Source organism: Oncorhynchus masou, chromosome 19, assembly GCF_036934945.1.
Source record: "Oncorhynchus masou masou isolate Uvic2021 chromosome 19, UVic_Omas_1.1, whole genome shotgun sequence".
Lineage (NCBI taxonomy): Eukaryota > Metazoa > Chordata > Actinopteri > Salmoniformes > Salmonidae > Oncorhynchus > Oncorhynchus masou.
This window is the reverse complement of record NC_088230.1, coordinates 8950622-9094800: the sequence shown is the minus strand read 5'-3', so window position 1 is coordinate 9094800 and position 144179 is coordinate 8950622. Positions and strand designations below refer to the sequence as shown.

The window sequence follows — 144179 nt, the reverse complement described above, 5'->3', positions numbered from 1 at the left end:
CCGGACTTACCAGGTGAAATAAAAAATAATCTTCCATTCTCCAAAGCAATCCTCTGCATTCACATCTTCCTCCAACCTCTGCCATCCTATCTATGTCTAGCCATTTCTTCTCTTTATTTTGTGACATCTAGCCTCTCCTGCTTAGGGACTGTGTGCTTTCCCTCCCGCTGCTCCTTGTTACTGCCCTGTCCAGCCTCCTTCAAAAGGTCCCCTTCCGATTAATATCCCACCTCTTCAGAGCTCTCCTCTACCCCTTCTAAGTTCTTTATTTTCCTCCTCTTCTACACTCATTTTACACAGTCATGCAACTTGCCACTGTCCTGTACAATTTCTTCCCTGAGATAATCATCCTCTTCACTCCACTTTTTTCTTCCTCCTCTTCACTGTTTCCTTGCTCCTCTTTTCCCTCCTCCTCACCAAAGTCACCCTCCTCCCTCAAAGCTGTATCCTCTTCTTTCCCCTCTTTCGGCACTCACCTCTTCCTCCACAACCACTCTCTCCAACCTCTGCCATCTCTCTGTCGTCCATCTATTTCTCCGTCTCTTTCCTGTTGCTCAGGGACTGTGTTTCCTGCTGTTGTTTGTCACCGAAAGGTCTCTTCTCCACTCACTTATTCCTTTAAATATTCCTGTCTGCCACTTCATTAATGCTCTCCTGAATACAGCCCAGTGTTCTGGTCTTTAGACTGGGCTCCCTCTCCTTCCTTCTCAACAGCACCATTCCTCAGGGTGACTTGACATCTCCATACGCTGAGGCTCAACATTCAGCTTTACTGTCGATCACCTCTGTTACATTCAGATCTAATACCGACCAGAGGGTTTGACTCCAAGCCGCTCGCTGTCGGCTCGAAGCCCTGATATTACTCCATAGAGCTTCCTTGTTCAGGGCCAGAACGTAGCTATACGTGTGTGTCCTCCTTGTCTGAGACAGTGTGTAGACCCCTTTCTCTGGGAGAAGTTGTCCTCATACAGCGAGCTCTGTGTGGACGTCTGCTCCTCGGCGGCCTTCTCCGTCCAGATCCACGCGTCCTTGTCAGCAGAGTGTAGATTGAGATTTAACAAGTACCTTTACTCAGACCCAATGGGGCATTTGACCCCCTGGGAATCATAGTACTCCTGATACACTGATTCCAATCTCCCCTATGGTGCTTTGAGGGCCATGTTGTGAGAGATTCATAATGGATACTGGATTGGGCAGACAAAATGTGTTCAGCCAGGGGAGAGGGGGTTATCTGGGTCTCCACTACACGGCTGGAGGTCCTCATCATCCATGGTGGTTGCTCCCTGGTCCTCTCCCAAACCAGAGACAGAATCCAGGTCTGGGCATCTGGTGGAATCTGAGGTCTGGTCAGGGTTGGGGGTCTCTGGTGTTGGTTAGTATTGTCTCTGAACCGGATTAGGCTCATGTCAAAGTCAGATGCACTGTCCTATTGGAAAACAAATATAATAATTGAAAGAAGCCCTTATTGTTGTATTTTATTAAGAGCCACAGTCTTGTCAAAGGCTTTTAAAGTATATTGCCCTATACATGTAAATGGTTGGTAAAGCAACATTTGAAAGAATAGCGTAGCGTAGTGTGGAACAATTACACATTCATCCAGTCCATGCTAGTGTCCTAGGAACTGGGACACAGGTTATGGACTGCTCACCTGGAGTACTGTGTGTGACATCTATTAGCAAAAATAAACAAGATATTACAAAGCAGAGACCTGTGTCTACTGATGATACACAGTACATCGCTGTGCAGCAAAAGCCACTGGGCTCATCTAGATGCTTGGTTTCCACTGTGTATTAACAAGAAGGGAGTTCACTCTGTAGGGTGTCAGGCTCTAGTAGTGTGTCCCTCATGTCCACTAGGCCGGGATCTATCGACTTAACCAGAGCCAGGAAGGACAGGCCACTGCACCAGCTCTGCCCAAAGTCACGCACCACCACAAACCTGGCACAATAAATAAGGGATAGGCCATTTGTTTACTGTGGGGAACGCACAACATAGGCTACTGTAACAAAACAATGTACAGTAGGCCTATACCAAAAAACCTCCAGTGAAACATGGCCAATATTAGACCAACACAGTAGGGCTGATGGATCCTTACCAGTTCCTCCAGTAAAGCCACAAGGACCCTGCCACCCTGTCTGTCTGTGAACAGGTCCATCTCCAAATAAAGGGCACAATGGGAGAAAAAAAAATGTTGATCCACATGTGATAATTCTTTCCACTATAGTGGTCCTGAGTGACACAATACTCAGCTCATCAATGTCAAATATAAAATGTCAGGACGACAACTGAAGTGGGCTAGACAGTTGGTTAGTGTAGTTTGAGGGTGTGCCTCAACTCTAACCCTGTCCAAGTGCATATTTAGCTGCCTGGTGAAAGTCTTCTGGATAGCTTCCTTGCCATTCTTTTGCCATTATCACAGACACTGCAGAGAAAGTTCACACTGAAATAAAAACGTGCAATGTTTTCATATGGGCTGTTTTGAACACTACCGTGCCGTAAAGGGTGCAAAGAGTAGGAAAGGACAGGCTAGCCCTACAGGTCATGGTGCAATGCACAATAAGTATGAAATAAGGACAAATGTGAATGCATATCCATAACAGTCAATTAAAATACAAGCTCAATTTTTTTTTTAAGTTTGATTTTATTGAATGCGATTGTCTCCCTTCAACACAATCTGATAAAAAAAATAGATATCAAGCCAAGGAGTGATAGGAAACAGAATGTTTGAGGAAAAATATTTGGGTAACAAGGAAAGGTCTTTTAAATATTCAAATTAGCTTGAAGCACATTCAGTTGGCGACCACTTATTTCGCCAATAGATTCTTCGGTTTCAAAGAGATTTGCATTCGTCTGCCTTGCCATCAGGACGCTTAGATGTCAGACCCTAACATGAAGAATATCCACATTTTACATTGCTATTATTTGTTCAGGCTGTAACAATGTCTCACGAAGTAGTGAAATAACTTAGTTCCACACAAGTAAAAAAAATAAAGTTGTGTTAAAAAGATAATTTAACCTGAACACACTAGAACTCCTCTGAATTATAATCCCTCCTAGGGCGTAATCACAATTAACCTGGTAATGCAATCCTGTCGTATACAATATCTATCTATACACACACAAAGTATGTGGACACCCCTTCAAATTTGTGGAGTCGGCTATTTCAGCCACAGCCGTTGCTGTCAGGTAAGTAAAAAAAGTGTTTGCCTGGCTGTGTGCTCGTAAAAAAAAACAATCTCCATAGCCAGTGGAATAGCCTCACTGAAAAGCTGTTACTTTCAACATGGCACCGTCATAGAATGCCACCGATCCAACAAGTCAGTTCATGCAAGAGCTGCACCAGTCAACTGTAAGTGCTGTTATTGTAAAATTGTGAAAATGTCTTGGAGCAACAGCTCAAGCGCGTACAATTATATAGTCTGTCTTCGGTTGCAACACTCACTACCAAACTGCCTCTAGACGCAACATCTGCAGAAGAACTGTTCAACGGGAGCTCCTTGAAATGGGTTTCCATGGACGAGCAGCCACACATAAGCCTAAGATCACCATGCGCAATGCCAAACTCAGCTGGAGTGGTGTAAAGCTCGCCACCATTGGACTCTGGAGCAGGGGAAACGCGTTTTCTGGAGTGCTGAATCACCATGTCAGTCCAACAGACAAATCTGCATTTGGCAGATGCCAGGAAAACACCACAAGCCCCAATGCACAGTGCCAACTGTAAAGGTTGGTGGAGGAGGAATAATGGTTGGGGTTGTTTTACATGTTTGGGCTAGACCCCTTCGTTCTAGAAGGGAAATCTTACCTCTACTGCATACAATGGTTGACATTCTGGACAATTCTGTGGTTCCCACTTTCTGGTTTGGGGAAGACCCTTTCCTGTTTCAGAATAACAATGCCCCTGTTCACAAGGCGAGCTCCATTTATTTGTATTTTAACTAAGCAAGTCAGTTAAGAACAAATTCTTATTTTCAATGACGGCCTAGGAACAGTGGGTTAACTGCCTGTTCAGGGGCAGAGCGACAGATTTGTACCTTGTCAGCTCAGGGTTTTGAACTTGCAACCTTTCAGTTACTAGTCCAGTGCTCTAACCACTAGGCTACCCTGCCGCCCCCATACAGAAATGGTTTGTCAAGATCGGTGTGGAAGAACTTAACTGGCCTGCAGAGCCCTTACCGTAACCCTCGTCGAACACCTTTGTATGAAGTAGAGTGCTGGCGGCAAGCTAGGCCTAACCGCCCAACAGAGCCTGACCTCAAAAATGCTCGTGTCTGAATGGAAGCAAGTCCATGTAGAAATGTTTCTACATCTAGTGGAAAGCCTTCCTAGAAGAGTTGAGGCTGTTAAATCAGCAAGGAGGGGACTAATAAGCTGTTTGATGAGAATGTGTCCACATACCTTTGGTCATGCATTCAAACTTGTAGTAGACTATCTATACAAGAAACAAATGGTGGAGTTTATATGCAGATATATAGACCCTGCCTCTTGTTTGTTAATCTCAAACTTATGTTAATCAGAAACAATGCAAAAGGCTCAAGGGAAATTAGCAAACATCAATCTGAACAGAAACCGTTCTGATCTGGATTAACAGCTGAGGAACATAAAACTACAGTATGTGGCTGCACAGGTTTTGCATATATAATTACACTTGACAATTTCAGAAGCCCTCAGAAAATGCATGCAAAAAAGTAATCTGAAGTCAATTCAGAAGGTAACTGTTGAAAAAGAAAAGGTTCCACACGTACAGACATATACTCTGGTAGCAGCTTCAGAAGGTGGTGTGTGTCTTCATCCAGATTACAGAAGTAGGTGAAAACATCTCCATAGATGTGTGAACTTGTGGAGATGTTTTCTGTTGACTGGGTAGGAGAAATAGACTTCCACAGTCCAGCTGTACTCTGATCCTCATGCTTCACTGTGAGGGATCTCTAAAGGACGACAGGAGAGACCGCTCTGACACCAACCATGATCTACACACAGAGAGAGAGAGAGAGAGAGGGTAAGTATGACAAAGGTAATTGAATACCAAAGCTGGGTCAGCAAACAGCTGGTGAGGGCCAAAGACTGGATCCCAACTTTACAGATACTAGTAATAGAATGTGGCAACTCGACAGCGCATGACAGGAAAATCTTCCCCTTGCAAACAATGTCTGGTTACCGCAAATGGCTTTTTCTTCCTGCTTCAAGAAAGGTGAGGGTACATGTGGTTCCGTCACCGCCGTGGAAAGCAGGGTTCTCCGTAGAGAATCTGTCCAAGGAACATCGCACGTGAAACTCCTGAACCTCCAGAAGTCACGCCTTAGCTTCCTTATTTTAATTTATGCAACCTCGTTTCGCCACAAGCAATTGTCATTGCAAGAGTTTGTCACAAGGTTGCAAATGACTGTGCATCTTTAGCATGTTCACCCCCCCGATTAAGACATTTCTGGCAACAGAATCGGCGTGATGAATATGCCCCAATACTTACCTATAGCTAGCTACCTACGTACTCACAAACAAACCCCAAACTTTCTCATCAACTTGTGTTGTGAAAACATATATAAAACCCCGTTTTCATAGCGTTACAACTAGTATAGCGCTCCTCATAAAATTTTACAAACCCGTGTTGACTGGGCCTTTCCAATCTTCGTTTAAATTGTTCTGCTTTACCGGAAGCGGAAGCCCCTAATGACGTCGTATAACCGGAAGCTTATTTTCACATATTACGTTAAAACGCTTAAGAATTACAAATTGTTAGACGATTCTGTTTAAAAATGATCTAAGTAATAAGTATTATTAAATAAATTGTTTTCTTAAGTTATTTCTTTACCCACACTTGTGTAACAACTGTTATTGCCGTTTACGTGAACCAATGGCAAACGTGTCGGAATTTATGCTGTCCAATCAACGCTCAGATGTAGTTGCTTCCATCTTGGCACATTGAGGTGGATGTTTGCGCCTGAACTAAACTAAAAAACCAATAGAGTTTGTACCGTCTTTGGCTAAACTGTGTTGCTGTCTGTCTGTAATTCAACACAATATTTTGCTAAAGTCTAACGAAAACCATGAACAACCTAATTCGGTCAACTGTTCGCTGTTTTCGGCTGAGTTCGTCGGTTTATCTACCGAGGCAAGTTGATGGACAAAATGTGTCGCTGCCAACATTGAAGTCTTCGGCCCGGCTCATGTGTTCGGCGCCCTTACAGAAAGATCTTGGCGATATGGTGAAAAAAGACAAGGTGGTGGTGTTTATGAAAGGGACGCCTGCCCAGCCGATGTGTGGCTTCAGTAATGCCGTGGTTCAGATATTGAGGATGCATGGTGTGAATGAATATGCTGCATATAACGTGTTGGATGACCAGGATCTCAGACAAGGTCAGTACAGCTAGCTGCCGTTACAGCTATAACGTAAGCTATAGCTACTGTCACTTTTTACTTCCTATCCTACAGTACTAGCCTACTTGTTTTTTGTGTTTATTTTTTATTTTTATCTCGCCTGATATATTTGAACTTCTTAATAGAAATGGTTTCAGTAAAATGACTAATCTATAGATGTGGCTAGCAGTATGTATGCTACATCACCTTGTCCAAAAGTAGTTGTGCGCCTTTTAAAATGCAATAGTAGGTTCACACAGTTTTATCTGTGTTCTGCAGCAGGACAAAGAGGGCGTGGTTCATGTCAACGTTAAGACGACTCATGCACTGACATTTTATTAGGCTTTTTGTAGCAATTTCTGTGACTAGGATAGTATTCTTCATGTTTACCATGGCTGCTGCTGTTCAATGGGTCTAGGAGAGATATTGTGTAGCAGCCTGAACATAGGGAAATGCCTACTTCCAACATGAATGTGTTAGTTGTGGTAGATTCATATTTCAACACCGGCGCACTGCTGAAATTGGGACATAAACCTAAAGATGTTAAAACCGGCCACCTCCTCCCTCCATTTTATTGGCCAATCACTTGATAATAACATGGATGACCTCTGATCGCGGATTAGCCACCAACAGGACTCTTGTAACTGCAATATTCTCTGCTTTTCTGAAACAAGATAAACCCCATGGGGAGGAGTTTGCGCTCGAGTCAACACACCATTTGTTGTAATTGAAACGGCAAGGTAAGTCTTGACCCATTGTTCACCCATCTTGGTATGCTTGATGGTCAAACGCCCACCCTTCTACCTACCGAGGGAGTTTTCAGCTGTTATCATGACTGTTGTTTACATTCCACCTCGGGGCATGACATATGACAAGCTGGCACTTAAGAAACTGTACAAGGCTATAAATAAATAGGAAAGCTTGCACCCTGAGGTTAACTTCTTCTTTGAAGTTTTATGGCAGACTACACCTATTGGTGTTTTGCCACCACCTACTGTATGGGATATTGAAACCATCCCACTCCTTCAGTCACATTCAAATCACATCCTTACACCAGCTGCCTGTGAGGACCGAGCATTCATCGACAGGATTCCTTGTAATGCCTCTGCAGCAAAGTCCCTGAGTCCCAAAACCGCTCAGCCGCACTTCCAATGATGTCTGTTTTCTCTGTTTCCCCCTCTGTTTGCGCTGTGCAGTTGATAACCAAATGCAAAGTCCATCGTAACATGCAACATGTCAGGAACCATCTTGTCTCTATTCTTACTACCATTACTTCTTCAACTTCATGCCTTTCTTCTACTCACTTCAATGCCTCCGGATAGGAGACATTCTTGACAGACCTCATTCTTACCACCTGTCTCCTTCACCCTAACAGGACACTTCAGAAATGCAGGTGCATGTTCACCACCACAATTGCAGCATTTAGGCTCAGCTGGCATATAATATTCCTCCTGTCTACATACACATGACCAAATCATTTACATTTGTCATTGCATGGGTTTGGGCACGAAGGCACTCACAGGGAATCTCATATAACCCAAATACACATAAGGCAGAAACAATGGAATGAATGAAGTGGGCTTCCTCACTCCGTCTACCATGTGGGTCAGTCATTGTGCACCAACAACTTGATCCCACTCTTCACGTATATACTTTGCATTTACTTCTAGCCCCACCCCAGACAAAACACCTTTAATAGGCGCCCTGATTCAAAGAGCCACACAGGATACATTCCAATCCGACATCTTCTTGATGCACAAAACGCGCTCCTTCTGTTTCATAGAAATGCAAAAAAAATAAGCCCACTTCTTGTTATTCTCATCGACGCCACCTTATCCAACACACCTACAATTTTAATAGTGACTTCAAATGGATCTCCCAGGTAATAATATCAATTTAAAAAAAATTAAAACTAGGTTTGGATTTACTAGTTTCCACTGGAGGTTATGATTTTTCAACGCCGATACAGATTTTTGGAGGCCCAAAAAAGCCGATACCGATTAATCGGACAAATGTTTTTATTTTATTTATTTGTAATAATGACAATTACAACAATACTGAATGAACACTTATTTTAACTTAGTATAATACATCAATAAAATCAATTTAGCCTCAAGTAAATAATGAAACATGTTCAATTTGTTTTAAATAATGCAAAAACAAAGTGTTGGAGAAGAAAGTAAAAGTGCAATATGTGCTATGTAAGAAAGCTAACGTTTCAGTTCCTTGCTCAGAATATGAGAACAAAGGTAAGGTAAGAAGTTTTAGGTTGTAGGAATTATAGGACTATTTCCCTCTATACCATTTGTATTTCATTAACTTTTGACTATTGGATATTCTTATCGGAACTTTAGTATTGCAAGTGTAACAGTATAGCTTCCGTCCCTCTCCTCGCTCCTCCCTGGGCTCGAACCAGCAACACAACGACAACAGCCACCATCGAAGCAGCGTTACCCATGCAGAGCAAGGGGAACAACTACTAGAAGGCTCAGAGCGAATGACGTTTGAAACGCTATTAGCGCGCGCTAACTAGCTAGCCATTTCACTTCGGTTACACCAGCCTCATCTCGGGAGTTGATAGGCTTGAAGTCATAAACAGCGCAGTGCTTGACCCACAACGAAGAGCTGCTGGCAAAACGCACGAAAGTGCTGTTTGAATGAATGTGAATGTGAATTTACAAGACTGCTTCTGCCTACCATGCTTGTATGCTCAGTCAGATTATATGAAACGCAGGACACGCTAGATAATATCTAGTAATATCATCAACCATGTGTAGTTAACTAGTGGTTATGATTGATTGTTTTTATAAGATAAGTTTAATGCTAGCTAGCAACTTACCTTGGCTTACTGCATTCGCGTAACAGGCAGTCTCCTTGTGGAGTGCAACGAAAGAGGCAGGTCGTTATTGCGTTTGGACTAGTTTATTGTAAGGTTGCAATATGGGATCACCCGAGCTGACAAGGTGAAAATCTGTCGTTCTGCCCCTGAACAAGGCAGTTAACCCACCGTTCCTAGGCCGTCATTGAAACTAAGAATGTGTTCTTAACTGACTTGCCTAGTTAAATAAAGGTATAAAAAATTATTGGCGCCCAAAAATACAGATTTCCGATTGTTATGAAAACTTGAAATCGGCCCTAATTAATCGTCCATTCCGATTAATCGGTTTGCATTCACCAGTGTAATCCAATTCTTCTCACTGTCATCTACTCTCAACACATCATCTAATTCAAACAGAACATCCGTTTCCGCCAGGCTGCCTTCCTTGTTGCTAGTAATTTATTTCTGCGTCATTAAGACGCTTGATTCCCAATTTCCATTAACAGGTCTCCTTCGCCAATAGGGGCGACAAAGTCCACTGTTACTCTACCCACAAAAGCCCTGGATTAACACCGGCTGTCGCTAAGATAAAGGACAGGGCTACCACACACAGGACTATCGCAGACAACAACTCTGAGGCTACGGCTGAGGACCGGAACAAATACAAGGCGTCCCGCTATGACCTCCGCAGAGTCATCAAACAAGTAAAAGGACAATCTGGGAATAAAGGCTCTGACGCATGTGGCAGGTCTACAGTCTATTACGGATTACAAAGAAAGACCCAGCTGTGATCTGCCCAGCGATACCGCTACCAGACGAACTGAATGCATGTTATTCATGCTTCGACAATAACACCGTGATGTGCATGAAGGCCTCCACCAACCTAGAGGCTGATCTCACTCGGAGGCCGTCGTGAGTAAGGTCTTAAATCATGTCAATGGAGCAGTACTCTTCTTGCGTTGTGTACAATCAATTATCGACACTAACTCCAACTTGTAGCACCAGTCATGGAGATTTATTCTGATAGAAACAGCACAAAATTGCACGTTGTGCAATGCACGGCTCACCATCCGACTCTGCACCTACGCACGCTGGTTTGGTGCATGTTCACTGGGGATGTAGTTACCAAAATAATACAATTACAATATAATATCTTTAACAATGTACCTGATGGGAACAGCACAAAATGCATGGCTCACCATCCAACTCTGCACGTACGCACTGTACAAAATATATGAACCCCCCCCCCCACCAGACACAGTAAGTTGCTAGCTAGTATTAGCGGGTATTCTTTACAACAAAATGCACAACAAATATTCTCCAACAAACGCTGCATCTTATGTGTGATGTTCGAATAACATTTACAAACATATTTATATAAATTGTACATTGAAATCATCACTTGGGAGTATAAAAATCACTTTTGATGTACAGTGCTTTGCAACCAACAACTTACCGCTGCTTTGGTGCTTGTTCACTGGGACAAATTCTAACTGAAACATCCTCCCTTGTAAGCAAGCTACACAAACCAGCCAATAAGATGCCATGTTGAGTAGGTGAAGGCAAGACAAAACCAAAAACCCATTGGCTTAACAATAAAGTGGCAAGGGGAATCACCAATATAACCCTGTTACATCAACACTCAAGGCCGCGGGGCTGGACGGTAATTCCAGGGTGCGTTCTCAGAGCATGTGCAGAATAGCTGGCAGGCATATTTACGGTCATTTTCAACCTCTCTTTATCTCTGTAATCCCCACGTCTTAAACTGACCACAATCATTCCTGTTCCCAAGAACACTCAGGCTTCATGCCACAATGACTACCACCCTGTAGCACGGACATCTGTAATCATGAAGTACTTTAAAGGCTGATTATGGCACACATCAACCACAACCTCTTCCTCAACGTCAGTAAGACCAAGGAGTTCATACACGTGCACAATCGTGAATAAGGCATGAAAGGTTTGGAATGGGCCCTCAAATCCTCAAAGGATTTGAGAGCATCTTGACTGGCTGCATCACAGCTTCGCATGACAACAGCACCACCCTCAATCGCATGGCCCTACAAAGGGTGGTGTGGACAGCCCAGGACATCACTGGGGCCAAGCTCCCTGCCATCTAGGACTGGCGGTGTGAAAGGAAGGCCCGGGAAATCGTTAGACTCCAGCCACCCAATAGACAATTCTCTCTGCTTCCGCACAGCAAGAGGTACCGGTGCATCGAGTCTAACATCAACTGGCTCCTGAACAGCTTCTATCCCCAAGTCACAAGACTGCTGAATAGCTATCAAAATGGCTACACAGACAAGCAGTTGACACTTTTTTTGCACTGTCTCTATGCATACTCACAGAACTCTACACTGACACAACGACACACACTCCATTTGCTCAAACACAACATGCACACACATTTATACTGATTCGACACACGCTCACACACACTCACATACAATCATCATATATGCGGCTGCTACTCTGTTTCTCATATCCTGATGCCTAGTCACCTCACCCCTACAAATATCTACCTCTTGCTCCAGTATCCCTGCACATTGTAAATATTGTTTTACAACTGACCCCGTATATAGCTTACTTGGTTCTTGTGTTCTTATTTTTATTTCTCATGTGTTCTTGTTCTACCTTTTTTATGTTATTTTTAGTATTATTGATTACTTCATTGTTGGGTTTAGAAAGAAAGGCATTTCGGTGTACTTGTGCACGTGACATTTAAACATTAAACTAGAGGTCGACCGATTCTGATTTTTCAGAGCCGATACCGATTGTTGGAGGACCAAAAAAAGCCGATGCCGATTAATTGCCTGAATTTTATAATTTTTTTGTATATAAGTATTTGTAATAATGACAATTACAACAATACTGAATGAACACTTTTATTTGAACTTAATATAAAACATCAATAAAAATCGATTTAGTCTCAAATAAATAATGAAACATGTTCAATTTGCTTTAAATATTGCAAAAACACAGTGTTGGAGAAGAAAGTAGAATATGTGCCATGTAAAAAAGCTAACATTTAAGTTCCTTGCTCATAACATGAGAACATATGAAAGCTGGTGCTTCCTTTTAACATGTCTTCCATATTCCCAGTTAAGAAGTTTTAGGTTGTAGGAATTATAGGACTATTTCTCTCTATAGCATTTGTATTAAATAAACCTTTGACTTGAATGTTCTTATAGGCACTATAGTATTGCCAGCCTAATCTCAGGAGTTGATAGTCATAAACAGTGCTGTGCTTTAAGCATTGCAAAGAGCTGCTGGCAAACACAGGAAAGTGCTGTTTGAATGAATGCCTACGAGCCTGCTGCTGCCTACCACCGCTCAGTCAGACTGCTCTATCAAATATCTAATCATAGACTTAATTATAATATAATAAACACACATAAATATGAGCCTTAGTTTCCAGATTTGACCATATTAATGACCTATCATTTCGAAAACAAAACATTTATTCTTTCAGTGAAATACGGAACCATTCCGTATTTTATCGAACGGGTGGCATCCATAAATCTGAATATTGATGTTACATTGCACAACTTTCAATGTTATGTCATAATTATGTAAAATTCTGGCAAATTAATTAAGGTCTTTGTTCCCTAGATAATATTGCCTGCTAACATGAATTTCTTTTAACTAAATATGCAGGTTTAAAAGAATACTAGATTTTAAGAAAGGCATTGATGTTTATGGTTAGGTACATTGGTCCAACGACGGTGCTTTTTTCGCGAATGTGCGTGTTAAATCATCACCCGTTTGGCGAAGTAGGCTGTAATTCGATGATAAATTAACAGGCGCCGCATTGATTATTGCAACGCAGGACAAGCTAGTTAAACTAGTAATATCATCAACCATGTGTAGTTAACTTGTGATTTTGTGAAGATTGATTGTTTTTAATAAGATAAGTTTAATGCTAGCTAGCAACTTACCTTGGCTCCTTGCTGCATTCGCGTAACAGGTGGTCAGCCTGCCACGCAGTCTCCTCGTGGAGTGCAATGTAATAGGCCATAATCAGTGTCCAAAAATCCAGATTTGTTATGAAAACTTGAAAATCGGCCCTAATTAATAGGCCGACCTCTACTTTAAACATAATGGAAGTGTTGGATGGATATTGGTAATAGTTACACGTGAACTCTTATGTGTCTCTCTTATAGGAGTGAAGGACTTCTCCAACTGGCCCACAATCCCACAGATCTTCTTAAATGGCGAGTTTGTGGGCGGCTGTGACATCTTCCTACAGATGCACCAGAACGGAGACCTGGTAGAGGAGCTCCAGAAGCTGGGGATCCGCTCTGCACTGGTGGACGCCGAAAAGGAATCCAAGTAGACAAACCCGTCGGTCGATGTCCAGTCCAGAGAAAGCTAGAGGTTGACTGTATTGCCCAGTCTCTGGTTGACTTTTAGGCCCGTTAACCCTGCACTTGTGTAGATCTGAGAAAATTGGTTAGATATACTTGTAAGCCATATAGGGGACGCTCCACCTTGTAAGCCACATTGTGAAAGTTCTCCAAAGACATTGGCAAGGTAGAGCTACTCGAATGTTGTTACATACATTTTAGTCATTTAGCAGACACTCTTATCCACAGCGACTTACAGAAGCATTTAGAGTGAAGAGCCTTGCTCAAGGGCACAGACAGATTTTTCACCAAGTTGAATCGGGGATTCAAACAAGCAACCTTTCGGTTACTGGCCCAACGCTCGTAAACACTAAGCTACATGTCCAGTAATTTCAGATCTACACAAGAGCCTAGGGGGATAGGGGCTAAGGGTTGATTGGGGATTGGGCATTTGAAGTGGTGGCTGAGCCCCAGTGTCCCTTCCACAAGCCCTATAAGAAGGTGTGTGTGATACTATAGAACCTGCTGAAGAACAAACTGCCCTCAGGTGACTAGGATATGAGATGTCAAACCAACACCCATATGATACCTCCAAAACCCACTGCCTGTACAGTGCCTTCAGAAAGTATCCACACCCCTCGACCTTTTCTACATTTAGTTTTTACCGACTGAATTTAAAATGGATTAAATTAAGATTTTGTGTCACTGGATTACACACAATAACCCATAATGTCAAAGTGGAATTATGTTTTTAGACATTTTTACAAAATAAAAAGCTGAAATGTATTCAACCCCTTCATGGTAAGCCTAAATACATTCAGGAGTAAAACATTTCTTTGGTTGCATTGACTCACTGTGTGTAATAATAGTGTTTAACATGATCTTTGAATGACGACCTCATCTCTGTACTTCGAACACAATTATCTGTAAGGTCCCTCAGTCGAGCAGTGAATTTCAAACACAGATTCAACCACAATGGCAAGGGAAGTTTTCCAATGCCCTGCAAAGAATGGTACCTATGATGGGTAAAAAAAATGTTAACACAGACATTGAATATTCCTTTGAGCATGGTGAAGTTATTAATTACATGTTGGATGGTATATCAATACTCCCAGTCACTACAAAGATACAGGGTCCTTCCTAACTCCGCTACTGAGGATGGATCAACAACATTGTTGTTACTCCACAATACTAGCCTAAATGCCATGGTGAAAAGGAAGCCTGTACCGAATACAAATATTCCAAAACATGCATCCTGTTTGCAATAAGGCACTAAAGTAAAACTTCAATAACTGGTCAGGAAATATCCTGAATACAAAATGTTATGTTTTGGGCAAGCACAACAAATCACTGAGTACCACTCTTCATATTTTCAAGCATGGTGGTCTCTGCATCATGTTATGGGTATGCTTGTCAAGGACGAGGGAGTTTTAAGGTAAAAAAATAAACAGTAGAGCTAAACACATGCCAAATTTGAGAGTAAAATCTTTTTTAGTCTGCTTTCCAACAGACACTGGGAGGCAAATGTATCTTTCAGCAGGACAGTACCCTAAAACACGAGGCCAAATATACACTGGATTTGCTTACCAAGATCACATTGAATGTTCCTGTGTGGCCTATTTACAGTTTTGACTTAAATAGGCTTGAAAATCTATGGCAAGACTTGAACATGGCTTTCTAGTAATGATCAACAACCAACTTGACAGAGCTGGAAGAATTTTAAAAAGATTAATGTGCAATTATTGACCAATCCAGGTGTGGAAAGATGATACTAAGATGTATTGACTCTGGTGTGAATACTTGTGTAAATGAGATTTCTGTATTTCATATTCAATACATTTTCTAAAAACATGTTTTCACTTTGTCATTATGGGGTATTGTATGTAGATGGTTAAAGGGGGAAAAACGAATCCATTTTGAATTCGGGCTGTAACAAAATTTGGAATAAGTCGAGAGGTATGAATACTTTCTGAAGGCACTGTATATGTTAAGTTTTCAAATGTAGTATCTCACGCTTATTTTCACTGAAGCATTTGTAGGTCCGCTCAAACGCAATAATCCACTTTTCTTTCTTCCTCAAGATGTTCACTTAGCGGTATTTAATTAGAGAAGGGGAAAGTAATGTGATGGGTACCTTGCTTTTTGTCTTGTCTAATTTGTCAACTCAGTAGTCATGTCAAGGAAGGAAGTACGGGAGGTTACACTTTTTAATGTATTCAAAACAGGGCCCTACTTCATGACAATCAATACATTTTCACCTGCTGCTTACATACATGTATTATCTAATGCTCATGTAGTACACTGTGTATTTAATATATTTTACATTTAAAGGATATATGTATTTGATCAATTAAATATTTTACAACACATGGGCAGTGTCCTGGAAATTCCTGATTTGGATTATGTTGCACTCTCAGATGCTTTTCAGGCTATGGGTGAAGTATTTTGAAGTTGGTTTACATGTCTACTGCTCTTGAAACAATTGCTTATCATTTTGTTGCCAGAGGTGCTGGTTGTTGCTTTAGGGATCTCTGTGCCCTGCCTGTAACATGATCTAGCCTAAGGGAAATACTTGAGACGATATGGCCTATACCTCCACCTGCTCTCTCAGTATACAGTTGAAGTCGGAAGTTTACATACACTTAGGTTGGAGTCATTAAAACTCGGTTTTTCAACCACTCCACAAATTTCTTGTCAACAAACGAGTTTTGGCAAGTCGGTTAGGACATCTACTTTGTGCATGACAAGTCATTTTTCCAACACTTGTTTAGACAGATTATTTCACGTATAATTCACTATCACAATTCCAGTGGGTCAGAAGTTTACATAAACTAAGTTGACTGCCTTTTAACAGCTTGGAAAATTCCAGAAGATTATGTAATGGCTTTAGAAGCTTCTGATAGGCAAATTGACATTTGAGTCAACTGTATACCTGTGGATGTATTTCAAGACCTACCTTCAAACTCTGCCTCTTTGCTTGACATCATGGGAAAATCAAAACAACCTCAGAAAAAAGATTGTAGACCTCCAGAAGTCTGGTTCATCCGTGGGAGCAATTTGGGAGCAATTTCCAAACACCTGAAGGTACCGCGTTCATCTGTACAAACAATAGTACGCAAGTATTAACACCATGGGAAAATGCAGCAGTCATACCGCTCAGGAAGGAGACGCGTTTTGTCTCCTAGAGATGAACGTACTTTGGTGCGAAAAGTGCAAATCAATCCCAGAACAACAGCAAAGGACCTTGTGAAGATGCTGGAGAAAACAGGTACAAAAGTATATCCACAGTAAAACAAATTCTATATTAACATAACCTGAAAGTATGGTTTGCAACTGCACATGGGGACAAAGATCATACTTTCTGGAGAAATGTCCTCTGGTCTGATGAAACAAAAATATAACTGTTTGGCCATAATCACCATCATTATGTTTGGAGGAAAAAGGGAGAGGCTTGCAAGCAGAAGAACACCATCCCAACTGTGAAGCACGGGGGTGGCAGCATCATGTTGTGGGGGTGCTTTGCTGCAGGAGGGACTGGTGCACTTCACAACATAGATGGCATCATGAGGAAGGACAATTATGTGGATATATTGAAGCAACATCTCAAGATGTCAGGAAGTTAAAGCTTGGTTGCAAATGGGTCTTCCAAATGGACAATGACCCCAAGCATACTTCCAAAGTTGTGGCAAAATGGCTGGCTTAAGTACAACAAAGTCAAGGTATTGGAGTGGCCATCACAAAACCCTGACCTCAATCCCATAGAACATTTGTGTGCAAAACTGAAAAAACTTGTGCGAGCAAGGAGGGCTACAAACCTGACTCAGTTACACCAGCTCTGTAGGAGGAATGGCCAAATTTCACCCAACTTATTGTGGAAGGCTACCTGAAATGTCTGACCCAAATTAAACAATTTAAAGGCAATGCTACCAAATACTAATTGAGTGTATGCAAACTTCTGACCCACTGGGAATGTGATGAAAGAAATAAACACTGAAATAAATTACTATTATTCTGACATTTCACATTAAAATAAAGTGGTGATCCTAACTGCCCTAAGACAGAGAATTGTACTAGGATTAAATGTCAGGAATTGTGAAAAACTGAGTTTAAAATGTATTTGGCTAAGGTTTATGTAAACTTCTGACTTCAACCTTATTTTGTAACCTAAAAGCTGGTTCTATAGTTTGTTTCCACACTGGGGCTTATCAGCTCAGTCCTGTTAGGGGAACATCAAAATCATGACAACTAAAATAAACTAACTCTTCTGTTCCAATTGGCCTTGCTCCAGTCCCGAGCCAAAACCTGGCTACAGACCCCTTCACTGAAGAAATGTGGACTTGGTCATGTCACGAGAGTTTAAGCTATAACAATTATTTTCCCTGTAAATTGTGAAATCTAATGCATAATGGAGGGTTGAGCTGTCCTCTCTTAAAGCATTTGGCAGTGATGTACTTTGACTAAATGGAGCCTATTCTAGCATTGTACTCTATCAGCATGATCAATCTGGTTTTCATGACCTCCAAGTGATAGTATTGAGGAACTGCAATTATGGAATTCTACAAAATGGCGTCTGTAAAGCACTGTCACATCCTCCTGTGGAATCCGGAGGAATTTTCACTTCTTCCTTGGTGGAGAGAGGACAATTGACTTCTCACTGTTTGTTACTTTACCCTGAAAAGACTCAAATGAAAGTGTATTTGCTAGTGAATACAGGACCCTTCAGAACTGATTCTAATATTGGTCCTGGACATTTTTTTGTGTGTGGGATGATTCTTTTGAATCAATAAAAGTTACTTTTTCCTTAATGTAGTTTATTACAAGACTATTTATAAAAGTACTACCTGCTTACATACAAAACAAACAACAATGACATCACCAGCTGAACAGAGTAGACAAGCCGAGGAAGCCACTTCCAGCTATTGCAGTAGAGAAAGTGCATGTTTGAGATTGACTACATGGCAGTTCGTGACTAGATGGACTGATCTACCAATTATAATAAGTAGCCATTTAGAATGCCAGATTTTCAGAACAGTCCGTCTGCAGTTGCCAACTGCAATGTAACACTCAAACGCGCACATTGAGGAAAATCGGTGCCGTTGAAGCCGGGGGAAAGGTCAGAGTTTCATGAGGAAGCGCAGCACCAGGTCCCTGAGAGCGGTACGGAGTGGCTCGTTGTCGTCACACACAATGTGTGTCCCGTCCTCCTCCAGCTGGATCAGGGTGTCCTCGGCCTGCAGGTGCAGAATGTGGCCGTCTGCGGTCTCCTCTACCTTGACCTCCGTGATACCGTGCTGGGAAGGAAGAGAAAGGAAGAAGACTGCTGAGCCTAAATGGGTGCATATATGAAGACACCGAAGTGCAAGGCAGAAGCTCTCCTGAGCCAATTGGTAGCTTAGAGGGAGAGCTATCACCATACTGTTTACATGAACTCTGTCTCTTCAGATATGCTTATGCCAAAGGAATAGGGGAAAGGCATACACATATGTAATCAGTGTCCAATGCTTTGAAGGTGTCCCACTCACCCAAAATAAATGGACACATCCACTGATCATGTGACATTATTTATTCTTATGTTTAGACTCAATAGCGCATTGAAGCCAAATTAAGTCGGTTAAGATGGCATCTCATAGCAGAAATAACATGCGCAGTTTGAGCTATTCCAGGAAGTGATGTTGCAGGCTTGCTCAGTGCTGCCCCCTCATTGAGTAACTCAAGTTGAAGTCCGACCAGGGTACTGCAGGCTGCCATTAGCAACTATATTATCCTTATAACCTCTGTGTTCGATTCTAAAATAATCAGTTCAAGGACATACATCTGGTGTATTAGAAGCAACTACTGGTACCGTGAATGTCTTTGAAAAATGTCTTTATTTACACAAAGATTGCCATTTTTCCATTCACTATAATGGGGGGCCTTGTTTCCTACAAGCAATGACTGTAGTACTGCGGTTGGCCTTTAACCTCCATGGCTTCAATAAGAGGGGGCAGTCGTTCTCCCCTGTTCTCACCTTGTGTAGCATGGCTAAGAAGGCTTCCAGGGGTACAGCTCCACTGAGCAGGGGTTTGGGGGCCAGCACTTCTGGGGGCTCCTCTACTACACGCTTCCTCTTCTTACTGGGGGCAGCGGAGGGGGCTTGGGGACTGGCTGGTAGCACACAGACAAGATAGTTAGTGGTATATACATCACAGCTTTGCTGCTGATACTAATGAATTTTCCTTTCTGGGCAATTCACTTTTTCAACACATAATTACGCACACACACACACAAAACCTACACTCACACTGACCTGCAACGTATGCTTGTTATCCTTGGACTGCAGAACTGCGGACACAGTTGCTACAGAGATGCCAGGTTTGATCTCAGAGGGCACTAGGGATTTGGCCAGCTACAGGGGGTAGGGGTTTAGAGACTGTTAGAAAAAAACCTAAACAACACCCTAATGTTCCATATAGTGCACACTACTTTTGGCCAGAAGAGGTTTATATATACAGTGGGGCAAAACAGTATTTAGTCAGCCACCAATTGTGCAAGTTCTCCCACTTAAAAAGATGAGAGAGGCCTGTAATTTTCATCATAGGTAGACTTCAACTATGACAGACGAAATTAGAAAAAATTATGGTGGAAAATAAGTATTTGGTCAATAACAAAAGTTTCCCAATACTTTATTATTATACTTTGTTATACACCCTTTGTTGGCAATGACAGAGGTCAAACGTTTTCTGTATGTCTTCACAAGGTTTTCACACACTGTTGCTGGTATTTTGGACCATTCCTCCATGCAGGTCTCCTCTAGAGCAGTGATGTTTTGGGGCTGTTGCTGGGCAACACGGACTTTCAACTTCCTCCAAAGATTTTTTATGGGGTTGAGATCTGGAGACTGGCTAGGCCACTCCAGGACATTGAAATACTTCTTATGAAGCCACTCCTTCGTTGCCCGTGCGTTGTGTTTGGGATCATTGTCATGCTGAAAGACCCAGCCACGTTTCATCTTCAATGCCCTTGCTGATGGAAGGAGGTTTTCACTCAAAATCTCACGATACATGGCCCCATTCATTCTTTCCTTTACAGTCATCCTGGTCCCTTTGCAGAAAAACAGCCCCAAAGCATGATGTTTCTACCCCCATGCATCACTGTAGGTATGGTGTTCTTTGGGTGCAACTCAGCATTCTTTGTCCTCCAAACACGACGAGTTGAGTTTTTACCAAAAAGTTATATTTTGGTTTCATCTGACCATATGACATTCTCCCAATCTTCTTCTGGATCATCCAAATGCTCTCTAGCAAACTTCAGACGGGCCTGGACATGTACTGGCTTAAGCAGGGCGACACATCTGGCACTGCAGGATTTGAGTCCCTGGCGGCGTAGTGTGTTACTGATGGTAGGCTTTGTTACTTTGGTCCCAGCTCTCTGCAGGTCATTCACTAGATCCCCCCGTGTGGTTCTGGGATTTTTGCTCACTGTTCTTGTGATCATTTTGACCCCACGGGGTGAGATCTTGCGTGGAGCCCCAGATCAAGGGAGATTATCAGTGGTCTTGTACGTCTTCCATTTCCTAATAATTGCTCCCACAGTTGATTTCTTCAAACCAAGCTGCTTACCTATTGCAGATTCAGTCTTCCCAGCCTGGTGCAGGTCTACAATTTTGTTTCTGGTGTCCATTGACAGCTCTTTGGTCTTGGCCATAGTGGAGTTTGGAGTGTGACTGTTTGAGGTTGTGGACAGGTGTCTTTTATACTGATAACAAGTTCAAACAGGTGCCATTAATACAGGTAATGAGTGGAGGACAGAGGAGCCTCTTAAAGAAGAAGTTACAGGTCTGTGAGAGCCAGAAATCTTGCTTGTTTGTAGGTGACCAAATACTAATTTTCCACAATAATTTGCAAATAAACTCATTAAAAATCCTACAATGTGATTTTGGGGATTTTTTTTCTCATTTTGTCTGTCATAGTTGAAGTGTACCTATGATGAAAATTACAGGCCTCTCTCATCTTTTTTAAGTGGGAGAACTTGTACAATTGGTGGCTGACTAAATACTTTTTTGCCCCACTGTAGCTAGCCCTGATTTCCAGGCTTCTTCAAAACAGCAGTGTGATGAACGAGACTTAGGAGTATAGAAACGTCAGACAAGTGTGTTGCAACAGGGCCTACCTCTGGCAGCAGCTGGATGCGTTCCCAGCGGCGTCTGAAGGGTAGGCCCAGCACAGAGCAGCGGCGATAGGGCATGGGTGGGGGCTGCAGCTCCAGCATCAAGTCTGAGCGGTGGGACTGGGCTGGTGGGGGCTGGGTGTACTGCTCTGGACACACCACATGGAGAGGCTGGGAGGGGAGGTTATGTGCAAAAAGGTAGAGGAAGAATGCGTCCAAGGTGAAAAAAAGGAACATTACATTATACATGTATAATTGTGGTTGATTTGAACAAACTCAGTATCTCTTCACTTTCATTTTGAACTCAACATAGATTCAGTCACTTAAAAAATAAATAAAAAAGTTCCACATATTGAGTGCATTGAGTACCTGGACCTCCTTGAGCAGCTTGGAGACCTGGTGGAAGTTGAGCCGAGTGTCAATGGGGCAGTACACACACTTCATGGCTAGGGGCTGGTACGGGGCTAACGCATCCAGGTAGGAGAAGTCTGGTTCTATGGGAGTAAGAGAACCATTTCAACAGTTCATTTATTAGACCACATATTTTAGGCAAAGACCGTGACGAAAGGCGCCTTGGGACCATGGAATCTGGCGTTTTGTTTTATATTGTCTACTAATTATATTTCTTATAGACCACAAAGCTTTAAGGGCAGGTCAAGTCTCTTGTGACAGACTATCTAGCTAGCACAAGATTAGGGACACGGTACCATGGCTGGCAACTTTCCATGTTCTGGTACAGTTGTACTCACCAGTGAAGATTATAGTGTTGAGGCTGGATTTGCCCCACAGTTCCATGAAGTGCACCACGTCCCCGAAGCGAAGAGATGGGTGTCCGGTGAACACCACACACGGTTGTCGGAACTCACTGCTGAAGTCGCCATGGATACTGGGGTAGTGCTTCAACTTGTTCGTCTGAATCAGCTGAAACATATATAGACAAGTGTCAGAGATAGGCCAACATACAACTAAATTATAAAGAACATTTTGGTTAAAATGTATAAAGTTATGATAGATTGAGTAAGTCAAAGATGCAAATGAAATGCACGGTGCAATGTAATTTCATATGGCAGCAACTCTCTTTAAAACGAATGAATTTAAAGACAGAGCCTTACCTCAGCGTGAGGGAAAGGAGGTTCTGGAAGGTAGACCTTAGACTGCTTATTGTGACAAAGCCTGTTGGATGTGTAGGGAGAGGGGAAAGTTTGGGGCAAGTTTGCTACCAACAGTCATTTTTTGTTTAACCCAGGTTAACCTTTTTTATAGGTTTGTCTTATTAAGATTTTTTTTTTTTTAATAATAATAATTACAAGAAAGAGATGGCAAAGTGAAATCTACAGACAGCTCAAAAAGCACTGGTCATAGAAAGAATGTGCTAGAAGAATTGGAATTCTATGGCTCTGGAACTCACCACTCTGCGAAGATCTGTGAGAACTCCAGAGAGCTGTTGGCGACGGGCGAGATGAAGTAGAAGGGGGTGGAGCCTAGATTGGCGTTCTCTATGAACTGGTAAAGACACTCCAGGAGATCATAGATCACCCCCGAGGAATAGCATGGCACCAGCACGTTGCCACCCGCACGGATCGTCATGGCTACAAGCACAACAGACAGTTTGGTCCGACACAACGTCATAGGTCAACCTGTAGTTAGCTTTCTGTGTACCGGTCTAAAAGCAAATATTAGGTAATTGCACTGTTGATGGAGCAATGGACACTGATGAAAGCCAATGACCATAGGAGTTGGCAAGACAGTACAAACAGATTTGGGAACAGGACACCACATACCTAGGTTACTGCAGAAGTCCCCTAGCATGCCATCTGGGTTGGCGGTTGGCATCTGTGTGAGGCCCGTCAGAATCAGAACGTCACTGTTCTTTAGGGAGCTCTGATCCATGGGCTGTGGATGTGTGGTGAGGAGGGAGGAGCCAGAGACATACGAAACCTTCTCATAATGTGATTGGATGATCCAGTTAGAGCTACCCAATGAGTAACCAGAGCTCAGGGGTGTGACCTGCACGGCACCAAACAGCTCCTGGAGAGAGAAATTATAAAAGTTAGCTTAATTAAGTTATTAGGTGAATTAGTGTGTGTGTGTTTGAATTATAGTGCACAAGACGGATCTCTTACCACTTTCTGCGAGTAGCCCACGAGCTGCACCTTGCTGAGAGCAGAGTTGACATCCTGCATACTGTAGCATCTCTTCCAAGTCGACACTTCAACAGCATCCTTCAGCGGGCCAGGGAGCAGCCTAAACACATTCAGTCTCTATATCAAGGGTCTTTCATCTTTTCTTGCCCAGGGACCCCCATCATCTTAGCAAATAAGGACAAGTAATCAACATTTTAAAATGAATAGATTTGGTAGATAGTTTCATTATTTTGACCTCCCCACATTATAATTAGAAGAAATGTAAACTCTAACATAGCCTGTTAGCTAGAAAGGTAACTCCAAACTGGAGAAGTACATTTCCTGAAGAAAATGTGTGTGCTTGCTAGCTTTAAAAAAAAACAACGTATTTATGATATTGAAATAAGTTGCAGTAGTAGTAGTGACTGCTTAATTACAAGAAAGAGATGGCAATGTGAAATCTACAGACAGGGACTGGTGTTAGGGACTGGTTATAGCTGGAAAAGTAGTTTGACGGAGAAATGTATTGACTGACTGACTGGCTAATTGATTGGATAGGATTGCCTGAACATGTGAAAGTTGGTTTGGTGTCTGTAGCTTGAACGGTTTAAAATTGAATGGCTAACCTCATCAAATGCAAGCATGTCATTTATTTTAGAATGCATTGTTTTGAATTATAATGACTCAACTGAAGACGGGCTGGAGTGTTGTCCGCTTTGACACCTCGCTCAATTAGAAGGCTTCTCTATTTTTGCGTTTTAACGATGGCGCTGTATCACACAACACATAAAAGGTCATTATTCACATCTTTCAAGCTCATTTGAATTGGAAGAGGTAGCTAAGGCTTGAGGCTTTACCATACATGCTAAATTAAACCAATTCCTCCACTTAAGGAAACATTGGAAACATTGCTACCGGCAAAGATGATTGAAGAATTGGCCTATCCTGCTCGTGTAATCGGTGTGAAATGGCTAGCTAGTTAGCGGTGCGTGCTAATAGCGTTTCAATCGGTGACGTCACTTGCTCTGAGACCTTAAAGTAGTTGTTTCCCCTTGCTCTGCAAAAGCCACGGCTTTTGTGGAGTGATGTGTAACGATGCTTCAAGGGTGACTGTTGTCTATGTGTGCAGAGGGTCCCTGGTTTGAGCCCAGGTAGGGGCGGAAGCAATACTGTTACATTGATGCTGTTGACCCGGATCACTGGTTGCTGTGGAAAAGGAGGTGGTCAAAAGGGGTGTGAGTGTAACCGGTGTGAAATGGCTAGCTAGTTAGCGGGGTGCGCGCTATTAGCGTTTCAATCGGTGACGTCACTTGCTCTGAGACCTTGAAGTAGTTGTTTCCCTTGCTCTGCCGCAGGGCTTTTGTGGAGCGATAGGTAACGATGCTTCGTGGGAGGCAGTTGTTGATGTGTTCAGAGGGTTCCTGGTTTGAGCTAAGGTTGGAGCGAGGAGAGGGAAGGAAGCAAAACTGTTACACTAGCATACAGTCAATACTCTGCCTGTCCCGTCTTTTCCACCTGCCTCACTCTGCCTGCTTCTGGTGAGTTTTCGCTTTACTGTTGGTGAGTTATTTTATCCCAATTAATGCAAATGTATATTATTATAGTTGATCAAAGTTTATAAGAATTTTAAGTTAGGATAGCCTGAACGTTTTAAAGTTGATCTTGTAGCTTAATTGGCTAAGGAGTAGGAGCATTTTGAATAGCTACCACTGTGTTTCTATGCTTCTCATTCCAACCCATGGTAATTTATGCACATTTTAAATGGTTAAGCGCTAGAGCAAATAGAATAATAGTAATAAATAATGAGAGTATTCAAGAAATCTAGAATTGTGCTTCACCTTCAGCGAGCACACCTAACTAGGGCTGTGAAGATTATGTAATTACTTGTCAAGTAATCATGATTACTTGTCAGACCCCCGGTTGAATACCCCTGCTCTATATGAAGTTTTTTTGTCATGAATATAGTGTGCCCTCAATTTGTGAATTACATGTTTATCATAAATTGACATATCCTAAACTAATACATGGAGGGCCTTGGTCAGGCCTGTCACCAAGCCATACCTTTGTATTTCCTTATACTTCCAGCAGGTAGCAGACTGGGCCTTGGGAACTCTCTCCATGAAGTTAACCAGCTCCTCCATCAGAAGTCTGAGGGCAGATGGGTAGAATCAGCTGGTGATATTCAAGATCCCCTTGACATTTTTTCTGGAATGTTTCTATTCTAATGATTCTAGAATGTGATTCTAAAAAGTGAATTGCTAGAATCACATTCTAGAATCACTACATTTTTCTCCAATGTTGCCAACAAGTCTTTACATTCCCTGTGTTGCCGATCCTAGTGATTCTAGAATGTGATTTGCCATTTTTCTGTAATTGCTGCCAATTCTAGAATGTGACAGATGATTCTAGTCACGGCAGTCACCCTCCCTACCTGCCGATCTGCAGCGTTGGTTCTGTGGCATACACAGTCCCAGTGAAGCCTGTATGCTCAGTGATGTAAGGCAGGGCCATCATACAATGGTAGTTGGAGATCAGGATGACGTCTATGGTGGACAGGTCCAGCAGCTCTTTCTGAGTGAGGAAGATGGACAAAGACACGATAAGTAAGACTACCACATTAACATGGGATGATGTTACCCACAGTGAATTATGAAGTGCCCAGGATAATTGTATTTACAGGTTCAAGGTCTGAATTATATCCAGGTTTACATTACCTCAGGGAGACAGAACTCTGGCTGTGAGTCTACAAAGATGCGACCTGCACACTCTTTCAGCTCCTGAAGGTAAACGTGTGGAGGAATGTTGGTCAACTCAAATTATGAATAAATCCATAGTAGATGAAATAGACATGAAACAAAATGTGACCTCATACCTTCTCAAGGTTTATTGTGCCATCTTTAGACACCCATCCAGGGAGCTTGGAAAGCCTTGGGCTGGAAAAGAGAGAGGGTACTCGATCATCATGGCATGGCAGATGTAGGGGGGAATATGTCTTAATGGTAAATGTCTTTGTAATGTTAACCTAAGGGATTATTTTTTGGGGGGGGGGTTGTTGTAGCCTCAATGCTAGCCTTGTTGAGAACCAGGCTTTCATAAATGGGAGTCATGACAACAATGTGGTTTTCAAGGTGTGCAACACGAGACCACCCCAATGCTAACTGCTTTGTGGCCAATGTACAGCAGCACTCTTGTGAACCACATGCTGCTGCTGAGAGGACGGTTCATAATAATGTCCGGAACGTAGGGAATAGACATGAATAGGGACCATGTGTTTGATGTTATGTATTTGATACCATTCCACTTATTCCGCTCCAGCCATTAGCACAAGCCCATTCTCCCAAATGAAGGTGCCACCAGCCTCCTGTGTTGTGACCATCACTTTAGTCTCACCTGTGCACCAGAGGCAGTGGTAGAAACTGCAGGACAGAGGTCGTGTCCAGCCCACAGTCCAACATGATGGTGGTGGATTTGAATTTGAGGACATTGCAAGGCAGGGTGGGGTGACCTGACAGACAGTACTGAAAGAAAGAGATGCTACACACATGTTATCTCTCAACAGGCATGATAGCGAAGTTAGCTAGAACAACAACAATAGCAACTTGCATAGCAAATGCAACAGAAAAACGGTCTTGTCAATAATTGGTTGCTGGCTTGTCAGTGTTCAAAAACGTGCAAATGTGTGATAACTAATTGCAGTTCGTTAACTGTTAGCAAGGTAACGTTAACATGCTAGTCATGGCAAACAAAAAGAGCTACCGGTATTTGGCTAACCAGCTAGCCTAGCCAAGAAGCCATATCAACTGCATTAGCATACAAAAGATAGTGTATGTTCATGGTAAATTCTCCTCATGTTGGATCAACTCACCAATTTCATCTTTATCGAGTATAATGTAGACAAATCAAGTCTATCTACAGCATTGTGGACAATTCTTACTTTTGGACTACCGCTTTGTTGCAAACATAACTTGTTGAATTTACCACCCCCTACAGTTGTGGAGTACCAAGTGTCCTTGCATGAAAGAGTTCATCCTTGACCTGAACACTATTGGGAGAGAGTGGCTATGCATATTCATGTATGAGGCTCGTAGCGTAGCATCTCTACATTGAATACAGACGGTTGACGTCTCCAATCCTTATTCAATATTCAAAAATTGATTACAATAATGGGATGTATCCACCAATCCAAAGAAATAACAGGCGGAAGCTAAACAGCCCGCCGTGCCGCTTTGTGGTCAATAACTCCTATTGTTAGGGGAGAGATATGTATCTTGACAGTATATCCATAATCTTTGGATACACGCGAAATTAGTTAGCTAACATTACATTAATTCCATGATGGGACGCAAATAATCTCAAACAGATTGCCTACCTACACACATATTACTACATATAAACCATGCATAGAGAGACGCCAAAGACCGTGCCCTGTAGCTGTCAGTCTGTAGATAGGAAATGCTAACACTAAACTAAACAACTATATACGTCAGTCGGTGGACCACTTAATAACAGATAGAACAACGAGACAGATATTTCACTGGATGTAAAATGTGAAGCATCCGCTTGGCGTTTCCACTCACTACCAAATATGGTAGGGAGATGGCGGCCAGTTGTACAATATGGAACGAGATGAATTTGGACGAAATTCTGCAAATTTTCTCATCAATGAAACATTTGATCTCAATACAATATTCTGTATCCAAAACTAAAATATGTTACGAAAAGAATAGACTAGGATTTGTAGACTTTAGCCTTTGCAAAAAAAATGTTTAAATCGTTTTATATTTAAAAAGTGCGCAAAGGCGAATTTGAGTTATTGCGCACGCGCACTGCAGAGTAGGCGTTCCCTGACGGACATATGCAGATGTTTGCTAGAAACGCCAAATGGATCTCGCATGCTCGTACTTGGCTCTGCCCACTATGACTCATTTGTTCACATTGGAAACGACAGACTGTGGTCTATCTTGGTTTACTGATAAAGTATTTGATTTCATCGTCACAACAAATGTTCCTGACTTGTTCCCAACGAGAAACTGCTGCACCGGTAACTATATCTAACTAACTTTATCAGCTACTAGTCAACCTTGCAACTGAGGTCGATTTAGCTAATGATGGACTCTTATAACTTCGAAGACCAATAGTTTTTTGTTTTTGTTTTTACATTGTACTAACTCTCTTGGTTGCAACAAAGCTCGCTGGCTCGGTGACATTCTAATGTGTTTACTGCCTTTGACAGATCTGAGGTGCAAGTTGAGTCTATTCGCAGGAATGGGAAATTCAACCACCTGTAGTAACCATCTGGGGATCCCCCCAGCAAAAGGGCCCAATGCCGTGGGATGTTCAGATTTCATGATGGATCATACTGTAAAGGTAAACAGTGTTGTTTTCATTTTCCTAAATGCAAAACTAACTGGTAACAACTATTGAAACTGTCAGACTGGTCTCATAGACTTGACGTAACATAGTAAACGTATCCGTGAGACTGAAATTAGTATGACATGTTAACTTTGGTATGGTTACATAAGATACAAGGTTACTTAATAAGGCATTAGGGTAAAACGAAAGGGGGTGGATGGTTGCTTGTTTGATTAGTATCATGGACAACGTTAGCATTTTAGCTAATTAGCAACTTTTCTACTATTTTTTTTTTGCTACTTTTCAACTACTTATCATGTAGTGCTTACCCACCCCCAAACCTTAACCTTTTTTTTTTACCTGATATTTTCACTGTCATTTTACTTTTTATTTCTTTACTTAGCTATTGTTTACCTAATACCTATTTTTTGATTTAAACATTACACTGTTGCTTAAGGGCTTTGTATTTGGCACACATGACTAATAAACTTAGATTTGATTCCCCTAATCTTAACCCTTTTAGCTAACCATAACCCTTTAACCTAACTCCTAACCTTAACCCCTAGTGCTAGCAAGCGTAAGTGTTAGCCACTAAGCTAATGTGAGCCGCAACAAATTGATATTCGTAACATATCATACGTTTGTACATTCGTAACCTATTGTACATTTTGGAAATTCCTAACATTGTATGCATTTTAATTTGGAACTTTGTACAAATTGCAATTTATAACATACACAAAATGGATGATGGAAATCCACAAATTAATACAGACTATATGAAACATCATACCAAATGAGGGATCATACTAAATGGAGTGTCTTGGATTCACCTACAGAATAATAGGACATTCTGAGACCATGCTGAAACTGTCTGTCACTAGGGTACCTTCTTTCGGCTATACTATCCATGTGTAGCATACGAGGATGCGGAAAAACCAGACTGGATCCCAAGCAAAGAATATTTCTATGGGCTTGCAGACTTCATGAACATCAACAGAGGCCTGAGTGAACAGATTTTTAATTACCTCTTTGGTAAATATATTTATTCCATGATAAATTACCATTAAGTTTATTTTAGCTATAGTGATCCTGGAACATGTCGTACAACTCAGGTAGGCTAGATGTACCATGATTTATGCAGTACTGTGTTTTATGCAGTGTAAATTATATGTTATTCAATCACTCACAAAACTGTATTTGAGTTGTTATAACATGTTTTTTTTGCAAAGGATCTTTTAAGATACCTGCTGCCATGAATGCCCCATATAAACAGAATGGGAAGTGTCCAGTAATTGTCTTCTCTCATGGACTTGGAGCTTTCAGGTACTAACAGAAGTTAGCATTTAATTGTTCACATTACATGTACATTGCCTTCAGAAAGTATTCACACCCCTTGACTTTATCCACATTTTATTGTGTTACACAGTGGTGTAAAGTACTGAAGTCAAAATACTTTAAAGTACTACTTCAGTAGTTTTTTTGGGGCACGTTGGGTACGTTACTATTTATATTTTTGACCACCTTTACTTACACTTCCTAAAGAAAATATTGTACTTTTTACTCCATACATTTTCCCTGACAACCCAAATGACTTGTTTATATGCTTAGCAGGACAGGGAAATTGTGAAATTGACACACTTATCAAAATAACACATGGTCATCCCTACTGCCTCTGATCTGGCAGACTCACTTAACACATGCATCTTTTGTAAATGATGTCTGAGTGGTGGAGTGTGCCCCTGGCTATCTGTAAATTTTAAAAACAAGAAAATGATACTGTCTGCTTTGCCTAATATAAGGAATTTTAAATTATTTATACTTTTACTTCTACTTTTGATACTTAATTATATTTGAGCAATTACATTTACTTTTGATACCAAATACTTTTACTCAAGTACTATTTTACTGTGTGACCTTCACTTTTACTTGAGAAAAACACTCTATTAAGGTAGTGTTTTGTGAAATTATTCGGCCCCCTTGAACTTTGGGACCTTTTGCCACATTTCAGGCTTCAAACATAAAGATATAAAACTGTATTTTTTTGTGAAGAATCAACAACAAGTGGGACACAATCATGAAGTGGAACGATATTTATTGGATATTTCAAACTTTTTTAACAAATCAAAAACTGAAAAATTGGGCGTGCAAAATTATTCAGCCCCTTTACTTTCAGTGCAACAAACTCTCTCCAGAAGTTCAGTGAGGATCTCTGAATGATCCAATGTTGACCTAAATGACTAATGATGATAAATACAATCCACCTGTGTGTAATCAAGTCTCCGTATAAATGCACCTGCACTGTGATAGTCTCAGAGGTCCGTTAAAAGCGCAGAGAGCATCATGAAGAACAAGGAAACACCAGGCAGGTCCGAATAACTGTTGTGAAGAAGTTTAAAGCCGGATTTGGATACAAAAAGATTTCCCAAGCTTTTAACATCCCAAGGAGCACTGTGCAAGCGATAATATTGAAATGGAAGGAGTATCAGACCACTGCAAATCTACCAAGACCTGGCCGTCTCTCTAAACTTTCAGCTCATACAAGGAGAAGACTGATCAGAGATGCAGCCAAGAGGCCCATGATCACTCTGGATGAACTGCAGAGATCTACAGCTGAGGTGGGAGACTCTGTCCATAGGACAACAATCAGTCGTATATTGCACAAATCTGGCCTTTATGGAAGAGTGGCAAGAAGAAAGCCATTTCTTAAAGATATCCATAAAAAGTGTTGTTTAAAGTTTGCCACAAGCCACCTGGGAGACACACCAAACATGTGGAAGAAGGTGCTCTGGTTAGATGAAACAAAAACTGAACTTTTTGGCAACAATGCAAAACGCTATGTTTGGCATAAAAGCAACACAGCTCATCACCCTGAACACACCATACCCACTGTCAAACATGGTGGTGGCAGCATCATGGTTTGGGCCTGCTTTTCTTCAGCAGGGACAGGGAAGATGGTTAAAATTGATGGGAAGATGGATGGAGCAAAATACAGGACCATTCTGGAAGAAAACCTGATGGAGTCTGCAAAAGACCTGAGACTGGGACGGAGATTTGTTTTCCAACAAGACAATGATCCAAAACATAAAGCAAAATCTACAATGGAATGGTTCAAAAATAAACATATCCAGGTGTTAGAATGGCCAAGTCAAAGTCCAGACCTGAATCCAATCGAGAATCTGTGGAACGAACTGAAAACTGCTGTTCACAAATGCTCTCCATCCAACCTCACTGAGCTCGAGCTGTTTTGCAAGGAGGAATGGGAAAAAATGTCAGTCTCTCGATGTGCAAAACTGATAGAGACATACCCCAAGCGACTTACAGCTGTAATCGCAGCAAAAGGTGGCGCTACAAAGTATTAACTTAAGGGGGCTGAATAATTTTGCACGCCCAATTTTTCAGTTTTTGATTTATTAAAAAAGTTTGAAATATCCAATAAATGTCGTTCCACTTCATAATTGTGTCCCACTTGTTGTTGATTCTTCACAAAAAAATACAGTTTTATATCTTTATGTTTGAAGCCTGAAATGTGGCAAAAGGTCGCAAAGTTTAAGGGGGCCGAATACTTTCGCAAGGCACTGTATCTATACTTTTACTCGAGTGTGACAATTGGGTACTTTTTCCACCACTGGTGTTACAGCCTGAATTGAAAATGGCTTAAATTGAGATTGTGTGTCACTGGTCTAGACACAATACACCATAATGTCAAAGTGGACTTGTGCTTTTTTGACACTTTTTAAAAATGAAAAGCTGAAATGTCTTGAGTCAATAAGTATTGACCCCCTTTGCTACCGACTTGTCCAGTTTAATGCCACTCTGTAACACAACAAAATGTGGAAAAAGTCAAGGGGTGTGAATACTTTCTCTAGGTACTGTAAATTCTCCACATTATCTTATCTTATAAGGACATTATTTTATGCCTTACATTTTTTCCCTCCCAGAACTTTATATTCAGCCATATGCGCAGAACTGGCCTCACAGGGTTTCATAGTAGCAGCAGTGGAACACAGGTAATCCACATGCTCTTTTCACACACTCTCTCCCATTCTCTACACACGCTGTCCACAGTCTCTGTCCACTTCATTCATGAAAAGAGACTTTGTCTGAAAAGCACTCCCGAATCCAACGGGCAGAGGAAGGGATGCTCCAGTCTACATTACATTTACTTAAGCTAACGATGACAGAGTACTCTCCGTAAATACACAGACCGTCTCCCCCACATAGGCTACAGGCATGAGCGGCCTGCCTGTTTATCTCAGGGTGGGAGTGGGAAGGATATGCAGACAATGGTACAAATTAGGTCATCACATTTCTATCAGTACTATAGTACTATATGGATAACATAATGCCTGTTCTATGGCCAAACCCCATCTGTCATGGGGTTATGGCCTACAGCCCATCACACTATACAGGCTAAGCTTTCTGCTGTGAACTTCCATGTAATTTTTCATGTGGCAGCGTTTTACAACAACCAAAATAACATGTCAGTATTTGTGCCGCTGAAAGAGACTTCTTATTCGTTGTTTTACTCGAGGGATGAATCTGCCGCTGCCACATTCTTCTACCATGGAAAGACTGAAGAGCCTGAGGAGAAAGAAGAGGAGTTGCTGCCGCCTAAACCCAACCCTGGGGCCCCAGAGAACCTGGTAGAGGAATGGATGTACTACCGATCTCTGAAACCAGGCGAGAGTGAATTCGCCCTCAGGAATAAACAGGTACACATAGTAATATACAGAAATGAATATGTCACATACAATGTAATGTGTAGATTTCGGAATGTTTGATCCATTCCTCAGTACCCTACATTTGAGTAATACATTTGACTTATGAATGTAATACCACTACTGCCATAACATTGTAGGAATATTGTATTTCTCCATATTTGCATTGCCTTCTGTTAGGAAGACAAATTATATTTAGAAATGTGAAATTAACTCTCTTCATAGGTGTTACAGAGAGCTGATGAATGCATAAAGGCTTTGGATATACTCATCCAAATCAACTCGGGAAAGAAGATGGAGAACGTGCTTGGGACAGAGTTTGACTGGATGACTTTGGCGGTGACTATTTTTATGTCTGAAATGGAACAATCAGCGACCAGCAACTCTTGAACCTTTTATGTTCTCTGCTGTTTTGAATGGCTAAATACACTGCCTTTTAGATAACGCTCAGCTTAATCACAACACACCAAATTACTTTATAACCCCCTTTTTTTGTAGAAGAAACTAAATAAGCAAGGCCATCTGTTTTCATCAGTTAAATTATATATTTTAAAGTGATATTCCTCCACATTGGATAATAAACAGGCCCTAAGAGTTGTGCATGAACAATCAATTAATATTCAGGTAACTTGTGTAAAAACTTGTATTACGATTACTTGTCTTCTGTTTGGATCATACCCTGGCATTTCAATCATATCCTATGATGCTGGTAATGAATGACCTCACCCTGTATCTTCCCTCTTTCCCAGAACTCTATGGACTTGTGCCGGATAGCAGTGATGGGCCATTCTTTCGGTGGAGCAACAGTGATCGAAGCCCTCTGCAATGAGGTCAACTTCAAGTAAGAGCTATCCCTCTCAATTTAGTCCCATTTTAAACGGTCATTTCAGTTTTCAAGTGTAGTTTGCATTCCTCTCTCGACAAAAGTATTCAAGTGGCACATTCTTAAGCTCTGGTTTCGATGGTTGGTTGGAATGTGGTGCTTTAACACCAGATTTTGATTCCCCCATGGTTCCATATTGTAAACTGAAAATATACAGTGTCACTTTGGATAGACATGCCTTCTAAATCAGTGTTTCTCAGTGTGATGTTGCAGACCAGTCCTTTAGATGGTTGGCTTATACCAATAAGTCTATTTTTCAAGTGCTAGAGAAGACCCAAAAATTCCCCAGCTCTCTTGCTAAATTACCAAGTTATATCAATAATAATGCAATTCTACACATTTTGTCATGAGGCTGAGAGAGAATGTTGCCGTTTTAAAGGCCCAATGCAGTAAAAAAAAACTAGATTTCCTGTGTTTTAAATGTATTTCCGCACTATGAGGTTGGAATAATACTGTGCACTTGTGAAAATGATGATTATGCCCTTTTAGTGTCAGAGCTGTTTGAAAAGACTGCCTGAAATATCAGCCTGTTTTGATCGGAATGGAGTTTCACCAGGCGGTATGTTAGTTAAATGACCAATAAGAAAGAAAGGGTTCCAACCATTTCTGCCAATAACAGACAGTTTTCAGGTTCCCATTCAGACCTAGTTAAATTCTTGCTTGAGAGGTCTTTGCTGAGAAGCAATTTTTTTGTAACCTTTTTTTTTTTAAACAATCAAAGTAAGGTACTTAATTGTTACCCAGAAATAATTTAGTATTGAGATTAAAACAGCTGCATTGGACCTTTACCCTAACACCTAGGGACCTTGTCAAGAGGTTCGGATCGCCCCCCCAAACTCACAATAATATTAGTTGTACACTGGAAAAAAAATAAACGCAACATGCAACAATTTCAAAGATTTTACTGAGTTACAGTTCATATAAGGAAATCAGTCAATTGAAATAAATTCATCAGTCCCTAATCTGGATTTCACAAAACTGGGAATAGAGCTTTGCATCTGTTGGTCAGAGATACCTTTAAAAAATAATTAAGTCACCAAACCAGTCAGTATCTGGTGTGACTGCCTCATGCAGCGCAACACATATCCTTCGCATAGAGTTAATCAGGCTGTTGAATGTGGAATTTTGTCCCACTCTTCTCCAATGTCTGTGCGAATTTGCTGGATATTGGCGGGAACTGGAACACGCTGTTGTACACATCGATCCAGAGCATCCCAAACATGCTCAATGGGTAACATGTCTGGTGAGCATGCAGGCCACGGAAGAACTGGGACATTTTCAGCTTCCAAGAATTGAGTGTAGATCCTTGCGACATGGGGCTGTGCATTATCATGCTGAAACATGCGGTGATGGCGGCGGGTGAAAGGCATGACAGTCGGCTTCAATCTCAACATGGTATCTCTGTGCATTCAAAATTGCCATGGATAAAATGCAATTGTGTTTGTTGTCCGTAGCTTATGCCGGCCCATACCATAACCCCGACGCCACCATGGGGCACTGTGTTCACAAGTTGACATCAGCAAACCGCTCGCCCACAGAAGATGAGCATTTGTTACAACGCCAAACTGCAATCAGGTCAAGACCCTGGTTAGGACGACAAGCATGCAGATGAGCTTCCCTTATATGGTTTCTGACAGTTTGTGCAGAAATTATTTAGTTGTGCAAACCTACAGTTTCATCAGCTGTCCGGGTGGCTGGTCTCAGACGATCCCGTAGTTGAAGAACCCGTATGTGGAGGTCCTGGGCTGGCGTGGTTGCACCTTGTCTGCGGTTCTCAAAAATTAGGTTGGAGATGGCTTGTGGTAATTGAATGTTCATTTCTCTATCTAGCAACAGCTCTGGTGGACATTCCTACACTCTACATGCCAATTACACGCTCTCTCAAAACTTGTTGCATTGTGTTGTGTAACAAAACTGCATATTTTAGAGTGGAGTTGTCTCCAGCACAAGGTGAACCTGTGTAATAATCATGCTGTTTTATCAGCTTCTTGATAATCCATCCACTTGACACGCATGTCAAATCTTGGCAAAGCAGAAATGCTCACTAACGGGTATGTGAACAAATTTTATGCAAAAAAATTGAGAGAGTGTTTTGTGCGTATGGAACATTTCTGGCATCTTTTATTTTAGCTCATGATAACAACACTTTACGTTCATTTTTTTGTACAGTGTATATGCTATTGATCTCCTCAGGTGTGGCATTGCCCTGGACGCATGGATGTTCCCCCTGGATGAGGAGATCTACGCCAGGGTAAAGCAGCCCATCTTCTTCATCAACTCTGAGAAGTTCCAGTGGGCCGGGAACATCATGGCCATGAGGAAACTGGTCCCACCTGACTCCTCCTCCACACAGAGGAAAATGGTCACCATTAAGTACGGAAAGAGTATACATTCATTGTGTCTGAGATGACAATGTGAAAGATTCGATTTGTTTTACACACCGATTTGGTTTAGCTGATCTGTGCACAAAAGACCAAACAAAACAAACACCATCTCTGGTCTGCTGTCATTTATCTCGTGTCTGGCACTTACAAAACCACTTCCTTATTTGAAACCAGTCTATCAGTGCAATAAAACCTCAGAGTTGTGTATCCTCCTCAAAGGAGGAACTTCTTTTCACAGTCCAACTTCACAGTTCACAATCCAAAGAACACACAATTGCCTCAATTATGTGAGAAGCACATCGATGACATTTGTGTTGTCCTTTTTGCTTCTGTGGCTGACCCGGGCTTTGGACTCTGCAGGGTCTGTGTGTGTGCGTGCATTTGTTTTTCAGGGAGTTTGGTTAATCGAAAATACATTTCTGTGATCTGAAAATGATAATGACCACTCAAATATTCTTCTTCTTCTATTCTCCCACCAAAGAGGAACGGTTCACCAGAGCTTCCCAGACTTCACCTTCCTGACAGGCAATTGGATCGGGAAGATCCTGAAGCTGAAAGGAGAAATCAACCCTCAGGTTGCCATCGATCTCTGTAATAAAGCATCGCTAGCATTCCTGCAGCGACATCTAGGTAAGGATCTGTATGGTGTTCATTTGATTTGTAAACGAGGCTTGCTGCAACAGTTGCTTGGAAACCAGATGTTGAATTGCATTCTCCGTTGGGCAGAAATTAGCGTTTGAAGCAGAAAGGTTTCCTCTCATGACCTCTGCAAGCTAGAATGTTTAATGAAATGGTATTTTAACGTACTTGGTCCATTTGGTGGTATGAATGTGATGCAATATATCCAAAGTATAATTACATCAATTTTCAAACCGCTGGTAGTGCTTTCATATTTCTATCACCTGAACCATACGCACAATATAAAATACATCCACAACACACCTATATGAACTTTCTGAGCTCGTGCACGTGTTTACATGGTTCTACGCATGATTCAGGTGATGGAATTCTGAAAGCACAACCAGAGCTTTGAAAAGTTGACGCAATTATAATTTCCTGTGGATATCTCTCATTCCAACTGCCAAAAGGACCAACCGCACAGACAACTGGTAAAGTAAGTATGTTAAAATACAATTTTATTCAAAATTCTGGCTTGTAGAGGTTGCGAGAGGAAACTTTCCTGATTCAAATGCTCATTTTTGCCCGACGGAAATCAATTTCAGGTTTCCAGGCAGCTTCAACAGGTGCATCAGACATGTTCAAATGGCATTCTGTGTTCTGGAGATTCTTTCCTTCTGAAAGTTTTTCCATTTAATAAAACAGTAAGCAAAGTCATATTTGTGTGGGTAATGTGTCAATTGTGTTTGTCTTTGTTTTGCAGGTATGGATAAAGACTTCAATCAATGGGACCATCTAATGGAGGGCAAGGACGACAACCTCATTCCAGGCACCAATGTCACAGAACGACCTTAGTTCAATTCCATCTAAACTATGCACTTTACACAGAGGGGATGTTTGATTTCCAGACAGTACCACTAGCTGAACTCAAGGTGCCAATATTTGTTGCACTGAGCCTTGAAATTGTTTAATCATAGACAAAATGTAAAATAGATGCAAAGCAATTTCTACTACAGGCCATCTTAACCGGTACCTAATTATGATTGCTCGGCGAGGGTGCATATCTCCAAGTATTGAGAAACTGCTTTTTTGGTTTCATAGTATCTATATAGAGCATCTAAGAACACAATCTGCTGTACTCAGTATGTTTTACATGAACAAAGTTATGGTTGCAGTGTGCTATGCGATTATACACCTATATGGGATATTATTCAAGAGTATGGTTTAGAGATGGTTTGGATCAAGGAGTCTTAATACAGTTTCAAGATTTAATTTTATAACCCCTAGATGGTTAGTGATTACGACTTTGATTAAATATTTGGTGTTTATTTAGCATGATTGCACAGAGTACAGATTGAGATCAGGTAGCATAGATACAAGAATCGAACAAATTGATTACACTTAGCTCACAAAGGATGAGATGTTTCTCGATTCCTTTGAATCAGATCCATAAATGTGTCATGTGCCTTAACCTACAGCAGCCTACCTGTGTCCTTCCACCTGGGTTGTATTTGTAAGTCAGAAAACTCACGTACACAACCTGAACTTGCCAATGAGAAACGTTCCTTTTCCGTTTTCTGTTGCAAAACTTTCAGTGTGGCCTAATGCAGTTTCTTAACTCCTCGGGTTACCCCCAACAGCACATTATGGTTGTGGCCCCAGACAAACTGATTCTACTTGGAGGGCTTGATGATTAGTTGACAAGTTGAATCACGTGCTTGTCTGGGCCTCAATGTGTGCTGTTTGGGGTATTGGAGGACTGGAGTTGGGGAAACACTGCACTAATAAATACAACCCTGGAACACTCAAATGTAATAGCTTATTTTTCTGTCCTTCATTTCCATGCTTTTCATATTTACACTACTGTAAGCCAATGCATCTAATTTGTATACAACTATAAATGGATACTGTGAACATCGAGTATTTGTGTCCTTGATCAGTGACAATTATGTGGTGATAAATATGATCGTAAGATTATGCACCATCACTTTCTAGTGATGTTCTGGATTGTCATAGAATGCAAGCTACATCTACACCGGATTGTGGAGGACATTGGAGATGTGGTGGTATGAGAAGATCATAGCAGCTGCTGTAAAGACAAAGAAAATGACTCCAAGGAAGTGCAAGATGATGTATTGTGTAAACAAAAGAAAAACATTCTCATGTGACTTTGTTGAATTTAATTGCAAGGCTTTCACATTGAAATGTCTGATTTTCTTACTTCAATAATGGAATATGTAAATCTAGTGCTTTATATTTGACACACTGGCAAAATTACAAAAAAGAAACATTACAAAAATATTTTGAACATAGCAATCTTGCGGTGTTACATAAATGCACTAAACTGGTGCAAAAGCCCTGGATGAAAGAGTTCTGTTTAAAACTACTGAAACAAATGTCAACCACGATCCTAAAATTATGTTATTTTACAGAATGTCCATAGCACTAAATAGTTTGGAAAAATTGACAAGCCCCAAGGCATTTCTGATCAGCAGCCGAATAGCTAACTTGAGCCAAATGAGGTGAAGCTGGGTGATTTAAGTAATAACAAAAGGAAAAAGCAAGGCAAATTACTGAATAATCTAGAAGTAAATTCTGGACACAGAATGCAAATAAAATGCCATTGAACTGACAAGAAATTGTCACTGAACAGTTTAATTGATAAACGTCCCAGATTCTAACCTGGAATAGAATGTGTGTCTGCACAACCTACTAGTCACTGGACTGGCTTCCTCTTTGGCTACTGCTCCAGCGTTTCCTGGGTGGGCCGGGCCGAGTCTCTTTCCCAGAACTCTATGGACTTGTGCCGGATAGCAGTTATGGGCCATTCTTTCGGTGGAGCAACAGTGATCGAAGCACTCTGTAAAGAGATCAACTTCAAGTAAGAGCTATCCTTCTCAATTTAAACAGTCGTTTTAGTTTTCAAATGTAAACTCAGCAAAAAAGAAACGTCCCTTTTTCAGGACCCTGTCTTTCAAGGACAATTTGTAAAAATCCAAATAACTTCACAGATCTTCATTGTAAAGGGTTTTAAAACTGTTTCCCATGCTTGTTCAGTGAACCATAAACATTTAATGAACATGCACCTGTGGAACAGTTGTTAAGACACTAAATTCTTGCTTGAGAAATTGATCTTTGCTAAGAAGCTATTTTTGTTTATTCGTTTACCATTTTAATTGAAAACAATAATAGTAAGGTACTTAATTGTTACCCAGAAATGATTTGATATCGAGATAAAAACAGCTGCATTGGACCTTTAACATAACACCTAGCGACCTTGTCCAGAGGTTCGGATCTCTTGGCTAGCCCCCAAACTCACAATAACATTATTTCTACACTGAACAAAAATGTAAAACGCAAAATGCAACAATTTCAAAGATTTTACTGAGTTACAGTTCATATAACATGTCTGGTGAGTATGCAGGCCATGGATGTACTGTGACATGGGGCCGTGCATTATCATGCTGAAACATGAGGTGATGGCGGCGGATGAATGGCACAACAGTCGGGCTCAGTCGTGGTATCTCTGTGCATTCAAAATTGGCATCGATAAAACGCAATTGTGTTCGTTGTCCGTAGCTTATGCCGGCCCATACCTTAACCCCTCTCTGTTCACAACGTTGACATCGGCAAACCGCTCACCCACATGACACCATACACGCGGTCTGCCCGGTTAAGCTGAAAACGGGACTCTTCCATGAAAAGCACACTTCTCCAGCTTGTCAGTGGCCATCGAAGGGGAGCATTTGCCCACAGAAGTTTGTTACGACACCAAAATGCAATCAGGTGAATTCCCTGGTGAGGACGACAAGCATATGAAGATGAGCTTCCCTGAGATGGTTTCTGACAGTTTGTGCAGAAATTATTTGGTTGTGCAAACCCACAGCTGTCCGGGTGGCTGGTCTCAGACGATCCCGCAGGTGCAGAAGCCAGATGTGGAGGTCCTGGGCTGGCTTGGTTAGACGTCATCTGTGGTTCTCTAAAATTAGGTTGGAGACAGCTTGCGGTAGAGAAATTAACAATCAATTAGCTAGCAACAGCTCTGGTCGACATTCCTACAGTCAGCATGCCAATTTCATACGACCTCAAAACTTGTGGCATTGTGTTGTGTAACAAAACTTCACATTTTAGTGTGGCCTTTTATTGTCTCCACCCCTAGGTGCAGCTGTGTAATGATCATGCTGTTTAATCATCTTCTTGATATGGCACACCTGTCAGTTGGATGGATTATCTTGGCAAAGCAAAAATTCTCACTAACATGGATGTAAACAAATTTGTCGACTAACAGGGATGTAAACAAATTTCAGTTCATGAAAACAACACTTTTACATGTTGCGTTTATATTTTTGTTCAGTGTATATGCTGTTGATCTCCTCAGGTGTGGCATTGCCCTGGACGCATGGATGTTCCCCCTGGATGAGGAGATCTACGCCAGGGTAAAGCAGCCTATCTTCTTCATCAACTCTGAGAAGTTCCAGTGGGCCGGGAACATCATGGCCATGAGGAAACTGGTCCCACCTGACTCCTCCTCCACACAGAGGAAAATGGTCACCATTAAGTACGGAAAGAGTATACATTCATTGTGTCTGAGATGACAATGTGAAGGATTTGATTTGTTTTCCACACCTATTTGGTTTAGCTGATCTGTGCACAAAAGACCAAACAAAACAAACACCATCTCTGAATCCACTCTGGTCTGCTGTCATTTATCTCGTGTCTGGGCACTTGCAAAACCACTTCCTTATTTGAAACTAGTCTATCAGTGCAATAAAACCTCAGAGTTGTGTATCCTCCTCAAATGAGGAACTTCTTTTCACAGTTCAACTTCACAGTTCACAATCCAAAGAACACACAATTGCCTCAATTGTTATCTGAGAAGTACATCAATTGCTGTCCCCAGTCCACCTGGCTGTGCTGCTGCTCCAGTTTCAACTGTTTCAACTGTTCTGCCTGTGGAACCCTGACCTGTTCACCAGACATGCTACCTGTCCCAGACCTGTGTTTTCAACTCTCTAGAGACAGCAGGAGCGGTAGAGATACTCTTAATGATCGGCTATGAAAAGCCAACTGACATTTACTCCTGAGGTGCTGACTTGCTGCACCCTCGACAACTACTATGATTATTATTATTTGACCATACTGGTCATTTATGAACATTTGAACATCTTGGCCATGTTCTGTTATAATCTCCACCCGGCACAGCCAGAAGAGGACTGGCCACCCCTCATAGCCTGGTTCCTCTCTAGGTTTCTTCCTAGGTTTTGGCCTTTCTAGGGAGTTTTTCTTAGCCACCGTGCTTCTACACCTGCATTGCTTGCTGTTTGGGGTTTTAGGCTGGGTTTCTGTACAGCACTTTGAGATATCAGCTGATGTAAGAAGGGCTATATAAATTGATTTGAATTGATCAATAACATTTGTGTTGTCCTTTTTGCTTCTATGGCTGACCCTGGCTTTGGATGCCGCAGGGTCTGTGAGTGTGTGTGCGTGCTTTTGGTTTTCTGGGGGTTGGGTTAATCGAAAATACATTTCTGTGATCTGAAAATTATAATGGCCTCTCAAGTGTTCTTCTTGTATTCACCCACCAAAGAGGAACGGTTCACCAGAGCTTCCCAGACTTCACCTTCCTGACAGGCAATTGGATCTGGAAGATCATGAAGCTGAAAGGAGAAATCAACCCTCAGGTTGCCATCGATCTCTGTAATAAAGCATCGCTAGCATTCCTGCAGCGACATCTAGGTAAGGATCTGTATGGTGTTCATTTGATTTGTAAAGGAGGGTTGCTTCAACATTTGCCTGGAAACCCGATGTTGAAATGCATTCTACATTTGGCAGAAATTAGCATTTGAATCAGGAGAGTTCTCTCACAACCTCTGCAAGCTAGAATGTTTAATAAAATTACATTTGAATGTACCTTACTGTTTGGTCCTTTTGGCCGAGCTCGTGCACGTGTTTACATGGTCCTACGCATGATTCAGGTGAAAGCACAGCCAGCTCTTTGAAACGTTGAGGCAATTACACTTTCCTGCGGATATGTGTTATAGTGTGGACACTATATAAATAGTTACATTGAATATGTTATTGTACTTATCTGCAGTATAGTATGATTACTATTTATGTGTTCATGGTTATTATTGGCATTGGCCTTGACCATGACTTTCCCCTTTGATGATGTCATCACCCAGAGTTGTACCTATTCAATGCGACTCTACCACAGGTTGAGTGTGCTGTATCACTTTGCTGTGTTTGTACCGTTTGTACACCTTTGATTTGGTTGAAAGTAAAGGAAAGTAATATTGAATTGCGTGTGGGCTTTCCTTGTCAAGTTACTACAATATGTATCGCATTCCTAAAACCAAAAGGACCAACCGCACAGACAACGGTTATAGCACGTTAAAATATACTTTTATTCAAAATTCTGGCTTGTAGAGTTTGTGAGAGGAAACTTTACTGATTCAAACGCAAATTTTTTGCCCGACAGAAACCTGGAATAACCTGGAAAATAATTTTGAGTGCCTGCACAACACACTCGTCACTGGACTGGCTTCATCTTTGGCTACTGCTCCAGCGTTTCCTGGGTGGGCCGAGTCTCTGACACAAAGACGACGTCATCGTCGCATTTGACCTCCTGTAAGGGATTTCCTCCTCTTCTTCCAAAGAGGAGAGGCGAAAAGGATCAGAGGACCAATATGCGGCGTGGTAAGTGTCCATGGTTCTTTTTAATACGTAAATGTACACATGAACAACTAAATACAAAAACAAGAAACGTGAAAACCCCAAACAGTCCTATTTGGTGCAAACACAGAGACAGGAACAATCACCCACAAACACACAGTGAAGTATGATTCTCAATCAGAGACAACTGATCAATCAGAGACACCTGCCTCTGATTGAGAACCATACTAGGCCGAAACATAGAAATACCCAAATCATAGAAAAACAAACATAGACTGCCCACCCCAACTCACACACCTTGACCATACTAAATAATGACAAAACAAAGGAAATAAAGGTCAGAACGTGACAGTACCCCCCCCCAAAGGTGCGGACTCCGGCCGCAAAACCTTGACCTATAGGGGAGGGTCTGGGTGGGCGTCTGTCCGCGGTGGCGGCTCTGGCGCGGGATGCGGACCCCACTTCACCATCGTCTTAGTCCGCCTTATAGTCCGCCTCCGTGGCTTTCTAACCATGGCCACCCTTCTCAATGACCCCACTGGACAGAGGGGCAGCTCGGGACAGAGGGGCAGCTCGGGACAGAGGGGCAGCTCAGGACAGAGGGGTGGACGCTCTGGCGCCTCTGGGCTGAGGGGCTCTGGCGCCTCTGGGCTGAGGGGCTCTGGTGTCTCAGACTCCGGCAGTGCCGGACAGGCGGGAGGCTCCGGCGGCAGCGCCGGACAGGCGGGACCACCTGCAGGGAGGAGACAGAGAGACAGCCTGGTCTGGGGAGAACTTCAGGAGGCTTGGTGTTAGGAGGAGGCACCTGAAGGACCGGGCTGTGGGGGAGCACTGGAGCTCTGGTGCGCAGCATTGGCACCACTTCCCCAGGCTGGACAACTACTCTAGCCCGGACCCTCCAGAGTGCAGGCACAGGTTGAACCGGGCTGTGGGTATGCACGGGAGATCTAGTGCTTACTACACGCACCTCTCCCTTAGGCTCCACTCCCACATTTGCCCGGTACGAGCGGAGTCCAGGCAGAGGACGCACTGCACCCTCCCAGCGCCCCGGAGACACAGCACGCAGAGCCGGCGCAGGATACCCTGGACCAAAACTGCGTACCGGCGACCAGACCCGCTAAACAGGCACCATACGCCCTGGCTCGATGCCCGCACTTTTGGGGGGCTGCCTCTCGTACCTGTCGCACTGCCGTGCTGCCTCCTCATATCGCCGCCGCTCAGCTTTCGCTGCCTCCAGCTCTGCTTTGGGGCGGCGATATTCCCCAGCCTGTGCCCAGGGTCCCTCTCCGTTCAGTATCTCCTCCCATGTCCAGGAGTCCTGTGATGCCAGCCGCTGTTGTTGTTGCTGCTGCTGCTGCTGTCGTCGCTGTCTTTTACCACGCCGCTTGGTCCTTGGTTGGTGGGTGATTCTGTAACGGTTTTCTTGCGGTGAAGGAGAGGCGGACCAAATTGCAGTGTGGTGGTTATTCATGTTACTTTAATAAAGACTCTAACCATGAACAGGCTAACAAAACAATAAACGTAACGAGAAAACCAAAACAGCCTATTTTTTTTGAAAAAATAATTTATTACATTCAATACCATTCATTCTTTACAACTCATAATTTTCATTCATACTTCAATAATGGTATTTTAATTTAACTAAACAAAAACCCCAAACAAAACCTCAGGGGAGCATTTTCCCTCCCTGTCATCCTACAAACTACCTTTCCCTAACTCCCCGTCCCTAATCTATCCCCTTACAAATCTAAATGACACCCAGCCCTAAACCCCCCTTCCACCTCTCCCGTGCAGCATGCTGCCCCCACTTCCTCTCCTCCCTCTTCATCCTCCCCCTCAAATCTCCTTCCACCCTCCTCACTATCCCTTCCACCCCCCAATCTCTCCCTGTCTTCACCATGTTCTGCCTGGCTTCCCACAGCCCCCGTTTAAAGAGACTCATGAGAAGCCAGAGCAGAAACCTGTCCCTATCCGTCTCTCGCTCTCCCTACACCTCTCTCTAACCTGGCCCACGTCAATACAAAATCCCCTCTTACCAAACCTAACAACACCCGTGCCCTAGCCCATACTACTCCGGCAGTCCCAAAAGACATGGCACACAGTCTCCTCCCTGCCACAAGAGGATCTTGGACAGGTGGGGGATTGCGCCAAACTATGCCGGTACATGATGGAACGTACCGGCAAGCACTTGTGGAGGCTCAACCAATTCAGGTCCTTGAGCCTGTTGTCCAGGCCCCGCGCCTGCACTCCCTCCCAGACCCCTGCCGAGATGCCCACTACAGGGGCCGGACTCCCTGCTTGTCTGACCTCCTCATACAGGTGCCTGTGATCTAAACCTACTCGGGCAACTTCAACCTCAGGGTGCGCACGCAGCCACTTGGCCGCATGGCCAAAGTGCCACGGCAGCTGTTCCGCCCGAGGACCCGTGTTAGACCACACCATTACGCTTCTCGCCGGATACGAGAAGAACACCCGCAGGAGGTAACCGGACGGGTGTATCACTGGATGAACATGCTCCGTTAACAAGAAAGAAACAACAATTACGTCCAGCTTGAGAGGGAGATGTGGTACCCCCCCTACCTCCCTCCCCGATGGGACAGAGCATGCGTGCCCTGGCGACCCACTCGTACCTGCCACTCCACATGAACTGAAACACAAGCCTCACTAGAGGCCTCCTCAGACAAGCCGGCAATGGGTAGATGTACGCAAATACAAAAGAGACGGCAACACATCCACCTTTAGGACCAGGACCTTGCCCATAAAAGACAAATACCTAGCCTTCCACATCGCTAGCTTCCTCTGTACCACTGCGATACCCATGTTCCAGTTCAGCGTCGCTGAGCCGGAGGTCTCAAAATGGACCCCGAGAATCCTCAGGGCCCCCTCACAGAGAGATAACCCCCCGGGCACATCCGTTCTATCGCGCCATCTTCCGAAAAACTTAACGGAAGACTTTGCATGGTTCAGAACCGCTCCCGATGCTCGGGTGAAATCCCCAATGATGGCAAGGGACCTTATCAGGCATGAGTCCTTGCACAGCAGCAAGGAAGTGTCGTCGGCGTACTGCATCATATTAACACGCAGCCCACCACTTCCAGGGATCAACAAGCCTTCCACCCCTGTGTCTGCCCTAATGGCAGCCCCCAGAGGCTCCATGATAAAACTCAGCCGGCAGCCCATCCATCCCAGGCACCTTCCCTTTTCCCATCCTTCTAAGAGCGCTCTCAACCTCTTCTAGTGAGAACTGGGCCTGCATCGCTTAATGTCCTCTGGTAACCGTCTGGACACGTGTTCTAAAAACACATTTCCCTGCTCTACATCTATTTCCCTTTCCTTAAATAAACCTTGGAAATGATCAGTTGTCACCCTGACCATTTCCTCTGGCGTTCTAACTATACTACCATTTTCTTCCCTAACGCCATGCATTACCTTCCTACTCTGTCTGGCCCTAACCGACTTAAAGAACATAGCAGAACAAGTCTCATTGTGTTCTAGAAAGCCACTATGCGCACGCTCCAGGAAAGCTCGAGCCTTCCGCTCCTGCAACTCCCTGAGCTGCGCCTTTAGGGTTGCGGATCTCTCCCAGTCAAACGACCCGCCAAGGTTGCCTGCCTCGTACTCGAGTTCAATTAACCTTTGGATACGATCCACCACCCTCCTCTCCTCCCTTTTTTTCCTCTTACAATACCCTATTATAAAAGCCCTAATCCTCACCTTAACTAATTCCCACCACTCTAACACCCCCGAGCACATGGACCGGAGGCCTTCAAGCCTCCAAAAGAAACCAAAAAAAAACGTCAACAAAAGCCTGCTCCTCCAGCACATCCCGATCTAACTTCCAGTACCCCCTACCAAAGAGGCAGACTGGCAACCCCACCTGCAGGAGCACCCCGTCGTGATCTGAAAAGAAAACAGGCAACAGCCGCCCAGACAACTTACCCAAAGACCTGGGTACAAAAATATAGTTGAGCCTCCGCGCAACCCCCCTGGAGTTGCGCCATGTAGGACCAGCCATTTTCGGAGTAGTGTGCAGGCCACCATCAACCAGACCATGGCAAGCCATTAGCCCGGTGATGGCGCCTGCACTGCTATCCCCCCTCTTCCTAAATCTGTATTAAAATCCCCCCCTATCACTAATTTCCTATTTGTGACACACAGGGGCGCCAGACAGTCCACCATCTCCCTCCTGTCTGCCACCACCTGTGGCCCATATACCACCACTAATCTAAATTTACAATCCCTTATCGTGACATCCACCCCTATAACCCTCCCCTGCATCACCACAAAAGAACCCTCCACTTTTACCCCCATGTGCCCACACAAAATCCCTACCCCCGATGAGTGCACCCCCCAATACCCCAAACCGACCCCTCCCCCTTGTCCCACTCCCTCTTAAACCTACTAACATCCCCTCCATCCCTCAGGTGAACCTCCTGTAAAAAAAAGAAAAATTAGACCCCATGAAAGAATAAAATAAAAACATGTAATACACTCAAATACTAAACCCAGACAGAAAAAAAAAACAGGAGACTCACCCAATGCTCCCCTGCTCCATATCTACCGGTGATAATGGAGTTGTCAACCGTTCCATGATCTCGCCATCACGGTTGACAACTCCATTGTGTCCTCCTCCCAGAGCGCTAAGAACCTTGGCGTGATCCTGGACAACACCCTGTCGTTCTCAACCAACATCATGGCGGTGGCCCGTTCCTGTAGGTTCATGCTCTACAACATCCGCAGAGTACGACCCTGCCTCACACAGGAAGCGGCGCAGGTCCTAATCCAGGCACTTGTCATCTCCCGTCTGGATTACTGCAACTCGCTGTTGGCTGGGCTCCCTGCCTGTGCCATTAAACCCCTACAACTCATCCAGAACGCCGCAGCCCGTCTGGTGTTCAACCTTCCCAAGTCTCTCACGTCACCCCGCTCCTCCGCTCTCTCCACTGGCTTCCAGTTGAAGCTCGCATCCGCTACAAGACCATGGTGCTTGCCTACGGAGCTGTGAGGGGAACGGCACCGCAGTACCTCCAGGCTCTGATCAGGCCCTACACCCAAGCAAGGGCACTGCGTTCATCCACCTCTGGCCTGCTCGCCTCCCTACCATTGAGGAAGTACAGTTCCCGCTCAGCCCAGTCAAAACTGTTCGCTGCTCTGGCCCCCCAATGGTGGAACAAACTCCCTCACAACGCCAGGACAGCGGAGTCAATCACCACCTTCCGGAGACACCTGAAACCCCACCTCTTCAAGGAATACCTAGGATAGGATAAGTAATCCTTCTCACCCCCCCTTAATGACTTAGATGCACTATTGTAAAGTGGCTGTTCCACTGGATGTCAGAAGGTGAATTCACCAATTTGTAAGTCGCTCTGGATAAGAGCGTCTGCTAAATGACTTAAATGTAAATGTAATGTAAATGATAACACCATCCGTACTCCCGATGTCTCTTCCTCCATCTCGCCAACCCAGGATGCAACACCCCTCCCCCTCCCCAGCGCTGCAGCTGGTTTGGAAAAAAATAGGGGAGGCTGAGTCCCCAAACAAAAAACTCCCCACCTCCTCCTGTACCCAGTCCTGGGTCTTGTTGGGTGTCCCCCCACCCAACAGAAGTTGAGGGCCTGGGGAAACCAGCAGCAACCCAGAGGTTTCTCCCACCCCCATCGCTCTCTTGGCCATCCCCTCTCTCTCACTGTCGGCCAATCGCACCCTCCTCTTCACTCTCTTCTTTGGTGATGGCGGCAGTGGAGAGATACCACCCTCCCCCCGCCAGCTCCTCCACCATACCCCTCATCTCTTCCACCAGGGCACTTTCCCCCCACTCCACTTGCTCTTCCACCGTCTCCTTCTCCACCACCCCTCCCTCGCTTTCTTCTCTCTCATGAGTTTGATTTTCGGCGCCGACAGAGATGGCCGCCTCCCTTTGCGTTCCTAGGAAACTATGCAGTTTGTTGTTTTTTTACGTGTTATTTCTTACATTAGTACCCCAGGTCATCTTAGGTTTCATTACATACAGTCGAGAAGAACTACTGCATATAAGATCAGCGTCAACTCACCATCAGTACGACCAAGAATATGTTTTTCGCGACGCGGATCCTGCGTTCTGCCTTACAAACAAAAAAACGACTAAGAAAAAGAGGGAAACGTGGTCAGACTACGGAGACGGGCACATCGTGCCCCACTTCCTAGCATTCTTCTTGCCGATGTCCAGTCTCTTGACAACAAGGTTGATGAAATCCGAGCAAGGGTAGCATTCCAGAGGGACATCAGAGACTGTAACGTTCTGTGCTTCACGGAAACATGGCTCACTGGAGAGACGCTATCCGAAGCGGTGCAGCCAACGGGTTTCTCCACGCATCGCGCCGACAGAAACAAACACCTTTCTGGTAAGAAGAGGGGTGGGGGTGTATGCCTTATGGCTAATGATGCATGGTGCGATGAAAGAAACATACAGGAACTCAAATCCTTCTGTTCACCTGATTTAGAATTCCTCACAATCAAATGTAGACCGCATTATCTACCAAGAGAATTCTCTTTGATTATAAACACAGCCGTATATATCCCCCCCCCCCCAAGCAGACACATCGATGGCTCTGAACAAACTTTATTTAACTCTTTGCAAACTGGAAACCATTTATCCGGAGGCTGCATTCATTGCTGTTGGGGATTTTAACAAGGCTAATCTGAAAACAAGACTCCCTAAATTTTATCAGCATATCGATTGCGCAACCAGGGGCGGAAAAACCTTGGATCACTGTTACTCTAACTTCCGCGACGCATATAAGGCCCTGCCCCGCCCCCCTTTCGGAAAAGCTGACCACGACTCCATTTTGCTGATACCTGCCTACAGACAAAAGCTAAAAAAAGAAGCTCCCACGCTGAGGTCTGTCCAACGCTGGTCCGACCAAGCTGACTCCACACTCCAAGACTGCTTCCATCACGTGGACTGGGACATGTTTCGTATTGCGTCAAATAACAACATTGACGAATACGCTGATTCGGTGTGCGAGTTCATTAGAACGTGCGTTGAAGATGACGTTCCAATAGCAACGATTAAAACATTCCCTAACCAGAAACCTTGGATTGATGGCAGCATTCGCGTGGAACTGAAAGCGCGAACCACTGCTTTCAATCAGGGCAAGGTGTCTGGTAACATGACTGAATACAAACAATGCAGCTATTCCCTCCGTAAGGCTATCAAACAAGCTAAGCGTCAGTACAGAGACAAAGTAGAATCCCAATTCAACGGCTCAGACACAAGAGGCATGTGGCAGGGTCTACAGTCAATCACGGACTACAGGAAGAAATCCAGCCCAGTCATGGACCAGGATGTCTTGCTCCCAGGCAGACTAAATAACTTTTTTGCCCGCTTTGAGGACAATACAGTGCCACTGACACTGCCTGCAACGGAAAAATGCGGTCTCTCTTTCACTGCAGCCGAGGTGAGTAAAACATTTAAACGTGTTAACCCTCGCAAGGCTGCAGGCCCAGACGGCATCCCCAGCCGCGCCCTCAGAGCATGCGCAGACCAGCTGGCTGGTGTGTTTACAGACATATTCAATCAATCCCTATACCAGTCTGCTGTTCCCACATGCTTCAAGAGGGCCACCATTGTTCCTGTTCCCAAGAAAGCTAAGGTAACTGAGCTAAACGACTACCGCCCCGTAGCACTCACTTCCGTCATCATGAAGTGCTTTGAGAGACTAGTCAAGGACCATATCACCTCCACCCTACCTGACACCCTAGACCCACTCCAATTTGCTTACCGCTCAAATAGGTCCACAGACGATGCAATCTCAACCACACTGCACACTGCCCTAACCCATCTGGACAAGAGGAATACCTATGTGAGAATGCTGTTCATCGACTACAGCTCGGCATTCAACACCATAGTACCCTCCAAGCTCGTCATCAAGCTCGAGACCCTGGGTCTCGACCCCGCCCTGTGCAACTGGGTACTGGACTTCCTGACGGGCCGCCCCCAGGTGGTGAGGGTAGGTAACAACATCTCCTCCCCGCTGATCCTCAACACTGGGGCCCCACAAGGGTGCGTTCTGAGCCCTCTCCTGTACTCCCCACGCACGCCTCCAACTCAATCATCAAGTTTGCGGACGACACAACAGTGGTAGGCTTGATTACCAACAATGACGAGACGGCCTACAAGGAGGAGGTGAAAATAACCTCACACTCAACGTCAACAAAACTAAGGAGATGATTGTGGACTTCAGGAAACAGCAGAGGGAACACCCCCCTATCCACATCGATGGAACAGTAGTGGAGAGAGTAGCAAGTTTTAAGTTCCTCGGCATACACATCACAGACAAACTGAATTGGTCCACTCACACAGACAGCATCGTGAAGAAGGCGCAGCAGCGCCTCTTCAACCTCAGGAGGCTGAAGAAATTCGGCTTGTCACCAAAAGCACTCACAAACTTCTACAGATGCACAATCGAGAGCATCCTGGCGGGCTGTATCACCGCCTGGTACGGCAACTGCTCCGCCCTCAACCGTAAGGCTCTCCAGAGGGTAGTGAGGTCTGCACAACGCATCACCGGGGCAAACTACCTGCCCTCCAGGACACCTACACCACCCGATGTTACAGGAAGGCCATAAAGATCATCAAGGACATCAACCACCCGAGCCACTGCCTGTTCACACCGCTATCATCCAGAAGGCGAGGTCAGTACAGGTGCATCAAAGCTGGGACCGAGAGACTGAAAAACAGCTTCTATCTCAAGGCCATCAGACTGTTAAACAGCCACCACTAACATTGAGTGGCTGCTGCCAACACACTGACACTGACTCAACTCCAGCCACTTTAATAATGGGAATTGATGGGAAATGATGTAAATAAATCACTAGCCACTTTAAACAATGCTACCTTATATAATGTTACTTACCCTACATTATTCATCTCATATGCATACGTATATACTGTACTCTATATCATCGACTGCATCCTTATGTAATACATGTATCACTAGCCACTTTAACTATGCCACTTTGTTTACATACTCATCTCATATGTATATACTGTACTCGATACCATCTACTCTATCTTGTCTATGCTGCTCTGTACCATCACTCATTCATATATCCTTATGTACATATTCTTTATCCCCTTACACTGTGTATAAGACAGTAGTTTAGGAATTGTTAGTTAGATTACTTGTTGGTTATTACTGCATTGTCGGAACTAGAAGCACAAGCATTTCGCTACACTCGCATTAACATCTGCTAACCATGTGTATGTGACAAATAAATTTGATTTGATTTGATGCTCCTCCACTCGGTTGCCTTCTTCCACCACTTCTCCTGGTTCTCCTACTCCCGTGCCTTCTGTTTCCTTCTCTCTTCCATCCTCCGCTTCTTGCTCCTCCTCCTTCCTTGCGGCCTTCCCCTCTGGACCTGTACTCTGGTCATGAGGATGAGGCGTGCTTCCTTCCCCTCCTCTTCTCCCCCCCCCCCCAGCCGCAGACGTGTATGACCTTGTCACAATCCTTCGCCTCGTGCTCCCCAGATCCACAAAATCTGCATTTTCTTGTGCTGCACGAGGCGAAGATTTGGCCGTAGGCCATACAGCGCCTGCAAAATGGGGGCTGACATGCATAAAACAACGTCCCCCTGTCAGCCCCTAGGGAGAACATAGCAGGAGGATGGAGGTAGCCACCATGTCCCTTTGGGTCCTCCCTGAGGAGGGCCTGGAAGCCTCTCCTCCCATTCCAAAACCCAAGGGAGTCTTTGAGGTGCCTTGCTGAGGAGATGTTATCCATGTATCTCCCCAGAATGGCCCTCACCTCTTCGTCCTTAACGTATGGGTTATAAATGTTGACAGTTACAACCCTAAAGTTGTTCCTCGCCAGGCTTGTTATTTCATAGTGGCTCATCGGCCTCTCACCTCCCACTGCTCTTGCCCTTCTCAGGATATCATCATGATTCTCCTCTGTATTTAGTGCCACGTCGTATGCTCCCTCTAACGAGTTGCCTTGGAAGCAAAACACGTCCTTCACCGTCAGCTTTAGAATCCCCATCAAGATTGTCCTTCCAAAAGTTTCCTGACCTAAAGGCTCCAACTCCTTTTCCTTCCAAGCAAACTGAATCGTGTTGGCCAGCCCAATCCCAGGGACCGACCGTGTTGGTGGATTTTGCACCATCTCCGCAAGGAGAATTGCGCACCTGGCTCACGTTCTCTTCCAAAACCAGGAAAAAAGAAAATCCAAAGTGACTGAGCCTATACTGATGCAAACTAACACAGAGACAGGAACAATCCCCCACAAAACCCAACACCAAACAGGCTAACTAAATATGGTTCCCAATCAGAGACAATGACTAACACCTGTCTCTGATTGAGAACCATATCAGGCCAGACATAGAAATAGCAAACAAGACATCCAACATAGAATGCCCACTCAGATCACACACTGACCAAACAAAACATAGAAACATACAAAGCAAACTATGGTCAGGGTGTGACACCTCCACTCTCAGGGTGAGATGCTTCACCTGTGACATCCCAACTTCTGTATGGAAGAAAGGGGAGGGCAGAGACTTGATCAGGAAATCAGAGAAGATCAGGAAAAATAAGACATTTGTTTAAATGGAGAGGAAGAGGCAAAGCGAGAGGATTTACTTAGCCCAAAATCTGTCAGTGTGAAATAAGCACTGTTTTTGCATGGAGGTCTATGACAGTGTCAAATTACGTGACGCTTATTTGATCTAATAGACGTTTTGTAACGTTTACTGTTACTGTACTGATATAAGTGGATGCACATGGCATTCCTGCAACTTTGAGAAAAAACGGCTTAGTTGTGCCTGTTGTTCACATGCCTATCTGCCCCCTCATTGGCTAAAATGGTCCCACCAAGCGCAAGTGTTGTGAACGCTCTGGCTTCTGCGGAGGCCGCTTCGCAGTAAATGCTGTACAGCCATTGCTGATCTAGATTGACCATGCAGAGCCTTTTACATTAACAGGGGAGATTAGCATTTTTGTAAGGGGGTGATATTTATGCCTCTTTCTCACTCATCAGTATTCACGATGCATTCAGGTGTATCCGCAATCATGGCAGCATCCACATTCATGTGGAAGTGTTTAAAAACATATCATATTCTTATTTACAATAAAGTGACTCCAATATGACACAATATATTATTTACCATTCCTTTCTATTGGGCACAAAATAGTCTGAAACACAACCCCAACTAACAGCAAATGCATCCAACAACTTTGTAGATTCACAAGCTTTGATGTAATCATTGCATGCTAGGAATATGGGACCAAATACAAAACATTTGACTACTTCAATACATTTAATAGGTGAATTTGTCCCAATATTTTTGGTCCCCTAAAATGAGGTGACTATGTACAAAAAAGTCTGTAATTTCTAAATGGTTCACCCAATATGGATGAAGATACCCTCAAATTAAAGCTGAAATCTGCACTTTAACCTCACTGTCATTGTATCATTTAAAATCCAACATGCTGGAGTAGAGCCAAAACAACAAAATATGCGTCACTGTCCCAATATTTTTGGCGCTCAACGTATTTCCATTGTTAGAACAGTCACTTGGCTATTTTTGCAATATAATATATTACCTTTGGTTTAAATGGTAGATACATTTTTAATGTCAGAAATGCAGAAATTCCTGCTCAATCAAGAAAAGTAATATCCCTACTTCATCGTCCTGTGTTATCAGACAGTATTATTGTATATACCGTATGATCACATACGTTTTTACGTTGTCTGCACTTGATGCTTTGTCCTTGGGCACGTCCTCTGCCATATCCTGTTGTAAGTAGTCCTCTACTACTATTTCATTGTATCTGCTGTACAACGTCACATCCTTCTTCAGTCTTTTCTTCAGACCTTCAAACCGTTTCTTGGCGATTCTATAGTTGTCTCGGAGTTCTGGCATTTCTCGTTTCCATGGCAACTCCACGTGGTATCGCCCATCTTTGAAGGTGGTTGTTTCCTCGAACCTCTGTAGAGCCTCGTTTTCCTCTGGGTTCTGTGTTTTCTTGCTTATAATACCCAGAGACTCAAGCTCCCAGAATGCATGCAGTTGTTTGGAGACTAGTGTGTCTTCATCAAGTGGAATGAACATGCAGGTTGCCTCGGCGACACTTGACATGGACATGGGTCTCTGCACCGACCATCCAAAGGTGCTCTCTAAAGCAACCAGCGTCTCCGTTAGTCGCTCCACTCTGCCTGATACTATTTGCCAGTAGTAGTCTGCTCCTATCAAGACAGAGAGTTCAGGATCATTGTCATCTCCCAGAAAGTCTGCGAGCTGCAGTCCCCTTCTATTGAGCTCATGTTGAATTTGTTCACCAAGAACCTTCATCACAGCTGTGCACACTTGTGGGGTTTAATTGCCTCTATCTCTACTCTCTGCTGTCCCAGACATTCTCCAAGATGACTTTCAATGTGTTGCTTTGGGACATTGCTGGAGCAGAGGAGCCAAATGTGTGAAGAGTGAGTGCCTCTTGTCTGATTACTGGTAGCTTCAAGCCCTTCACAAGGTTTTCATGTATGAAGCTTCTCTGACTGCCTCCATCTAGTAAGCAACGAGCTATCTTCCTGCCCGATGGGCCTTCTACCCATGCCTTTGCCGTTTGTAGCAACACACTGTTCTGTCCATCTGGTTTCATCTTCACTGAATGGGGAATAACTGAGGAAACAACAGCATCTGCAGAAACAGTAGGGGGTTGCACCTTACTCCTCTTTCCGGTACACACAGCAATGTGATGTCTGCTTCCACATGTTGCACATGACACATATTTGACTTTACAGAATTTTGCTATGTGTTTCTGTCCTAAACATACAAAGCATCTTCCCATTTTCTTTAGTTTCTCTTTGCGTGTAGCAATATTGTGGCCAGGACAGTCTGGCCGGTCTTTTTGTTTTCATTTCATTGGAGGAGCATGACTTGTTCCATGGTTTGCTCTCGTTCTGTTGGTTGCACGATCTTGTCATTTGTCGCGCTCTCTCCCTGCTCTGAACCTCCTCCTGTAGGAAACTGACGATCTCAGCCACTTTCCAGTCATCAACCACTCCAATCTCCAACGCACAAATTCTAATACAATTACAAATGTAAATAACTGTCAAGAAAATATCTTCAGATACAGCTCAATGAATTAACTTAAACATCAACTCTGTAACCCATTTAAAGCCACAACATACGTGGTGCCGTGTGTTCGCCAGGAGACGGTGTCTTTTCCTCAAGCAACACATCAGGCTCCCATGGATATATACCATTGGTGTCGTTCGAAGCTTGCACGATGCAGACAACGTGAAGATGCACCGCTCTAGCTTAACTCTACAGCTCTGTTACCGTGTCCTGTGTAGGAGCACGGGACACAATCTTCATATCAGCTTTTCTCTTCAATCTCAGCAAACTGTTCCCGCACACTCTACAACACAAAGATATTAGCCCTGACAATTCACGTCGACAAATAAATGTACAATACAGTTGAATGCACCCCACAATCGAGGAGTCGTCTGACCACGTCTGCAGATGGCTGTGTTGGAAGTCTGAATTGTCATGATCACATACCGAAACAATCTTCTCTAGTACAGAGTAGATCCTCCTATAATGGAATAGAACATTATCACTGTCATTCAAAGTTTAATTCTTGTAAAAAAAAAACTAAAAAAACATAAGATACAACTCTACTAGTCGAAGAGTTCTGTTACCTTGTCCTGTGTGGAAGCACTGGATGTAACCTCCACATTGGTTACCTCTTGAGTCTCTGCTCCCTGTTCTCTGGACACAGCAACATTTACATTGTCATCAATACGTACACAGAAATACAACAGCCTGAAATGTACCAAAAGGTTTCATATTCTCACTACATGCAGACGGATATGGAGCCATTCTATGGATCTGTAAGATGTCATAATATACCAGTCTTATTAGGACTAGATGTTGATTCCCCGGGTAGATCATCCTATAAATGAACAGAATATCACATGTGTTCCAACCAATGAGCATATCTTTATTCAACAACTCCCTCTCTAGGTTACTACTTCAAATGTCCTGACATTGTCCTGTGGGGGACGCACTTGATACAACATCTGCATAGGTAGCTTTCTTCATCTCAGCCCATGGTCTGTCGACACAACTGCAAAAGGGTATTTACAAAGATAATTTAAATCAACAAACAACATGAGTGCATTTGCCCCTGTGTGGATTTGGCTGACACCAATCCAATCAGCTGTGATTACATAACCATAAAGTCTTCAATGAGACGTATAGCCACTCCAAGACATGAGGTGTCTTCCTCAAGCACGGCGTCATCCTAAAATGGAACGGAGTATTTTGAGTATTCATAGTTCAGTTTGATGAAGACAAAGTGAATGGCACTCATTACAAGCAAACTCTTACCTTGTCTGTGTGGGAGCACTTGACACAACCTCCGCATCAGTTGCTGGTTGGATTTCAACTAGCTGTTCTGTAAGCAAGTCTGGAAGGGCATTGAAAATTTACATAAACAGAGGACATTTTGTTGTTGTTTGCATTTGACTAAACGCGTCAAATGAACTCTCGCAAGGTGTTTGATGAATAGCTCCAGACTGCAGCCCTTTAGTCGCATTTTGCAACCCCTTGACTTGGCTGTGCGAGTTTAAAAATATTGGTTGCACTGGTGCGAGCTACTCATTCTACCTGGCCCCCTCAGTCAAAACATCCTATTTATTGGAAGGATAAAACCATGAATTTATAAAACAGTAAGGTGCATTTTCCTCATGATGCCTTTTATAGAAGTGTATGTCCTTCAGCTGTGCTTGCCTTGCTGAGACCAGCTGCTGTAATGAGCGAGCCTTTCACACTCACTCTCCCCCCTTGTGATTGTATAACATTTCAATATGCAATTGCAGAAAAACAACATCTTTGGAAGCAACGAGTCGTCCCTATCAAAGAGGAGAGGTTCTCAGCTTTTGAAAGGTCTAATTGTTATTTCTCAACGATCCTTGTTGAACTCAAAACAGAATGTCTTTACAATCAACATACACTACATGACCAGAAGTATGTGGACATCTGCTCGTCAAACATCTCATTCCAAAATCATGGGCATTAATATGGAGTTGGTCCCCAATTTGTTGCTATAACAGCTTCCACTCTTCTGGCAAGGCTTTCCAACTAGATGTTTGAACGTTGCTGCGGGGACTTTTGTTCAGCCACAAGAGCAGTAGTGAAGTTGGGCTCTGATTTTGGACGATTAGGCCTGGCTCGCAGTCAGCATTCCAATTCATTCCAAAAGTGTTTTATGGGGTTGAGGTCAGGGCTCTGTGCAGGCCAGTCAAGTTCCTGCACACCAATCTCGATAAACCATTTCTGTAAGGACTTCACTTTGTGCACGAGGGCATTGTCATGATGAAACAAGAAAGGGCTTTCCCCAAACTATTGCCACAAAGTTGGAAGCACGGAATCGTCTAGAATGTCATTGTGTGCTGTAGCGTTAAGATTTCCCTTCACTGGATCTAAGGGGCCAAGCCCGAACCATGAAAAACAGCCCAGACCATTCTTCCTCCTACACCAAACTTTACAGTTAATACTATGCAATCGGGCAGGTAGCGTTCTCCTGGCATCTGCCAAACCCAGATTTGTCCATCAAACTGCCAGATTATAAAGCGTGATTCATCATTCCAGAGAACGCGTTCCACTGCTCCAGAGTCCAATGGCGGCAAGCTTTATACCTCTCCAGCCGATGCTTGGCATTGCGCATGGTGATCTTAGGCTTGTGTGCGGCTGCTCGGCCATGGAAACACATTTCATGAAGCTCCCAACGAACAGTTCTTGTGCTGACGTTTGAACATATTGGTACATATGCAGAAACACACATGAAATGTGATGTAAAAGGTAAAAATATATAATCTGCCTAAATATATCATCAAAGGTGTATCATCAAAAGTTGTACACAACAAATGGGCAAAACACCAAATCAATAGATAAGCATATCAAATGCCTTTAGTGATGGAGAATGTTTTTTGCCTAGTTTGAGAGCTTTTTCCAAGAATGATCTTTGGTGTCTGGTAGTGCGGTTTGTTTCCTTGAACTCCTGAGAGCATACTGTTGCTGTGTACGTGTTAGACATTTGTGCAGAGCACTTGTGTGATCATGCAGGAGCACAAGTTGTAGGAAGTGCCAATGATGTGGCAGCAGCGTCTCTGAAAGCCGTCCAAGTCCCTGGAGAGACAAGAGAAATGATTCTACTCAATGATATGTTCTGTTAACATGTAGACTATGTCACTTGATTTATTTCTGTCTTGTACACTACTTAAAGAAAAGTCAAATGTACACAGAACTAGAGGAAGGAAGGTATACCGTGTCTGATTAACTAATCAAATGAATATGACCATAGTAGCACTTTCTGCAGTCAAATGACTACTGGCCTCATGGTTGGAATGTCATTCATATTTTTCATAATTTCATAATTCATGTATATAAAGTCTAATATTAGCACACAAACTCATAATTGAATACATTTCAACTTTATATCTGACATGGAACGTGTGTTTTTGTTTTTAAGCCCATAACCATGTGTGTGAGGAGTAAACTTTGAAACATCAAGGCTAGTACATAGCTCACTGAGGTGTGAAATAATGGGCAGTGGTGTAAAGTACTTGTGGACTCACTAAACTCAAACACTTAGTTTGTAAATTATGTGTTTGTGTGTGTGTTGACGTGTGTCCCTGGCTATCTGTAAATACATTTTTTTAAACAAGAAAAGTGTGCAGTCTGGTTTGCTTAACATAAGGAATTTGAAATGATTTGTACTTTTAATTTTGATACTGAAGTATATTTGAGGAATTACATTTACTTTTGAGATTGAAGTATATTTAAAACCAAATACTTTTAGACTTTTGCTCAAGTAGTATTTTACTGGGTGACTTTCACTTTTACTTCAGTCATTTTCTATGAAGGTATCTTTACTTTTACTCAAGTATGACAATTGGATACTTTTTCCACCACTGATAATGGGTCACCTGTGTGACATGAGCCACAATAATGATTAGACACAATACTGGTATTTGCTGATCATCTTCAGAATAAAGGTCCCCATTAAAATAAATTCAAAACTGATACAAATAGTGGAATCAAGCCATATATTTGGGCTAATTGAAGCTAAACAAGGTTGGAATGTTGTTACGTAATTTAAAATGACGTACAATAATGAATTTGACAATTAATATAAAAAACTGTTGAAATCCAACTGTGGATGCAATGGACTGCATAATTGCATTGGGGGCATGCTCGCATGCACTGTACAGCCTTACCCATGGATTGTGCACCCATGAAATGGAACATCAGCCTACTCAGTAACACCCACAGAACACAATTATCAAGAGTTTACACAAATATTAGCATCTTAGCTGTAATTGCTGGACTCACCTCACAATTCAGCCTGTTGTTGGGTATTGGACATTCATATTAGACCTATTGGATATTCATAGCACTTATTACGGGACTCTGAAACCACTGTGAAGTGAGACACATTAGTTCACCAGTCAACCTGCTATGTGTATTGGACATTCATATTGTACTGTACAGACTACTCAGTGATACCCGCAGAACACAACTATGTAGACACTAAAATTTGTGTAAACTCTACATAGTTGTGTTCTGTGTGTATCACTGAGTTTGCTGCACAATCCATAGGTAAGGCTGTGTAGTGCAATATTAAAAATGCACAATAGGCTGACTGGGAAGGTGATTTCCCACAGTCAAAGTCCTGCAATAAGAGAGAAGATGCTACTATTTGTGTTAACTTTACATGGTTGTGTTCTGTCCCACTGGGCACAGATGTCAAATCAACGTCTTTTCCATGTTGGTTCAATGTAATTACATAGAAATTACATGGAAACAACGTTGATTCAACCAGTGTGTGCCCAGTGGGGCGGCTGTCACTGAGTAGGGTGATACCCCATTTCATGTGTGCACAATCCATAGTTAAGGCTGTACAGTGCACACAACTATGCCCAAAGCAACTCTGCAGTCTAACATATCCACAGTGGGATAATTCATTATTGTATTACATTTCTAATTATGTAACAACATTCCAAACTTGTATTGCTTTATCTAGTCCAAACATATGGCATGATTCCACTATTTGTATTCGTTTGCATCACTTTTAGTGAAGAACTTTAAGTTTGAAGGTGAACAGCAAATTCCACTGATGTGACTAATAGTTATTGTGGCTCATTTCACACAGGTACATTTACGTATGCGAACTGTCGATGGTGGTAGGAGAGCTGGCCTCTGTTTCATGCCATGCATAGCGCTATCTCTCACTACTCTCTGAATGGGCCCTGCAGCATTCTGTTACCGGTATTCACAAATTTAGCCAGAAGGAGTCAGTATAATTCTCAATCATCAGAAGGTATCAGAACTTGAATTGTTTTTGGTAACCTGCAAAAAAGGTGTCGACTTTTCATGGTCAGCTAAACATTTTGTAGAGACAAATCGTGAAATACAAAAAAATGACAAGGTCTCAATATTTTGCCAAGGCTGCACTGCAGCATCTACTCACAGGCATTATCCCACTACTGGACACCACGGGGGATTTGACCTGCTTCGTTTCCGACCTGGGCCGGTTCACCCCTCCTTAGACAACCTGGTGGTCCCAGGTTCCCCCAGGAACACCATATCGATACTGAACTCAGCATGGACACCCATTCAACATAGCGTGCTGCAGCCCAGAGCTCCTCAGCTCACTTGATCCACCAACCTCAGCCTCCCAGTGACTTGGATTACAGGAACATGCCACCGCACCCGGTGAGATATTCAGCTGCAGGTAAAGGTGATAGAGGTAGGAGTCTGTGACGTAATTACGAAGGACGGTTGTAGACTATAGTCCTTTGCATGGGAAAAACTAAGAAGTGCTGCTGACTAGGTTGAAAGAAATGAAATGCGGGTCATGCTTTACCATACATTGTGGATGTGTTGGCCAATAGTAAAAAAAGAAACACACAGTGACTGACAATAAATCTGACATGTGTTTTTTAAATCATTTATTTAAAAACAGTTTCAGAAAAAAAAAAAAATTAAAAGAAGAAAAATCATTGTGCTCATTTAGAAATCTGTTTAGGCAATAAAAAATAGTGATAAAAATAAAATAAAATCTCTATGCTGACTTCATTCACAATGGACAGCAAAGAAAAACGTACATTATAGATTATGCTAAAAAACAAGAAGACTCGTGTATCAATACATTTTCCAGCACCCTATGGGCTATTATCAACATTGTAAAACATTTATAATCCTATCTTACTCAAACAGTAAAGCTACAGACAATTCAATGTCTTGGTCCAGCTCAGGGAGAATGAGTGAGGAACAAGGGATCATTCCTGAGGACCTGCAGCTCAATAGCAGAGGATTCTTCTATACAGAGAACAAAACAACAACACACACATCAGACATGTCAGACCATTCATTCTACAGCAAACTGTGAAGATGTAATAGTTAATATGGGTTTAGAAGGACAACGTGGTTGTCAAAGGACTCTTTCTGACTTCATTCCATTTCAATTTACAGATCTAAGGAATAGAATATGTGAGCGCAGATAGTTGTATGCTCCAACTGGCCTATGGATTGTGGAACTGTCTGTAATGTTTAGGTCCATTCAGTCCTTTGGGATCTGTGAACACTGAATGTGTGGATCCTGGGGGAGCTTGGAACCTAAATTGAATTGGGGTGCATTCAGTTCGATGAAATGTTTGCTACGTTGTGTGATGGTTTGTACTGAATGACACGTTTCCCCAAATCTTTCTTGAACAGATCTTAAGTTACGTAGTCTCCATTTGGTGCATGTGGCAGCGGCAATTTTGACAGTGTACCCTAACCTACAACCCAACCCCTCCCGTTTCTGTTTAATAGCACAATGCACACCGTTTTTTTTTCGCACTGAATGCTGTGTAAACAGTGACCATGGCAACCATAATTGTCAGTGCCACAGGGAGCATGATGTCTCCAATGGGCAAGCCAGAGAAGTGCTTCACCTGGTGGAGAGAGATTGCAAGACAGAAATAGTTGCTTTATTCATGCTGTGCATGGGGCGGCAGCGTAGCCTAGTGGTTAGAGCATTGGACTAGTAACCGAAAGGTTGCAAGATCAAATCCCTGAGCTGACAAGGTACAAAATCTGCTGTTCTGCCCCTGAAGAAGGCAGTTAACCCACTGTTCCTAGGCCATCATTGAAAATAAGAATTTGTTCTTAACTGACCTGCTTATGAATAAATCAAGGTAAAAAAATGTAACCTTATTTAGTCCTATGTGTTATGGTGGGTTTTAAATTAATTGCTGTCATGTTAATTGCTAACCTTTGGCATCATTAACATGACAGCAATTAGTTTAAAACCCACCATAACACGCAGGACCAAATAAGGTTACATTTTTTTTTTACCTTGATTTGCACCTTCTCTATTCCAGAACCGCGGGTCTTATCACCTCAATTAGGACAGCTGTGTCAACCTGGAACACTATTCTCCTGCTCTGGTCTGTTTCAGACATTGGAGGAAGTCCTGAAGAGCAGGAGTTTTGTCCCAGGCCAACTCTAACACCTGACTTAAATAATGAAAATACCGAATCACAGCGATACAGACTTATATTTACACATAATGTAAGCTCCACTCTCAAATTGAAGTTGAACTTGTTGATATAAAACCAAATAAAACAACTTTTCTGTTAAAAATAAATAAATAAAACAGATATGATCCCTACACAGGCTCAAGGGGAACCTGGGATGGCGGGTCTTCCAGCACCAGTACCCCTTTCAAGTCTTGAGATGTAAAACTCTCAAAAACGTTTCTGCCGCAGCCACAATTAATGTCCAGTTTCTTCGACTTCTTTGAGACTTGTGCTGTATAGTTTATAACTGTGGGAATGAACGCAACAAAATCAACCTTTTTAACACACTGACAGCAAACATTTACTACGGTCTGTGGTGTATCCACTACCATCTCTTCACTAGCATCACTAGTGTTCTCAATTATTTTAATCACCTCCGTATAGGACATTCGATTGACCCCGCTAACTGTCGCCACCTCAATTTCCTTCACCCTTACCAGGCACTCCAGAAACTCAGGATCATGATCCCCACCACAATTGCAATACCGTTATTCTTCTACACACCGTTCTTCAGTGTATTCTGTTCGTCTGCACACACTTGAAACATGGCCAAATCCTTTAAAATTCTTACATTGCAGTGGTTTGAAAACGAAAGCTCTTACGCCGTATCTTACATAACCAAGCTTCACATACGTAGGTATTTGCTCTTTATCAAAAAACAACAGAACAGACAGACTTTCTTATTTTTCTCCATTCGCCCAGCGGGTTAGAGGCCAGAAACCACCCACACCAGGAATTCTCTTCAGGTATTCAACCTGAACATCCGTCTTCACTCCTGAGACTCCTTTGACGGTTGTTCTACTTTGAAGTTCAAAACAAAGAACTTCTGTTGTCTGGATTCTTTTGAGGCCCACTGCAATCTTCCTCAGCGCTTCAGAAATACACTCCTGGTCACTCTGGCAGACTCCACTTTTCCAAGCGCATAGGTCACCATTTTCGACACCTCAAACGGGTTTCCCACATGCATCCTTAACTCAACAAACGGCGCAAAAAAAATAAAGAAATAAAAAATAAAACGCATCCCAACAAGAAGCGATTCATTATCATTTACACATGTATCCTATACTCCAATTTTAGACAATTTCCTTTTTGTTCCAGTTTTCGTTACTACTACTACCAAATTTACTTGACACGCTGCTTAATTCGAACTCAGCATCCACTTCCGCCAACTTCCACCACTCGTGCTCTGATCCGGTAGCTGCCTTTAGGTTCCTCTCCATCTGTAGGCTATTGTACTGGCCTGTATGGTAAAGTTGTTCATATGTGTAGTAGTTTGTTGTTTGTATCATTTGTGTCAGCTTTGAGTTCAAGCTAAGCCACAGATTGTTAACTTCCTCCATTTTGTACTTGACCTCTATCAACGCAGACCCAAATTAATTCAAGCAGCACTTTGAGAGCAAGCATCCCAAGTCTACAATAGTCCCAGTACTGGTTGATCTGATAGCCTAAGTGACCAACACACAAATGTACCTACAGCTGGGGTAAGATTCTTCCATCATTCACACACACAGTAGACATAGTGTAAACCACCATGTTGTCAACAAAAGGCTGTCCTCAATGTTTAAGTTGTATTGCCTATGGCTCCATTTGTGGATATGCTGTGATCACTCATCATCTTTAATGTTGTGATTCACAGACGCACGATGACCATGATTTGAATGCTGCAACTGAGACGGAATGACTTCGAGGGACACACGCGAGACCCCGAGTATGACTGAACATGGGCCGGATATTTGTGATAACGACCTAAAAGAGGTGCAGAAGCACACCAGCACCCCATTTTATGTGTATTCCATGGCCAACCATCTCTCTAACTACCCCTTATTCCACACTGTAGCACTCACTTCGGTAATCATGAAGTGCTTTGAGAGGCTGGTTATGGCACACATTAACTCCACCATCCCACCCACTCTAGACCCACTCCAATTTGCATACCGCCCCGACAGATCCATAGACGACGCAATCTCAATTGCTCTCCCTCGCCCACCTAGGTAAGAGGAATACCTATGTGAGAATGCTGTTCATTGACCACAGCTCAGCATTCAAGACCATTGTCCCCTCCAAGCTCGTCATCAAGCTTAGTACTCTGGGTCTGAACGCCTCCCTCTGCAACTGGATCCTGGACTCCCTGACATCACCTCCACCACGCTGACACAGAGGTGTGTGCTTAGTCCCCTCCTGTACTCCCTGTTCACCCACGACTGCATGGCCATGCACGACCGAAGCATCATCAAGTTCGCTGACAACTCAACGGTGGAAGGCCTGACCAGGCCTAAAGGGGGAGGTCTGTGACCTGGAAGTGTGGTGATGGAGCAACAACCTCTCCCTCAATGTCAGCAAGATCAAGGAGTTGATCGTGGACTACAGGAAACAGTGGGGGTGAGCACGCCCCCGTTCACATCGACGGGGCGGCAGTGGAGCAGGTCGCTAATGCTACTCTCTGTTTATCATATACAGTGGGGCAAAAAAGTATTTAGTCAGCCACCAATTGTGCAAGTTCTCCAACTTAAAAATATGAGAGAGGCCTGTAATTTTCATCATAGGTACACTTCAACTATGACAGACAAAATGAGAAATAAAATCCAGAAAATCACATTGTAGGATTTTTGATGAATTTATTTGCAAATTATGGTGGAAAATAAGTATTTGGTCACCTACAAACAAGCAAGATTTCTGGCTCTCACAGACTCCTGTCCTCCACTCGTTACCTGTATTAATTGCACCTGTTTGAACTTGTTATCGGTATAAAAAACACCTGTCCACAACCTCTATGGCCAAGACCAAAGAGCTGTCAAAGGACACCCGAAACAAAATTGTAGACCTGCACCAGGCTGGGAAGACTGAATCTGCAATAGGTAAGCAGCTTGGTTTGAAGAAATCAACTGTGGGAGCAATTATTAGGAAATGGAAGACATACAAGACCACTGATAATCTCCCTCGATCTGGGGCTCCACGCAAGATCTCACCCCATGGGGGTCAAAATGATCACAAGAACGGTGAGCAAAAATCCCAGAACCACACGGGGGGACCTAGTGAATGACCTGCAGAGAGCTGAGACCAAAATAACAAAATAACAAAGCCAAGGTCATCAGTAACACACTACGCCGCCAGGGACTCAAATCCTGCAGTGCCAGACGTGTCCCCCTGCTTAAGCCAGTACATGTCCAGGCCCGTCTGAAGTTTGCTAGATAGGATTTGGATTGTCCAGAAGAAGATTGGGAGAAGGTCATATGGTCAGATGAAACCAAAATATAACTTTTTGGTAAAAACTCAACTTGTCGTGTTTGGAGGACAAAGAATGCTGAGTTGCATCCAAAGAACACCATACCTACTGTGAAGCATGGGGGTGGAAACATCATGCTTTGGGGCTGTTTTTCTGCAAAGGGACCAGGACGACTGATCCGTGTAAAGGAAAGAATGAATGAAAACCTCCTTCCATCAGCAAGGGCATTGAAGATGAAACGTGGCTGGGTCTTTCAGCATGACAATGATCCCAAACACACAGCCCGGGAAATGAAGGAGTGGCTTCGTAAGAAGCATTTCAAGGTCCTGGAGTGGCCGGTCTCCAGATCTCAACCCCATAGAAAATCTTTGGAGGGAGTTGAAAGTCCATGTTGCCCAGCAACAGCCCCAAAACATCACTGCTCTAGAGGAGATCTGCATGGAGGAATGGGCCAAAATACCAGTAACAGTGTGTGAAAACCTTGTGAAGACTTACAGAAAACGTTTGACCTCTGTCATTGCCAACAAAGGGTATATAACAAAGTTTTGAGATACACTTTTGTTATTGACCAAATACTTATTTTCAACCATAATTTGCAAATAAATTCATTAAAAATCCTACAATATGATTTTCTGGAGAAAAAAAATCAAATTTTATCTGTCATAGTTTAAGTGTACCTATGATGAAAATGACAGGCCTCTCTCATCTTTTTAAGTGGGAGAACTTGCACAATTGGTGGCTGACTAAATACTTTTTTGCCCCACTGTATGCATAGTCACTTTAGCCATATCTACATGTACATGCTACCTCAATCAGCCTGACTAACTGGTATGTATGTAGCCTCGCTACTTTTATAGCCTCGCTACTGTATATAGCCCCGCTACTGTTATTTTTCACTGTTTTTTACTGTTGTTTTTATTTCTTTACTTACCTATTGTTCACCTAACACCTTTTTGTTTGAAATTGCACTGTTGGTTAGAGCCTGTAAGTAAGCATTTCACTGTAATTTCTACACCTGTTGTATTCGGCGCACATGACAAATAAACTTTGATTTGATTTGAGATAGCTTCAAGTTCCTCTGCCTCATAAATCACTAAAGACTTTAAATGGTCCACACGCAACAGTCATGAAGAAGGCGCGACAGTGCCTCTTCCCCCTTAGGAGGTTGAAAAATTTTGGCATGGGCCATCAAATCCTCAAGAAGTACCGGTGCATCAAGTCTGACACCAACAGGCTCTAGAACAGCTTATATCCCCAATCAATACGACTGATAAAGTAAATAGCTACACAGACTATCTGAGTTAACCTTGTATGTTTATTGATCTTTTATTTCAGTTTTTGCACTGTCTCTATGCACACTCACAGGGCCCTACACACTCACACACACTGTGAATCAAGTGATCTGGATACCCTAATTGTGAAGAAGGTGAATTTTGTGGAATTTATAGCCACAATGATTAATTGTACAGCACAAGTGTCTAAGAAGCTGAAGTCCAAGAAGCTGGATATCATTATATCTGCAGCCAAAATGTTTTTGGGGCTCCAAGACTTCATGGTAGTAACAAAAAAAGGACTATTGTCGCTGGGAAATGTTCTGCCCTCACAGGAGGCTTCTGAGCCTGATTAGAATTAGATATTTTTTTACAGAAAATAAGGTTCATTTTGTTTTGTTAATACATTTTTTGGTAATTTGTATCATATTTGATTTATTTTTAACCAAATGTTTTCCTTTTTGGGATCTTTATTATTCACCAGCTCAGTAGGTGGCGGAATGCACATGTAATTGTTGCGAACGCCCATTATACCATAGAAGAAGAAGAAGCAAAATTGTCTGGAAACGGAAATACGTAAATAATCTGCGTCTGTCCGTGTTGTGTCGACGACCAAAGCTGTACGCAATTTTTGTTCTTTGAACATTTTGTACGGAAAATATACAACTATGGCTATGCAAGCAGCTAAACGAGCTAATGTAAGTTTACATTTGTCATGTTGTTTTGTTGTGTTCAAATGATAGCTACAATCAAGTTGAGTCAGGTTTTCTGTCTAGAAATACAGAACTTGCGTGGTAGCTGGATGACACGACGCGTACTGCTAGCTCGCTAACGACTTTAGCTAGCGACGTTAACGTTACGAAACTAAATACAGGCGGATGGCTTCAACCATTAATTTGAATTTTATGAAGACATTAACTATAATACACAACTTAAATGTATTTTTTGTAGGGAAATGATAGCTTGCCATTTTTACTGAAGTCTCGAGCTAGAAAGCTATGCGAGTGAGCTCGTAGTAGCGTGCTTTCAACTAAGTAACTAACATTAGTAACGTTGCCATTACTGTTTATAACTTGGCACAGTTGTTGATATTAATTTTACTTGATTTGGTAAAAAAAATAATTAAAAGCCCCGTTTGCACCAGCACTTAAAATTAGGGCCAAATTAGAGTTGTCTCGAATGTAATTCTCAAATTCGAGCTGGGTCGAGGGAAACTCAGGCCTGCGCAACTGGTGCCAGCTCAATTAGAATTCGGGCTGGAGACGTCTTTATTATGCTACCACCAAGCTGATCACTGCTGGATGCGACACAGCAGTCTAAGGCACTGCATCTCCGTCCTAGAGGCGTCACTACAGAGCCTGGTTCGATTCCAGACAGTATCACAACTGGCCGTGATTGGGAGAACAATAGGGCAGCGCACAATTGGCCCAGCATCGTAACATAGTTAAATACATAAAAACTAGTGGTGCAGGACTCCGACCCTTGTGATTGGAGTCGTAGGAGTCAACTCTGGCTCTACTCACTAAGAGCGCTGAAACCATGTACACGCAATGTACACACAATACACCATCTCATTATGGAGTCCTACTAGGAAGACTCCATTTGCGTTCGAGTGGAATGACATGAGCGTGATTCTGCCCATTTGCCCATAAAAGGTCTATTTTTGTTTGAATATAGAAGGTGATGTGTGAACTAGAATATTAGTGATATTTCTGCTGTGTGAAGCCTTGATGGATCCCATTGGATGATGTGTGCACTCTGCTGATAAGCCTATTATTTTCCATGTTATAGCCTTGTTCAGGCAGGCATTACCAGAGATGTTGGTTCTGTAATTATTATCCAACCATGTGTGTTATTCCAGAGGATGATTCACGCAGGATTTGTTTTTCCAAAATGCCCCTTGTAATGATTTTTCTTCAAATTGAATTGACCGACAGAAGCCTGGAGGTTATTGTCGGCGTGAAGATATTTCAAAGTCATGTCTAGATGATAATAGGCTACACTGCTAGCTCGTGCTTGGCCGCCTAATGTATAGTTCTCCCATACTATTTACATTGATGAAGTGTGCTCATAATCATTATTTTAGCAATCCATCCATGGTAGATGTCCTTCCTGATAACAATGCCCCCACATCCTGCTGATGAATCGCATTTGCGCTTGACTATGTTTATGGACGAGAAAGTGAACTTGCCATTTCCAACTAGTTTAGCGGGGATGCTGCTGTGTGATATATTGCCTAGGGCATTACTCTCCAACCCTGTTTGTGTAGGTATCCTGTAGGTTTTCACTCCAACCCTAATCTAGCGCATCTGATTCAACAATTAGCTGGTTGATAAACTGAATCGGGTTAGTTACAACTTGGGTTGGAGTGAAAACTTACAGTAAGGTAACTCTCCAGGAACAGGATTGGTGAGCCCTGACCTAGGACATCAACAGCCATCCAGTCTTTCATTAAATAAGCTATAGGCAATACTTTTATTGCACATTTAGGCCTAATTAAACTGATGCATGTGGCAATGTTCAACTTCAATTCACTGGCACTATGAAGAATAGCTTAGCCATTCTCATTGATAGCCTAAAATATACTTTTGGTGAATTTACAAAGCGTTGCTAAATACAGATTACCAAGATATTGTTTATGTGCACGATTCTGACTGCCTGGCCTGATCCTCTCTCCCTCGCCTGCTCCGCTTTCTCTTTACTATGAAGAACGCTAGTGTGTGTTTGATCTTAGGTCTGTTGCTTGTAGAATAGCTCAGCCTACTCATTGATAGCCCCTACTTTAGTGAACTTGCGCAAGGCATTGCAAGCCAAGAAATACAGCATTGCGATAGCCTACGTCTTTTGATTACAGATCGACAGTTCTGTCTGCCTGCCTGACTGGTGGCCGATAAGCCTGACTGTGTCCCTCCAATCTCTTTCCCTCGCTAGCTCTTTCTTTCTTTGCTGTCCTGGTGAGGGTGAATTAAATTCTCCAATATCTTGCTAGCTAGCAATATTAGCGAAGCCAGCTGCAGTCACATTGACTATCTATCAACACAACATATTTTATTTCTGGAGGCAGTGGAAATGCAATTTGAGCCAGCCCAACCTGGGGTGGTTTCTAAGTGCCAATGGAAACATGGCTTAAATGGAGCTTATCAGTTACGAATTCTGTTTTCTTTGCAGATTCGATTACCACCTGAAGTCAACAGAATACTCTACATTAGAAATCTACCATACAAGATCACAGCTGAGGAAATGTACGACATCTTTGGGAAATATGGACCAATACGACAGATTCGAACGTAAGTTGAAGATTGACTCTGGGTGGGATCAGCCCAATTCTAGGTATAATCTTCTCGTGTGTAGTCTGCAGAACTGTGGCAGGTGTTCAACTACAAAGTCTCATCCTTGTCTTCTATGTCTGTCTTGTTCTGCCCTGTTTTCAGTGGAAACACACCGGAATCAAGAGGGACAGCTTACGTGGTCTATGAGGACATATTTGATGCCAAGAATGCCTGCGATCACCTGTCTGGATTCAACGTCTGTAACAGATATCTTGTAGTTTTATACTACAATGCAAACCGGGTACGTAGATCTATGTATGATCTATTCTATCAAGGACTTGGCATAGTCTCTTACCCCTTGAGATGATTTATCAACAATGGTATCTAGTAGGGATTAATAACTTTCATCGCTTTGTAGAAAAATTATACAGAACAAACAGTGTAGTCAATGCTGGTACATTACATTTTACCCTGTAGGTGTCTGGCGGAAGAGTCCAGCTCTGTGATCATTTTAATTAAACTGAGACAAAGCAATTTGATGTGCCACGAGCAACAGGATGAACCACAGATATTGCAGACAAGCGATGCAAGATGATGCACTCAGAGAGGATCTGCATGGGTGCGCTACTGCACTTCACTCTGCTGCAATGTGAAGCTGCGGGACCAATACATCGGAGAAGCCTCGCTCTTCGCACTTGTTATGACCAAAGTTACAGCGTACCACCTCCGTAACTTGAGCCGCAGTTTTAACAACTCGTGCTGATCTATGAGACATGATATACCGCACGCAAAAGGCAGCATGTTTGCGAACCAAAGCTAGCTTGAAGTAGTTTTGCCCCTTTAGTCTATTTTTCTTGGCAGCCAGAGCATTGCGAGATGTAGATTCACAGAAACACAATAGCAAATATAAATTCACAAGTCTCTAATAGTACAACTAAATAGGAAAATGACCCTTGGAAAATCCCTTTTGGGGTGGAGCCTTTCCGGCGTCTCGGGGAGGGTGGGGTTGAGCGTGGTGTAATTATATCTAATGTCCAATGAAATTGGGAGTATAGCAAGTGAAGTGATCAATAGAGCTTGCTAGATCATCCAATGTAGAATGCACTTTGTCTTGTTTTAAATACACGCCTAAAATGTTGAAAGGTTCAGTGTGCAGGCCAGGGTGAGTTGCCATCTTCCTACTAATACATATATTTTTAAACCAGGTTACTTACCTGTAAAAGTTTTGTTTTGAGAAAAGTTTAATGTTTACTGTTGACCAGAGAAAGTCGCAGCTATTGCGTCACTGACGTTTGTGGCCACATCTCGTCACGCTCCCAGTGCAGCACCCTGAAAACCATGTTGACGGGGGTATGACGGTACGCTCTCCTCACGCTGTTGTAGTTTCACTGCTCTTTGTTGTGGAAGTTGGCCCGATATTGCGGTTTACTATGTATGTCACTGACTCTACCATTAAGGCGCTAGGTAAATGTTTGCCGGACAAGTCTGCCTGTCTGATTTGTGGAAGAAAAAAAAATGTATAGTTTTGCTCTTGAGTGTGTATAATTCATGGTTTCCATGTCACTCTTTCTCTCTCAGGCGTTCCAGAAGATGGACACCAAGAAGAAAGAGGAGCAGCTGAAGCTTCTGAAGGAGAAATACGGCATCAACACAGATCCCCCAAAATAGACTCGCCTTTTTCCCCCTCTTCCCCATTGTCCTTCCCTGGTAGAGAATGTGCATTTCGACAAGTGTGAAGTTGTTTGTCGCAAAATTTAGCACGCAGGTGTTTTCTACTTTTGTTAGATTTCATTGTGTTTGGCAGGCCTGTTATTTTTTTACATTTATTTTTAACTTTGTTTCTGTGGTGCATATTGAACACATACCATCTCTGAAATCTTCCACAAAATGTATGCATCAAATCTATTCATACAAATTCACTTTTAGATTTCAGATTCTGTCAAATAAATGTATTTTGTTAAAATTGTCATTTTTTATTAAAGCTGCTGGCCATACGTCTTGCGTGAATGCACATCTGTTATAGCACTCTTGGTGAAAAGGTAACGAGTTCCCAAGTCAAAGAAGATGTAAAGGTCACAATCGTTGCATACAGGCACACACGACTGCCTGCAGTTCTATTGTATATTATATACACACACAAATTCTTTCACACTATCCTGAACTGGGGATCTTTGCAGTCAGTATTTCACAGTATAACAGCCTGTTTTTATTTTGTCTCGGCTAACACCATATTTGTCATGGGGATAGTTCAGCTTGTATTTCCAGAACAGATGTTCTGGGAGTTGGTAAATCTATATCCAAGACATCAACAAGAGGACAATCTCTACCAATGGTTTGCCTGCGTATTCTGATATCACTTAACACAAGCGACATCTGGTGGCTATATGCAGTACACATTCAGGAAACAGACCATAGTTATTTTATTAGTTTAAATCACAACACGAGTAGTGCAGCCATGTTATCAGGGACACAATACATGCTACATGTACAAAATAATCATTCAGTTGACACTGTTGCCTTTACTTACATTTGGTATCGGATTAATAATAGTTTTAAGTACAAGCATTTCTGGGCGAAGACGTTCATGTGAAGTTTCAGATTACAGACGGTCAGCCTAATTTATTGAGGAATGATGGTGGACTTGGTCTTCCTATCGCAGTCAATCTGAAAATAAATTAATCAAATAACTCCTCCCAAATGTGCAGATGACATGTGAAACAAAATGGGTAGTTCGTTACCAAATTGCAACTAGTGATTTATATAAGCAGTGTCTGCAATCTTTCAATAAGGCAACCGTAAACATGTCCTCCCCCACCAATGATACAGCGCCCTCCCTTGGGCCGATTGGGATCGTGTGACAAACACAATTTAGTAAATGCTGGATCTCTATGGCAAGACGCATTATTCACCCAAGTTTTGTCCAAATCGGGCCAGAGCTGTCTGAGATTGCGTGTGACCATCGTATGGAGACAGATCCACAGTACCGGGACAACGAAGGTGTACAGGTGAATTACTTAATATTTCCAGTCAAGCTGGGGTCTAATAGCCTGCTGCCGAATCTGTTTGTGATGTCTTGCCAACTCCTATGTCGTGCCGTGACAAGATGGCACAAACCGATCTGGGACCAGGCCAGGGGTCTCGGGCTGTTTCTAAGCAGTTGTCTTTATGGGAGGACAGGATACACTGCACCTGAACATGAGCTACTATACAGTGTGTATGCTTCAGTGAGGGGAATACAAAAGTACAAAAAGTTGATCAATAAAGAGGAGCGTGTCGTTGGGTACACATTGGGCAAACTGTATAGCCTACCAAAACATGAAGGGTTTTTGTCCTCTTGGCTTGGTTCATAAAGAATGGCATTCACTTTGTTCTTTCAACACATTGCTCCTTTTTTACACTCCTTTTTAAACTGAAAGAGACAAACAGTATGAGATAATATCAATGTCTAACACAATGTCGCTCTGGCCTTAGATCATTTCCTCATATCTATGAGTGGTATTAATAAACTCATGACAGGAACTTCATTAAATACAGCACATTGATATGCAACCTGTATCTTCATTGAAGAGATGGTGTGATGACATAGACCAAAACTAAATGTAACAATAATATGTAGGATGAAATGCACTTAAAACCTCTACATTGTTATTGGGCTGAGCTAATTTTCAGATAGATTTTACATTGCCTCTCATTAGTTATGCCTCATAAGCTATACTTCCTCCAACAATACTGATGAGGTGGTTTTATTTCAATGTATTTCATTTCTTTCGGTCCAATTCAGCCAAATATTTTTCTTGTATTCATACAGACTTTTGGTTTTGTCATTAAATATGCAACATTCAATATCTCATTTAAAATACTTCTCATGAGATGGTAGATTTTAAATAGGGGTATGTTTACTATTGTTATTATGAACTATTATTATCTACAAGGAACATGCTCCCACAAAAATAATGTCTTGACAAATCACAAACAATATATCCCATTCATCAATACTTGTGACCTATACTGTCATATGCTTTTCATATTCAAATATTGGATGTTTAACTGTTGAACGGCATTTCGTTGACAAGCTTTGTCTTCGTTATTCTTATAGGATGCAAAATAAGGAGATTATTTTTAAGGCAAAACCTAAAGGCATGCAAATGAACTCCATTTATATTCACCAACAGTACAAGCACATTTGGAAGGAAAACGTTTGTGATGAATAGGCTACTAATCCATCTCTTTATCTATCCAAATCTAATCTTTTAGAAGAATAGATACTTGGTTTGTCAGAAACAGTTACGTTACCATAGGAATTTGACTTGGTTGACATTGCTCAATATATGAAACACGTAGCTAGCGTCAGTAAACTCAGAATAATAAGTTGTAGCGTAATTCAACATAGCACATCACTGATGCTCAAGCTCCAGTGGAATGAGTGTATGGAAAATACTTTGCACACTTCACATTTTGGCAGTTGATTTTAAATAATTGAAATATAATATTTATGTATCTGTATATTTGTGCGTATTGTGAATATCTAGTGAGTGTGCAGTTTGTTTGTATCTTGTGGGGTGTGTGTAGCTCGTTATGTGTGTGTATATGTACGTATAAATTGTTTCTAGCAAATAACATTCTCATGCACACAAGTGTTTCAAACATCAAGAAGCGGATCCATTGAAAGGTAGTCCAAGCATATTTTTTTCAGTGGAAATAGCTGCAAACTGAATGGAACATGAATCTTCTGTGCAGTCTGTGGCGGTTCTCAAGCTCCCCTTCTCCTTTATTTCTGCAGGTCACACTGCAGGAGTAATACAATGGAAGGGTCGCTCTTTGCTGCCTCTTTGAACTCGTCCAGTGATATCTGGTCGTCGTTGTTCTTGTCCATCTTGCTGAAGATCTTGTCCACTCGCTGCTCGGGCGTCAGGCCATCCTCGTTCATCTTCATCATGATCACAGTCCCCACCATCTTGTAGATGGCCTTCACAGAGAGGGAGAAATTGTAGTTCAATCATCAAGTCGAGACATTTATAGGTCAAACACGTTCTCCGAAAAACCCAACCTGATTTGTATTCAAGGCCCCTATTGTACAAGTGCATAAAGGGCAAAAGGGGCGGCAGTGTAGCCTAGTGGTTAGAGCATTGGACTAGTAACCGAAAGGTTGCAAGTTCAAATCCCCGAGCTGACAAGGTACAAAATCTGTCGTTCTGCCCCTGAACAGGCAGTTAACCCACTATTCCTAGGCCGTCATTGAAAATAAGAATTTGTTCTTAACTGACTTGCCTAGTAAAATAAAGGTTAAAAAAAGGAGGAAATGTAAAAATTCAGATTGTGAAGAGTCAAATCTAAAGTGCAGAACAAAAGGTATTTTTTGAGAAAGACCCCGTAACCATGACTAATATTTCAACACCTTAAACTCATATGACATGAATAGCTGAACCATAGAGATTTGGTTGCATCCTAAACGGTACCATATTCCCTATAGAGTGAACTACTTTTGACCAGAGCCCTATGGGCCCTGATTAAAAGTGGTGTACTACGTAGTGAATAAGATGCCATTTGGGACACAGATTATGATTCAAGCTTAATCTGTACGGGCTAAACTCTACCTCAATGATCTCCAGCATCTCCACTCGTGTGATCTTGCCATCTCCATCCAGGTCGTACATGTTGAAGGCCCAGTTGAGTTTCTGTTCGAAGCTGCCTCGAGACGTGATAGACAGGGCACAGATGAACTCTCTGAAATCGATGGTGCCGTCCCCGTTCTTATCAAAGGTCCTGAATGCATGCTGGGCAAACTTTGAAGCATCTCCGTAGGGGAAAAACTGAAAGCCAGAGAAAAAGAACAGAAGAGATCCCATTTGTATTAGTTAGAAGGGGAACTCCAGCCTCACAAGCAGGTTCATCAATCATTCAAGACGATACCACACGTAGCTGTCCATACCTTTGACATTAGTTCATGGCACATACAGTACTGTACAGTACATGATGTGCCTGATCGCCATCCTACTAAGCAGTGTGTGTGTGTGTGTGTGTGTGTGTGTGTGTGTGTGTGTGTGTGTGTGTGTGTGTGTGTGTGTGTGTGTGTGTGTGTGTGTGTGTGTGTGTGTGTGTGTGTGTGTGTGTGTGTGTGTCCGTGTGTGTGTGTGTCCGTGTGTGTGTGTGTCCGTGTGTGTGTCCGTGTGTGTGTATGCATGCATGGGACTCTGGGTAAGTGTATGTCTGACACTCAGCGTGTATGACACCACAGCATATTGTTGAGAACCCGCAGTGGGATGCAATGCAGACCTAAGCTTTTATAGTCAGTCTGGGAGAGGGAGATGGAGAGGAGAGATGCATAGAAAAAAAGGAGGAAAGGAGCGAGAGAAGTGGATAGTGAACAAGGGAGAGGAGAGAGCAGAACGCTCCCTCTGTTCACGAGATGGAAACATTGTGGCGCTTCGACATGATTAAGCACTCAGAGTGCAGACTTGTCCAGCCACTGACTTTAACAGTGCCTGCCTGCCTACTTTAGAAGCTATGTTGTCTGCAGCTCAAATGGCTCCCCACTAGGTCTGGTCAAAAGTAGTGCACTTTTCATTGCACCCTGTTCCCCATAAGTGTAACGGCTTTCTTCTGTTGAAGGAGGAGCGGACCAAAATGCAGCGTGGTACTTTTGAGACATATTTATTGAAGAACAAAAAAACACGAACAATACAAAAACAACAAACGGAAACGTGAAAACCTAAACAGTCCTATCTGGTGAAGACACAGAGACAGGAACAATCACCCATGAAAACACTCAAAGAATATGGCTACCTAAATATGGTTCCCAATCAGAGACAACGATAATAACCTGACTCTGATTGAGAACCGCCTCAGGCAGCCATAGACTATGCTATACACCCCACACAACCCCAAGACGAAACACACCACAAATAAACCCATGTCACACCCTGGCCTGACCCAATAAATGAAGATAAACATAATAAATATAGACCAGGGCGTGACAATAAGGGTGGACCCTTCAGTGTTCCTCCCCCCAAACTCACAGCTGCAACAAATGCACCCAGTAATTAACAATACACTGTTGAGTGCAAACCCGAAAAGCTTGATAATATCATTTAGAATTCTACCTAAATCTTCCACTGCTACTTCCACTATAGTCCAATTACATTCATAATCACATCACAAGGACAGCATTAACAAATCAAAATATTTGTCATGTTTTTAAGGAGGATGATGTCCTTAAAAGCTCTAAAAAAAAAAATGAATCGTTTTACACAGCTCATTTTCACTGAAGCTGCTTTTATTGAGTGTTAAATAAACACATATTAGGATTTTTTTCTCCATATATCCTGGTTGAAGGATTCTGGATTTCCTGCTTATCCCACACTGATTCTGGGAATATTCAAACTGGGATTTCTGTAAAATATTTTTAAAAATTGGGAGAATTTTTGACATCCATTTTCCTATTCCTGGACCTACTGTGGTTCAGACAGTGTCTCCGTGGACAATACACAGACGGACAGGGTAGAGGCTAATGGGCTGTAAAGAAACACCATGTAAGATATGATGAGTTTCTGTAGCTGTATTCTAGTTGGGAGGCTGTGGTTCAGTTGGGTTCTCCAGGGGAAAAGGCGAATTCATTAGAGCAGACCTTCCACGTGCCCTCTCTGATAGCAGGAGTAGAGGTGTTGGAGAATATGAGCTCTGCACCGCTCTCAAAACACATATCTTACAATGGGATGTGCCACTGCCAAAGAAATCCCTACAGATCTAAATAGTTTTCAAAGTGTTGCCCTGGTTTGTCCTGTAGCTGTTTCTCACACTAAAAACAACAATAACACTCACTCCTTTGAATATAATGAATGTATGAAATGCATGAAGTTCTTATGAAGGTACCCTTCAAATAAAAGTTATCTAACACTCGCTGCCTGTCTTTGCATAATGACACTTCCAGAACCCACACCCTGTTTAAAATCTGGACAGCACAGAGCCCAGAGCACAGGGCAAGGCTATGAATTCTAATGGCAGCTAGCAGAAGGCAATGGTCCTGGGGAGTGAATTCTGCAAACTGTCCATCTGCAGAAATGTCCTACCATAAAAAATCTGCCGCAGTGGCAAAATGATCAGACTGCAGTTAAAAGTTAAAGGAAAGAGAGAGGGAAGCGGAAGATGGCGGGAGAGAGAGGAAAATAGAGGGGTAGAGAGAGGGAGGTGGCGAGAAGGGGGACGAAGAGAAAGAGAGACAGATTGAGGGAGAAAGAGAGATGGAGGGATAGAGAGAAAGAGACAGAATGACACAGAGTGAGTACAGTTACATGCACACAATAATACTATTATTGTAAATAGTCAGATTAATATAATTGTTTGATTGAACTTTTACATGCTTTGCAAGAATAACTACACTTATAATCCTGTTTAAATTGATACACCCGAAATCAGGCTACCTGATGGGACTTTAGTAAATGCAGAAAATCGTCATTCAAAATAAACGTTCTATATCACAGCGACCATGTTATTTTTAGGAAGCCTATTTGATTCTGGGTTTAGACATACTGAAAGTCTGTAAAGTCTGTATGTGAAAACTATTTCTAAGATACATACTTATGCATACTTCAGTTATGACCTTATGCTGATGAAGATAACCAGAATAAAGTGTTAAGATGACTAATGCCATACTCGGCCTAGAGCCATAATCAGTTTAATATCGAATTATTAGTGTGAATGCAGTCGTACTCAGTGAGAAACAGAGAGATAGCGAGAGAATTAAAGTGAGAGAAGAGGGAGAGACATAGATAGACACAGTGAGCGAGCCGTGAGCAGTTGTGGGGTCAGCCTTTCAGTTCCCAGATAGCCTGGGTGTTCTCTGGGTGTTGTGGGTGTACCAGAGCCTTGGGCCAGTCCTGTGTAACCCTGCCAGGATGTAAGGCACACTGTGATACAGCATGCACAAATGCAAATTGACTCCCTCACAGGGCTGGCCCTGCTGTTCCATATGGCCTGGCACTGTCTGGCTGTTCCTGCTCAGTCAGGAGGGACTGGAGAGACGGGAAGAAAGAAACAAACCAAAGTAAAAGTCCTGCAGAAGTGGAGAGAGGTGGGGAGAGTGAGAGGGGTGGGGAGAGTGAGAGAGGGGTGGGAGAGTGAGAGAGGGGTGGGGAGAGTGAAAGAGGGGGTGGGGAGAGAGAGGGGTGGGGAGAGTGAGAGAGGGGTGGGGAGAGTGAGAGAGGGGTGGGGAGAGTGAGAGGGGGGTGGGGTGGGGAGAGTGAGAGAGGGGTGGGGAGAGTGAGAGGGGGTGGGGAGAGTGAGAGGGGGTGGGGAGAGTGAGAGGGGGTGGGGAGAGTGAGAGGGGGTGGGGAGAGTGAGAGAGGGGTGGGGAGAGTGAGAGGGGGGAGGAGAGGGTGTGGGGGGGGAGAGTGAGAGGGGGTGGGGAGGGAGAGGGGGTGGGGAGAGTGAGAGGGGGTGGGGAGAGTGAGAGGGGGTGGGGAGAGTGAGAGGGGGTGGGGAAAGTGAGAGGGGGTGGGGAGAGTGAGAGAGGGGTGGGGAGAGTGAGAGGGGGAGGAGAGTGAGAGTGAGAGGGGGTGGGGAGAGTGAGAGGGGGAGGAGAGTGAGAGTGAGAGGGGGGTGGGGAGAGTGAGAGGGGGTGGGGAGAGAGAGGGGGTGGGGAGAGAGAGGGGAGAGAGAGAGGGGTACGGAGAGAGAGGGGTGGGGAGAGAAGGGATGGGGAGAGAGAGAGGTGGAAGAGAGAGAGTCTGCTGCTGTCCTTCCTCAGCTTATTCCTCTGTGCGAATCTGTTAGGTTATGAAACACTTAGTTATGTAAAAGCACTAAAGAGGATGATAGGAGGCCAGGATGATAGGACTGACTGTGAAACTCTTTGAGCTTGATGTATCAGTTCCTTGATAAATCAGAGTGAAATTTATACAGTTGAAGTCAAAAATTTACATACACCTTAGCCAATACAAAACTCAGTTTTTCACAATTCCTGACATTTAATCCTAGTAAACATTCCCTGTCTTAAGTCAGTTAGGATCACCACTTTATTTTAAGAATGTGAAAATGTCACAATAATAGTAGAGAGAATGATTTATTTCAGATTGTATTTCTTTCATCACATTCCCAGTTGAACAAGAAGTTCACATACACTCAATTAGTATTTGGTAGCATTGCCTTTAAATTGTTTAACTTGGGTCAAATGTTTTGGGTAGCCTTCCACAAGCTTCCCACAATAAGTAGGGTGAATTTAGGCCCATTTCTCCTGACAGAGTTGGTGTAACTGAGTCAAATCAAATCAAATGTATTTATATAGCCCTTCGTATATCAGCTGATATCTCAAAGTGCTGTACAGAAACCCAGCCTAAAACCCCAAACAGCAAGCAATGCAGGTGTAGAAGCACGGGTTTGTAGAAGTCAGGTTTGTAGGCCTCCTTGCGCACATACGCTTTTTCAGTCTTGTCCACAAATTTTCTATGGGATTGCAGTCAGGGCTTTGTGATGGCCATTCCAATTTGTAGTCCTTAAGCCATTTTGCCACAACTTTGGAAGTATGCCTGGGGTCATTGTCCATTTGGAAGACCCATTTGCGACTAAGCTTTAACTGATGTCTTGAGATGTTGCTTTAATATATCGACATAATTGTCCCTCTTCATAATGCCATCTATTTTATGAAGTGCACCAGTCCCTCCTACAGCAAAGCACCCCCACAACATGATGCTGCCACCCCCGTGCTTCACAGTTGGGATGGTGTTCTTCAGCTTGCAAGCGTCCCCATTTTTCCTCCAAACATAACGATGGTCATTATGGCCAAACAGTTCTATTTTTGTTTCATCAGACCAGAGGATATTTCTCCAAAAAGTACAATCTTTGTCCCCATGTGTAGTTGCAAACCGTAATCTGGCTTTTTTTCTGGCGGTTTTTGAGCGGTGGCTACTTCCTTGCTGAGCGACCTTTCTGCTTCCTCTTCATATTCACAAGGTCCTTTGCTGTTGTTCTGGGATTGATTTACACTTTTCGCACCAAAGTACTTTCATCTCTAGGAGACAGAACGTGTCTCCTTCCTGAGTGGTATGACGGCTGTGTGGTCCCATGGTGTTTATACTTGCGTACTATTGTTGGTACAGATGAACGTGGTACCTTCAGGCATTTGGAAATTGCTCCCAAGGATGAACCAGACTTGTGGAGGTCTACAATTTTTTTCTGAGGTCTTGGCTGATTTCTTTTGATTTTCCCATGATGTCAAGCAAAGAGGCACTGAGTTTGAAGGTAGGTCTTGAAATACATCCATACATCCACAGGTACACCTCCAATTGACTCAAATGTTGTCAATTAGCCAATCAGAAGCTTCTAAAGCCATGACATTTTCTGGAATTGTCCAAGCTGTTTAAAGGCACAATCAACTTGGTGCATGTAAACTTCTGACCCACAGAAATTGTGATACAGTGAATTATAAGTGAAATAATCTGTCTGTAAACAATTGTTGCAGAAATTACTTGTGTCATGCACAAAGTAGATGTCCTAACCGACTTGCCAAAACTATAGTTTGTTAACAAGAAATTTGTGGAGTGGTTGAAAAACTAGTTTTAATGTATCCAACCTAAGTGTATGTAAACGTCCGACTTCAACTGTATTTGTGTGCTCATGAACGAGTGCTACAGCAACACTGGAACACGCCCTCCACTCACCTTTTATGGTAACAAAAATGCCCTCATTTGGTGTATTATTTGGAAATGTTGGAACTAGACCATGTCCATTTCTAAACAAATGTGTAACAGCCAATTTGATCACATTTCTGTAAGAGGTGTGGGCAGAATTTTTAAATATTTTGTAATGACTTTTTCAAACACAAAATGCATACTGCCTTACGGCTGACCCTAATTTAGTTGACTGGTCGATTGTTTGGTCGTGAGGCTGTTGTTCCACCGAGATTGTTTTAATCGAGCAGTAACAAATATATATTTGCACCCATCTCTGTCAAGTAATCCATTCTGGATGCCTTGACGAAAAGTACATTTATGCTTGATCCGAAATTGTGGTCGGAGGCTCCATGTGCAGGGTGTGATACAATTGCGGAGCCTCCAGAGGCGTGCAGAGGCCAAAATGAACTCCGCAACGCATCGCCATGCGCCTACCAATTTTTTTACAATTCTGAGGGCTCTGTTTTGCTCCGCATTGACATGATTGGTTGACGGTAGGTGGGGCGGTACATCCTGTAGAAAACACAAACTCACCACCTTGATAACAGCTCGGCACTGCTCCATGATGTGCAATAATTATGAAAACCCTGACGTCTGCTAAATCTGTATCACAATGCTGCGTGGCCAATGCAGAAGTCGGATTGGTGATGCACCCAGATGCCCAATGCATTCCTCTCTCCAGAATGCGCTCTCTCCTGCCAATTTGAGCACATTCATTGTTTCATAACTTCATTGTGTGAAATGTTTGCGTTTGATTGTTAGTGTTCAACAATTCCCCATTACATACAGTGGGACAAAAAATAATTTAGTCAGCCACCAATTGTGCAAGTTCTCCCACTTAAAATGATGAGAGAGGCCTGTAATTTTCTGTAATTGGCTAGGCCACTCCAGGACCTTGAAATGCTTCTTACGAAGCCACTCCTTCGTTGCCCGGGAGGCGGTGTGTTTGGGATCATTGTTCTGCTGAAAGACCCAGCCACGTTTCATCTTCAATGCCCTTGCTGATGGAAGGAGGTTTTCACTCAAAATCTCACGATACATGGCCCCATTCATTCTTTCCTTTACACGGATCAGTCGTCCTGGTCCCTTTGCAGAAAAACAGCCCCAAAGCATGATGTTTCCACCCCCATGCTTCACAGTAGGTATGGTGAGCTGCCAGAGTCTCTCGTCTGTCCAGAGCTGCCAGAGTCTCTCGTCTGTCCAGAGTTGCCAGAATCTCTCGTCTGTCCAGAGCTGCCAGAGTCTCCCGTCTGTCCTGAGCCGCCAGTCTGTAAGGAGCCACCAGAGCCGCCAGTCTGCAGGGAGCCGCCAGAGCCGCCAGTCTGCAGGGAGCCACCAGTCTGCAGGGAGCCGCCAGAGCCGCCAGTCTGCAGGGAGCCGCCAGTCTGCAGGGAGCCGCCAGAGCCGCCAGTCTGTAGGGAGCCGCCAGAGCCGGCAGTCTGCAGGGAGCCGCCAGTCTGCAGGGAGCCGCCAGAGCCGCCAATCGGCAGGGAGCCACCAGAGCCGCCAGTCTGCAGGGAGCCGCCAGGGCCGCCAGTCGGCAGGGAGCCGCCAGAGCCGCCAATCAGCCAGGATCCGCCGGAGCCGCCAGTCAGCCAGGATCCGCCAGAGCCGCCAGTCAGCCAGGATCCGCCGGAGCCGCCAGTCAGCCAGGATCCGCCGGAGCCGCCATTCAGCCAGGATCCGCCGGAGCCGCCATTCAGCCAGGATCCGCCGGAGCCGCCAGTCAGCCAGGGTCCACCGGAGCCGTCAGTCAGCCAGGAGCTGCTCAGTCCTGAGCTACCTCTCGGTCCTGAGCTACCCCTCGGTCCTGAGCTACCCCTCGGTCCTGAGCTGCCCCTCGGCCAGTAGCCGCCAGAGCCGCCAGTCAGCCAGGATCTGCCGGAGCCGCCAGTCGGCCAGGATCCGCCAGTCAGCCAGGATCTGCCAGAGCAGCCATTCAGCCAGGATCCGCCGGAGCCGCCATTCAACCAGGATCCGCCGGAGCCGCCAGTCAGTCAGGGTCCGCCGGAGCCGTCAGTCAGCCAGGAGCTGCCGGAGCCGCCAACCAGCCTGAGCTACCTCTCAGTCCTGAGCTACCTCTCGGTCCTGAGCTACCCCTCGGTCCTGAGCTACCCCTCGGTCCTGAGCTGCCCCTCGGTCCTGAGCTGCCCCTCGGTCCTGAGCTGCACCTCGGTCCTGAGCTGCCCCTCGGTCCTGAGCTGCCCCTCAGTCCGGAGCTGCCCCTCAGTCCAGAGGAGTTTGTTTAGTCCAGTGGGGCCATTTAGTAGGGTTTCCAATCCTAGGTTGGCGGCGAGGGTCGCCGTTCCTAGGAGGAGACTAAAGCGGACAAAGATAATGGTGGAGTAGGGTCCACATCCTGCGCCAGAGCCGCCACCGCAGACAGATGCCCACCCAGACCCTCCCCTATAGGTTCAGGTTTTGCACCTTGGGGGGGGGGGGGGGGGTACTGTCACGTTTTGACCATAGTTCTTTTGTGTTTTCTTTGTTTTAGTGTTGGTCAGGATGTGAGCTGAGTGGGCATTCTATGTTGTATGTCTAGTTTGTCTATTTCTATGTTTGGCCTGATATGGTTCTCAATCAGAGGCAGGTGTTAGTCATTGTCTCTGATTGGGAACCATATTTAGGTAGCCTGTTTTGTGCTGGGTTTTGTGGGTGGTTGTCTTCTGTCTTTGTGTCTATGCACCAGATAGGACTGTTTTGTTTTTTTCACATTTGTTGTTTTGTATTTTGTAGTGTTCACGTTTATTGTCCTTATTAAACATGTTGAATACTAACCACGCTGCATTTGTCCTCCTCTCCTTCAATGGAAGAAAACCGTTACAACATATAAATGTGCCCATCTGGAGATCTGATAGTATTTCTGATTGGCTTAACGCACCACCACTAATGAATGACCTGTAGAGCTTCTCAAAGTCATGTTGTCTTCACCTCAAACAGCAAGCAAACAAAGTCTGTTTTTACATCCATTGAGAATAACAATAGATCCTCAATGTATTTGAAAAATCGTTTTAGCTCCTCTCCCTTTCGATAACCACTCAGCATGAAAGGGAAAAATGTCAGTGGAAATGTCGTAAAATAGGCCTACCTGATTACTTCTTATCAGTGCATGACTTGGACTGAAATAGGTTCCAGTACTCATTTTGGGTGCTGGTGGTGTTTATATTTAGGTGCATGAGCTCCATAATACTTTTAGGCTAATAATCTATAAGAAGAACAGGAGCTTAAGCACTGTGAAATTTTGAGGTGCCAGTACTCAGCCATGGCCCAGTGGTGTAAAGTACTTAAGTAAAAATACTTTAAAGTACTACTTAAGTAGTTTTGGGGGTATCTGTACTTTACTATTCATATTTTTGACTACTTTCACTTTTACTTCACTACATTCCTAAAGAAAATGATGTACTTTACTCCGTTAATTTTCACTGACACCTAAAAGTACTCATTACATGTTGAGTGCTTATCAGGACAGGGAAATGGTCTAATTCACACACTTGGTCATCCCTGGTTATCCCTATTGCCTCTGATCTGGGGGACTTACAAACACATGCTTCGTTTGCAAATGATGTCTGAGTTGGAGCTTGCCCCTGGCTATCTGTAAATAAATAAAAAACAAGAAAATGTGACCATCTGCTTTGCTTAAGGAATTTGAAATTATTTATACTTGAAATGTGATGTTTCCTTCCATGAAGACCTGCAAAATTAACTGCTTTTAGTGTATGCATCAAAGCTCATAGCCAACAGCTGTTTTTCAATCTTTTTTATTTTTATACTCTTGATACTTAAGTACATTTTAGCATTTACATTTACTTTTGATAATTAAGTACATTTAAAACCAAATACTTTTAGACTTTTACTCAAGTAGTATTTTACTGGGTGACTTTCACTTTTACTTGAGTCATTTTCTATTAAGATATCTTTACTTTATCAAGTATGACAATTGGGTCCTTTTTCCATCACTGGTGTAGCCAATGTGATTTATAGGATTTGTTTTATTTTTAATTCGGATATTTTCTACCTGTAGGCTGCAATATTTTTACATAGTTGGCAATGACAATAGAAGTTTTTAGGTTAGTAAATCATTTTAATTTAGATTTGGATGGAATTTTGATTAACCACATGGCAATGATTTTGAGATATGAAGACGTTATTATAAATGAAATGAAAATGTTTCACGAGAGTGTGCATATGAAAACCATAACTGGCACGCAGATCAGTAGAGATGGTAAGATAAATTGGCATTCCACATGGGAATGGTTGCCGACTCCTTCACTCCTAATGTGGCATATTACCGTCAACTTCAGGAGAATAATGGCAGAATCTGCAAAAGCCAGCAGGGGCGTGAGGAGAATAGTTGGGTCTAGTTACGTTTTTTTTCTTCTCTTGGTTATTTCAATCTCTGTCGCCATCTTCAGGCATTTGTCTTATTTCATCGAACAGAAAACTTTAAGCGTCAGACAAGCTCGATGCATATAGTTGCTTTTATTGAAACACATTGGGCGTGTCTATATATGGAAAAATGCAGGTAAAAAAAATTGAACAATCAATTGGTTGAAAGAACAGACAACTTTCGGTCGACCAAGTTTTTTTTATTAGTCGGGGACAAGCCCTATGCTGCCTATAGCATGTGCCAAACACTGGTTGCGCATTGTGCTCAATTAATTGTCTATTAAAACCATTTAAAAGTAAATGCTACAGCCAGCCGACATTATGCAAAAGACAAACTTTTGTTAATAGATGATTGTGTTTCTATCTCCTGTCTTGGAAGAGGCTCAGAGATTATACAAGCTATAATGAGGCTCTCCTATCTGACAGCAATACTGCAGCCTCCCCATAATGTCTTGGCAACAGGTCTATTACTTTTGAGTTGGATTGGCTGTTGAATGACCAATGGACATGCTAACCTCTCACCATTATAATAACAGGGGAGGTTAGCATTTTTGGGGTATTTGTGCGTCTGTAACTTTCTCACTCATCATTATCCGTAGTCATGTTAGCATCCAACTTATTCTATTCTTATTTACAATAAAAGTGACTCCAAAATGACACAATACATTATTTACCAGCCATTTCTGGATGAAAATACCCTCAAATAATTCAAGCTGACAGTCTGCACTTCCACCTCATAGTCAATGTATCATTTCAAATCCAAATAGCTGAAGTACAGAGCCAAAACAACAAAAACACGTTCAGTGTCCCAATACTTTTGGAGGTCACTGTAATTCTGTTTATGAGGTCCAGAAGCTGCCCCACCAGGCAGCAGCCGCATCCTAGCAGGGAGGCTTTAGTGTGTGTGTGTGTGTGTGTGTGTGTGTGTGTGTGTGTGTGTGTGTGTGTGTGTGTGTGTGTGTGTGTGTGTGTGTGTGTGTGTGTGTGTGTGTGTGTGTGTGTGTGTGTGTGTGTGTGTGTGTGTGTGTGTACTAGTGTGCGTGCATGCGTATGTGTGTGTGCGTGCGTGCGTGTGTGTGTGTAGGCCCAGGCAGCCACAGCTGGCCTAATAAACGTTGATGTCTGTCGGGTAGAGAGAGGAACAGAGCAGCGATGACCAATGCTCCAAGCTTAGCCAAGAGCCCTCCAGACACAACCCAAATCACACAGCACTAAGTGGAACATAAAAGCCTTCATAATCAGAGTACAAGCTGTCACCTCCACTCTTTTCTGCTCTGTCCTCGCCCTATCTGAAAGAGAGTGGGAGAGAGAGAGGGATGGGGAAAGAGGGAGGGGGGTAGGGAGGGAGGGAGAGGAGTTGGATATAAGAGAGGGAGGGTGTTAGAGGAAGCGGTAAAAAGAGAGAGAAGTGGCGAGAGAGATGCAGGGACCTTGCTCGCCGTGGCCACATTAGCTATGTAGTCACACTCCCAACGGAGGCCATTTCACATTATCATAACAGCAGTGGCCATGATCAGGCTCTGGATGCAACAAGGCTTATGCAAGCAGAATGACAACAGCCCTGCTTGAGGCATATCACCCTACTCTCTGACACACACACTGTCTCATAACCACGATAAGAAGAGAACATTCTCAGAGAAAAAGCTTTTGCTGTTGCCTACATAATATGAAACAGTTATGATATTTTCCAAATGCTATTTTAGTGGCATATTAAGTGGAGGAGGATCATACTGCCACAACCATTACTAGATATATACTGTAACAACAACAATAACAACAAAACAACAAACTAACATTTGTGGAGACTTCTTACTTGCTTCTGTACAGGCTCCTATGATGTCTCAACCCTGGCTGGCACCCTGTCCCACATTCGTTAGTGTATTTTGACAACCGACAGGACAGGGCTGGACTGCGTATAAGCCCTGATCGAATGTAATGCACTATATAGGGTACAATTTGGGACGCACACCTAGGTTGGGCTGCCCAAATGGATGACCTGCCCTCTTTCCAGTCTCTGCCCTAATGGCCAATAATGCCAGGGCCTGGATGGGTACCATGGCGACTCTCTGTCTCTGTCATACACAACATTTTTCATTGACAGTGTGTCACATGGAGACATGGAGAGGCAGAGCCTTCTGAAGCTGCATGAATGAGTCAGTGATATACAGTGCCTTCGGAAAGTATTCAGATCCCTTGACTTTCTCCACATTTTGTTACGTTACAGCCTTACTCTCAAATGGATTAAATTATTTTTTTCCCTCATCAATCTACAGACAATACCTCATAACGACAAAGTGAAAACAGGTTTAGAAAATGTTGCGAATTTGTTAAAAATAAAAGACAGAAATACCTTATTGACATAAGTATTCAGACCCTTTGCTATGAGACTCTAAGTTGAGCTGAGGTGCATCCTGTTTCCATTGATCATGGAATTCCGTGGAGCTCCGAGACAGGATTGTGTCCAGACACAAATATGGGGAATGGTACCAAAACATTTCTGCAGCATTGAAGGTTTCTCAAGAACAAAGTGGCCTCCAACAAACTTAAATGGAAGAAATTTGGAACCACTAAGACTCCACTAAGAAGGGCCCTGGTCCAGGAGCTGACAAAGAACCTGATGGTCACTCTGACAGAGCTAAAGAGTTCCTCTGTGGAGATGGGAGAACCTTCCAGAAGGACAACCAATCAGGCCTTTATGGTGGATTGGCCAGATGGAAGCCACTCCTCAGCAAAAGGCACATGACAACCCGCTTAGAGTTTGCCAAAAGGCACATAAAGGACTCAAATCATGAGAAACAAGAGCCTCTGGTCTGCATGCCAAGAGTCATGTCTGGAGGAAACCTGGCACCATCCCTACTGTGAAGCATGGTGCTGGCAGCATCATGCTTTGGGGATGTTTTTCAGAAACGGGCTGGGAGACTAGTCAGGATCGAGGGAAAAGATGAGCGGAGCAAAACACAGAGAGATCCTTGATGAAAACCTGCTCCAGAGCACTCAGGACCTCAGACTGGGGTGAAGGTTCACCTTCCAACAGTACAATGACTCTAAGCACACAAGACAACACAGGAGTCGCTTTGGGACAAGTCTCTGAATATCCTTGAGTGGCGCAGCCAGAGCCCGGACTTGAACCTGATCAAACATCTCAGGAGAGAACTGAAAATAGTTGTGCAGCGACACTCCCCATCCAACCTGACAGAGCTTAAGAGGATCTGCAGAGAAGAATGGGAGAAACTCCCCAAATACTGGTGTGCCAAACTTGTGGCGTCATACCCAATAAGACCCGAGGCTGTAATCTCTGCCAAAGGTGCTTCAACAAAGTACTGAGTAAAGTGTCGGAATACTTATGTGCATGTAATATTTCAATGTCTAAAAACCTGTTTTGCTTTGTCATTATTATTTTATTTTTTTCACCTTTATTTAACCAGGTAGGCTAGTTGAGAACAAGTTCTTTTACAACTGCGACCTGGCCAAGATAAAGCATAGCAGTGTGAACAGACAACACAGAGTTACACATGGAGTAAACAATTAACAAGTCAATAACACACTAGAAAAAAAGAGAGTCTATATACATTGTGTGCAAAAGGCATGAGGAGGTAGGCGAATAATTGTGGGCTATTTACCGATAGACTATGTACAGCTGCAGCGACCGGGTTAGCTGCTCAGATAGCAGATGTTTGAAGTTAGTGAGGGAGATAAAAGTCTCCAACTTCAGCGATTTTTGCAATTCGTTCCAGTCACAGGCAGCAGAGAACTGGAACGAAAGGCGGCCAAATGAGGTGTTGGCTTTAGGGATGATCAGTGAGATACACCTGCTGGAGCACGTGCTACGGGTGGGTGTTGCCATCGTGACCATCGTGAAATGAGATAAGGTGGAGCTTTACCTAGCATGGACTTGTAGATGACCTGGAGCCAGTGGGTCTGGCGACGAATATGTAGCGAGGGCCAGCCGACTAGAGCATACAGGTCGCAGTGGTGGGTGGTATAAGGTGCTTTTAGTAACAAATCGGATCGCACTGTGATAAACTGCATCCAGTTTGCTGAGTAGAGTATTGGAAGCTATTTTGTAGATGACATCGCCGAAGTCGAGGATCGGTAGGATAGTCAGTTTTACTAGGGTAAGATTGGCGGCGTGAGTGAAGGAGGCTTTGTTGCGGAATAGAAAGCCGACTCTAGATTTGATTTTAGATTGGAGATGTTTGATATGAGTCTGGAAGGAGAGTTTACAGTCTAGCCAGACACCTAGGTACTTATAGATGTCCACATATTCTAGGTCGGAACCATCCAGGGTGGTGATGCTAGTCGGGCGTGCGGGTGCAGGCAGCGAACGGTTGAAAAGCATGCATTTGGTTTTACTAGCGTTTAAGAGCAGTTGGAGGCCACGGAAGGAGTGTTGTATGGCATTGAAGCTCGTTTGGAGGTTAGATAGCACAGTGTCCAAGGACGGGGCGGAAGTATACAGAATGGTGTCGTCTGCGTAGAGGTGGATCAGGGAATCGCCCGCAGCAAGAGCAACATCATTGATATATACAGAGAAAAGAGTCGGCCCGAGAATTGAACCATGTGGCACCCCCATAGAGAATGCCAGAGGACTGGACAGCATGCCCTCCGATTTGACACACTGAACTCTGTCTGCAAAGTAGTTTGTGAACCAGGCAAGGCAGTCATTAGAAAAACCGAGGCTACTGAGTCTGCCGATAAGAATATGGTGATTGACAGAGTCGAAAGCCTTGGCCAGGTCGATGAAGACGGCTGCACAGTACTGTCTTTTATCGATGGCGGTTATGATATCGTTTAGTACCTTGAGCATGACTGAGATGCACCCGTGTCCGGCTCGGAAACCAGATTGCACAGCGGAGAAGGTACGGTGGGATTCGAGATGGTCAGTGACCTGTTTGTTGACTAGGCTTTCAAAGACCTTAGGCAGGGCAGGATGGATATAGGTCTGTAACAGTTTGGGTCCAGGGTGTCTCCCCCTTTGAAGAGGGGGATGACTGCGGCAGCTTTCCAATCCTTGGGGATCTCAGACGATATGAAAGAGGTGTTGAACAGGCTGGTAATAGGGGTTGCGACAATGGCGGCGGATAGTTTCAGAAATAGAGGGTCCAGATTGTCAAGCCCAGCTGATTTGTACGGGTCCAGGTTTTGCAGCTCTTTCAGAACATCTGCTATTATGGGATATTGATGTGTAGATTGAGGAAAAACTATTTAATAAATTTTAGAATGAGTCTAACGTAACAAAATGTGGAAAAAGTCAAGGGTTCTGAATACTTTCCGAATAACATCAATCATACAGTATATAATTATCAAATAGTAAAATCGTAAACTAGCAAAACACTTAATATAATACATGTTAAAATATGCAATATATACAAGCCAACAATACCACAGCAAGGTATGGGTGTCTGCTTTAGAAACTCCGTCTTTAGAGTTCTTAGGAAGGCCTTTCTAAGTTCCCTGGGCTATATGGTGTGGGTAGTTATAGGGTAGTTCTGATAGCAGCCTGTGCGTGTCATGGGAGTTTTCAGTTTGTGGCTGTTCCGGGTTGCCCGTCAAGTAATCTGCTGTCTGTTCAGGGGTAGCCAGTCTGCTAACTGGGAATTCTGCAGGGATTTATTGATAATTTATTGATCAGTAACTGTCAAATAAAATCCTCACATTGAGACTACAAGTCTATGCAAGTCGAGATTGTCATGAAACAAAGCCTTGTGTTCAGAATAAATGAATACACAATATGTAAAAACCAGCTCCTCTCTCGCCAGGGACTGATCATCTCTAAAACTAAAGCAGATACAATGCTTCGGGCCTATCACCTATCAAATCGAAATCACATTTTATTTGTCACAATACAACAGATGTAGCCCTTACAATGAAATGCTTACTTACAAGCCCTTAACCAACAATTATAAGAAAAATACCTAAAAAAATAAAAAATAAAAAATACTTAAAGAGCAGCAGTAAAATAGCAGTAGTGAGGCTATATACATGGGGTACCGGTACAGAGTCAATGTGTGGGGTGCACCGGTTAGTCGAGGTAATTGGGGTAATCTGTACATGTAGATAGAGTAAAAAAAATAAAAATAGGCAAGCCAGTTAAGAACAAATTCTTATTTACAATGCAAATAGTCTGAGTAGCCATTTGATTAGCTCATTTGATTAGTTCAGCAGTCTTATGGCTTGGGGGTAGAAGCTGTTAAGAAGCCTTTAGGACCTAGACTTGGTACTACGGTACCACTTGCCGTGCGGTAGAATTGGGGGGAGTCTAGAACTAGGGTGACTGGAGTCTTTGACAATTTTTTGGTCCTTCCTCTGACACCGCCTAGTATAGACGCCCCGAATGGCAGGAAGTTTGTACTGGTCTGTGCGCATTACACTCTGTAGTGTCTTGCGGTTGGAGCCCGAACAGTTGCCATACCAGGCAGTGATGCAACCAATCGGGATGCTTTCCAATGGTGCAGCTGTAGAACATTTTGAGGATATAAGGACCCATGCCAAATCTTTTCAGTCTCCTGAGGGGGAGTAGGCTTTGTCGTGCCCTCTTCACGACTGTCTTGGTGTGTTTGGACCATGATAGTTTGTTGGAGATGTGGACACCAAGGAACTTGAAGCTCTCAACCTGCTCCACTACAGCCCCGTCGATGAGAATTGGGGCGTGCTCGGTCTTCCTTTTGCTGTAGTCTACAATCATCTCCTTTGTCTTGATCACGTTGAGCGAGTGGTTGTTGTCCTGGCACCACACGGCCAGGTCTTCCTATAGGCTGTCTTGTCGTTGTCGGTGATCAAGCCTACCAATGTTGTGTCGTCGGCAAACTTAATGATGACCATTCAGTCATGGGTGAACAGGGAGTACACAAGGGGACTGAGCACGCAAGCCTGAGGGGCCCCAATGTTGAGGATCAGCGTAGCAGATGTGTTGTTACCTACCTTTACCACCTGGGGGTGGCCCATCAGGATGTCCAGGAGCCAGTTGCAGAGGGAGGTGTTTAGTCCCAGGGTCCTTAGCTTAGTGATGAGCTTTGAGGGCACTATGGTGTTGAACGCAGAGGTGTCGTCAATGAATAGCATTTTCACGTAGCTATTCCTTTTGTCCAGGTGGGAAAGGGCAGTGTGGAGTGCAATAGAGATTGCATTATATGTGGATCTGTTGGGGTGGTATGCAAATTGGAGTAGGTCTAGGATTTCTGGGATACAGGTGTTGATGTGAGCCATGACCAGCCTTTCAAAGCACTTCATGGCTACAGATGTGAGTGCTACTGTTCGATAGTCATTTAGGCAGGTTGCCTTCGTGTTCTTGGGCACAGGGACTATGGTGGTCTGCTTGTAGGTATTACAGACTCCGTCAAGGACAGGTCTGCTTGAAGCATGTTGGTATTACAGACTCAGACAGGGTCAGGTTGAAAATGTCAGTGAATGCACTTTCCAGTTGGTCAATGCATGCTCGGAGTACACGTCCTGCTAATCCATCTGGTCCCGTGGCCTTGTGAATGTTGACCTGTTTAAAAGTCTTACTCACATTGGCTATGGAGAGCGTAATCACACAGTTGTCCGGAACAGCTGATGCTCTCATGCGTGCTTCAGTGTTGCTGTTGCTTGCCTTGAAGCAAACATATAAGTAATTTAGCTTGTCTGGTAGGATTGTGTCACTGGGCAGTGTGTGGCTATGCTTCCCATTGTAGCCTGTTATAGTTTGCAAGCCCTACCACATCCGAATAGCGTTGGAGCCGGTGTAGTACAATTTAATCTTAGCCTTGTACTGACGCTTTTCCTGTTTGATGGTTCGTCTGAGGGCATAGCGGGATTTCTTATAAGCATCCGGGTTAGTGTCCTGCTCCTTGATAATGGCAGCTCCACCCGTTAGCTCAGTGCAGATGTTGCCTGTAATCCATGGCTTCTGGTTGTGGTATGTAAGTATGGTCACTGTGGGGACGATGTCTTCGATGCACTTATTGATGAAGCAAGTGACTAATGTGGTGTACTCCTCAATGCCATCGGAAGAATCCCGGAACATTTTCCAGTCTGTGCTAACAAAACAGTCCAGTAGTTTAGCATCTGCATCCTCTGACCAGTACTTTATTGACCGAGTCACTGGTGCTTCCTGCTTTAGTTTTTGCTTGTAAGCAGGAATCTGGAGGATAGAATTATGGTCAAATTTTCCAAATGGAGGGCAAGGGAGAGCTTTGTATGCGTCTCTGTGTGTGGAGTAAAGGTGGTCCATAGTTTTTATCCCTCTGGTTGCACATTTAACATGCTGTAGAAATGAGGTAAAACGGATTTAAGTTTCCCTGCATTAAAGTCCCCGGCCACTTGGAGCGCTGCCTCAGGATGAGTGGTTTCCTGTTTGCTTATCGCCGTATACAGCTCATTGAGTGCGGACTTAGTGCCAGCATCGGTTTTTGGTGGACAGCTACGAAAAATATAGATAAACTCTTGGTAAATAGTGTGGTTTACAGCTTATCATGAGATATTCTACCTCAGCCATGCAAAACCGAGAGACTTCCTTAATATTAGATTTTGTGCACCAGCTGTTGTTTACAAATATACACAGACCGCATCCCCTTGTCTTAACGGAGGCAGCTGTTCTGTCTTGCCGATGCAGCATAAACCCTGCTAGCTGTATTTTATCCATGTTGTCATTTCGCCACGAATCGGTGAAACATAAGGTATTACAGTTTTTAATGTCTTGTTGGTAGGATATTCGTTATAGTAGCTTGTCTATTTTGTTATCCAATGATTGTATGTTGACGGCGAGGACTGATGGTAGAGGCAGGTTACCCACTCGCCGTCGGATCCTTGCAAGACGCCTCTACCTTCATCCCCGATATCTCCGTCTCTTTCTCCTGCGAATGACGGGGATGAGGGCCTTGTCGGGTGGCTGAAGTAAATCCTTCATGTCCGACTCGTTAAAGAAAAAATCTTTGTCCAGTACAACGTGAGTAATTGCTGTCCTGATATCCAGAAGCTCTTTTCGGTCGTAAGAGACAGCGGCAGAAACATTATGTACAAAATAATGCAAAAAAACATACACAATAGCACAAATGGTTAAGAGCCAGTAAAACGGCAGCCATCTCCTCCGGTGCCAGGTCATCTGATGCAGCACTCCATCACTCTTCTTCTTGGTCAAATATCCCTTACATAGCCTGGAGGTGTGTTGGGTCATTGTCCTGTTGAAAAACAAATGATAGTCCCATTAAGTGCAAACCAGATGGGATCGCTGCAGAATGCTGTAGTAGCCATGCTGGTTAAGTATGCCTTGAATTGTAAATAAATCACTGACAATGTCACCAGCAAAGCACCCCCACACCATCACACCTCCTCCTCCATACTTCACGATGGGAACCACACATGTGGAGATCATCCGTTCACCTACTCTGCGTCTCACAAAGACATGGCAGTTGGAACTAAAATCTAAAATTTGGACTCATCAGGCCAAAGGACAGATTTCCACCGGTCTAATGTCCATTGCTCGTGTTTCTTGGCCCAAGCAAGTCTCTTCTTATTATTGGTGTCCTTTAGTAGTGGTTTCTTTGCAGCAATTCGACCATGAAGGCCTGATTCACGCAGTCTCCTCTGAACAGTTGATATTTAGATGTGTCTGTTACTTGAAGTCTGTGAAGCTTTTATTTGGGCTGCAATTTCTGAGGCTGGTAACTCTAACGAATGTATCCTCTGCAGCAGATGTAACTCTGGGTCTTCCTTTCCTGTGAAGGTCCTTATGAGAGCCAGTTTCATCATAGCGCTTGATGGTTTTTGTGACTGACCTTCATGTCTTAAAGTAATGACGGACTGTTGTTTCTCTTTGCTTATTTGAGCTGTTCTTGCCATAATATGGACTTGGTCTTTCACCAAATAGGGCTACCTTTTGTATACCACCCCTATCTTGTCACAACACAACCGATTGGCTCAAACACATTAAGAAATAAAGAAATTCCTCAAATTAACTTTTAACAAGGCACACCTGTTAACTGAAATGCATTCCAAGTGTATGAAGCTGGTTGAGAGAATGCCAAGAGTGTGCAAAGATGTTATCAAGGCAAAGGGTGGCTACTTTGAAGAATCTCAAATATAAAATATTTTGATTTGTTTGACACTTTTTTGGTTACAACAATGATCAACTAACCTTCTAAAATGATAAACTTGGATTAGCTAACACAACGTGCCATTGGATCACAGGAGTGATGGTTGCTGATAATGGGCCTCTGTACGCCTATGTCGATTTTCCATTAAAAAAATCTGCCGTTTCCAGCTACAATAGTCATTTGCAACATTAACAATGTCTACACTGTATTTCTGATCAATTTGATGTTATTTGAATGGACAAAAGATGTGCTTTTCTTTGAAAAACAAGGACATTTCTAAATGACTCCAAACTTTTGAACGTCAGTGTATCTATATACAGTGCCTTGCGAAAGTATTCGGCCCCCTTGAACAATGCGAACTTTTGCCACATTTCAGGCTTCAAACATAAAGATATAAAACTGTATTTTTTGTGAAGAATCAACAACATGTGGGACACAGTCATGAAGTGGAAGGACATTTATTGGATATTTCAAACTTTTTTAACAAATCAAAAACTGAAAAATTGGGCGTGCAAAATTATTCAGCCCCCTTAAGTTAATACTTTGTAGCGCCACCTTTTGCTGCGATTACAGCTGTAAGTCGCTTGGGGTATGTCTCTATCAGTTTTGCACAGAGAGACTGAAATTTTTTCCCATTCCTCCTTGCAAAACAGCTCGAGCTCAGTGAGGTTGGATGGAGAGCATTTGTGAACAGCAGTTTTCAGTTCTTTCCACAGATTCTCGATTGGATTCAGGTCTGGACTTTGACTTGGCCATTCTAACACCTGGATATGTTTATTTTTGAACCATTCCATTGTAGATTTTGCTTTATGTTTTGGATCATTGTCTTGTTGGAAGACAAATCTCCGTCCCAGTCTCAGGTCTTTTGCAGACTCCATCAGGTTCTCTTCCAGAATGGTCCTGTATTTGGCTCCATCCATCTTCCCATCAATTTTAACCATCTTCCCTGTCCCTGCTGAAGAAAAGCAGGCCCAAACCATGATGCTGCCACCACCATGTTTGACAGTGGGGATGGTGTGTTGTGGTTGATGAGCTGTGTTGCTTTTACGCCAAACATAACGTTTTGCATTGTTGTCAAAAAGTTCAATCTGACCAGAGCACCTTCTTCCACATGTTTGGTGTGTCTCCCAGGTGGCTTGTGGCAAACTTTAAACATCACTTTTTATGGATATCTTTAAGAAATGGCTTTCTTCTTGCCACTCTTCCATAAAGGCCAGATTTGTTCAATATACGACTGATTGTTGTCCTATGGACAGAGTCTCCCACCTCAGCTGTAGATCTCTGCAGTTCATCCAGAGTGATCATGGGCCTCTTGGCTGCATCTCTGATCAGTCTTCTCCTTGTATGAGCTGAAAGTTTAGAGGGACGGCCAGGTCTTGGTAGATTTGCAGTGGTCTGATACTCCTTCCATTTCAATATTATCGCTTGCACAGTGCTCCTTGGGATGTTTAAAAGCTTGGGAAATCTTTTTGTATCCAAATCCGGCTTTAAACTTCTTCACAACAGTATCTCGGACCTGCCTGGTGTGTTCCTTGTTCTTCATGATGCTCTCTGCACTTTTAACGGACCTCTGAGACTATCACAGTTCAGGTGCATTTATACGGAGACTTGATTACACACAGGTGGATTGTATTTATCCTCATTAGTCATTTAGGTCAACATTGGATCATTCAGAGATCCTCACTGAACTTCTGGAGAGAGTTTGCTGCACTGAAAGTAAAGGGGCTGAATAATTTTGCACGCCCAATTTTTCAGTTTTTGATTTGTTAAAAAAGTTTGAAATATCCAATAAATGTCGTTCCACTTCATGATTGTGTCCCACTTGTTGTTGATTCTTCACAAAAAAATACAGTTTTATATCTTTATGTTTGAAGCCTGAAATGTGGCAAAAGGTCGCAAAGTTCAAGGGGGCTGAATACTTTCGCAAGGCACTGTACATATATGTGTGTGATGGGATGTATCGACGTTATGGACAGTATGTGAACAGAATTTGTTTTATATCTGAAAAATATGTAGGATAGAATAGTACATGAACAAGAAATAGTTAAATATACATGTGAAATTGATAAAACTGTACGTAAACATTATTAAAGTGACCAGTGTTCCGTGTTTATGTACATAGGGCAGCAGCCGCTAAGGTGCAGGGTTGATTAGTTAACTGGGTGGCTAGTGACAGTGACTAAGTTCATGGATGAATATATATATATATATATATTATATATATATAAATATATAGAGAGAGAGAGATTGCACAGCAGCATGCCCACTCCCAAGTAGCCACCATGACTGTGTAATGAGAAAAAAACAAGCTAATTATGACAGATTATACAGAAGGCTGTACACGACAGATATCCTCCAAAACAGCAGTGAGGATGGCAAGGAGAGGTTGGATTTGAAATCACATTATTGTGTCAACAAATTGACTAAAGCTGAATCCCAAATGGCACGCTATTTCCTATACAGTTCCCTACTTTTCACCAGTGCTCTGGCTAGGATTGCGGAACGAGATAGCTGATCATAGATCTCTACCTAGGGGAAACTTCACCCCGGAGCATCATCTTGCCACTATACTGTCAGTCTGTTTATCAACCAGCAGAGGGAGTCAGTGAGAGAGGACGCAGAGGGAGCAGGGCCATTGAAAATGCCAGCCTCCCTCCCTCCCTCTGACTCAGCTTTTAGTGGCTGCCAGGTAAGCCTGGGGACAGCCCTAGTCTCCCTTATCTGTTCAGGAGTGTTGAACTAGAATCAGGTCACCCCTGTCCATATCGTCTTATTCAATATGATCTAAAAGGCTAAACTGATCCTAGATCAGCACTCCTATTCTGAAATGATTTATTCATGCGGGCCCTGGGGTTGCCCCAGTCTACTAGCCTAGACTTAATGTGCTCAGATCACCATTGCTCCTCCATATTCTGTGACCCTGTTCGCGCTGCACTACTCACCACAGTCCAGTCCTCCTCCTACAGTATACCAGAGCATGGACTCAAAATAACAGCGATGGGGATGTCTGTGCGTGTCTAAAGGCTACACTGCTTGCTTAGTGAGTACTGCTTCCCCCTGACTGATCTTATACTGAGGCACGGACTCAGGACCCTTGCCTCGCAAACACACCTGACCGACCTCCTGAAAAGCCTTCTTCAATTGCACAAGGGGTGACACTTCAGGCTGAGTGAGTTTCATAGTTCCCTATCTGGTAAATGTATCTTTCAGTCATAATATAGACTTGAGCTATAAGCCACAAATTATTCCACTTCCCCCTGACATAATAATGTAGAATAGTGTTGCTGCTTTGGTGCCCCCGCCTTGGGTTGTGCCGTGGCGGAGATCTTTGTGGGCTATACTCGGCCTTGTCTCAGGATGGTATGTTGGTGGATATCCCTCTAGTGGTGTGGGGGCTGTGCTTTGGAAAAGTGGCTGGGGTTATATCCTGCCTGTTTGGCCCTGTTGGGGGTATCATCGGATGGGGCCACAGTGTCTCCCGACCCCTCCTGTCTCAGCTGCCAGTATTTATGCTGCAGAAGTTTATGTGTCTGTTATATCTGGAGTATTTCTCCTGTCTTATCCGGTGTCCTGTGTGAATTTAAGTATGCTCTCTCTAATTCTCTCTCTCTTTCTTTTTTTCTTTCTCTCTCTCGGAGGACCATGCCTCAGGACTACCTGGCATGGTGACTCCTTCTTGTACCCAGTCTACCCGGCCATGCTGCTGCTCCAGTTTCAACTGTTCTGCCAGCGGCTATGGAACCCTGACCTGTTCACTGTGATTACTATTATTTGATCATTTATGAACATTTGAACATCTTGGCCATGTTCTGTTATAATCTCCACCCGGCACAGTCAGAAGAGGACTGGCCACCCCTCATAGCCTGGTTCCTCTCTAGGTTTCTTCCTAGGTTCTGGCCTTTCTAGGGAGTTTTTCTTAGCCACTGTGCTTCTACACCTACATTGCTTGCTGTTTGGGGTTTTAGGCTGGGTTTCAGACGATATAAGAAGGGCAATATAAATAAATAAATAAAAATAAAAATGTCTTCTACTTTTCCATACGAGAACATGAAAAACGATACTAGATTATTTAAAAAAACTTTCGGTACTTCTGTCAAAAAGTGTTTCACATCATATACGGATTGAAAGGATCGAGTCTGTCTAATACTTTGTCTGAATCTCCTCAAAGGGGCAGTAGTAAGCTAGCCAATCTACTTGTTCTTGAGCATGCAGCTGAAACAGTGAAAGCAACTTTTGCGAAGCAAGCAAAGAGAGAGAGAAAATGCTGTGACAGCATGGCTTCTTCTTACGAAGGCATAATACTTCCATGCCCGCAGCTTGTTGGCAAAACTGGCTCCAGAAGGGAAATGTGGGAAAAGTTGCTTACAGAGCAGATGAGGGCGACGCCCACTGAAACAGCTATGCAAAAGAGTTTACAAAGCAGTGCAGTGCAGTGCAGACATAGAAAACAATTTCACACATGGCATTTGCGTGGTAATAATATTTGACTAGCAACTCAATTCAAATTGTTTCTGAGTGACAATGACGTGAACATATATTCAGCATGACATTCATGGGAAGCATTATAATATGATAACAACGCAAAAAGTAATGTGAAATGCACTCCTAACTTAGCCATGGCAGCAATATACTTAGATTATTTCGCATTTGTCTGGGCTTGCTAGCAGTAGCCACTAGCCAGCCAGCAGCCCTGAGTGCGGAGTATTGCACCCTGGGAGTTGAAATGCACTCTGGGAATCGTATTATGCTGTGTAAAATCCATCATAAGGTGTGTAGACTATTGCAATATACACGCAGGGTCCAGTTTATTAGGTACACCATCCGTTCACAAAAATTGATCACTCCTACAGACAGTGAGCCACATTGCCGTGGCTTGCTATATAAAGCAGGTAGACAGGCATCAAGGCATTCAGTTACTATTCGATTAAACCTTAGAATGAGCAAAACGAGTGACCTAAACGACTTTTAGCTTGGTATGATCATCGGTGCCAGGCACGTTGGTTCCACTATCTTAGAAACAGCCGGGCCTCCTGGGCTTTTCACACACAGTTGTGTCTAAAGTTTACGGAGAATGGTACGACAAACAAAACACATCGAGTCCGTGGGCAAAAACAGCTCGTTGATGAGAAGTGGAAGGAGAATGGCAAGAATTGTGCAAGCTAACAAGCAGGCCAGTACAACAGTGGTGCGCAGAATTGCACTCGAAACTTACAACTCGAACAGGTCCTTGTCACGGATGGGCTATTGCACCAGACGACCACACTGGGTTCGACTCCTATCAGCTAAATACATGAATAAGCAGCTCTAGTGGGGATGCAATCACCAACACTGGAAAATTGAGGAGTGGAAAAACATTGGCCTGGTCTGACGAATCCCAGTTCCTGTTGTGTCATGCTGATGGCTGAGGATTTGGCGTAAGCAGCATGAGTCGATGGTCCCATCCTGGGGCGATCCTGGTGTCTATGCTACATGCTGGTGGTGGTGGTGTAACGGTGTGGGGAATGTTTTCCTGGCAACGTTAGATCCTTTGACCTTGCTTTTTTTAACCAAATGAGCAACCATGCCCCAAAGAATTCGGGCTTTTCTGGAGGCAAAAGAGGTCTAGATGGGTGTACCTAATAAACTGGCCGCCGAGTGTAGAAGCTTCAGAAATGAGCTTCAACGTGTTGGTTATGTCGTTTTGGAACTAAACTGTTAGTTGTGATTAATAATTAATCATAGGTCTGGGGAATGTCATTTGACCCAATATTATGGCCATAGATGAACAAATTAACCCTGACATGTATCAAATGACATTTTTAAACAGTTTAGATGTAATTGTAATATGATTTTGTTTGCTGAGAGTCTCAGATAGGGTTTTGCATAAGGATCATTTAAGATATTCTTCTGTTATTTAATATAGTGTTTTATTTTAGAAATAAATTGAATATAGAATACATACTATTTGTGAATTTGGTTGTTCTACCAGTTATTTGTCGTCTTATCATTTTGGTATTGATTATCGTTTTGGTATCAAGTATTGTGATATTAAACCTGGTATCGGTATCAAAGCCAAAATTCTAGTATCTTGACAACACTAATGTAGCATAACACTGAATTTTTGTCTCCTTACAAACACTGAACCATGTCTCCTTACATCTCCTACCATTGCTAAAAACAGACCATAAGGAGCACTAATTAAGAGAACATTCACTTTGTTATGTAGTGAATTAAAAAGAAAGAGTTCAGTTCACACCATCATCCTATTTAGTGTATAGCATCTCTCTCTCTCACACATTCTCACTTTCCCATCCTCTCAACCTCCCTCCCCTCTCTCTCTCTCTCTCTCTCTTTTTTTCTTTCTCTTTCTCTCTTTTTTTCTCTCTCTCCCCCACCCCCTTCTCTCCTTCTCTGCAACCAGAGTCACAGGAGCAGTGGACGGGCATGTTGCCCTTTCTCTAGTGATTGAATTAGATGTGCAGTTGGCCTGGGGGATAACAGGGCTTGGCTGGCACAACAAAACCCCCATCTACTCTGCTGCTCCGCTACAGTCCCAGTCCAGCACACACACACTAGAGCTGGGACGATAAGTTGAAAATGATCGACACAGACAATACCGATCACTTATCGCAGGCATTTGGCTGATATCATTCATTGCGATAAGTAGCCTATACTAGAGAACTTAGAAGTTTGAAATGAAATAAGTTTGCTAATATGGGTGATTGTTAATGGGACAATTGATGGCTACAATCCAATAGTAGTTTAAAGAAGAATTTAAAAAAAATAACTGATGCACATCAATGTTATAAAGGAATCCTTCTATTTATTGTTATTGCATCAAGTTAGGCAAATTATCACAATATGGATTTTTGTTTATATCGCCAAGCCCGAACATGCAAGCGCGCACACGCACACACACACACAGTCTCAGACACGGTTAGACCTACAGTATATAAAAGCTTTTTAACACCTCTAAAGTGGCCGTAGCTGAACAAACTTTGGCAGGCAAAAGAAATGAATACTTTAATGATTTTCTAACATTTTTATGGTCGGAAAAGTCATTGATGATTCCTAGATCGTTAAAGCATAATGTTCTTAGATTCATTTCATTGATTTAAATGAAGTGCCAATGTTTGATCATGAACTCTCTGGCTTGATTTTTACTTGATTGTTACTCTCTATAACTGGGAGGGATGTAATTATATATTAGGTCAATGAATGCAGCTAGTCACAATGCAGTCAGTCTAATAATAACACATTTCCTGCATTGGGGGATGAGTTTATGATTAACAACATGAACATAACCACAAGTTATTTTGTACAATTCAACAATGATAAGTTAATGCATTTTCTTAATGACTCAAATCTAATAACGAGAATTATAAAGCCAAGTGAACCATGCAGTGAAGCAGTTGTATTGCTGCTCTTCTATGAGGAAATACATCGCTTAGAAATCTAGGGTGGGGCTCTATCCCTATGTAGTCTCTGGTAAATTTGATGTTTCTCACAATGCAGGCTCTCAGCCCCAGCTTAGCTCCAGCCCTGACGCCAGCTCTTAGCTCCAGCCCCAGCCTTAGCTCCAGCCCTGTCCCTAGCTCCAGCTCCAGCCTCAGTCTTAGCTCCAGCCAGTTCCCCAGCCCCTGGCTCCAGCCACAGCCTTAGCTCCAGCCAGTTCCCCAGCACCTAGCTCCAGCCCCAGCCCTAGCTCCAGCCAGTTCCCCAGCCCCTAGCTCTAGCCCCAGCCTTAGCTCCAGCCAGTTCCCCAGCCCCTGGCTCCAGCCCCAGCCTTAGCTCCAGCCAGTTCCCTAGCCCCTGGCTCCAGCCCCAGCCTTAGCTCCAGCCAGTTCCCCAGCCCCTGGCTCCAGCCACAGCCTTAGCTCCAGCCAGTTCCCCAGCACCTAGCTCCAGCCCCAGCCCTAGCTCCAGCCAGTTCCCCAGCCCCTAGCTCCAGCCAGTTCCCCAGCCCCTAGCTCCAGCCCCAGCCTTAGCTCCAGCCAGTTCCCCAGCCCCTGGCTCCAGCCCCAGCCTTAGCTCCAGCCAGTTCCCCAGCCCCTGGCTCCAGCCCCAGCCTTAGCTCCAGCCAGTTCCCCAGCCCCTGGCTCCAGCCCCAGCCTTAGCTCCAGCCAGTTCCCCAGCCCCTGGCTCCAGCCCCAGCCTTAGCTCCAGCCAGTTCCCCAGCCCCTGGCTCCAGCCCCAGCCTTAGCTCCAGCCAGTTCCCCAGCCACTGGCTCCAGCCCCAACTCCACTCTCATCCTCCATGTCCATTCCTGAGCCCCATCCCTAGACCCAGCACTCTCTCCCAACACCATCCTCCATCCCCAGCAGCAATAGATCACAGCCACTAGTGTTGGGATGGGGTGGACTGACAGGGCTGGTGGGAGACATTAGGGTGACAGTAAGAGTGGACCAGGGGAGGATGTGCCAACCGTAGTTTAAGTGGTGTAAGGTAAGCCTAAACTGGACTTCATCTCAAAATTGCCAACTGTAATTTAGAGAGGGAATCTGAGATTGGTACATCTATATTTCAACTTTTGACTTAATGACATGTAGCCATAGATTCTTGAAGACTATAACTCTCCATGTCTTCATTCCAGCGCATGGGTTTCCTATTGATTAGGGAAGCAAGGCCAATTTATGTCCTTTAGAAAAAAAATATTAAACCTTGTATGGCTTTGACTTTCTGTCTTTACTCTGCAACGCTGCTGCTACAGCTATCATTTAACCAATAGATAGTTCAATTCAGTTAGGGAGCTCAGCTAAGCCACAGAGGTCAGGGAGGAAGTTCCCTTGCCAATAGGTTTAAATTAGGAATGATATGTATCTAATCTGCCTTGCATTAGCTAATTTGGCATTAAAAGTCTAAACATGGATGCACCAATCCCAAATTCCCCCTTTAAATTAAAGTTGGCAATTTCAATATCAAGATACACTTCAATCTCATCTAATCATAACTGAAAGAAATATGTAACCTACCGATGTTACCTCTGCTGATGCTGCTTCTATATTTATGCAGCATCTCACGCAAACATTTCCACTGCTGTACGAAATACTGAGAAATGACTCCAGTTCAGACCAAACGAAGTGAACAATATACTACTGTTTTCAATTCTCCCTCCGTTGTGACAGTGATGAAGCATGGCGTGTGAGCGCTCCGAATGACAGCCGCTATTTTTAGACCACCATCACTACAGACATACTGAGGCAGAGAGACAGGGAGAGAGACAGAGGGAGAGAGAGAGAGAGAGAGAGAGAGAGAGAGACTCCAGGTTTGTTGTGGGGACAAGTACGAAGAATGTATGCACTCACTACTGTATGTCGCTCTGGATAAGGGTGTCTGCTAAATGAGAAAATATATACAGCTCTTTCGGAAAGTATTCAGACCCCTTGACTTTTTCCACATTGTGTTACATTACAGCCTTATTCTAAAATTGATTTAATTGTTATTTTGTCCCTCATCAATACCCCATTATAACCAAGCAAAAACAGGTCTTGCAAAAATGATTACAAATAGAAAATTTAAATATCACATTTACATAAGTATTCAGACCCTTTAATCAGTACTTTGCTGAAGCACCTTTGGCAGCGATAAAAGCCTTGAATCTTCTTCGGTATGATGCTACATGCTTGGCACACCTGTATTTGTTAGATTGGGTTCAAGTCGGGCTCTGGCTGGGCCACTCAAGGACATTCAGACATTTGTCCCGAAGTAACTCCTGGCGTTGTTTTGGTTGTGTGCTTAGGTTTTTGTCCTGTTGGAAGGTGAACCTTTGCCCCAGTATGAAGTCCTGAGCGCTCTGTAGCAGGTTTTCATCAAGGATCTTTCTGTACTTTGCTCCGTTCAAATCCTCACAGCATGATGCTACCACCATGCTTCACTGTAGGGATGGTGCCAGGTTTCCTCCAGATGTGACGCTTGGCATTCAGGCCAAAGAGTTCAATCTTTGTTTCATCAGACCAGAGAATCTCTCATGGTCTAAACGTCTTTAGGTGCCTTTTGGCAAACTACAAGCGGGCTGTCGTGTGCCCTTTACTGAATAGTGGCTTCTGTCTGCCCACTCTACCAGAAAGGCCTGATTGGTGGAGTGTTGAGAGATGGTTGTCCTTCTGGAAGGTTCTCCCATCTCCACAGAGGAACTCTGCAGCTCGGTCAGAGTGACCATCGGGTTCTTGGGCACCTCCTTGACTAAGGCCCTTCTCCCCTGATTGCTCAGTTTGGCCGGGCGGGCCAGCACTAGGTCTAAGTCTTGGTGGTTCCAAATTTCTTCCATTTAAGAATGATGGTGCCACTGTGTTCTTGGGGACCTTCAAATGCTGCAGACGTTTTTTGGTACCCTTCCCCAGATCTGTGCCTGGACACAATACTGTCTCGGAGCTCTACGGACAATTCCTTCAGCCCCATTGCTTGGTTTTGGCTCTGACATGCATTGTTAACTGCGGGACCTTATATAGACATGTGTGTGCCTTTACAAATCATGTTCAATCAATTGTTTTTACCACAGATGGACTCCAAACAACTTGGAGAAATCTCAAGCATGATCAATGGAAACAGGATGCACCTGAGCTTGTCAGGATTTGGCCAGGGTTGTTCCGGGTTTTGGTCAGTAGATGTCCCCATTGTGCTTTTTGTCCCTATGTTTTTCCCTTGATCCCCATTATTATTTGCACCTGTGTCTCGTTTCCCCTGATTGTATTTAAACCCTTTGTTTCCCTCAGTTCTGTGCTCTGTGTTTGTATGTTAGCACCCTGCCCTAGTGTTCTGTGTGCTCTTGTCGATTCCGGGTGAAGTTCTTGTGGTATTCTGTTTTTTGTTTTTGTTTATTTTTGGTGAGTTTCTTTTGAGGTCTTTTTGTGTTTTTCCTTCCACCTTTTGGATTTGCCATTTTTTGTATTTTAGGATTTTTTCTTTATTAAATTACACCGTCTTAAGTACTGCTGTGTCTGCCTCATCTTCTGGGTTCTGCTGTCTATTCGTGGCTCAGTTGGTTAAGTGACTGTTTCTCACTCCGGAGACCCAGGTTCGAAACCGGGTCCTGACAGAAACACAGAGCCAAAAATGAACCCAGAGGCAGCCAGTTCCCAGGACCTTTTTGCCACGCTGTCCCACCACCAGGAGACTGTCCAACGCCACGAAGCCGTCCTGGTTCAGCAAGAGGTCTTAATGGCTAGACATTCTCATCTTCTGTCGGAGATGCTGACTTCCATTAAGCAAATATCTGCTCGACTTACCCCGGCAACAGTTCCCGTCCCAGTACCTCAGGTTCACGTACCCATGGCAGTTAACCCCCTGGCTGAACCTCGTCTTCCACCTCCCCAACGGTTCTCAGGTGATCCAAGTGCTTGTAAAGGCTTTCTCACTCAATGTTCTCTCTCCTTTGAGCTGCAACCCTCGTCGTTTCCCACCGACCGGTCTAAGATCGCATATATCATTACCCTGCTGTCGGAAAAAGCCCTGGCCTGGGCTACTGCTGTGTGGGATGCCCATAGTTCCTGCTGTGCCAGCTACTCTGCCTTTGCTGAGGAATTCAAACGAGTGTTTCAAGGCCCAAGCAGTGGTTCTGACTCAGCCAAACAGCTCCTGACTCTCCATCAAGGTTGGCGCAGCGTGACGGACTATGCCATCCAGTTCCGCACGGTGGCAGCAGCGAGTGGCTGGAACAACGAGGCGCTCACGGTGTGCTTTCTGAAGGGCCTTTCCGACACTATCCAAGATGAACTGGCCACTCGGGAACCACCGGACAATCTCGAGTCCCTGATCAAGTTGGCCTCACGCATTGACCAGCGTCTGAGAGAGAGAGAACTCAACCGTAGACCTCTAGCCCCTATCAGTCCCAGCTCCGAGTCCCCACCTTTATCATCGCTGGCTCCACCGGAACCCATGCAGATTGGACGCATCTCCCAGGCTGAGAGAGACCGCCGGATGAGGGAGCGACGCTGTCTATATTGCGGCAAACCGGGCCATTTCCGTTCCACGTGTCCCGGGCTCCAGGGAAACGCTCTGTCCCGTACAGACCGGGGGAACTGTAACGGGAAACATAACCTCCTCCCATCCGTCCAACTCCCGTCTGCTCATTCCAGTCACCCTCTCCTGGGACAACCACAAGCTTCACCTTCAAGCCTTGGTAGACTCTGGAGCCGCAGGTAACTTCATGGATGGTGTCTGGGCGAAGGAGAATGGCGTTCCCTCTGAACCTCTGGGTGAACCCATGAGGGTTACTACATTGGATGGAAGCCCTTTGGGATCTGGACTTGTCACTCATGTCACTACCTCCTTGAGACTTTCAGTTTCACAACACCAGGAATTGATGAACTTTCATTTGATCTCCTGTTCCGAGTTCCCTCTCGTCCTTGGATACCCCTGGCTTCACAGCCATAACCCTCACATCGACTGGTCTGTGGGCACTATCAAGCAGTGGGGTCCTACGTGCCAAGCTACTTGTATTTTCCAGAATTCCCGAGTTCTACTCCCGAGTCTTTAGAATCCATCGACCTGACCCGAGTTCCCGAGTGTTACCATGACCTCAAACTGGTGTTTAGCAAACAGAGGGCCACCATGCTACCACCCCATAGATCTTACGATTGCCCCATCGATCTGTTTCCGGGCACTTGCCCCCCAGGGGTCGGATCTTTTCCCTATCTCCACCCGAACGAGCTGCTATGGATACCTACATCAAGGACTCTCTGGAAGCAGGCCTCATGCGTCCATCTACCTCCCGGCGGGAGCAGGGTTTTTCTTTGTGGCCAAGAAAGATGGTGGATTACGTCCTTGCATCGACTACCGGGGACTCAATGACATAACCGTCCGTAACCGTTACCCGCTACCCCTTATGGCCACAGCCTTCGAGCTGCTCCAGGAAGCAGTTGTTTTCACTAAGCTTGACCTGCGGAACGCATACCATCTTGTGCGGATCAGACCTGGTGACGAGTGGAAGACCGCTTTCAACACGCCTACTGGTCACTATGAATACTTGGTGATGCCCTTCGGCCTGACCAACGCCCCAGCGGTGTTCCAAGCGCTCATAAACGATGTGCTTAGGGATATGCTTAACATATTTGTGTTCGTTTACTTGGATGACATCCTCATCTTTTCGAGCTCCCTTCAAGAACACACTAAGCATGTCAGACAAGTACTCAAACGCCTCCTGGACAGCCATCTGTACGTTAAGCCGGAAAAATGTGAATTCCATTCATCCCGAGTACAATTCCTGGGATTTGTAGTGGAACCCGGTCGAGTCCAAATGGACCCTAGGAAGGTAGGGGCGGTAGCGGATTGGCCCACCCCAAATCCGTTAAGGATGTTCAGCGTTTCCTGGGCTTCACAAACTTTTACCGCAAGTTCATCAAGAACTTCAGTTTGGTGGCAGCTCCTCTCTCAGCTTTAACCAAAGGTGGCAATGCAAGGTTTGTGTGGGGAAGAGAAGCTGAGACGGCCTTCCAAGGACTCAAGCAGCGCGTCCTCTCTGCTCCCATCCTGATACTACCGACTACGGATGAACCATTTGTGGTGGAGGTAGACGCATCAGAGGTTGGTGTTGGAGCTGTCCTGTCTCAGAGGGGTGAAGACAAGAAGCTTCATCCGTGCGCTTTCTTCTCACACCGGCTTACCCCGACTGAGAGAAACTACGATGTGGGGGATCATGAACTCCTAGCGGTTAAGATGGCATTGAAGGAATGGAGACACTGGCTCGAGGGGGCTTCTCACCCGTTTCAAGTGCTTACGGACCACAAAAATCTGGAGTATATCCAGCAGGCGAAGCGATTGAACTCTAGACAAGCTAGATGGTCTCTTTTCTTCAATCGATTCCAGTTTATCCTCACCTATCGGCCCGGGTCGAAGAATCTCAAACCGGATGCCCTGTCCCGAGTCTACGCTCCTGCCATTCGAGATGACACGGACATGCCTGTCCTTCCTGCTGCTAAGATTGTGGCTCCGATCTCGTGGCAAGTTGAGGATACCGTGAGACGTGCTCAAGCTAGCGAACCGGACCCTAAAGGAGGCCCTGCCAATCGGTTGTTTGTCCCCAAGGCAGTGAGGACTCAGGTCCTTCTGTGGGGGCACTCCTCTCGCCTCACCTGTCATCCGGGCGTAGGTCGCACCTTGGAGTTCATCCAGCGTAAGTTCTGGTGGCCTACCATAAGAGAAGACGTTGCCACTTTCGTCAATGCCTGCCCCGTGTGCTGCCAGGGTAAATCTTCTCACCTCCGCCCTCAAGGACTCCTTCATCCTTTACCTGTTCCCCACAGACCCTGGTCCCATATCTCATTGGACTTTATTACTGGACTTCCTCCATCCCATGGCAATACTACTATCCTAGTCATAATCGACAGGTTTTCAAAGGCGGCCAGGTTCGTCCCTCTGACTAAGTTACCTTCTGCCAAGGAAACGGCTGAGTTGGTAATTAATCATGTGTTCCGAGTCTTCGGCATTCCTCAAGATGTGGTTTCTGACAGAGGTCCCCAGTTCGCCTCAAGGTTTTGGAAGGCCTTCTGCCAACTCATGGGGGCTTCTGCCAGTCTATCTTCAGGGTACCATCCGGAGTCCAACGGCCAAACAGAGAGGATGAATCAAGAGCTGGAAACCACCCTCCGATGTATGACTCGTGACAACCCGTCCACATGGTCATCCTTTATTGTTTGGGCCGAATACGCGCACAACACCTTGCGCTCCTCCTCCACTGGTATGTCCCCGCACGAGTGTCAGTTTGGCTATGCTCCTCCATTGTTCCCGGACCAGGAGGCAGAAGTCAGAGTGCCTTCAGCCTTGAGGTTCGTCAGACGCTGTCGGCTTATGTGGAGGAAGACCCGTCTTAATCTGATGCGTTCCTCACAGAGGTATCAACAACAAGCCAACAGACGTCGCCGTCCCGGGCCTACCCTGCGCCCCGGCCAGAGAGTCTGGCTTTCCACAAGAGACTTACCTCTACGGGTGGAGTCTCGCAAGCTGTCCCAAAAATACATCGGTCCCTTCAAGGTTGCCAGGAGAGTTAACCCAGTTTCTTATCGCCTACACTTACCCAGATCCCTTAAGATTAATCCCACATTTCATGTGTCATTGTTAAAACCTGTTGTTTTTTCTCCCCTTGTCCCGGCAGACAGACCTCCCCCTCCGCCTCGTGTCATTGGAGGCCAGCCGGCTTATACCGTCCACCGGATACTGGATTCCCGCCGGGTGCAGCGGTCCTGGCAGTATCTGGTGGACTGGGAAGGCTACGGTCCTGAGGAGCGCTCCTGGGTTCCTGCCAAAGACATCCTGGACCCTGACCTCATTCGTCAGTTCAGGGTCCTCCACCCTGAGAGAGCTGGTAGGAACGTCAGGAGCCGTTCCTAGGGGGATTCTGTCAGGATTTGGCCAGGGTTGTTCCGGGTTTTGGTCAGTAGATGTCCCCATTGTGCTTTTTGTCCCTATGTTTTTCCCTTGATCCCCATTATTATTTGCACCTGTGTCTCGTTTCCCCTGATTGTATTTAAACCCTTTGTTTCCCTCAGTTCTGTGCTCTGTGTTTGTATGTTAGCACCCTGCCCTAGTGTTCTGTGTGCTCTTGTCGATTCCGGGTGAAGTTCTTGTGGTATTCTGTTTTTTGTTTTTGTTTATTTTTGGTGAGTTTCTTTTGAGGTCTTTTTGTGTTTTTCCTTCCACCTTTTGGATTTGCCATTTTTTGTATTTTAGGATTTTTTCTTTATTAAATTACACCGTCTTAAGTACTGCTGTGTCTGCCTCATCTTCTGGGTTCTGCTGTCTATTCGTGGCTCAGTTGGTTAAGTGACTGTTTCTCACTCCGGAGACCCAGGTTCGAAACCGGGTCCTGACAGAGCTCAATTACGAGTCTCATAGCAAAGGGTCTGATTACTTATGTAAATAAGGTATTTCAGTTTTTTAATTTGGGTAAATTAGCATGCATTTCTAAAAACCTGTTTTCGCTTTGTCATTATGGGGTATTGTGTGTAGATTGATGAGGAAATAAAACTATTGAATCAATTTTAGAGTAAGGCTATAACATAATAAAATGTGGAATAAGGGAAGGGGCTTGAATACTTTCTGAATGCACTGTATATTCTGGGGTAAGACAGTTATATTATACTAAGCTCATTAGGTACTATGTTATGTTCTTCAAGAATCAATGGGTATACATCATTCATTGAATATCAATAAATATTTCAGATTGCACTTCTAAGTGTCTACGCTCCATTTTCTTCTTCATTTTCTTCATTTAGCAGACACTCGTATCCAGATCGACTTACAATTAGGTCATTCGTTTGAACCCTTTGTATGTTTTTTATTTTTTGAACAGGTATTTTGATTAATTTCATCCAGAGCCACTTGTTATGAAAGTTGTCATTCATTCAAAGTGTTCTGTTTCTGTGGTACTCAGAGGCTGAGAGATGGATCATTGAGCTAATCTGATATACCGGTAGGACCTACTGTAAGATGGCCACCGATATAGGCGATATGGGCTCCGGTGCCATCAGACGTTTGTTTATCTCTAACTTTGTATCTGAAAGGTGAGACTCTTAACTTGGTATGAAGACATTGACTGGAATGTATTTATATTTTTCAGTTATAAATTGGTTATAGTGTCTGACACGCCCCCCAATGGCCAAATCTGGGGCAGGTCCATATCTATACATTTTCAGTGTACATACAACTACCTTTGTGCTTTTATCACAATGTTTACTATTATGTCCACATTTTTCAATTTATTCGTAAACCACTAGTACACAAAAGAGAGATTATTTTATTTTCTCCATATTAACACAGAACCCTTGGGGTCAAAATTGACCCCTGTTGGGGCTTTTATGGTTAAGATATCTAGGTGCGAACCACATATCACAGTCTTAGTAAGTACATTTTCCCTCAGTGCTAGTAGGAAAAGACAAGTGCAGGTCATTTTTTGGGGACCGGGGGCTCCGTGTTTTTTTTAAATGAGACTGTACTCTTTGAAGAGGTATATCAGAATATTTTCGGAAGATGGGAAGGGACTCCTCTGTCCTGACATTAGGGGGAAGCTTTTTCCACCATTGAGTTGCCGGGACAGAGAAGAGCTTTGATTGGGCTGAGCGAGAGCTGCTTGTCATATTATTGATTGCTGCTGCCATCGTCTCTCTCTGTCACTGATCATATGACTCTTTCCATTTGTGGAAATAAAAGCACCGACAACGTCATTCATTCTAAACTTGTGACAGTAATACTCCGACTGTCTGGGAGGTGGGGGGGGGCTGCATCAAACCTACAGCAATGGAAGTGAGAAGCGCCAAACCAGAACCTATCTATCCATCCCATCAATCCAGGTCAGCTTACTGCTCTGTGTGTGTGTGTGTGTGTGTGTGTGTGTGTGTGTGTGTGTGTGTGTGTGTGTGTGTGTGTGTGTGTGTGTGTGTGTGTGTGTGTGTGTGTGTGTGTGTGTGTGTGTGTGTGTGCGCTTGTGCGCATGCGTGCGCGTGTGTGTGTGCGCGCGTGTTAGACTGAGTTGGATTGGGTTTTCATCAGCATGTATGTGTGTGTGGCGTGTTAGGCTGAGTTGGATTGGGTTTCGATCAGCGTGATCCCCTGCTGTGTAGAGAGACCAAGGTCCTGCAGACTACTGCATGGTGCTCTGTGGGGGGGCAGATGATGTCATTACGAGCATTTCATTAGAAACAAAGGCCGGTTGCCAATGCACATTGCCATTTATCTCTTTTCAGTTACAGTATTGTGTATTGTATGCTAGTGATGGACCGAGTTTCAGATGTACTCATGTGTAAACTTTTTACACCGAAAAGATTGACAGTGTTGACCAAATCCTCATCTTCCTCTTCCTTCATCCTCCACCTACTCCTCATCTTCCTCCTCCCCAGCAGCATACCACCATGCACCTCACTGCTGGCTTGCCTCTGAATCTAAGCAGGGTTGATTCTGGTTGGTCCTTGGATAGGAGACCAGATGCTGCTGGAAGTGGTGTTGGAGTGTCAGTAGGAGGCACTCTTTCCTCTGGTCTGAAAAAATTATAACATCCCAGTGCCCCAGGGCAATGATTGGGGACATTGCCCTGTGTAGGGTTCTGTCTTTCGGATGGGCCGTTAAACAGGTGTCCTTACTCTCTGTGGTCACTAAAGATCCCATGGCACTTATTATAAGAGTAGCAGTGCTAACCCCGGTGTCCTGGCTAACTTCCCAATCTGGCCCTCGTACCATCATGGCCACCTAATTCTCCCAATGTTCAAATTGGCTCATTCATCTCCCTGTAACTATTCCCCAGGTTGTTGCTGTAAATGAGAATATGTTCTCAGTCAGCTTACCTGGTAAAATAAGGGTAAAATAAAAAATCCTCATCATTAGAATACAGCACCAAGTGCACATTTGCTCCCCCCTTCTCCCCCAGTGCATATGCTCCCCTAAGGCTAATTACAGTGTGAAGGCTGTATTCAGCAGGAACCATACATTAACTTCATTACTCTGCTGTTCATCACTGATGACTCGGCAACATCTACATCATCACAACAAGACCAAACACACACTGGCAACCCAGTCACTTACCTGACACCACTGCCATTACCCCGGAAACTCGATAGAGTACCGCAGTATGAGTCAAAATACCCATAAAACCTAGTGGTCAAACAAGGAAATGGTTCCAATCGTATTTTTAGAAACACTTAAAATAAGGGCTGTGTTTCGTGTAGGCTTACCCTGGTGTGACGTTTTGATAACCTTGTAAAACTCTCTTGGACTAGGTGACTTTTATCTATTTATTTAGCTAAAATGCTAAAACTGTGCACAACATGACTTGAACATATCTAGCTACAACCAGGCCTGCCCTGAGAATCGTCATGGTTTCCACTAATGCAATTCTTCATGCAGAGTGGGGCACAGAGAGACTAGCAACTAATGGAGGAAGTTATTTCTGATTTCTGCACGGAAAAATTAACATGGGAAAGGAGTGGTTTTTATTAGGATCGGACAGAATAAATCCGGGGTTGTAAAACTGTTGCATTAGTCGGAAAATACGGAAAAAAATTTGACAGGAGAAGATGGGACAGGAATTAATTTTCACTCCTTGGTCAACCTCGGGTCAACAGTGTGGTAAGAAAATGATGCAGTAGATGGTATCGAGTACAGTATATACATATGAGATGAGTAAAGTAGGGTATGTAAGCATAAAAGTGTCATTGTTTAAAGTGGCTAGTGATACATGTATTACATAAGGATGACAAGATGCAGTAGATGGTATAGAGTACAGTATATACATATGAGATGAGTAATGTAGGGTATGTAAACATTATATTAAGTGGCATTGTTTAAAGTGGCTAGTGATACATTTTTTACATCAATTTTTCCATTATTAAAGTGGCTGGAGTTGAGTCAGTATGTTGGCAGCAGCCACTCAATGTTAGTGATGGCTGTTTAACAGTCTGATGGCCTTGAGATAGAAGCTGTTTTTCAGTCTCTCGGTCCCAGCTTTGATGCACCTGTACTGACCTCGCCTTCTGGATGATAGCAGGGTGAACGGGCAGTGGCTCAGGTGGTTGTTGTCCTTGATGATCTAAGAAAACAACCCAACTAAGTGACCCAATGCCTGCAACCCAGCAGTTGCGTCATCCAAACAACCCAGCATTTTCGAGAGTGTAGGCTAGGTTGAAGCTACTGTAGTTAGCTAGCGACCTAAGCCAACAACTACTAATTATCATCATAAACAAATGTCATGAGCATCACAAAAAAATGTCAGAATTAAAAGAGGAGGCCACAGTAATATAAGATTATGTAGTTGGCTTGACAGCCAATATTGTATTATTCAACATTGCTATTAAAATACTGTGCATTCAGAAAGTATTCACACCCCTTCTCTTTTTTCACATTTTGTTACGTTACAGCCTATTTCTAAAATGGATTACATTTTTAAAAATCCTCATCAATGTACACACAATATCTTATAATGACAAAGCAAAAAACCTTTCTTAGACATTTTTGCAAATGTATAAAATAAATAAAATAAAAACAGAAATACCTTATTTACATAAGTATTCAGACCCTTTGCTATAAGGCTCGGAATTGAGCTCAGGTGCATCCTGTTTCCATTGATAATTCTTGAAATGTTTCTACAACTTGATTGGAGTCCACCTGTGGTAAATCCAATTGATTGGACATGATTTGGAAAGGCACACACCTGTCTATATAAGGTCCCACAGTTGACAGTGCATGTCAGAACAAAAACCAAGCCATGGGTTCGGAGGAATTATCTTGTGTCGACTCACAGATCTGGGGAAGGGTACCAAAAAATGTAGTTACCATTGAACATTCTCAAGAACACAGTGGCCTCCATCATTCTGGTATCCAATTGTTAGTAGTTACTATCTTGTCTCATCACTACAACTCCTGTACAGGCTCGGGTGAGACGAAGGTCGAAAGCCATGCGTCCTCCGAAACACAACCCAACCAAGCCGCACTGCTTTTTAACACAGCGCACAACCAACCCGGAAGCCAGCCGCACCAATGTGTCGGAGGAAGAAGGGCCTTGAGGGAAAAGGGGGAGAAGGGCCTTGGTCAGGGAGGTGACCAAGACCCAATGTTCAATCTGACAGAGCTCCAGAGTTCCTCAGGATAATCTTCCAGAAGGACAATCATCTCTGCAGTACTCCACCAATAAGGCCTTTACGGTAGAGTGGCCAGACGGAACCCACTCCTCAGTAATGGGTACATGACAGCCCGCTTGGAGTTTGCCAAAAGGCACCTAAAGACTCTCAGACCATGAGAAACAAGATGCTCGGGTCTGATGAAACAAAGATTGAACTCTTTGGCCTGAATGCCAAGCATCACGTCTGGAGGAAACCTGGCACCATCCCTTCGGTGAAGCATGGTGGTGGCAGCATCATGCTGTGGTATATCAGCGGCAGGGATTGGGAGACTTGAAGGATTGAGGGAAAGATGAACAAAGGAAAGTACAGAGAGATCCTTGAAGGTTCACCTTCCAACAGGACACCGCCAAGACAACACAGAAATGGCTTCGAGACAAGTCTTTTGAATGTCCTTGAATGGGCCAGCCAGAGCCCAGACTTGAATCTTATCGAATATCTCAGGAGAGACCTGAAAATAGCTGTGCAGCGACGCTCCACATCAACCTGACAGAGCTTGAGAGGATCTGAAGAGAAGGATGGGAGAAACTCCCCAAATGCAAGTGTGCCAAGCTTGTAGCATCATACCCAAGAAGATTTGAGGCTGTACTCGCTGCCAAAGGTGCTTCAACAAAGTACTGGGTAAAGGGTCTGAATACTTATGCAAATCAAATCAAATTTTATTTGTCACATCCACATGGTTAGCAGATGTTAATGCGAGTGTATCAAAATGCTTGTGCTTCTAGTTCCGACAATGCAGTAATAACCAACAAGTAATCTAGCTAACAATTCCAAAACTACTACCTTATAGACACAAGTGTAAGGGGATAAAGAATGTGTACATAAAGATACAGTGCCTTGCGAAAGTATTCGGCCCCCTTGAACTTTGCGACCTTTTGCCACATTTCAGGCTTCAAACATAAAGATATAAAACTGTATTTTTTTGTGAAGAATCAACAACAAGTGGGACACAATCATGAAGTGGAACGACATTTATTGTATATTTCAAACTTTTTTAACAAATCAAAAACTGAAAAATTGGGCGTCTTAGTTTTGTTGACGTTGAGGTTATTTTCCTGACACCACACTCCGAGGGCCCTCACCTCCTCCCTGTAGGCCGTCTCGTCGTTGTTGGTAATCAAGCCTACCACTGTTGTGTCGTCCGCAAACTTGATGATTGAGTTGGAGGCGTGCGTGGCCATGCAGTCGTGGGTGAACAGGGAGTACAGGAGAGGGCTCAGAACGCACCCTTGTGGGGCCCCAGTGTTGAGGATCAGCGGGGTGGAGATGTTGTTGCCTACCCTCACCACCTGGGGGCGGCCCATCAGGAAGTCCAGTACCCAGTTGCACAGGGCGGGGTCGAGACCCAGGGTCTCGAGCTTGATGACGAGCTTGGAGGGCACTATGGTGTTAAATGCCGAGCTGTAGTCGATAAACAGCATTCTCACATAGGTATTCCTTCCTCTTGTAAATGTGATTTATGTAAAAAAAAGAAGAAAAAAAAGAATAATTGCTAAAAAATCTAAAAACCTGTTTTTGTTTTGTCATTATGGGGTATTGCGTGTCGATTGATGAGGGAAAAAACAATTACATCAATTTTAGAATAAGGATGTAACGTAACAAAATGTGGAAAAAGCCACTAGCTCTTGAAAACAAACATGCTCGCAGTTCATTGGGTTGGTTGTGCCGTGGCGGAGATCTTTGTGGGCTATACTCGGCCTTGTCTCAGGATGGTAAGTTGGTGGTTGAAGATATCCCTCTCATGGTGTGGGGGCAGTGCTTTGGCAAAATGGGTGGGGTTATATCCTTCCTGTTTGGCCCTGTCCGGGGGTGTCCTCGGATGGAGCCACAATGTCTCCTGACCCCTCCTGTCTCAGTCTCCAGTATTTATGCTGCAGTAGTTTATGTGTCGGGGGGCTAGGGTCAGTTTGTTATATCTGGAGTACTTCTCCTGTCCTATCCGGTGTCCTGTGTGAATTTAAGTATGCTCTCTCTAATTCTCTCTTCCTCTATTTCTTTCTCTCTCTCGGAGGACCTGAGCCCTAGTACCATGCCTCAGGACTACCTGACATGATGTCTCCTTGCTGTCCCCAGTCCACCTGGCCGTGCTGCTGCTCCAGTTTCAACTGTTCTGCCTGTGATTATTATTATTTGACCATGCTGGTCATTTATGAACATTTGAACAACTTGGCCATATTCTGTTACAATCTCCACCCGGCACAGCCAGAAGAGGACTGGCCACCCCACATAGCCTGGTTCCTCTCTAGGTTTCTTCCTAGGTTTTGGCCTTTCTAGGGAGTTTTTCTTAGCCATCGTGCTTCTACACCTGCATTGCTTGCTGTTTGGGGTTTTAGGCTGGGTTTCTGTACAGCACTTTGAGATATCAGCTGATGTACGAAGGGCTATATAAATACATTTGATTTTATTTGATTCATTGTGCTCACAATGACGCATCTCAATCTTTACATCCGATCGATTTCTGAGTTCGGTCTGGAAAACTATTACTGGAAATCATTGGTACGCAGCTGCGCATGCAAACAGGGACAACAGAGAGGATCAAAATAGAATCTACCACCACAGAGGCAAAAAAACAACACCAAAGCTATGCCTTCAGCATGCACTGATATTTTGATTCTGATATTTAGCTCACCCAAAAAAAGGTTTACTTGATTCCTACAAAAGGATTGCCACTACAAATACAGTTTAAATGAAAAAGGAGTGATTTGAAAAGAAAGATTGAATGTAGTTTTAACTTAGCCTATTTGAGCACACTGGGACTCCAGAGAGTTGACAATAGAAGTAGAGATACATCAGTATTTAGCACTGTGGCAGAAATGGCACCTGGACAGTTGTCTCAGGTGGATGGTTTGTGAACCATTCAAAAGCATTATGTCATGGCCGACTGCCCCTATCCCCCCCCCCCCCCCGCCCCCCATTTTTTCGCACTGAACATTTTCGCACTGAACATACACTCCCCTACATATTTAGTTGAACAGTGATGCTAAAATGTGTACATTTGGCTCTATACTTCAGCATTTCATGAGGCGACAGAAGAGAATGTCACCTTTTATTTTAGGTTATTTTCATACATTATTGGTCCAAAATTATTGGATCCCTTGAAGAAGATGAGCAAAATAAACTGTGAAAATAAATAACACAAATATTGTGGTATATTGTCTGCTCAAAATTGTTATTTTTTACAATTATATTATTTTATACTATTACAATTGCTCAGAGAAAGAGATGTTGTTTAACAAGTTAATTGTTTTTTTTATTGGATCCCCTGTTATCAATACACCAGCACCCTCCCCTTGTGAGGATAACAACTCTGAGCCTTTTTCTAAAATGTTTTATGAGATCATATAACACGTGGAAGGGATCTTATATCGTTCCCACTGGGCACAGACAGAATTCAACATCTATTCCACGTTGATTCAACGTTGATTCAACCAGTCTGTGCCCAGTGAGCTATCCCATATAAAATATTTCCTGATCCTTGATATCCTTTGTCTGCGCTTATGGACAGCCCTCTTCAATTCAAACCACAGGTTTTCAATGGGGTTCACGTCTGGAGACTGAGATGGCCATTGCAATATGTTGATTTTGAGGTCAATTAACCATTTCTTTGAGGATTTTGATGTGTGATTGGGGCTATTGTCTTGCTGGAAGATTCACTTGCAGCCAGGTTTTAGACCCCTGGCAGAGGCAAGCAGATTTTTGACTAAAATGGCCTTATTCTGTTCATGAAGCTAGTGACCTTAACAAGGGTTTTAGGACCAATGGAAGAAAAATTGCCAAATAACATCAAAGAACCAGCACCATATTTTACAGTAGGATTGAGATATTTTCTGCATTGTTCCTTTGAAGGCCAAACCCACCGCTGTTGTGAGTGGCCAAAGACCGCTATTTTCGTATCATATGATAATAATTCTGCATAATCATTAAGAAATTGTGAATAATGATGAGTGATAAAGTTACAGACGAACAAAGATCGTACCCTCAAAAAAATGCTAACCTCCCTTGTTATTGGTAATGGTGAAAGGTTAGAATGTTTTGGGGGCATGATCTTTGTGCATCTGTAACATTAATGTGGAAGTGTTCAAAAAACCTATTATATTATTAATTATAATAAAAGTGACTCCAAAATGACAATACATTATTTACCATTCATTTCTATTGGGCACAACATCATCAAAACACAATCAAAACGAAAAACAAATGCATCCAACAAGTTTGTTGCGTCACAAGCTAGATGTAGTCATTGTGTGCTAGGAATATGGGACCAAATTATAAACTTTTTATAAACTGACATTTCCTCAGCAATACCAAGCCATGAGGTTGGTATCGGGAGAGAAAGGCCTTGGTCAGAGAGGTGACCAAGAACCCTATGGTCACTCTGACAGAGCTCCAGAGTTCCTCTGTGGAGATGGGAGTACCTTCCAGAAGAACAACCATCCTTGCAGCACTCCATCAATCAGACCTTTAAGGTATAGTGGACAGACGGAAGCCACTCCTCAGTAAAAGGCACATGACAGCCTGCTATGAGTTTTCCAAAAGGCACCTAAAGACTCTCAGACCATAGGAACAAGATTTTCTGGTCTAATGAAACCATGATTTAACTCTTTGGCCTGAATTCCAAGCGTCACATCTGGAGGAAACCTGGCACCATCCCTACGGTAAAGCATGGTGGTGGCAACATCATGCTGTGGGGATGTTTTTCAGAAGCAGGGACTGGGAGACTAGTCAGGATCAAAGAAAAAATGGAGCAAAGTACAAAGAGATCCTTGATGCAAACCTGCTCCAGAGCGCTCAGGACCTCAGACTGGGGCGAAGGTTCACCTTCCAACAGGACAACGACCCTAAGCACACAACCAAGAAAACACAGGAGTGGCTTTGAGACAAGTCTCTGAATGTCCTTGATGGGCCCAGCCCGGACATGAACCCAATCAAACATCTCTGGAGAAACCTGAAAATAGCTGTGCAGCAATGCTCCGCATCCAACCTGACAGAGCCTGAGAGGATCTGCAGAAAAGAATGGGAGAAACTCTCCAAATACAGAAGTGCAAAACTTGTAGTGTCATACTCAAGAGGACTCGAGACTGTAATCGCTGCCAAAGGTGCTTCAACAAAGTACTGAGTAAAGTGTCTGAATACTTGTGTAAATGTTTTATTTCAGTTTTTATTTTTTTTCTAAATTAGCAAACATTTGTAGAAAACAGTTTTTGCTTTGTCATTATGGGGTATTGTGTGTAGATTGATGAAGGGAAAAACAATGTAATTCATTTTAGAAAAAGGCTGTAACCAAACAAAATATGGAGAAAGTCAAGGGGTCTGTGTCACGGCTCTCGTCGTAATGAGGACCGGACCAAAGCGCAGCGTGGTACGTGTTCATGATTTTATTTGATCACAAAACACTCAAACAAATTAAACAAGAGGGAAAACCGCAACAGTACTGTAAGGTGCATAAACTATACAGAAAACAACTACCCACAAAACACAGGTGGGCAAAAGGCTGCCTAAGTATGATTCCCAATCAGAGACAACGATAGACAGCTGTCCCTGATTGAGAACCATACCCGGCCAAAACATAGAAATAAAGAAACTAGAATGCCCACCCTAGTCACACCCTGGCCTAAACAAAATAGAGATTAAAAGCCTCTGTCACGCCCTGGCCATAGAGTCTGAATACTTTCTGAAAGCACTGTATGTATGCAAAAGGTGACATTATACTTTCTCCTCATATAAAACATTTATCTAAAATCCAAAATGGAAGAGTGTAGAGCAAAATTAAATGTTTTTGCTTATCTGTCCAAATAAATACGTAAGGGGAGGTAAGTATGTAAGTCACATGGAACACACACACACACACACACGTGAGCGCTCCCACGCATTTGCACAAACATACCGTTCCTTTTCACAGGAACAGTCTGTCCAGCTAACGTGACATCATCCATTTAATCACTATCTGAGCTTTTGGATTGAAATAAATCTTAACATTGATATCCTGTTGCCTGGGAACAAAATAGAATGCCACAATAAAAGGTTAATATGTCAGCAGCCATCAGCCTTTAGAACCTCTGTGGAACGCCACTCTGTAGTATGTATGGTACATAATGTTCACCCACAGTGCACTCAATGTATTGATTGTGTATTACAGTAAAATGTTCTCCAAAGTGTCGGAGTACAAAACCCTCTCAGCCAGGCACACAGAACCCCAATTGGGGCTAAGAGGGTGTACATGTAGGCCGCCTGCGTGTACAGTCGAAGTCGGAGGTTTATATCCACTTAGGATGGAGTCACTAAAACTCGTTTTTCAACCACTCCACAAATTTCTTGTTAACAAACTATAGTTTTGTCAAGTCGGTTAGGACATCTACTTTATGCATGACACAAGTCATTTTTTCCAACAATTGTTTACAGACAGATTATTTCACATATAATTCACTGTATCACAATTCCAGTGGGTCAGAAGTTTACATACACTAAGTTGACTGTGCCTTTAAACAGCTTGGAAAATTACAGAAATTTTTTGTCATGGCTTTAGAAGCTTCTGATAGGCTATTTGACATAATTTGAGGCAAATGTAGGTGTACCTGTGGATGTATTTCAAGGCCTACCTTCAAACTCAGTGCCTCTGCTTGACATCACGGGAAAATCAAAAGACATCAGCCAAGACCTCAGAAAAAAACGTGTTCTGTCTCCTAGAGATTAACGTAATTTGGTGCGGAAAGTGCAATTCAATCCCAGAACAACAGCAAAAGACATTGTGAAGATGCTGGAGGAAACAGGTATACAAGTATCTATATTCACAGTAATACAAGTCCTATATCGTCATAACCTGAAAGGCCGCTCAGCAAGGAAGAAGCCACTGCTCAAAAACCGCCATAAAAAAGCCAGAACTCGGTTTGCAACTGCACATGGGGACCAAGATTGTACTTTTTGGAGAAATATCCTCTGTTCTGATGAAACAAAAATGTAACTTTTTGGCCACAATGACCATTGTTATGTTTGGAATAAAAATGGGGAGGCTTGCAAGCCGAAGAACACCATCCCTACCGTGAAGCACGGGGGTGGCAGCATCATGTTGTGGGGGTGCTTTGCTGCAGGAGGGACTGGTGCACTTCACAAAACAGATGGCATCACGAGGAAGGACAATTATGTGGATATATTGAAGCAACATCTCAAGACATCAGTCAGCAAGTTAAAGCTTGGTTGGAAATGGGTCTTCCAAATGGACAATGACCCCAATCACACTTCCAAAGTTGTGGCAAAATGGCTTAAGGACAACAAAGTCAAGGTATTGGAGTGGCCATCACAAAGCCCTGACCTCAATCCTATAGACAATTTGTGGGCAGAACTGAAAAAGCGTGTGCGAGCAAGGAGGCCTACAAACTTGACTCAGTTACACCAGCTTTGTCAGGAGGAATCGGCCAAAATTCACCCAACTTATTGTGGGAAGCTTGTGGAAGGCTACCGAAACGTTAAACAATTTAAAGGCAATGCTACCAAATACTAATTGAGTGTATGTAAACTTCTGACCCACTGGGAATGTGATGAAATAAATAAAAGCTGAAATAAATAATTCTCTCTATTATTATTCTGATATTTCACATTCTTAAAATAAAGTGGTGATCCTAACTGACCTAAGACAGGGAATTTGTTCTAGGATTAAATGTCAGGAATTGTGAAAAACTGAGTTTAGATGTATTTGGCTAAGGTGTATGTAAACTTCTGACTTCAACTGTATATTTTAATGTGTGTTTATGCATATTAGCGTGTTCTAAAGCCTCAGCTAAAGCAGACTAGGCGTGCATCCCTATTCCCTTTATAGTGCACTACTTTAGACCTGGACCCATAGGGCTCTGGTTAAAAGTAGTGCACTATCTAGGGAATTGGGTGCCATTTCGGAAACAATCTAGAGCAGCGTTGGTATTTTGAGCCATGCCATTAGAATTCTGTAACATGGCTAATGTAATGGTCTTTCATTACGGGGCATTTCCTGAGAGGACTGACCGGGGTAATGATGTAAGTGACTATATATCCACTAATCAGAAATCTAACCTCCATTTAACATGACACTGTACACATGGTCAATATTCATACAGCATAGGATACAAAGTGGTCTAAGGGAATAAGACCTTAATGTTCTTATTTCGATTCATTAAATAGAAGATTAGAAAGATTGAACGTAGTTTTAATGAAATGTTAGCTATCTAATGTACTTAGAATTAAAACATTTATAATTCATGGGTTCTAATTGAATTGATTTCCTTTTTTGAAGACTTTTGCCCGAGTAATAATATTAAAGGAGATTTTGATCCGTGCTCAGTTTCCTGCCCAGATACAAGAGGGAATGAATAACATAACAGATACAGCTGAGGGAACGAATAGGACAGGAATATGATATCGCGTACTGTAATGTTCTCGTTACTCATTACAGTACTTTCAGTGAGCTTGCCATAGTATCATGTTGGTTCGATTGCTCTGCCACTGCGATGACATACACTTCTGTTATCCTCACAAACCACCAAAACCTTTGCATTTCTGCTAGATCTCAAAATGTCTGTAGAGTATTGAGTTATATGGTTTTAGAAAATATGGACTTGTGGGGAAATTGAAACCATGTAGCACTGTGCTTCTCTTCGCCACTCCTCTACTCAAATATATAGAGACATTGCTGATAAAAATGTTTGTGTCTATGCAGATGTTGGAAAAGTGACAGTGATAGGCTGCTTCCCAAATGGCACCCTTGTTCCCTATATAGTGCACTACCTTTGACCACAGCCTGATGGGATCTTGTGAAAAGTTATGCACTTTATAGGTAATAGGGTGCAGTCAGATGAGGGCAGTGACAGTGTTCTGTAGCTACCTTCACATAGAGTTGTTGGAACTCGTCTAGATTGAGTCGTCCACTGGGGCAGTCTTTCAGGAAGCCTTTGTACCACTGTTTCAGCTCGTGCTCATTAAATTCCGTGCTCTTCACCAGATCCTCCATCACCTCCGGGGTCAGCTTGCTGTTTTTCGCTCCCATTTTGTCTGGAAAAAATGTCAGAATAATTATTTTCGAATGTCAGCGGGGTGAAAAGTATGGGACGGTCACGGTGTTCTTTTCGAATGTCTGGATGGAAAGAATGACGCTGGACTATTTTTGGAAAGTCTGCAAAGAATTAATTCCAAATATTTTTCTTTACATTGCTTTTCTACCAGACCAGGTTAAATACCTGGGACAGTCTGGACAAACAATCAGAGTCATCAATCAGGCCTGCTTTGAACGAGGGAGAATACTCTAGAGCGGCAAATTTTATTTTACACACCTACTCCACCTCTGTGGCTAGAAATGGCTGTAATGTGTCCACGACACCTGTAAAACTAAAATATCACCCTAATACATTATGTGATATTTAGGGTTGAACACTATGTGTGGATTTATATACCGTGTCTATATTTAGCTGCACCAGGGACAATAAAACACAGATAGATGATCAATGGACCAAAGCATATTCTCGGATAGCTTCAATGATTGTCTAATTTTTAACCCAACAGGTTTGATACATTGGTAGAGTTTAGGCCTGCATACACTAGGGAGTAGCCTACCTACTAGTAGCTGGCTACTACATCAAAGCATACTGTATAACGCAAACAATAATGCAATCCATCACTTCTGCTCTGCCTAAGTACCTAAAATCACTCAACAACACACATGCACCAGGTTAGACCACTGGAGATTGGAGCAAATTAGTCTGTATCCAACAGCAATCCCTTGGGATTATTAGGCTGAGTGGACCCGAGTCGCTCGTTTTAATGTGATGCCATAACTGTGACTTGATTCATATTTTTGTTGTGCCTAATTTCCCCATCGGCCCACGATGCTTAGCCTTAGCCCTATCTCCACAGCCTGCAGCTGTTTTCACCAAAGTCCCTGTATCAGCCCAGCTCACACTGCTTCACGCACGCACGCACGCACACACACACACACACACACACACACACACACACACACACACACACACACACACACACACACACACACACACACACACACACACACACACACACACACACACACACACACACACACACAGATTCTAATCCAGCCAGATGAGTTAATTAAGCACCATGTACTTAGCATAATTAGCAAATACATTTTAAAGTAAAACATCCGTGTCTCAGCATCAGGGTTGGGCTCAATTTGAATTGAAGGCAATCACTTCAGGAAGTAATTTGAATGAAAAATTCTGAAATCTTTAACTTTTGAAATAAATAGCTTTTCAGTTTATAGAGAAGTCATTGAAAATAAATGTCATTTTTTTGATTATTGAATTGTAATCTTAGTTTACTTCCTGAATTGACTGCCTTCAATTTGAACATCAGCCCAACCCCGCTCGCCATCACTCTGTTAGCTTGTAAGTGCCCAGATGTAATGGTTGTGTAATTCTTAGCGAGCTAGATTAATGTAAAATGGGGAAAGTACTCAATGTTGGAATTGCATAAAACAATGAGAAATTATAGGATACCATCGGAAAGGCCATATCAGTTAATTAATTTCCTCCTGTAGCAAACAAAGAGCAGCACTTTAAAGGATAAATTCTATTATTTCTGATTGAATTATCACAGATATGACAAAGAGTATTCTCTAGAAGATAACTAATTGCAAATTCTGATTTAATTACATGCAGCATTTTAACATTGCCTCTGCTAAGGGGTAAACAACCACATAATTATTCATCCAACACCAACCAAATACTAATAACACAAGGAATTCAGAACTAAATTATTTTTTAAATTTCATTTCATGGCTTAGAGGTGAAACCGAATGCATGACAAGCGGGACTCACAATCAAATTGCCATGCCAACAAACAATTAATAGGGATTGTGAGCTAGCCACAGAACAGAACTGAATAACAATGGCAAGACATCACCAAAAGAATACCTAACCTAGTGCAAGGTAAGGCCTCAGATTGCCTGATAAATTAACTGGATGTCAGCCTCTCTGATCTATGGGGTGAAGTAGATAGATGCTCTCTGTCCTTAGTGATTACCACAGTTTAGAATGGCCTATTCCCCTGAGACATAGAGAGTACTATACACTCCCTATCATCTACGCCTTAGCTCACACTGCAGGCTAGGGCAAAACGACCCTGATGCCAAGTCAAGTCTCAAATCCTTTCATTGTACCGAGTGAGGTAGCTATGGTACAAATACTCTGTCCCATACTCTTTCATTGTACTGAGGTAGCAGCATGAGCCAACAAAGACTCCTTCTTGACACAGAGTGTTTCTTGATATCTCAGAATGAGACAGCTGTTGATATACAGGGCCTTTGGAAAGTACTCAGACCCCTTGACTTTTTCCATATTTTGTTACGCTAAAGCTTTATTTGAGAATGTATTGAAACAAATAGAACATCTCATCTATATACACACAATACCCCATAATGACAAAGCAAAAGCATGTTTGTAGAAATTTGTGCAAAATTATAAAAAATAAAACAAATATTATTGAGTATTCAGACCCTTTACTCAGTACTTTGTTGAAGCACCTTTGGCAACGATTACAGCATCTTCTTGGGTATGACGCTACAAGCTTGGCACACCTGTATTTGGAGAGTTTCTCCCATTCTTCTCTGCAGATCCCCTCACGCTCTGTCAGCCCTTCCCCAGATCTGTGCCTCAACACAATCTAATCACAATAGAATCACAATAGATTGTGCTCTAATTACAAATCATCAAAGGGAACATATACCAAAGTGTTGGAGGTAGTTTGGAGAACATTGCTTACGTGACGAGTAGCTGTGGCTATGCTTTAGCTCAGTGGGCTATCAATCTGGCCATGGCACAGGCCTAGTAAAGACCATGATACTGTAACTATCTCCATACCTCTGATATTATTGTTGTTGGCTCCTTCTTATCTAAAGCGCAAGAGGACTGAACACACCCACAAAAGGACCATGCTATGAACCCACAAGGGTAGTAGCCTGGCAGTGTATGAAACCAACATCAGACTATGGATCTCCTGACCCAGCAACGCAGCACCCAGTTTGATAGTGAAAGTCAACGCACATCTCCAGAAGAAGCTGTGTTGTTGTGAGCATACCCATATGACAAACATCAGGCGATAGATGGATGGGGCTGTATTGTCGACGCAAGCAGTACGTTCTGACACAAATTTAAGGGAGACTCCAATGAAGTAGACCCCAAAACAACAGCAGCAGCAGCGGACCGACCTGTCCCATTAGAGCAATGATGAGCATACATCGTCCACTACCGGGCTACTACCCATCCACTCTGAGAGGTGTGACACTTTAAAAGCTCCCCCATTCACACCCTGCGAGCACAGCAAGTCTGATAATGGGTACTTTCTTTGCAAAGCTCTCAAACACAGCACCATTGCCAAGAGCCGTAGTCGGCGAACTTGGCTATCCGCTGATATTAAAACTGTACATATTTCCGAAGTACAGGTTCAGTTCAGAGCATCAGCATCAGCTATCCACAGTGAGTGACTAGATGTGACATGTAGGGATGTGGTGCTGCCGTAGCACTGGGGAGCGGCGCTCCCTCACCCTTTTCAATTTGAGAATACATGGCAGTGGCGGTCGGTGAAGTTTAAGATGAGGGAGGACAATATTTTTTTTGATGAGCACTGCTAGGGCTGTGGCAGTCATGGCATTTTGTCAGCTGGTGATTGTCACGCAAATAACTGCCGGTCTCAAGGTAATTGACCGTTAATTAACATGAACACATTTAGCATCTCCTACCTTCCACACATAGCCTACAAGCCACTGATACAGATCTTTTGTAGCATCTACATTTTAACAAGTCTAATAAATCCATTTAATATAGACTACACCATCACAATAAATCCATTATTTTATTTTAGACAGGTCTAAAGAAGCATGATATGAAGAAAATGTAGTCTACTTCAGAAGAACAGAATAGCATCCTCTGAGTTGGCCGTATGTTAGGCCCTGATCTGGCAATATATACCATCTCATATGAATGTTGGCTACACTAGATCATTTAGCAGACAATGTTTGCTTAGAATTCCGTGGAATTATTTTATATTCTTTTATAGTATGAAGAATGCAATAGCTGAATGAAATAGAAAGGATATTTTCTCCAAGTTATTTGAGGAGGTGTTCTGTGTTGAACGTTTAACAAAGAAACAAGTACTCCAAAACACTTAATTTAGACTTATTTATGTAACTTCAGTTGTGATACAAACGTTGGGCTTCATGTTTTGATTTTTAATACATTCGAAGGGCTGAGTGATGTGACTCTAATGAGCTCTAAAGTCGCATGAAAGGCATGAGCTCTGCTTAGTTTTTTTTTGCACAGGCTGTACACACTTCATCAGTCTCTCATTCACAATTTGACAAGCGCTTGATAATGCCTCTCATTTCCCGGCGTCATCCCCTTTGTGTTGCCCTACAAAAAAACATGCCTTTTGCGGCTTTGTGGCCGTTATGCCCTTGGGCTGAATATAATCATCATAATTCCCTTCTCTAAGCTGCATGCTCCAAGGCACTTCTCACTCACATGGCACTTGGTCGCCTGATCCAGTCCTTCTCACAGGCTACAGGTGAAGACAGACACATCGGGACACAACGGGCGCTTATCCTTATCCAATTCTGAGGTGCATATTGAAGATATTGGAAGAACTATCCACATTTACTTTTCGTCAGCCAACAAGATGAGTAGGCCTAACGAGCAGCAAAAGCACTAGCCTATGTCAATTTACTATCCACCAGACTACAAATGTCGACCTATTCTATTCTGTGCGAGAAATAAATATTCCAAATATAGTCTGGGACAGTTGTGGGATGCGATAGATCCCAAATTAATACAACCACTGGCATCAAAAAAAAGTTTTTTAAGTAATGAGGCTGACACAACAGATTAGAATATTTAGTTTAAAATGTTGATAAACAAACAGGATATTTCTTTGCGTTATAAGCACAGCAATGCGCACAGGGCAGTAGGCTACAAGCACGAATGTTCAATTAGCAGGAAAACACCATTCTCAAACACGACTGCAAATGCGATTATGCATGCATTGTTTTTATTAGAAAGGTGCATTTTTATGTTGAAAATTATATTCCACAAATTTAAAACTCAAGTGCTGTATGTGTTTGCCAGTTAGGCTCTACACCTTTTGTAACGTGGATTAATGTGCTTCATTTTAAGTTATTCAATTAAGTTATTTGGCCACTTTCATCGTGATACAAACCTTATCAAACCATATAGGCCTATGGGCTAGGCTACATTAGGTGTGCAGCTATAATTTGAAAAAGTCGCAAAAAAGGCATACTCTGTTTCTTTCCTTAAGCTGGGCATCATTCAGAAGTGATCATGTATCATTCACAAGCGATGCACAAGTGATCAGACACACACATCAGACTATTCCTGATTTAATCTTGTCTTTACATATATACTAAATATTACATGTAAAACTTGTTTGTATTTAGAATGGACCATTATCATGCACCTGTCTCAAAACAGGGGCAGGGGAAAAAATACATGTCATCTATGCACCTAAAGGGCGAATTGAGGACGCTATTCCCGCAATGTGCTTAAACTTAGGAAAGTTGAGAAATAAATATAGTTGGCCTAGCCTATAGTAAGGAGATGAGAACCTCCTCTTTTTAATAGAGGCCATCACTCTGTTTTCTCACACAATTGCATAGCCTATAGAAATGTTGCTCAACATGAGCTCATGGGCTTTCATGAAGTGTTTGATTTGATTTTTGATTGCATTTACATTGATGGCAGAGTGATTAGAGGGACAATAGAGCCCTGAGTACCAGGCAGTTATCAAGTTTGGTAGGCTACTAATGGCCATCAGCAGCATCAGAACTTGGACAAACCTAATTACCGTGACTAAATGGTCATGTGGAATTTGACTGCCATTTCTAATACAACATATTGAATGACTGTCATTCATATTTTATTCATGCAGCTCAATATAACATTGATAGGCTTAGGCTACTATGTGATACTTCAGGCGCCGACAGAGATGGCCGCCTCGCTTCGCGTTCCTAGGAAACTATGCAGTGTTATTTCTTACATTAGTACCCCAGGTCATCTTAGGTTTCATTACATACAGTCGAGAAGAACTACTGAATATAAGAGCAGCGTCAATTCACCATCAGTACGACCAAGAATATGACTTTCGCGAAGCGGATCCTGTGTTCTGCCTTTCACCCAGGATAACGGAATGGATCCCAGCCGGCGACCCAAAAAAACGACTTCGTAAAAGAGGGAAACGAGGCGGTCTTCTGGTCAGACTCCGGAGACGGGGACATCGTGCACCACTCCCTAGCATTCTTCTCGCCGATGTCCAGTCTCTTGACAACAAGGTTGATGAAATCCGAGCAAGGGTAGCATTCCAGAGGGACATCAGAGACTGTAACGTTCTTTGCTTCACGGAAACATGGCTCACTGGAGAGACGCTATCGGAGTCGGCCAGCTGGTTTCTCCACGCATCGCGCCGACAGAAACAAACATCTTTCTGGTAAGAAGAGGGGCAGGGGCATATGCCTTATGGCTAACGAGACGTGGTTGATCACAAAAACATACAGGAACTCAAATCCTTCTGTTCACCTGATTTAGAATTCCTCACAATCAAATGTCGACCGCATTATCTACCAAGAGAATTCTCTTCGATTATAATCACAGCTGTATATATTCCCAACCAAGCAGACACATCAATGGCTCTGAACAAACTTTATTTGACTCTTTGTAAACTGGAATCCATACATCCTGAGGCTGCATTCATTGTAGCTGGGGATTTTAACAAGGCTAATCTGAAAACAAGACTCCCTAAATTGTATCAGCATATCGATTGCGCAACCAGGGCTGGCAAAACCTTGGATCATTGCTATTCTAACTTCCGCGACCTATATAAGGCCCTGCCCCGCCCTCCTTTCGGAAAAGCTGACCACGACTCCATTTTGTTGATCCCTGCCCACAGACAGAAACTAAAACAAGAAGCTCCCACGCTGAGGTCTGTCCAACGCTGGTCCGACCAATCTGATTCCATACTCCAAGACTGCTTCCATCACGTGGACTGGGATATGTTTCGTATTGCGTCAGACAACAACATTGACGATTACGCTGATTCGGTGTGCGAGTTGATTAGAACGTGCGTTGAAGATGTCGTTCACATAGCAACGATTAAAACATTCCCAAACCAGAAACCGTGGATTGATGGCAGCATTCGCGTGAAACTGAAAGCTCGAACCACTGCTTTTAATCAGGGCAAGGTGACCAGAAACATGACCGAATACAAACAGTGCAGCTTTTCCCTCTGCAAGGCAATCAAACAAGCTAAGCGTCAGTATAGAGACAAAATAGAATCTCAATTCAACGGCTCAGACACAAGAGGTATGTTGCAGGGTCTACAGTCAATCACGGATTACAAAAAGAAAACCAGCCCAGTCACGGACCAGGATGTCTTGCTCCCAGGCAGACTAAATAACTTTTTTGTCCGCTTTGAGGACAATACAGTGCCACTGACACGGCCTGCAACGAAAACATGCGGACTCTCCTTCACTGCAGCCGAGGTGAGTAAAACATTTAAATGTGTTAACCCTCGCAAGGCTGCAGGCCCAGACGGCATCCCCAGCCACGCCCTCAGAGCATGCGCAGACCAGCTTGCTGGTGTGTTCACGGACATATTCAATCAATCCCTATCCCAGTCTGCTGTTCCCACATGCTTCAAGAGGGCCACCATTGTTCCTGTTCCCAAGAAAGCTAAGGTAACTGAGCTAAACGACTACCGCCCCGTAGCACTCATTTCCGTCATAATGAAGTGCTTTGAGAGACTAGTCAAGGACCATATCACCTCTACCCTACCTGACACCCAAGACCCACTCCAATTTGCTTACCGCCCAAATAGGTCCACAGACGATGCAATCTCAACCACACTGCACACTGCCCTAACCAATCTGGACAAGAGGAATACCTGCGTGAGAATGCTGTTCATCGACGACAGCTCGGCATTTAACACCATAGTACCCTCCAAGCTCGTCATCAAGCTCGAGACCCTGGGTCTCGACCCGCCCTGTGCAACTGGGTACTGGACGTCCTGACGGGCCGCCCCCAGGTGGTGAGGGTGGGCAACAACATCTCCACCCCGCTGATCCTCAACACTGGGGCCCCACAAGGGTGCATTCTGAACCCTCTCCTGTACTCCCTGTTCACCCACGACTGCGTGGCCACGCACGCCTCCAACTCAATAATCAAGTTTGCGGACGACACAACAGTTGTAGGCTTGATTACCAACAACGACGAGACGGCCTACAGGGAGGAGGTGAGGGCCCTCGGAGTGTGGTGTCAGGAAAATAACCTCACACTCAACGTCAACAAAACTAAGGAGATGATTGTGGACTTCAGGAAACAGCAGAGGGAACACCCCCCTATCCACATCGATGGAACAGTAGTGGAGAGAGTAGCAAGTTTTAAGTTCCTCGGCATACACATCACAGACAAACTGAATTGGTCCACCCACACAGACAGCATCGTGAAGAAGGCGCAGCAGCGCCTCTTCAACCTCAGGAGGCTGAAGAAATTCGGCTTGTCACCAAAAGCACTCACAAACTTCTACAGATGCACAATCGAGACCATCCTGGCGGGCTGTATCACCGCCTGGTATTGCAACTGCTCCGCCCACAACCGTAAGGCTCTCCAGAGGGTAGTGAGGTCTGCACAACGCATCACCGGGGGCAAACTACCTGCCCTCCAGGACACCTACACCACCCGATGCTACCGGAAGGCCATAAAGATCACCAAGGACAACAACCACCCGAGCCACTGCCTGTTCACCCCGCTATCATCCAGAAGGCGAGGTCAGTACAGGTGCATCAAAGCTGGGACCGAGAGACTGAAAAACAGCTTCTATCTCAAGGCCATCAGACTGTTAAACAGCCACCACTAACATTGAGTGGCTGCTGCCAACACACTGACTCAACTCTAGCCATTTTAATAATGGGAATTGATGGGAAATGATGTAAAATATATCACTAGCCACTTTAAACAATGCTACCTAATATAATGTTTACATACCCTTCATTATTCATCTCATATGTATACGTATATACTGTACTCTATATCATCTACTGCATCTTTATGTAATACATGTATCACTAGCCATTTTAACTATGCCACTTTGTTTACATACTCATCTCATATGTATATACTGTACTCGATACCATCTACTGTATCTTGCATATGCTGCTCTGTACCATCACTCATTCATATATCTTTATGTACATATTCTTTATCCCCTTACACTTGTGTATAAGACAGTAGTCTTGGAATTGTTAGTTAGATTACTTGTTGGTTATTACTGCATTGTCTGAACTAGAAGCACAAGCATTTCGCTACACTCGCATTAACATCTGCTAACCATGTGTATGTGACAAATAAAATTTGATTTGATTTGATTTGATACTCACATTTTCCCTGTACCCAATTTGATTTGATTTGATTTGATACTCACATTTTCCCTGTACCCATCATGAGGTTGCTACAACTTAGCCTATGAATGAAATTTTACAACGCAGATGCACAGGTCGAGAGAAATTTGAATATTTAAGGTGGCAGACAGTGACACATTCAATACCGTCTTTTACAATCTTGCCTGCATCTAGCTGAGCGAGGGTGTAACCATTAGTACAACAGTTGCAAACGAGTGTTTCTATTGGACAAATTCAGTTATGTTTATCCCCGTTTTTCTCCATTTGCTTCGTTTTAAGATTTTTTTTTTACAAACACAGTTCACCTTCATAGCTGCCACATACAACCAGTGTGATCCCTTTGATCGTTAGATAATTCCTTCTCTCATCCACGCTCTCTCGTCCTTTCATCTTTTCCCTTCGCTTGTGGACTTCAGTGCACAACACATCAGCTGTCTGTGACCAGTCGAAAAAACCTTCCAAAGCCAAACCTTTACATCATAACCACTACACACAGCCTACATCGTTGTCACATATTCGCTAACGTCAAGTTAACATAGCTACAATAACTAATTTGCTAGTAAACCCGCTACAATCATGCAGTACAGTGTATAGTTAGAAAGCAGTTTAGCAGTGGCACTACATTAATAAAACCAAAAGCTTACCTTGACTTGGAAGAATTCCATCATTGGATAGCCATAACCAGATAGGTAACAAAGATCCCTCTCTGTTTGAGCTGGGTGTTTGAGTAGGCTAAACTAGCTAGCGGCATTGGCGAGCTAAGTAAGTGAAAATATTTTTATTTGTATATAGCTAGCTCTCTCTCTCTCTCTCTCTCTCTCTCTCGCTTCTCCTTCATTTTTTAAGAAAATGTATTTGTTCAAAACTGTTCAACTATTGTCTTTCTCTCTCTTTGAGTCAACTACTCACCACATTTGATGCACTGCAGTGCTAGCTAGCTATATGTTATGCTTTCAGTACTAGATTCATTAGTTGTTCCTTTGAACAACATGTTAGTTCATGCTGCAAGCACTTTGATAGGTTGGAGGACGTCCTCCGGAAGTTGTCATAATTACAGTGTAAGTCTATGGAAGGGGGTGAGAACCACGAGCCTCCTAGGTTTGTATTTAAGTCAATGTATCCAGTGGACAGAAACTGACCTCCAGCTACACCATGGTGTCACCCTACAGAGTGCTGTTGAGGCTACATTAGACCTTCATTGCATAACAGTGTGTTTTAATCAATTATTTGGTGAAATTGAAATATATTTAGTATAGTTTTATCTAAATAGTTTTCACTATTTTTATTTCTATGAAATTCTCTGAGGAGGATGGTCCTACCCTTCCTCCACTGAGGAGCCTCCGCTGATACACCCAGTCACTACAAAGATACAGATATCCTTCCTAACTCAGTTGCCGGAGAGGAAATAAACTGCTCAGGGATTTCATCATGAGGCCAAAGTAATACTGCAAAAAATATGGCAAAGAAATTAACCTTAAGTTCTGAATAAAAATCATTATCTTTGGGGTGAACACAACACATCACTGAGTACCATTCTACATATTGTTAAAGCATGGTGGTGGCTGTATCATGTTATGGGTATGCTTGTCATTGGCAAGGACTATGAAGTTTTTTAGGATAAGAAGAAATGGAATAGAGCTAAGCACAGGCAAAATCCTAAAGGAAAAACTGGTTCAGTCTGCTTTTCAAAAGACACTGGGAGACAAATTCACCTTTCAGCAGAACAATAACCTAAAACACAAGGTCAAATATACACTTGAGTTGCTTACCAAGACGACATTGAAAGTTCATGAGAGGCCTAATTACAGTTTTGACTTAAATTGGCTTGAAGATCTATGTTAAGACTTGAAAAATGGCTGCCTAGCAATGATCAGCAACAAACTTGACAGAGCATGAAGAATAAAAAAAATAATAATGTGCAAATATTGTACAATCCAGGTGTGCAGCCAAAGACAGAAAACTCTACCAGGGGTTGCTAAAACGGCTTTCCTCAAAACATTTTGTGATGGACTTGGGGCTCATGTACGACGTACTTCAACTCGCTCTCCTGCCCGAGCGCTTATTGCGAATGCAGACAAACTGATCCACCGCATGAACCTCATCGTCACACAGCGTGTCTGCCTAAATCACTTGGTTAAGATGCTGTCCTTTCAGCACCACGATTCGAAGTGCGCTCAAATTGCTTAGAATAACCCTCATCAAGATCTGCTGCCGACACCTAATAGTCATACTCATCACTTATTATTAACATTATTACAAATACAAGATTATCACTTCTCACAGTGGTGTTTGTTTAGTAAAGTTAGATCAAAGCTGAATCAATGTCTTGCAAGATCACATAATGATTCATTTTCATTTTACATAACAGAAGCAAATAATAGCATATACTGTAGCATAGTAGGCCTAAAAACAACAAAAACACCTCCTCAGCAGGGCCGATCTATGCTGTTCTGCCGTCCTAGTTGGTTACGAATGAAAGTTGAAAATAAGTCATTTATAAACCTGTTTGGACCAAATCAAGGCTGGTCCAGACCGGACAAAATCTGAACCAAACATAGAAGTCTATAATTGGTTTAAATTTGGTCCGGACCGGACAAAAAAAATCAATGTCCGTGGACGTTGAAATCAAGGCCTGTCTGGACCGCACCAAATCTGAACCAAACATGACATACAAAGGTTTGGACACACCTATTCAAGGGGTTTTCTTTATTTGTACTGTTTTCTACATTGTAGAATAATGTAGAAGTCATCAACACTATGAAATAACACAAAGGCAAAGGGTGGCGACTTTGAAGAATCTAAATCTAAAATATATTTTGTTTTGTTCAACATTTTTTTGGGTTCCTACATTATTCCATATAGTGTATGTTATTTAATAGTTTTGATGTCTTCACTATTATTCTACAATGTAGAAAATAGCAACAAAAAAATCAAGAAAAACCCTTGAATGAGTAGGTGTGTCCAAACTTTTGACTGGTACTGTATATGATTGGTTCAGAGATGGTCCGAACCAGACCAAATACCAATGTCCGGGGATGTGGAAACCAAGGTTCAGTCTGTACTGCACCAAAAAAGAAGTCCAAAAGGCGTCGCCGCCTGTCCGTGCTTATAGAGGTGTAGCCTACGGTGTTGCCTGAAATTGAACCTGACCTCGCTCAGGGCCACCAAAAGACTAGAGGCGGCACTGGAGGGAGGAGGAGAGACGTTTCAAACTGAACTCTCCAAACTGGAAGGCAGCTAACAAACATATTAGCCAATGCTTTAACTTCATCGTGACTTGTTCCAGTTCATCAAATCATTCCCTGAAATAATTTTCTGAATCTACTGCTGTAGCATTAGTCATGTTATTACAAAAGACCCAGATAGTGCAACTCTGCCACATGAGTTCTGTCTGCAGGTCATTGCAGAGAGAGAGAAGCATGTTGACTTATTAAAACCTCTTGTCAGTACACTGAGGCAGTACCGAAATGCATACAGTGCGTTTCTAAGGATCTGGGGCCTATTCATAAAGAATAGTCACTGGTTGATTCTCTTATAGTATATGAACTAGCAGACCTCTCCTCTGTACATTGGCCAGGCGCATTATGTAACAGCATGTCCCTTTTCCATCATTTTCCAATAGGGAATGACCTTGAGTTATAACCCAGGACAATACCAATAGCCATGTATACATGAATAAATGCTTAGTAGTTGTACTATAGGCCTACATAAAATCACTATCTATGACATGTGTCATATGCACTTCAGGTCTTGCAATCATGACCTCTTAGCACCACCACAAACAAGAGCATGGCTTCAAGAAAATATATCTGTTTCAGATGTTTAAACAACATAATATGATTTAAACACATTGTACAAAAAAAAATCTCAATTGAAAAAAAAACTGTTTCATTGGTTGGATTGTTTCTATCGTTATTTCACCACACATGTTTGTTTCTAAACTATTATCATCGGCCAAATGGTTCCATGCGTGCAGCCCAGCAAGCGCATACCGACCTGCCAGTCGCAGGGCAGCATCTCCTAAACACATCAGAACCACAGTGGAGGAAAGCTGAGAGGAAAATGCCATATTACAGCTGCATTTAAAAAATGTCATATATTGCATTTGACAAATGAATGAAAACGACAACGCACACACCTCAAACTGGATACTATTGACATGTAGCCCTTTTCTTGTTGGACTCCTGATACTTTTGTTTTTGAAATATCCACCAGTGGACTAAGCTAACCCACTCCCTCCCCATACAGTATCAGGCTATTTGTTTGGGTCACAAAGTGCCCTAACTGACGTAACTGTTTTCTATAGCCTAAATGACAAAATTATGATTTGTAGTCGTACTGATGATCCATTATGATTTAGCATTTTCAGAAGATGGAGCATGCTTCCCCAATGTTAATGCTGCAAACATCTTTATTTATTTCCAACTTTTTTTTAAAGACAACTAACCTAATTGTTAAATACATTATACTACATACTATGCAGTTGAGTCTAGCAATGAATGGCGTATCTGAATGGCGTATACAAATCATAATGGAATAGAGGGAGGGTTTCCCTAATGCATTTGACTATTATCCATAATAAAGAAAACATATTTACCTTGAAAGAGTGCGAAGTCAATGGGGCTTTGCGCTCTTCTTCAGAGTGGGTTATGTGCGGACAGACACGTTATTAGTCAAACGTTTACTTTTCTGTCGACCCCTGTGGTGAGGTTTTCTTGGGAAGAAATGAGCCTAGTCGAAATTCACTGATGCAGTTCCGAGGATGCTACAAGCAAGCAGGACTGTCTACACACACTAATACACTCGCTGAGGATACAATGAAGCGCAGCGTCAGACTGTGTGCATCACGACTCTCTCTTTCCCTCTTTGTTTCTATCTCTCTTTGTTTCTCTCTCTCTCTCTCTCTCTCTCACTGTCTGTCTCCCTCACACAGAGTGGTTGATAATTGCAGAAGACTACTGTTTTGGTGGGGTGCTTTTTGAGTTTGCGCAAGATGAGGAAAGAAACAAGCCTTCTGCTGCACCTATGTTATGCAGAACTATGAAGTAGAATGAGCAGGTGGATTTTGATGTGGATTAAATGTACAGTCTTACAAGGGTCATTGTCAACAGATATAGGCTATGCTGTGAATATAAAATGCCTACGGCATGCTATCAATCTGCTAACATATAGTGATTATATATCTGCCAGCAATTGCTATCCAACCAGTCCTACTTTCTACAGAAAGAACAGCAATTGATTGGAAAGGGAAAGGGGGATACCTAGTCAGTTGTACAACTGAATGCCTTCAACTGAAATGTGTCTTCTGCATTTAACCCAACCCCTCTGAATCAGAGAGGTGCGGGGAGCTGCCTCAATCGACGTCCACGTCTTCGGCGCCTGGGGAACAGTGGGTTGACTGCCTTGCCCAGGGGCAGAACGACAGATTTTTACCTTGGAACAAGTGATAATGTAACTAAGCATTTCTTTATGCTTTTCTTTTTTAAAGGCTACCAAAATTTGGGCTGCTTATCTAACCTGTTCTCATGGCATATCTGGTGTAACCAAGGACCTAGTTTCACTCTCCCATGCTTGTTTCGCGCCAAACAGCTGGTGGCAGCAGCATCAGCACCACACAGAGTGTTCAGTAACTATTTGTCGGCCAATTTGACGGAGCTTGCTGAAGGCTAGCTAGTACTTTCTCAAAGTTGTCTGAGAAGCCAAGTGACCTTGCTAGAGAATCTGTCTAAAACGGCTGATGAATTTGGCACCATCCCAGCAAACAACAAACATTCCCACAATGTTTGAGAACACCTCCCTTAAGAGGTTTAATAGGAATGTTCCCGTGATGTGCAAGACATTTTTCCCAGCGGCCATTTCCTCAATGTCAAATAGAACGTACCCAAAACATGGTAACCATGTTCTCAGAACTAACGGTATTATTGTCCTAGACACAGACACGTTTCATGGGAACGTTGCAAGAACATTAATGTGTCCAGTTTTCTGTGGCTTATGAGAATGTTCCAGCAACGTCCCACCAAACACACACAGAACAATTGATGTAACTATCAATGTTCCTGAACAGATTTCACTCGGTTTCCCAAACTAAACACTGGGTAGCTGCAGGAAAAATGGTTGGAGAGCCCTTGGCATACAGCGTTTGGTTGGAACATCACCTGTCGGGCAGTGAGAGCATGCTCCTTAAACAGTGTTTTATGGGTGGAGTGAAATAAATGTTGTTATGTTTATTTCTCAG

At 43.3% G+C, this 144179-nt stretch overlaps 6 protein-coding genes and 1 non-coding gene across 8 annotated transcripts; 4 read left to right on the top strand and 3 right to left on the bottom strand.

Moving 5' to 3' along the window:
• Positions 1 to 5092: 5092 nt before the first annotated feature.
• On the bottom strand, positions 5093 to 5379 carry LOC135506297 (small Cajal body-specific RNA 13). Its single transcript, XR_010450380.1, has one exon. It is a non-coding gene; the product is annotated as a small Cajal body-specific RNA 13 (non-coding RNA).
• Positions 5380 to 5905: 526 nt separating this feature from the next.
• LOC135505770 (glutaredoxin-related protein 5, mitochondrial-like) lies at positions 5906 to 15884 on the top strand. Its single transcript, XM_064924895.1, has 2 exons — positions 5906 to 6351; positions 13333 to 15884. Exons 1-2 carry the CDS (start codon positions 6042 to 6044, stop codon positions 13503 to 13505), a joined length of 483 nt encoding a protein of 160 aa, XP_064780967.1. The 5' UTR covers positions 5906 to 6041; the 3' UTR covers positions 13506 to 15884.
• Positions 15885 to 18309: 2425 nt separating this feature from the next.
• On the bottom strand, positions 18310 to 27748 carry LOC135505769 (integrator complex subunit 9-like). Its single transcript, XM_064924894.1, is given in 17 exon segments — positions 18310 to 18806; positions 19523 to 19629; positions 19632 to 19659; positions 19802 to 19900; positions 21664 to 21831; positions 22030 to 22154; positions 22410 to 22581; positions 22773 to 22833; positions 23069 to 23249; positions 23442 to 23688; positions 23784 to 23904; positions 25845 to 25931; positions 26215 to 26354; positions 26498 to 26560; positions 26656 to 26716; positions 27174 to 27301; positions 27649 to 27748. Coding segments are annotated over 17 exon segments (1974 nt in total). The 5' UTR covers positions 27658 to 27748; the 3' UTR covers positions 18310 to 18629.
• Positions 27749 to 28710: 962 nt separating this feature from the next.
• On the top strand, positions 28711 to 39652 carry LOC135505768 (platelet-activating factor acetylhydrolase-like). 2 transcript variants are annotated; one of them, XR_010450313.1, is made up of 12 exons: positions 28711 to 28824; positions 29017 to 29150; positions 30017 to 30167; positions 30365 to 30458; positions 33074 to 33142; positions 33667 to 33847; positions 34079 to 34192; positions 34603 to 34694; positions 36930 to 37109; positions 37602 to 37750; positions 38119 to 38234; positions 38502 to 38592. XR_010450313.1 is itself a non-coding variant. In XM_064924893.1 (11 exons), the coding sequence occupies exons 2-11, from the start codon at positions 29049 to 29051 to the stop codon at positions 38591 to 38593; spliced, it is 1224 nt and encodes a 407-aa protein (XP_064780965.1). In that variant the 5' UTR covers positions 28713 to 28824; positions 29017 to 29048; the 3' UTR covers positions 38594 to 39652. The 2 variants fall into 2 exon arrangements, 1 of the variants encoding a protein (XP_064780965.1); XM_064924893.1 differs by lacking the exon at positions 38119 to 38234 and having other exon boundaries at positions 28713 to 28824; positions 38502 to 39652.
• A 774-nt stretch (positions 39653 to 40426) lies between these two features.
• On the top strand, positions 40427 to 43584 carry LOC135505534 (platelet-activating factor acetylhydrolase-like). The gene is made up of 3 exons (XM_064924603.1): positions 40427 to 40619; positions 42117 to 42296; positions 43326 to 43584. The coding sequence occupies exons 1-3, from the start codon at positions 40534 to 40536 to the stop codon at positions 43582 to 43584; spliced, it is 525 nt and encodes a 174-aa protein (XP_064780675.1). The 5' UTR covers positions 40427 to 40533.
• A 26508-nt stretch (positions 43585 to 70092) lies between these two features.
• On the top strand, positions 70093 to 74785 carry LOC135505767 (splicing factor 3B subunit 6). Its single transcript, XM_064924891.1, has 4 exons — positions 70093 to 70220; positions 72691 to 72809; positions 72954 to 73092; positions 74370 to 74785. Exons 1-4 carry the CDS (start codon positions 70191 to 70193, stop codon positions 74457 to 74459), a joined length of 378 nt encoding a protein of 125 aa, XP_064780963.1. The 5' UTR covers positions 70093 to 70190; the 3' UTR covers positions 74460 to 74785.
• Positions 74786 to 76856: 2071 nt separating this feature from the next.
• On the bottom strand, positions 76857 to 142889 carry LOC135505766 (visinin-like protein 1). Its single transcript, XM_064924890.1, has 4 exons — positions 142542 to 142889; positions 128339 to 128505; positions 78386 to 78601; positions 76857 to 77757 (listed from the first exon to the last, which is right to left on the bottom strand). Exons 2-4 carry the CDS (start codon positions 128498 to 128500, stop codon positions 77560 to 77562), a joined length of 576 nt encoding a protein of 191 aa, XP_064780962.1. The 5' UTR covers positions 128501 to 128505; positions 142542 to 142889; the 3' UTR covers positions 76857 to 77559.
• Positions 142890 to 144179: the final 1290 nt, after the last annotated feature.

Bases quoted from the DNA above. Each gene is read 5' to 3' on its own strand.
- LOC135505534 (XM_064924603.1), top strand. From the start codon at position 40,534: ATGGACTTGTGCCGGATAGCAGTTATGGGCCATTCTTTCGGTGGAGCA. The intron at 40,620-42,116 runs GTAAGAGCTATC...TGATCTCCTCAG, and splicing joins TGTAAAGAGATCAACTTCAA to GTGTGGCATTGCCCTGGACG. The intron at 42,297-43,325 runs GTACGGAAAGAG...CACCCACCAAAG, and splicing joins AGGAAAATGGTCACCATTAA to AGGAACGGTTCACCAGAGCT.
- LOC135505770 (XM_064924895.1), top strand. From the start codon at position 6,042: ATGAACAACCTAATTCGGTCAACTGTTCGCTGTTTTCGGCTGAGTTCG. The intron at 6,352-13,332 runs GTCAGTACAGCT...TCTCTCTTATAG, and splicing joins TGACCAGGATCTCAGACAAG to GAGTGAAGGACTTCTCCAAC.
- LOC135505767 (XM_064924891.1), top strand. From the start codon at position 70,191: ATGGCTATGCAAGCAGCTAAACGAGCTAAT. The intron at 70,221-72,690 runs GTAAGTTTACAT...TTTTCTTTGCAG, and splicing joins AAGCAGCTAAACGAGCTAAT to ATTCGATTACCACCTGAAGT. The intron at 73,093-74,369 runs GTACGTAGATCT...TTTCTCTCTCAG, and splicing joins TATACTACAATGCAAACCGG to GCGTTCCAGAAGATGGACAC.
- LOC135505766 (XM_064924890.1), bottom strand. From the start codon at position 128,500: ATGGGAGCGAAAAACAGCAAGCTGACCCCGGAGGTGATGGAGGATCTG. The intron at 78,602-128,338 runs GTAGCTACAGAA...TCTGGCTTTCAG, and splicing joins TCCAACAACTCTATGTGAAG to TTTTTCCCCTACGGAGATGC. The intron at 77,758-78,385 runs GTAGAGTTTAGC...CTCTCTGTGAAG, and splicing joins AGATGCTGGAGATCATTGAG to GCCATCTACAAGATGGTGGG.
- LOC135505768 (XM_064924893.1), top strand. From the start codon at position 29,049: ATGGGAAATTCAACCACCTGTAGTAACCATCTGGGGATCCCCCCAGCA. The intron at 33,848-34,078 runs GTACACATAGTA...CTCTCTTCATAG, and splicing joins TCGCCCTCAGGAATAAACAG to GTGTTACAGAGAGCTGATGA. The intron at 37,110-37,601 runs GTACGGAAAGAG...CTCCCACCAAAG, and splicing joins AGGAAAATGGTCACCATTAA to AGGAACGGTTCACCAGAGCT.